This window comes from Neofelis nebulosa, chromosome 11 (assembly GCF_028018385.1).
Source record: "Neofelis nebulosa isolate mNeoNeb1 chromosome 11, mNeoNeb1.pri, whole genome shotgun sequence".
In the NCBI taxonomy this organism is placed as follows: Eukaryota; Metazoa; Chordata; class Mammalia; order Carnivora; family Felidae; genus Neofelis; species Neofelis nebulosa.
The window spans coordinates 77818195-77926707 of NC_080792.1; the positions used below are offsets into that span (position 1 = coordinate 77818195).

Below are 108513 nucleotides of genomic sequence, written 5' to 3' on the forward strand. Positions count from 1 at the left end.
GAGATGATGGACAAGCTTCCCAGATGTTTACAGCTGCCCCTTCCTTAGGTGAGGACACGGTTTCCTGTTTCTCTCTGGCTCTTCCTCGCGGTGAGGCCAGAGCGGAGGAGAGGTCTGTCGTCCCGACCTGGGCTCCAGGTAGCCCCCTTTCAGAATCCAGTGAGCTGCACACATCATGCTGTCACTGGCTCCGGGCTGGGGGGGGGGGGGGGGGGGGGGGAGGGGAGGGGGTGGCGGTGGGGGAGGGGCTCCGCAGGTGTTGTGCGGAGCCCCTGTTAAAATATTTTGGAGAGCGAGAAAAGAGGCTCGGTGGGTAAGGCAGAAAGGTTTCATCCAAGGAGGCAGAAAACTGGTGTACGGACCCATGGGCCAAGAACATTTTTAAGAGGTTACAAAAAAATAACAATACGCAACAGGTGCCAGGTAGCCAGCGAAGCTTAAGATACTCACCCTCGAGCCCTTTATAAAGTTTGCGGACCCTGGGCTTTATTCGACACCTCGGGGCTCCGGAACAAAACTGGCGAATCTGAAGGCCCTCCCTGCCTCTTGGACACCTCAGGCCAAACGCTTGCCTTCTCCCGACCCAGACCTTGCCAGCCCCCCCCCCCCTCCCCCGCGCGGCTCTCACGCAGGGTAGGGTCGCTGTGTAGGTGCGAGGGCACTGCTGGCCGAAGCTTTCCCGGAGTATAGCTGGCTCTCCGCTGGCGGCCAGATTGGTTCAGTGAAACTACAAGCCTCCCAGGCCCAGCCAAGCTCCGAAAGTGGGAGAAGGAGTCGCCCTCTTACGTTTTACAGTGGTCAGACCTGGGCCCCCCGAGAGCACTCCGGGAAGGATCTTCAGGAACAAGGGTGATCCACATTCCAACTAGCGGGTAGAGTCTGTGCAAAAAATGCTCTCTCCAGGAACTTTTCCTCTCTGGCATTCTTTTTTATTTTTATTTTTTATTATTTTTTTTCTAACATTACGTTACTTTATAGGAATTTATTTTCCCACCTGTCAATCCAAACCACCTTAAAAGGTGATTATCTGCTTCTTCCTGAAAACCCTTTTGGGTACCCCGCCCCTCCCCCCCACTCCCGCCACCGCCCTGGCCAAAAGAAACATATTCTCAAAAAACATACCAAGTTCAATACGTTTTGCCAAATTAAATTTCATGTGGTGGCTGAATTTTTGTGTCAAAATAATCCTTTAGATTTGACGCTGACAGGCTTGGGTTGCTCTTTTAAGACCAGGTCTGTGTGTGAGAACCGGATGTTTTTAATTTTCAAAGTGTAGGAGGAGGATTAGGAACTTGAATGAGTCTTTGGCTTCCGGTTGCCCATTGGTCTTCAGAAGCATGGCTCGCCTTTCAGCGTCTACACAGACCAGGGCCCAGGTCCCCATTATCAGAGCAAAATGAAGCCCTCTTGATTTAATGGCTACCACTCTGGCCTGGAGGAAAGGATCAAAGCTTTTCTCCCAGACCCAGAGAAGCAAGAACACCCCGCCAGGCTTGGGGGCACCCTGGCAAAGACAGGCTCACGCTGGCCCCCGGAAGAGGAATTTTGTGCCACACAACATTCCGTGTCTTGACCGATGCCCTGTCTCGTCTTCCTTGCTGATGGCGAGAATTCTGAACATGGGTGGCACAAGTTAGAGGCGGGGTCTTTGCTGTGAAAGTCGTTGGTTTTGGTGACCACCCTCTTCGGAGAACGCCCTTGCTGAAACAGAGAGCAAAAGTTTTCTAAGTCAGCTTGATAATCTCCCTGAGCCTTGAACCGCTTTTCACGTACTGTCTCGCCTCTCTCTCTTTTGCTTTAATTCCTGTGGCATGCCAGAAGTTAGACTCAGCTTCCCCAGATGTTCATCTTGCATTGATTCGGGGCGGGGAGGGTCTTCTTGTGAGGCTTTCAGTATTCGGGGGAAACTGGTCACGGAAAGAGAAACCACAGGACCCCCTGGTCATGATCTGACAATGCCGATTTCAGTTTCTTGGCCGGGTAGCTACTGCAGGGCCTTGGAGCGATGTCCATCACCGCGTGAACTTGAGAACAAAGTTGCCCACTCTTGGCATTCCCTGCTGCTTTGATGTCACAGTGTGGGGACCCATGCCGAGCTCTGGGTGCCCAACAGCACGCTCCTGGGTAGTGGGTAGCGGTACCCTGTCCGTCATGCATGAGATCGCTCACTAGCTGCTCACAGATGGCTGCACTGTGCCAGCCTCTTCTGTTCCACCCCACACCTCTCGCCGAAAACCATTCCAGCCCCTTCTAGAGCCTTTTCCCTCCCGGATAAGCCCAGAGGATGCCACAGAATTAACCTCCTCAGGACAGCCCTGGACTTAGGCACCCCTGTCTCTCCACACCGGCCAGATCCCAGAAGGTTCATGACTCGCCCTGCTCCCCTGGGACCATTTCTCCCCAGTGAGAAGAAGTGCTACATCGTCAAGGTCATAGAAGTAACCTTACCCAAGGTGTCCGAAGAGAGACGTGCCCTCTGTTGACAGGAAATGCCCGGTGCTGGCATACATTTCACCCAGCGCTCCTCTGGCTTGCCACCTGGCGGGGCTTCCCGCAGACACAGCGAGGACAGGAGCACTAGGCAGGCTAAGGAGTTTGTGACGCCGCACGGTGCAGGTTCACCTGCTCTGCTCCCACCCCGCAGGTTCTTGCCGATGCTGCATGCCAAACCCAGGTAGTTGATCGACCCCCACGCTCAGCTGCTTGGTCTTACTGTGCGCGTTCCGTCACTGAATCCCCGTGTGTAGGAGTTCACGCCGCATCGACAGATCTACAGCTTGAATCACATCATCCCGTGGGCCACTTCTGTCCCACCCACATCCATGCCGTGTCCCCCGAGTCCGAAGCGGACCACCTTGACCCATCGGGAGTGGGGCTGTGCAGCGGTCCCCACAGCAGACCTGGACGTGACCACCTTTTGTCTTGCAGCCGGTGCCCTGGCCTCAGTCAGTCTCTTAAATAGGAGTCTTTATAACCAGCCCTCCAGCCCTCCGCAGTCCTTTGTGTTGGCCATGCCACCCAAGAAGGTGGCTGCTTCCTCCCCCCTCTTCCGACACTGTAATTGTTGTTTTACAATTGAGTGCCTTAATAATAGTTTACGAATACTGTGTATTTATGGGAAACCGTTAAGCTCTCACCTGTGATTGGACCTCCGCCTTGTCGGTGGTGGTTGGCGTGCGGGCCGGAGCTCGCCCTGCCCCACGCATGTGCTCATCTGCTGCGCGGTCGTGCGTGGGGCGGGGGTGGGGGTGGGGGGACCTGCAGGTGTCCAAGAACATCAGGGGTTCCTGCAGGCGAGGCAGGCGCCGGCTCGCGTCACGCCCCACAGTTGCAAGGAAAGCACGGAATTTGGCTTGCTAGCCAGCTGTGGGGGTGGCATCCCGCCCCGTCACACGATTGTACTCTTGTCTCATAGAGATCTCTTACCACCGAGGCCACCCTGTCTGCCCCCGTGCCGGTGTCCTGAGCTCTCTGCAACCAAACGCAGGTGCAGGCACCACCCCCTGCAAAATCAGGAACTCTACAAGATAAGTTCTTTGGTTTTCAGAAGCTGCCAGTGGGTTCCAGCGTGTTGCGTTACGGTATCGATGATTTTTTTTTTATTATATTGTTTTTCTTCTTGTTTTTTTTATATATATATTTAAAAGGCAGTATCTTTTGTACTGTGAATTTGCAGTAGAAGATGCGTAACGCACTTTTTCTTCTGTTGGTGCGTACTGTAATAGTTCGTGTGCTTCTCGTGATGAGAATAAACTTTTTCTTTATACGTGTTTGATGACCTATGAACTTGTGCAGAAGTTCAAACTGCTTCTTCAATCCTTGCCCAGACAGTCAGACATAGCTGCGTCATCCCGACAGCCGGTCTTTACTGAGCACCTACTGTGCGCCAAGCCCTGTACGAAAAACCCAGACACGTTAGAACGAAGAAAGAACCAAGGGCAGAAATGTGAGCTCCTCCAGGAATTGTCTGGTTTTCCTCCTGGTTTTGTCAGTGAGGAAGAACAGGCCCACTTGCGGGTGGTCATGGGACTTGGACGCTGGCTGGTGTCTCTTCTTGCACAAGCAGAAGACAGCTAACTAGCATGTGCTCCTCAGACCCACCTAAGCTATGCCAGCCACACGTCACAGGGGAGGGGACTGTGGAGGCTAATTATCGCTAGTGACCGAGGCAGGAATCCCAGGGAACTTCAGTTGCTACACACAACAGAGGCTTATCTCACGCCCAGGTCACAATCCATGGCAGGTCAGGACCTTTGGGTGGCTCTCCAGCCTTGGTGACTCACGAAGCTGAGCTACTTGGCATTTTAAACCCTGTGCTATCTTGGTGTTCTTTGCTTCTGGCTGTGCAGTCGGGGGAAAGAGCATGGGGACTCTCATTCTTCACGGCCTTTGGACGCAATACATCACACGTCCAGACCGCCGGAAGGTGTGCGGGCACACGTGCTTGGTGGGCAGCACCGTCTGCCACAGGGACCTTGGCGCGACCACTGAATTCCAGTGCCTGTGGACCCACGAAATACTTTGTTGAGTTCACCCCGGCTTGCTGGGTCTGTCACCTGGACTCCCAGAAGACAGATGGATAAACCGGAATGCAAGCTGATTACTTTAGAACAAGAATTATTAGCCGTCAAGCAGGTCAGATTACTCTCCCTTGCCAATTAGCACATTGAGTCCTCTAGGCGAATCTACATTTGAAGCCAAACTATGGTCAGGAATTGCTTCTTGAGTATGAAATCAAAGCAGAAGGTTTGGGGAGGTGGTTCTCATGGGCCACACCAGGAAGCTGCGGGGCAGTCCTTTCTGTAAGATGTTTTTGAAATCAAACCACCGAGGGTCATGGTTCAGGACAGTCTTCGTTGGCAAGGCTGGAGACACCTCATAAATTCTCTTCAGGCTCCAAATATGAATCAGAGCGCAGGGATCGGGCCCAGCACTCTGTATGTTCCCGATGGATTCCCTGGGAATTCTAAAGGCCAAGTTCAAACACCATCAAAATAGGAATGTGACACAGTGGAGCAGGCTTCCACTTAGCTGGTTACAATCACATTCCATGCATGCTTTCTAGAGACAACACCCACATCCCTCTAACAGAATGCGGGGGTGTTGCCAAAACCCACCAGATACTCATTTACCCAGGGCCCTGGCAGAATGTTCCTACAATTGGCTGACTTTACCCCGATTTCACCCTCAAGAGTAACAGTCCTGAGGTGGAGTGAGATCCCAGATCACGCCTCCAGCCGGGGGGGGGGGGGGGGGGGTAGTTTTGCACACGAGGATGCTCCTGCCTGTTTGTGTTTACGCCCAGAGAAGCCCCTCTTGGCGAGATGCTTGGAGGGGGCTCCAGAAGGCATGGCTTGGAGAACGGCATTTCGGAAGGCAGTGGGAGGGGAAGCCCTTCCTAAAGACGTCTCCTGCCCAGGAAAGACCAGCCACGCATCCTGCGCCCCAGCGGTAGGGAGCAGATTCTACTGGTCCTTCTGTGTACCCAGCACTTCATGGAAGGAGTCCCACTGAGTCCTTCAGACAGCCCTGTTGATGTTACCCGCAGTTTACGCGTGAAGAGACGGGCCTGCAGAGTTTAAGTGATTTGCCCGTGGTCACATGTGGAAAGCGGTGAAGCCAGTCAGTACTGCTTCTTCCCCACCTAAAACCTTGCCAAGAAGCAAGCTGAAGCTGCATTCTTCATCTCCCTATAGGTGTCAGCAAGAAAGCACAGGAGTCAGAAATGAAGCCTCCCTCCCACCCCTGGGAAATCTGACCTACGTCCAGCTCCAAAGGCTATCTGGACAACATAAGGTGTGTGTCTCTTGCCCAAGTCGTAGCCACCATTCTTGGGTTTTTTTTTTTGTTTTGTTTTGTTTTGTTTTTTGCCTTTAAAGGGAAACTGCTCGTGCATCCTGAAGTAGACCTATAAAGGGTCCCATTTCAGCTTGAAAGTCCTCTTGTTGTACACGGTTCCAGCAGATAAAATGTTGGTGTTGGCACAAGCAGCCTCCCAGCACAGAAAAGGATGCAGGGGACCCTGGTGCTAAGAGACACGTTCTCCTGCAGGTGGTATGTTGGAGGTGGTGAGCTCCCTGTAGTTTTGAAATCGGATATCAATGGGTTAAGAACAATGTTACCTACCTCACGGAGCCGGCGATTTGAGAATTAGCCGATAATGTACGGAACCCCCTTTTGCCTGGCACGCTGTCCACGCCGAATCGATGGTGGCCGTTATTGTTGGTACTGGGCAGGAGGGACGGAGGGGAGGGAGGCAGGAAGGAAGTAACGTACACCGGGCACCTACTACTGACAAGCGGTGGTCCGCACAGCAGACATGAGCCCGTTTTACAAATGAGGGTTGGAAGCTCAGAGGGTTAGGGAGTATGGGTCAGAGCCCCACAGCCAGAAAGGGACAGAGGTCCAGGGTGTCTGACTCCAAATTCATCTACTTTCTACCCCACCACCCTCTCCCCAAAGATAATAGCCCACCATGTACTTAATGCAATGCTTAGCATAGCAGGTGCTCAATAAATACCTCATGATTGTGAACGAGTGAGCAAATGAATGAAACACGCTGTGACAGTGAACCCTAGTTTCATTCACCAAGGCCTAGAAAGTTTGGGGACACCCATGCCTGCCTAAACCAAGTTCCTCCGGGGCAAGGGCAGTGTCTGTCACCTCCTGGACCCCAGCAAGGGCTTGGCACATTTGACTGAAACTTAGGTCAATACGGGGCATTAGCTATGACTCTAAGAATCCTGAGTTGTTCAGAGTCCAAAAGAATCTGAAAGGTCACCCAAGCCAGGTCCCTTTATCACATCCATCCATTCTTGCATTCTTCCCCCATTCTCAGCTCCCCTGCCATGTGTCATGCCCTGGGGACAAAGAGGAAGCCGTCTGTTTCATCCCTGGGGGGGTCCTGACAGAAAACCCTCTTGCAAAAGACAAGATGGAAATATACCACCTGCTAACGGAAATGGAGTTGGACAGGTAGGATTCAAGGTTTATGTTTTTTCCTCCTTTTACCTATTTTCCAACATCTGTGCAGCAAGCAGGGTTGTGTTACTTTTATTTAAAAAAAGGGGGGGGGGCGCCTGGCTGGCTCAGTCAGCAAGCATGTGACTCTTGATCTCAGGGTTGCGAATTGGAGCCCCATGTGGGGGTACAGAGATTACTTAAATAAAAACTTTTACAAAAATAAATAAAATTAAAAAGGGAAACATAAAGAGCTAATGAAAGGATGCTTTTGTATTGAGCTACGATTTGCAGGACAAGCTCCCAGGCTCCTGGTTCCAGGGGACTGGGCTAGGCATCTTGCAGGGGAAGGTCTTTGGGCCCCTCTGATGAGCTAGCACGGCCGGGAAGGGACAGGGAGATCCCGGATGGCAGTGCCTCACTACCCTGGTCTGTGAGCTTCTCCAGGCTGCTCAGGCCCACCCTCTGAGCATCTGGCGTGGCAGGGCAGCGTCCAGGGCTGGCTTCGTGGTCGGCGGCACAGGACTCTGCAAGTAACCAGGGCATCGCGATTGGCCTAAGTCTCTGCTATCGCTCTTCTGAAATCCCCGTAATTCCTCGACAAAGGCCAGGCCTTTCCATTTTGCGTTGGGCCCTGCAAATCATGTAGCCAGCCCCGGCAGGATCCCCCTTCCAACCAAGGGCTTCGGAACAAGGCAGGCCGGGGTCCCAGTACGAGCTCCCTGACTCACCTATTCTGTGACCTGGAGCAAGTGACTTCACCTCCCTGGGACTCAAGTTTCTTAAGACGAAGAACAAAAATAACCTCATAGTGATGTGATAAAAGGTGAGCACAAAGTACGTGCCCCCCAATCGTACTGTTACTTGTTACATAAAGTACTTACCACGGGCCCCGACACAGAGTAATCCTCCAGCGGGGAGGACGCTGGTCTCCGGCCAGACGCCCACAGATCAGACGCCGCTGATGGACCGCTCTCCTCCCCACCCTGCCTCCTGTGCACGGCTCTGGAGGGCAGAGCGGGTAGGTACTTGGCTGGGATGCGCGCACATACGCTCCCCCTCCCCCGCCCTGACCCCTCGGAGGACCCTGCCTCTGCCTCTCTCCAGATGCAAACACCGTCCGTCCCCCCACCCCGACCCGGACCCGCGTGGTTCTTCACAACAAGCCTCCGGGGAAGGGAACGGCGTGGGCGGCCCGTGAGCGTGGGCTGGTCCCTGCCGCGATCCAGAGGTACATCCTGTTCTGGCGTTGCCATGGCACAGCCGAACATCTGCCACAACAAACGGCTGTGGCCGGCGGCTGGCAGTGGGGCCGGGGCCGGGCAAGGGAGGCTGGGGCTGAGAGCGCGCGAGACCGAGCAGGACTCGAGCCGGACAGCGATCTGGGAAACCTCCCCGGCACCCCCGCCACCTCCCCGCGACACGTGCACGCGCGCGCACGCATGCGCACCCTGTGTCTAGGAGGCTTCCAGGGACTCGGCCCCGTAGGGAAGAAGAATTCCCGATTCCCAATTTTCTTCCTGGAGATCCTGGGAGAAGATCGCTGGCCAGCGCGAAGCCTTAGCAGGGCTTCCCTTCCTCTCCTCACCCCCCGCCCCCCCGACTGCCCCGAATTCTCATCCTGGTCTAGCTGGCTCACAGCCGGGCTCCCAGATCTGCCCTAGGCCCCATCCCGCTCCTAAAATGGAATTTGCTTTCCTGGTTGTTATTGTTGTTTTTCCTGATTAGAAAGTAAAACACAGTCATTGTATCAAAATCACATGATGTCCACAGCGACAATAGCTGCGCTCCTGGTGCATGAGCCAGCGGCTGAGCCACATACCTCTCATTAAAAATACGCATGCATAAAAGGCCCGTGGTACTTGCTATACATGTATTTGTCAAAAACAACAACAACAACAACAACAACAACAACAACAAAAACCTGTTAAAATCTGATCCCGTACGTCCAGCTGGGAATGCAGGTATTAACACATTTTCTACAGGAAGAAAACAGAGGCTCAGGTAGGTGACCTGCCTGAGGTCACTAGTGAGTGTCTGATCTGGATTTAAATCCAGGTTATACCAACATTAGAGAGCTTTAAGCCCAGAATCTTCCACTACCCCCACCACCCCCACCCTTTGCTGCTTCTCTTAGTTTCTTGAACACCTCGTCAGGTCCACTCCTTTTTTCAGGCCACACGCCCCCAGTGCTGACCTCATTCCTGCTGGAAGCCCCAGAGGTCCAGCTGAGGTCATGGTTCTGGCCCTAGACTTATGAAGGCCACACCCTGTCTGAGGCCTTTGGGCCCTCCTCCCCCCCCCCCCCCTTTGCCTGTGTTCCTGCCCTCCAAGAGTTTTAGCACTCTCCCTGGGCCTGCCCAGGGCCCAGACTTCAGTGGTACCACACCTCTTCCCTCTGCCCACTTTCTCCGCCCTGCAGTGGCAGCTAAGTTGAGATCATAATGTTAGTTATAACAGGTGACAAGTCTTGAGCCATACCAGACAAGGTGGCTTTGTCATCACCATTGTTCAGGTGAAGAGACTCAGAAGTTGAATGATTTACCCGGGTAGCCCAGCCAGAAGGGAGACAGACTTCCAGAACCACCTCTTCCAGGAAGCCATCCCTAACAGCAGCCGGCCCTCCACTCCCCACCCCCCACTCCCTACCCCCACCCAGATCTGGAAGAGAGAAGTATTTAGTCGGAGTACCCCACCGGCCTGTACAAGACTGTGAGCCCCTTAGGTTGGGTGTTGAGTCAGGTTTATTGTGGCTCACCCTGGGCCTGACATAATAGGCACTCAATAACTATTTGTTCGATGAACGGATAAATAAATAAATGACAAATGATGGGGCTGATCTCTTCCCCTCTGGGGCCATTAGAGGTTTGGGGGAGGCAGGTAGATCTCGTTGAATCTTTCCTCTGCTGCTTCCTGGCCGTGTGACGTTGGCCCAATTACCTAACCTCTCTGAGCCTCCATTTTCCTCTCTGTAAAATAGGGTGACAGTCTGCGGGGAGGGGTGGAGATGACCTACAACTGACTGCACGTGGTAGGTGTTCAGTAAACAACACTGCAGAGAGATAATTCAGGTTCAAAGTCAGGCAGTGAGGGTTCCAAATCTGAGATCCAATACCAACTGGCCGTGTGGCCTCGGGCAACTCACTGTCCTTCTCAGGCCTCGTTTTCCAGATCTGTCACTTGGGGATAATAACAGCACCAATCAGTTGGTGTGGTTGGGATTCAATGAGCGTCCACATAGTAAGTCCCCCATAAACATGGGCTTCCGTGATTTGGGGTGAGTTCTCCCACTTTTTCTACTCTACCCCAGGGCCTTGCTCCATACCAGGCACATGGTGGGCGCTGAGATTGCTGAAGGAACTGAATCTCATTTCTGTGGCTGTTTGGCTGTGGGCCCAGAGAGCCGAAGCAGTTCCCAGAACGCCCTCCCCACCCGGAGCCGGCTCTCGGGTGTTTTTCCACTTCACTTCCCGACTAAATGGGGACGGAGCCAAGGCCCTGTCTCAGCCTTTGTGCTGAGCCCAATGGAGGTGGGATGGCAGCTCCTCCCGGCTAGCCTCTCCCTGCAGAGGCTGGAAAGGAGGCAGGGAAGGTTGGAGTGGCAGTGGAAGCCCCTCCAGAGTTAGGCCTGCACCCCAAGAGGTCGAAGCTAGTCAAACAGGAGAGCAGGGTTCAAGCCGAGCACCACTACTCCTAGCTGTGTGCCTGTGGACATGTCACCCCACCTCTCTGAACCTCACTTCCTGGACATTGGACTGTCAGTAACACTAGTGCCCTCAAAGGATTGTTGGGAAGCAGGTGAAGGGTGAAGCATACAGTAAGTGCTCTATAAATGTGCCTGTGGAGCATTCAGTAAGTGCTCTATAAAGGCACTCGCAGATGGGGCCACAGTTTTTACAGGATAGCTCCTGTCTCCAAAGACGGGGAAACTGAGGCCCAGAGAGGGCCAGGGACTTGCCCAAGGTCACAGAGCGTGTATCTTGCTGGGTCCAGCTGTAGCCTTAGCCATTCTCCCTGCTCAGCCCCAAAACAATCAGCAGGGCCTGGCTTCTGGGTAGACAAGGCAGGGGTCTCCCTAAGGCTGAGAGAGTGGGTGGGAGGGGTTGGAAGAGAGCAGTAGAAAGAGCCCCTTTGCTGAGGTCCTTGTTTTCTCATAGGGAGGTGAAGGGGAAACACGAGGTCAGCAGCCTCTGGGCTTGGGGTGTTATTAGAAGCTCCCAAAGTGCAAGAAGGAAGGGTCCCTGTCACTCATGTCCCCACCCCTGTGGGTCCAGAAGCCTCCCAGGGGTGGCAACAGGGTGTCCGGATGGTTTCTGCAGCCCCAGGAGGCAGGGAGGGGGTCTCTCTGGGCCAGGTGGGGGACTATGGGCGGCGCTGCCTTCTACAGCCCCACCCACAGGATGCTCCCCTGCCCGCCTGCCCGGTCCCCTCCCAGGGACCCCAGGGACCACTCTCTTCCTCCTTCTACCTGGCCCACAATACACAGTCTGGAGGAGACCACGCGTGGCCTGGCGCCTCCTGAGTCCTCCGGCCTCCAGTGCAAGCATCCCAACTGCGGGCCCTGCGTGCCTGCGGGCCTCCGGGTGCACCGTGTCTAGTGGGGTGAGGGGCGTGGCTGAAGGCCAAGGCAAAGAGCAGGTGCACTGAATACAATCGGGTCCCACAGGCAGGGTTTGAGACAGGCTTGGCGGTCTACACCAGATCACCCAGCTCACCTCAGCATCCCTGTGGGCCTGGCTGTGTCTTGTTTATCCCCGCTCGAGAGACAACGAATTGAAATGGTAGTGATTCAGCCTCTCCTAATCTCACAAAGGCTCCATCGGGGCCAGCAGGACCTGGTCTCGCCTGCAGGCATCCAATTCCTCTCGGCTCTGACTCCAAGGCTCCATTCTTCACACTTCTCCTTTGGGGATTAAAAAAAAAAAAAAAAAAAAGACAAAACAAACAAACGAACAAAAACCAACCATGATTTAAAAAAAAAGAAAACAGGGGCGCCTGGGTAGTGCAGTCGGTTAAGCGTCCGACTTCAGCCAGGTCACGATCTCGCGGTCCGTGAGTTCGAGCCCCGCGTCGGGCTCTGGGCCGATGGCTCGGAGCCTGGAGCCTGTTTCCGATTCTGTGTCTCCCTCTCTCTCTGCCCCTCCCCCGTTCATGCTCTGTCTCTCTCTGTCCCAAAAATAAATAAAAAACGTTGAAAAAAAAATTAAAAAAAAAAGAAAACAAAACCCCCACAGTTCTCAAGTGCAAGTAATTTAGGCAGAGAAAAGGAGCAAGGGGCGCTGGTCACGTTCCTGCTGGTCTTTCCAAATTTACAGCCCAAGTATCTTGCCGTCATCCCATTCCCAAATGCGGTACCTTATGAATCTGCGGTAGTGTGATCCTCACAGCCATTTACTATGCTTTTCTCGTGTGCCATATACCTTGCTAAGCATTTAAATGGGATCTCATGGGGCACCTGGGTGGCTCAGTCGGTTGAGCGTCCGACTTCAGCTCAGGTCACCATCTCGCGGTCCATGAGTTCGAGCCCCACGTCGGGCTCTGGGCTGATGGCTCGGAACCCGGAGCCCGTTTCCGATTCTGTGGCTCCCTCTCTCTCTGCCCCTCCCCCGTTCATGCTCTGTCTCTCTCGGTCTCAAAAATAAATGAACGTTAAGAAAATAAAAAATTTAAATAAATAAATAAATAAATAAATGGGATCTCGTTCGACCTCGTGGCAACCATGAGAGGTAGGCCCCACAATGCTCTCCATTTTGCGGTGAGGAAATGGAGGCACAGAGAGGCAGGGGGACCTGCCCGAGGCCACACAGCATGTCCTCGGCAGAGATGGAAATCAAAAAGGGGTCTGCTCACTGCCAAAGCCTCATCTGCCAAACTGCTTCGATGGCACTAACATGATAACAGGAAGTCTTGCTCGTTTTCTCCATCTCCTCTGGCTTGCCGACTGAGGCGGTGGAAGGGTTAGCATCCAAGTCTCTCACCCCATCGGCGTCTTCTCCCTGAGGGATGTGACTGTCCCAGGCCCTGGGAAAGGACTTGGTTTCAGCTGCAGGGGGCCGCCGCAATCTGGCGACAAGAAAAAACTCTTTGCATCTTTTAAAAGCTTGAGTCCTGGGAGCCTCAGGGAAAGAGGGACAGATGGGGCCATAGATTTCTTCCAGAAATGGTCTCATTTTCTTTGCAATCCCTGGATGGCTAATGTATTGAGGGTCAAGAAGAATGACTGGTCATCTCTCACTGAGCTGGTGGAGGGCAAGGGGGCGGGGGACAAACGTCTGTTTCTAATTAGCAGGAAATGGTTAATATCTCTGCGGCCCTTCCCTATCCTGGGTGCTCCAGAAGATTCTCAGTGTCCCAATCAGTGTAGGTGGATGCGAACCAGTCCCTGACACCTAGCTGGACCATTTACTACCCAGAATCAAACCCTGTAGGCAGCCGCTAAACCTCCGGTTTGAAACTAGCCTGGTGAAAGGCGTATCTCAGCCACGCAGGCACTCAGTCACCAAAATGCTCAGCGTCAATTTTCTGGGAGTGTCGTGGAGAGAGCAGCCCAGCAGGAAGGATTTATACGTGAAGAGCCAGCTCCCTTCCCTCGTCGGTTCCACATTTGGGCGCCCTGAGCCACAATCTGCTGCGTATCCTACGCAATCCGACGCCCACCCACAGAAACAACCAGGGCTCAGAGCCTGATGGTGTCCTGATGATGTCTTCCCAGTTCTTTCTCTCGGCACGTGCACACAGATCATCGTGACTCCATTGTGTGGCTTCTCAAAAGAAGGACGCATAGGTTGTTTTCAATTTCTTACCGTTGAACAACGTTGTGGTGAACACCTTTATGCCTAATGCATTTGTAGCACCTGCCTTCCCTCCTTAGACCCGATTCTCAGAAACGGTAGCCTATCTCCAACGGGGGCCCCGGCAATCCACGCTTGCTCATGGTCACGTCTTTAGGAAGCCGACTTCCATATCGAATCAGGGCTGGCCTGCATAGGCATAAATGACAGTGTGTGACTTTCAAAGCTCAGTCATAAACAGCATTGCAGCCTCTGCCGTGGGCTCTTGAATCTCTCAGTCTGGGGAAGCCGGCCGCCATGTCATGAGGACCCTCAAACAGCCAGGGAAGATGCCCACCTGACGAGAAACTGAGGCCTCCCGCCAACGGCCGCACCAGCTTGTTAGCCATGTGGGCGAACCAACTTGGAGGCAGGGGTGGGGGTCTCAGTGAAGACCTTCCACGGACCGCGGTCCCGACTTTCATCCACCTGCAACCTTCTAAGGAGCCCTCCCCCAGAGCCACACAGTGAGGCGGCTCCCAAATTGTCAACCCGCAAGAGATGGTAAATGATTTTGTTGTGTTGAGCTAATACATTTTGGGTGATGTGTGTTGCAGCTGCGGATAATTCATAGACTGGGCTGAAGACCAGACCACTTTCAAGACTCCTCATGGAATCGGGAGTCATTCTTTCTTTCCTTTTCATTGTGCCAGATTGTCAGCTCTTACACTGACTTGCAACTAACTGGTCGGATGATCTCAAGTGGCTTCCTGATAGGAGTTCCCATCAGTTCTGGGGATGCAGAGCTTTGGAAAGCCCCATATGTGAGCAACAGCCCTCCGCACGCTGTTCCCACATGAAGATTGATTTTTGATTTGTGGCCGTGTGCACTTCAGGGAGAGATGTTCCCGGCTTGTGTCTGTGCCCAGTTAAGCCATCTAATAGCCCAAGCCAGGCAGCAGAGAAAGCCAATCCTGTTATAAGTTAACTGCCCCCTTTCTTTCTCTGGGTTCTCAAAAACTTTTTAAGGAGTGTAAGCGAAAACATCTGGCTCACGGAAGACTATGTCATCAGAGGCCGTGCAACCAGCATGAGGGTTATGGTGAGGAAGCCAAGCTTCCACTTGCTTGGCTCACGTCCTCCAAAGATCTCCCACTCGCTGCACAGACCCAGGGAAGCTGCATGGGTGCTTGGAGAGACCCTGAGGGTTCCATTCATTTAATCATTAATATGTTCAGTGAATATTTATTTAGCACCCCAGACACTGTTGAGAACATTCTAAGGAGTGGAAATAATGGTCTTTGTGCTTGAGGTCATTCAGAGAGACCGAAAATGGTAGAAAGTCCATAGATGTTGTTGCTGATACTCAGTTCAAGTCCCAACTATTCCGTCTACCTGTGTGACCCTGGACGGGTTTCTATACCTCTCTGGGCCTCAGTTTCCTCTTCCAAAAGGAAAAGATAACAACAGAATCTATTTGCAATGTTTTGAGGATAAAAGGAGATACGCATGTGACACGATTAGTACTGGACCTAGAACAATGGCATGTGTTTAACTACTGTAGAGTGTATTATTCTCAGTAGTGAAACGTCCCACCGTGCTTCGGATAAGCCCGCATCACAAATAAGACAGACCTATATTTGAATCCCAAGTGTGTGCATCACATGTCTTCTCCACTGAGTCTGTCTTTCTTTCTTTCTTTCTTTCTTTCTTTCTTTCAACATTTATTCATTTTTTTTTCAACATTTTTTATTTATTTTTGGGACAGAGAGAGACAGAGCATGAACGGGGGAGGGGCAGAGAGAGAGGGAGACACAGAATCGGAAACAGGCTCCAGGCTCCGAGCCATCGGCCCAGAGCCCGACGCGGGGCTCGAACTCACGGACCGCGAGATCGTGACCTGGCTGAGGTCGGACGCGTAACCGACTGCGCCACCCAGGCGCCCCAACATTTATTCATTTTTGAGAGACACAGAGAGACAGAGGGAGAGCAGGGAAGGGGCAGAGAGAGAGGGAGACACAGAATGGGAAGCGGGCTCCAGGCTCTGAGCCATCAGCCCAGAGCCGGATGTGGGGCTCGAACTCGCGGACCGTGAGATCGATCGTGACCTGAGCCGAAGTCGGACACTCAACCGACTGAGCCACCCAGGCGCCTCTATGTGGTAGATATTTCTATTAGCAAAGAAGATGGTTAGAAAAACAAACCATTGTGGGGCTCCTGGGTGGGTCAGTCGGTTAAGCGTCCGACTCTTGGTTTCGGCTCAGGCCATGATCTCACGGTTTGAGTTTGAGCCCCGCATCGAGCTCTGTGCTAACGGCGTCAAGGCTGCTGGAGATTCTCTCTTCTCTCTCTGCCCCTCCCCCAGTCCCCTGCTTGTGCTCACGTTCTCTCAAAATAAATAAATAAACGTAAAAAAAAAAAAAAAAAGTAAAGAAAGAAAAACAAACCATTGCAATGCAGTGTGATCAATGCAAAGGTCTTTACAGGGGTGTGGATTTCTGAGGAACCGGCCTGCGATCCATTTGTGTAATAGAACCTTAAAGAGAATCTGAAAGAGCAAGTTCTCCTTTGACTTCGGGGCAGGAACTCTGGCTGCAGAGGCGGGACTCTGTGTGATGGGCAGGTGATCCCGGAAGTTCCAGGAACAGTGGAGCTGTGATGAAGGGTCTGGTCTGTCGGACCAGAGTCCAGACTTCGGCTCCACCACTGACTTAGCCAAGTGAAATTAATCAATGCAGTCCCCTCTCGGAGCCTCAGTGTCCTCATCTGTAAAATACCGTCAATGATGACAGCTGGTCTGCACTGACTGCCAGCGATGTGTCAGACCTTGTTTTAAGTACTTTACCTTCATTTTAACTCTCTGAGTCTTTACATCAGCCCCTCGAAGTAGGTGCTATTATCATATCCCCATCTTACAGATGGGCAAGGTGTGGCACAGGGAAGTTAGGTCGCTCTCTAGTCAGTGGCTGAGACAGGTTTTAATTTTTTTTTTTAATGTTTATTTGAGAGAGAGAGAGAGACAGACAGAGCGCAAGCTGGGGAGGGACAGAGAAAGAGGGAGACACAGAATCCGAAGCAGGCTCCAGGCTCTGAGCTGTCAGCACAGAGCCCGATGTGGGGCTTGAACTCAAAAACTGCTAGATCATGACCTGAGCCGAAGTCGGACACTTAACCGACTGAGCCACCCAGGTGCCCCAGGAGACAGGGTTGTTTTTTTTTTGTTTGTTTTCTGTTTTATTTTTTTGATGTTTGTTTATTTTTGAGGGGAGCGGGGCAGGAGGGGCAGAAAAGCAGGCTCCAGGCTCTGAGCTGTCAGCACAGAGCCCAACATGGGGCTGGAACCCACGAACCACAAGATCATGACCTGAGCCGAAGTTGGATGCTTAACAGACTGAGAGCCACCAGGCCCCCTGAGACGGGTTTTAAACCCAGGCAGTCAGGGTCCTTGGCCAGTGCTCTGAACTTTTTAACTCTGCAGCTTTATATCCCCATGACATGGTCTGGGGGAAGATAAAATTAGATATAGACCCAAGGTCTACCATATATATGTGACGTGCTCGGTAAAGGAGGCTGCTGGTATTTTTTGCTATTTTTTGCAAGTCGGTCTTCTCCAAGGAAGGTGTTTTCTCATTCACGCGTGTTTCAGAAGGGTCATACATACCCCCTTCCCTCGCTGGCTGTCAGATATACAGGGTAGGACACAGGGGAGACTGGTGAACATGTGAGGGCCCCCCAGTGAATGTTGAGTTCTCCAAGAGCCTGTATCCTCAAATTCCTTGTGTGGGTCTCCCTGCCGTGCTCCGAGTTGGACATATCTCCACAGAGCTCCTCAGAAGCCAGTTACAGGTCCACCAGGCTAATGAAGCCAATTCCAGGTTTCCCAGCAGGCCACTGAGCAGAGGCAGTGAATACAGCCCTCACCCCGTCAGCCGTCTGATTAATCAGTGGCCCTGCTTTAGGGACTTGGAGGTGGCAGAAGGGGCCTGACTGCATGGCGTAGGAGAAGGAGAGTGAGCCTTGGCTCCATGGCCTTGGGCAAGCTTCCGTGAGCTTCCATTTCCTTGTCTAGAAAATGGGAGGATAAGGGCTTTGTATCAGTTACCTACTGCTGTGTAACAAACCACTCCAAAGTGTTAGCGGCTTGAAGCAACATGCATTATTTCGCTCATGACTGGGCGGCTAACTTGGCTGTGGGTTTGCTCTTGCAGCTGTGGCCGGATGGAAGGTTGATCATGGCTGGATGGTCTAGGATGTCCTCACTCGTATGTCTGGAGGTTGGTGGCTGCTGGCTGGGGTGACGGGATGTGTCTGGGTCATGCGACTGTCGTCATCCAGCAGGCTAACTTCGTCTTCCTGGGCTTTTCACGTGGTGGCTGGGATCCAAGTAGAGCAAGAGAGGGTAAGCTCCCCACACGAACAGTTCACAGGTCTTTGCATGTGTCATGTTTGTTCACGTCCCATTGGCCAAAGCCAGTCCCAAGGTCAAGGCCTGAGTCAGCGTGGAGAGCAACTCCACAGGGCATGGCTAAGGGAAGGAGGAGAGTTTATAATCATTTTTACACTCTCACCTCAGCCTCCCTGGCGGGGATATTGGGAAGAACAAATGAGAAATGATACGGTTCTCAGTAGTAATGAACTTAACAGAAATCACTTATTGGCGTCCAGTAGGGGCTCAAAACAAGCTGAGTGAATAATCCTCACTTTCCAGGTGAGGGAACTGTTGTTCAAAGACATGGATAACTTGCCTAGCATCACACAGCTAATTCTTGAAACAGCTGGACTCTGAACCCAGGGCTGTCTGATTCCAAAGCTCACGTTCATAGCCATCCCTCCTGCTGTTTTCCCAGCACACGTATTTCAGTTCGAATATGAATAGGGACCAATAGAAGCCCCTCTCTGGGTTACAAACCCGGTTTCTCCTGCCCTGCCTTGAAGGTCTGGCCTCATCTGAAAGAAGCCAGCCGACTACTGCTTGTCGTCTGTAGTAGTGTGGGACTGGGGTGCAGTTGAGTCTTGCGCAAAGCAGAAACCAGAGAGCATTTGTTGGAATAAAAGATATTGCCACGTCTTCCCATCCTAAGAACTTGTGAATGCATGCAGACCCAGAGACAGAGAGAGAGAGAGAGAGAGAGAGCCACTTCGGTCCCCACATTGCAAACAATACCTTCCTGCCACCAAGTTTTGGTGTGCAAAGCATCTGTGTCTTAGAGGGGTATTCTCCCGTTGGAACTCTCCTCTGGGAAAAGCCATTTTCTCACCTCTCCAGAAAAGGAGGTGGCACTTCCTTGGGGAGAGAACAGATGATCTTATACCCAGCTTTTCTGCTGGGAAAGGCAATGGCTGGTGGGGGCTATGGTCAAAACCTGTAAAGGAAAAAGGGAACATATTCCAAAACACCGGAGAGGAGCTCATGTGCCCACCCCACCCCACCCCGCCCCCCCGCAAGGGTCCAAGCCTGGTGTGATTTATCCTGGTGTGTTCAGGCATTTCTGACTCTCCAGGAGAGCATCATGTCTCTGAGGTCCCAAGTGTAGCCCCGAAGCTGGAGAGTAGGAACACGTGGGCCCGTTCAACTGGTTTCTTTGCTTTTGCTTATCTCTGAAAGTTTCCGTCATAAACAAACAAGGGTAACTCAGCAATTTGGAAAGACAGGCTGGGGAGGGGAGAATGCAGACTCTGAAGTCAGAGACATGCAAGATGGAGCCATATCATTTCAAGTTGCTTCCCCTCCTGAAGCCTCAGTTTCCTCTTCTGTAAAATGGGCATGGCAATAGGCCCTTTCTCCTAGGATTGCTGTGATGATTGAATGAGATCTTTCCTGTGAAACCCCTGGCCCAGTAAGACTTAGTAAAGCTCCGTATGTCTGAGCCCCGGTTTCTCAGCCTTGCTACCGATGACATCTGAGACCTAATACTTCTTTTGTCGTCGGTGAGATGGAGGCCGCCTCGTACATTGTTTCTAGCAGCATCCCTGGCCTCTACTCCCTAGATGCTGGTTGCACTGTCCGAGTCATGACAACCAAAAATGCCTCCAGACATTGTCCAATGTCCCCTTGGTGGCAGAGATGGGAAGTATGATTGCCCTCAGTTGAGGAAACATTGGTCTAAGCCTTTATCGTTGTTATTAATTAACAAATGAACAATAATCTCCTTTTCATGTGAGGCTGAGGCATCTGACTTGTGAGGGGAGCAAAAGCCAAGTTAGACTTTGGAAGCTGTTGCTCACACTGCTGTAGGTGGTACAGGCAATTGGAAAGCTTATGATCTCAACGAGATTTACTTACCTGGGTGAGTGAGTAGTCTTTGTACCGAGGTTCGTATCTGAATTTTGAAAAATCTTCACAGGTGCCTGGGGGTCTTGACAGGACACCTTGAATTTATAGAATTCCTTCACCCTCTTCAAAGAGGGGACATGTCAAAATTTCCAACCATCGAATGCCCCTTGCAGAAAAGTGAGAAAACACAGAACAGGAAATAGGAAAAGGAAACTCACTCGTAACTCGAATCCTGTCACTCAGAGATAATTTGTATTATTGTGTGCGTGTGTGTTTATAGAAATGGGACATAGAAATGGGCAACCAATCTTCTTCCACTAAATTCTTTTCTATTTCCTGCTTAAAAACCCGTGGCTCCCAGTGGACTGAGAAGAGCCAGGCTTCACAAGGGGGAAAGGCTGAAGCCATAGTCCATAGTTTGTGGCAAACCCGTTCTTTGCAGGTGTTACTTGGGCATGTGGGGGCTGGAGACCACAGACCTCATGAAGGAGGAGAGCAGAGGTTGGATTCTGGGAAGTCACATTTGCCTCTAGGATGAGGCACAGACACTTTTGGCCACTGTTCATTCTTTCCAGTGCCTGACCTCGGTCTGTCTTTCTGGCCACATCCCTCACCTATAGTGTTCGGTCCGATTACTGCACTGGAATGCGTTTGCCCATCCACTCTTCTTGTTTTCATCCAGGGTTGTTTCCATACCAAACAGCAACAAATGTCCTTATGCACTGCAACTGACCCTCATTATTGTGGACTCTGTACTTGGCAAATTCAACTACTTGTTACGATTTATTTGCAGCCCCTCTTTTGTAGTCATTCGGGGGCACATGCATACAGCAGAGAAAATGTTACTCATCCCAGCTGAGATGGAAAGAGGCAATGCTCTGCCTTATTTTAGCTCTCCTAATGTAAAAAAAAAAGTGTTCTTTCACCGTATATTTAGCATTTGTGTGCATTTGGGCCATGATTGGCTATTTAAAATGGCCCCCAACTGTAGTGCTAATAATGTGTGGTCTGAGATTGGGAAGTGCAAGGAGGTGGGCAATGTGCCTTAGGGAGAAAATGCATGCGTTAGGTAAGCTTTGTTCAGGCCTGAGTTATAGTGCTATTGGCTGTAAGTTCAATGTTAATGAATCAACTATATAAATATACATTAATTAACAACGTATATATTAAACAAGGTGTCTTATTATCTTTTTAAATTATATATATATATTTGTAATGTTTATTTATTATTTTTGAGAGAGAGAGACAGAGCACAAGTGGGGGAGGGGCAGAGAGAGGGAGAAGCAGGCTCCAGGCTCTGAGCTGTCAGCGTAGAGCCCGCCGAGGGGCTCAAACTCACGGACCACGAGACTGTGACCTGAGCTGAAGTCAGACGCTTAACTGACTGAGCCGCGGAATAAGCCCCATTTTGTTATTATTATTTTTTAAAGTCATCTCTATGCCCAGTGTGGAGCTTGAATTTACAACTCTGAGATCAGGAGTCACATGCTCTACCAACCGAGTCAGCCAGGTGTCCCTAAAAAAAGGTGTCTTTAAACAGAAACACACATAAAACAAGGTTATATAGTCACTGGTTGATGAAATCGTTGTGACCGGAAGCCTGTTGGAACTGAGCCCTATATTTCCCCTAGGTGCAAGGATCTGGTATTCGATGTTTGTGGTGACTTCGTTATAGAATAGAACAACAGTGAAAAATGAGAATTAACTGTATCTTTGCGTGTAACCATGATTATTGCCTCAGGATAAATTTCTGAGAATGGAATTATGGGCGAACATAGAATAGCCCTTCTGAGTTCTTTTGAGGTTGTATCAGTCACCTCCTATTACGTAACAAACCTCAGTTTCCTCTGTAAAATGGAGATTTACAAAAAAACACATTATTTTCCATCAGCTTAGACTGAAGATTCCTTGAGTTAGAATCTGGCAAATTGGTAACACTGGGCCTGGTGAGCAGTGAGTACCAGTTCTGTTATAATATTTATTTGTAGTGAGCATCTGTGGCAGGTGCTCTAACAAACAGAATCTCAGGTCAGCATCATTTTTCCCCATTGAAGAGATAAAGGACCTGAGACGTCGAGAAGGTGGTATGGTTCACCCAAAATCACAGAACCAGGACCGGTGGCAGAGCCAATCATGACACCAGGGTTTCTAACCATCAGCTCAGTCCATCAGAGCCATCAGGCATGGACTCAGCCCCCAGCATGTGCTGGGCCCTGGGCCAAGTGCACGAAATGCGTTTTCTTGTGGATGTTCCCACGTCGCGAGGTGGTGTCAGACGAGGCTGAGTAGGGGGTGGAGTAAGGACTTTCATCCCCACTGGGTAGTCATGAAGTCTTCGCCCATTGGTGTCAGTGGAGACCACAGGAGAAGTCTGGATTTCCACCCCCACTGAGGAAATGATGTGTTCATCTCTCTCCTCCAGGGTGGCATCAGAGGAAGCATAATAGAGAGTCAGGACTTTACCACTGTCTGATACAGCCCTAAATGTATGTAGAGGGAATCTTTAAGACAGTTATATGATAAACAAAGGAGACACAAAGGGAAATGAGTTTGCTAGACTTGACTTGAACTGGTGAAATGACACCAGTAGACTGTGAACATGATATAGGCTTAGCCTATCTATAATGTAATACTTAGAGCCACCACTCAAAAAGCTATACAAAGAGATACACTCAAAACCACTAGAGATAAATCGAAGTGGAATTCTAAAAAATGTTCAAGGAACCCACGAGAAAGCAGGAAACAGAGAACAAGACAAATGAAAAGTAGAACAAGCATAAATCACAAAACAATACGTCAGATCAAGCTTTAACAAATCAACAATTACTTTAAATGTAAAGGGTCTAAATACACTAATTAAAAGATAGAGATTGGGAGAGTGGATCAAAACGCACTTCAAATATGTCACTGTAAGCAGGTTGAAAGTACAACGATGGAAAAAAAAGATATATTATGGAAGCATTAATCAAAAGAATTCAAAAGTGGCCATGTTAATATTAGATAAAGTATATTTCGGAGCAAAGAAAACTACCAGGCAGAGAGGAACATTTATAATGATAAAAAGGCAATCCACCAAGAAGACCTAGTAATCCTACATGTGTATACAGCAAACATCGGAGCTGCAGAATATATGAAGCAAAAAACAAAACTGAAAGGAGAAATGGACAAATCCATTCTTGTAGTTTAATATTTCAACACTCCTTTTTCAACAACTGAAAGAACAACTTGACAAAAAAATTGGTATTTTTTGGTCAATAGCAAGGACGCTATTAACCAACAGGATCTGATTGACATTTGTAGAACACTCTGTTGAACAACAGCATACACATTCTTTTCAAGTACCCGCTGAACATATACCAACATAGGCTATATCCTGGGCCATTCAAAAGGAACTTCAACCAATTTAAAACAATTAAAGAAATCGTACAATGTGTTCTCTGACCATGAGGAAATCAAATTAGAAAAGAATAGCAGAGACATAACAGGATAATCTCCAAACACTTTGAAACTAAACAACACACTTATAAATAATTCATGAGTCAAAGAGGCAGTCTCCAGGGACATTTAACATACATTGAACTGAATGAAAACAACAATGCAAACATCAAAATGTGTGTCACACAAGCTAAAGCAGTACTGAGAAAGAATTATATAGTATTATACATTATATAGTATTAGCTAAAGTCTCACAGCAGTAATCTAAGCTCCCACATCAAGCACCTAGAACAGGAAGTGCAAAATAAATCCAAAGCAAGAAGAAGGAAGGAAATAATAAAGGGCACAAATCAATTAAACTGAAAATAGAAAGACAATAGCGAAAATCAACGAAACAAAGAGCAGTTCTTTGGAAGAAGAGGTAAAAGGGACAAATCTCTAAGAATGATCAAGAAAACAAGACAAAAAGAAGACACAACTAACCAGTATCAGGATGAAACAGGAACTATGGCTACAAACCTTGCGGACAGAAGATAAGAACATTCTACAAACAACTCTATACACATACATCTGACCACTTAAAGGAAATGGGCCAATACCTTAAAAAGCACGAACTATCTTAAGTCACTCAGTAGGGAACAGTTTGAAGAACAATATAACGGGGCGCCTGGGTGGCGCAGTCGGTTAAGCGTCCGACTTCAGCCAGGTCACGATCTCGCGGTCCCTGAGTTCGAGCCCCGCGTCGGGCTCTGGGCTGATGGCTCGGAGCCTGGAGCCTGTTTCCGATTCTGTGTCTCCCTCTCTCTCTGCCCCTCCCCCGTTCATGCTCTGTCTCTCTCTGTCCCAAAAATAAATAAAAAAAAAAAACGTTGAAAAAAAAAAAAAAAGAACAATATAACTATTAAGGAAGGTGAATTTGCAATTTAACAGCTCCCCCTCAGAAAAAGTCTCTAGATCCATATGGCTTCACTAGAAAAGCCTAGCAAACATTTAAAGAATTAATAGCAATCTACACAATCTCTTTCAGAAAATAGAAGAGAAGGACACACATCCCACCTCATTTAATTAAGGCAGTGTTATTCTGATATCAAAATCAGGCAGAGAGTACAAAAAAAAAACCTATAGACCCATATCCCTCATTAGTTTAGAAACAAACATACTTAAAAATGCATTAGCAAAGAGAATTCAGCAACATATAAAAAGAATTATACACCATGACCAAGTGGAATTTATTCCAGGCTTATAAGGCTGGCTCAATATTCAAAAATCAACCAGTCTAACTTCCCTTATTAATAGGCTAAACCAAAAAAATCATATGGTCATATCATTTGATGTAGAAAAATATTTGACAATATTCAACAGCTATTCATGATTAAAACTCTTTTAAAAAATAAGAATAAAGGGGAAACTTTCACAACTTGATAAAGAGTATAGCTAACCTCATAGTTAATGATGAAAGACTGAATGCTTCCTCCCTAAAGTCAAGAAAAAGGCATGGATGTTTGCTCTCACTATTTACTCAACATAGTACTGGAGGTTCTAGCCAGTGCAATAAGGCAAGAAAAGGGAACAAAAGGCATACAGATCAGAAAGGAAGAAATAAAACTATCCCTATTTATGCATAACATGATTGTCTACATAGAAAATCCCAAGAAATCTAAAAAATACCTCCTGGAACCAATCAGTGAGTTCAAGAAGTTTGCAAGAGGCGTGCCTGGGTGGCTCGGTTGAGCATCTGACTCTTGATCTCAAGCCAGGTCATGATCCCAGGGTCGTGGGATTGAGCCCTGCATTGGGCTCTGCGTGGAACCTACTTAAGATGCTCTCTCTCTTTCCCTCTGCCCCTCCCCCCACTCACAGTCCCCCCCCCAAAACATAAGAAAAATAAATTTTTAAAAATTAAAAAGAGAAGGTTGCAGGATGCAAGTTAAACATACAAACAAATTAATTATATTTCAGTATACTTCCGAGGAACTCACAGACACTGAAATTTAAAAATACAATGCTATTTACAATTAAAAAAAAAAATTACTTAGGTGTGAATCTCACAAAACATGTATAGGGCTTATATACTGAAACAGACAACACAATGAAAGAAATCAAATAAACAGACTTATGATGTTATGGATTAGAAAACAGCACAATAAAGCTACTGTCACTTCTCCCCAAACTGATATACAGGTTTAACACAATTCCTATAAAACCTCAGGAAGACGTTTTTGCAGATATAAACAAGATTATTCTAAAATTTATGTGGAAAGGCAATGAAGTTAGAATAACTAAAACATTTCTTAAAAAGGGAAAAAAGTGGACGGAAACAGTGTACCCAATTTCATGATTTATTATATAACTTCAGTAATCATGACTGTGTGTTAATGGCAGAAGATAGATAAATAGATCAATGCAAGAAATAGACAACCCATAAATAGACCCACATAAATATGCCCGATGGATATCTGACAAAGGTGCAAAATTAAAAGTCAATGGAGGAAAGATAGCAATTCCAAAAAATGATACTAGAGCAATTGTACAATTGTTGGCCAAAAAAAAAAAAAAAAATTAACCTCAGGGCCCTGGGTGGTTCAGTTGGTTAAGCAGGTTAAGCATCAGACTCTTGATTTCAGCTCAGGTCATGATCTTGCAGTCTCAAGATCAAGCCCCACATTGGGCTCTGCACTGACAGTGCAGAGGCTGCTTGGGATTCTTTCTCTCCCTGTCTCTTTGCCCCTCCCCTGTGTCCTCTACCTCTCTCTCTCTCTCTCTCTCAATAAATAAACATTAGCACACACACCCCCAAATTAACCTCAACCTAAGTCTCAAACTTTATACAAAAATTAATTCAACAAAGGGACTCCTGGTTGACTCAGTTGAAAGAGCATGTGATTCTTGATCTTGGGGCTGTGAGTTCCAACCCCACGTTGGGTATAGAGATTACTAAAAAAAAAAAAAAAAAAAAAAAAAGATAAACTTAAACAATAGTGCAATATGGATCACAGACTTCTTAGATTTAATACCAAAAGCATAATCTAAAAAAGAAAAATTGATGTGCCTGGTGGCTCAGTCGGTTAAGCATCTGACTCTTGATTTCAACTCAGGTCATGATCTCATGGTTGTTAGATCGAGCCCCACCTTGGGCTCCAAGCTGAGCAAGGAGCTTGCTTAAGATTCTCTCTCTCCCTCTTCCTCTGCCTCTCCCCTGCTCACATTCTCTCTGTCTCTCTCAAAATAAATAAATAAATAACTATTTTTTTAAAGGAAAACCGACAAATTGAATAAAATTAAAAACATTCTCTTTGTGAGAGACTACACTAAGAGGAAGAAAAACCACTACATAATGGGAGATACTTTTGGAAACCACATAGGCAACAGAGGACTAGTACGTAGAATATATAAAGAACTCTCAAACTCAAAAATCAAAACGACAAATGGTTCAATAAAAAAAATGGGCAGAAGACATGAAGAGATGGCAAATAACCATAGGAAAAGATTTCAACATGTTTAGCCATCAGAGAAATGCAAATTAAAACCACAATAAGATATCACTATTTACCTGTCAGAATGGCTAAAAAATAATAATGACAACACCAAATGCTGGTGAAGATGCAGAGAAACTGGATCGCTTATGACTCACTGGTTGATAGGGATGTAAATGGTACAGTGACACCGGCGAACAGTTTGGCAGTTTCTTAAAATACTAAACATACAATTACCATATGACCTAACCATTGTACTATGGGGAAATTATTTGTTAATAGAAAAATAAAAATGTATGTTCACACATAAATCTGTATGTGAATGTTTATAATGTTTATAGCAGCTTTTAAAAAATATATATAATAAACCACTCCAGACTGGAAACAACTCTTCAAGGGCTGAATAGTTAAACTGTAGTACATCCATGCCATGGAATACCATTCAGCAATAATAAAGAACAAACTATTCACACATGCAACAACCTGGGTACATCTCCAGAAATTTGAACCTAGTGAAAAAAAGCCAATCCCATGGGGCGCCTGGGTGGCTCAGTCGATTGAGTGTCCGACTTTGGCTCAGGTCACGATCTCACAGTTCATGAGTTTGAGTCCCACTCATGCTCTCTCTCTAAAAAATAAAAAAAAAACCCAAACATTAAAAAAAAAAGCCAATCCCAAAAAGTTGCATTCTATGTCATTTTGTTTGTCATTCTTGAAATGGCAGAATTTGAGAAATTGAGAACAGATGAGTGGTTGCCAGGAGTTAAGGGGGGTTGGGTAAGAGGGAAGTGGGTGTGGCTCTGAACAGGCAACGAGATTTTGTGGTTTTGGAAATGTTCTGTATCTTGACTGTATCAATGTCAACATCTGGGTTGTTATATTGTACTATCATTTTGCAAAATGTTACCATTGGGGGAACCAAGATAAAGGGTTCATATGATCTCTGTATTGTTTCTTACACCTGCATGCGAATCTACAATGATCTCAAAATGAAAAAATTAATTAAAGGGCACCTGCGTGGTTCAGCATCTGATTCTTAGTTTTGGCTCAGGTCATGATCTCACAGTTCCTAGGACAGAGCCCTGCCTTGGGCTGACAGTTCAGAGCCTGCTTGGGATTCTCTCTCTCCCTCTCTCTCTCCCCCTCCCCCACTCACGCTCTTTCTCTCTCAAAATAAATAAACATTTTAAAAATTTTTAATTAAAAAAAAAAAGGCAATCCTTCTGGGGCTGCTCAATCATTTCCAACTCCTCATTTGCAGAAAGAGGCACTCAAAGCGGTGAGGATCAAGATTTATCAATGTGGTGTGAATTTTAATATTCTCTGAGCTTTGTCCTCTTCTGTCACTCAATTAGGGGTCTTGCCTGCTGAGATTACTCCAGGGGTTTTCAGTCTCATTTATTTAATATTATTATTATTTGTTAATGCTTCCACAGGGCTAATTCACTCAGCTTCCAGGTTGCCCTGGCAACCCAAGACGAATGTCCCCATTGGGTACAAAGAGAAACCAGAAAAACGATGTGCTAAGGAGCCTCCAAATGTAGGTTTTACAATCCTTTCTTCTTCATACGTGAGCTGGCCCCTGTGATGTAGGATTTGGAATCACGCTTATTTTTCCTGATCATTAAGTTCCCTTTCATCTAGCATGTGTCTCAGGTCACTTTAGAGATCACTGGCTTTGAGAACTGGAGAAGACTCTAAAATCCAGCATCTCGGGCAGCTGGGTGGCTCAGTGGGTTAAGCGACTGACTCTTGATTGTGGCTCAGGTCACGATCTCACAGTTGGTGGGACTGAGGCCGGTGTTGGGCGCAGAGCTTCCTTGAGATTCTCTCTCTGCTTTTCTCTCTCTCTCTCTCTCTCTCTCTCTGCCCCTCCCCCACTCTCAAAGTACATAAATAAACATTAAAAAATAAAATAAAATCCAGCATCTCACCTGGATCCGGGTCCCTTCATGTAAGGGCCGGCTTGGGCAGAGCCAAGATTTCCTTCAGGCTCACAAAGGGACTGCTATGGTTTCTAGAACAGGGATGGGGCAGTTTTCTCCCAGGAAAGGGTTATGCAATTTTCCTGCTGTTTCTGGGAGTAGGAACTCTCACCTGACCACGTTCAGGGCAGGTGTGGGGTGGGGTGGTAAAGTGACCTTGCTTCTGGCCTTGTTTCTTGTGCAAAAATCACCTCTCCCAGCCCAGCGATAAAACCAGGAACTGAAACAGTCACCTGGAAGGGGAAGGTCTGGAGATCTTTGTTTCTCATTGTATTCCATGGTTGTTCTATGGTGTTATCATCTGGGGGGAATTGGCGTCGTGGGAGATTTTACTTCTAATCTAATCACTTAAAGACCCGGGATAAGTGAATCAACAAGTTTTAAACAACTGCTGTATGACAGGCAACTGTACTGGATGCTTTGCCATACCTTAATGCATTGAATCTGAACTCCTGAAATCTTCAAATCCCTTCCCTGAAGTAAGCATTTGGATGCGCCCCACTGAATAAAGAGAGTAAGACTCAGAGAAGGAAAATGACTTGCCCAAGGTCACACAACTGGTGAGTAGAGGAGTTTGAACGTAAGGCCAAGTCTGCCAGGATCTAAAGTCCCTGTTTTCTCTGTTCCTTCATGCAGCCATAGAGGCAGTTGAGTGTAAGGGCTAACTGGCAAAGGGTGCAAATTCTGCCTTTAGGGGGACGTGCGTTCTATCATTAACTCTGCCTGGCTCAAGCTGTGTGATCTGGGGCAATTCATTTAACTTTTTTAAAAGTTTATTAGTTTATTTTAGGGGGGGGGCAAGGGAGGGGCAGAGAGAGAGAATTCCAAGCAGGCTCTGCACTGTCAGCACAGTGGGGTTCGAACTCAGGAACCGTGACATCATGACCTGAGCTGAAATCAAGAGTCGGTTGCTCAAATGACTGACCCATCCAGTCCCCCCACTTCTTATTTTCTTCACCTCTATTGATGAGGATTAAGAATTGTTTTTTGTAGCCATAGGATTGTTGGGGGGGGGGCGGATTTCAGGGGATTTTGTGCTCAAAGCACTCAGATAGTCCCTGGCACATAGAAGCGATGGAAAATGTTGGCGATAATCTGTTCCCAAAGAGTAAGCCAGCTTGTTTCCCGGTTCCTTCTCAGAGCACTGCATCAACCTTCATTTTCCCCAAGCCACTCAGAGCTCTGCTGCTATCAATGCCCTTGCTTCATTAAAAATAGGAATCCTAATAATAGCCAAGCGTTTTTGTGCATCACCAAATGCCTGGCATTGCACTAGGTGCTCTGCTATCATCATCTCTCATTTAGACGAAGTAAGTGGCCAAGTCTTGCTGCGGAAGGGATGCTCAGTCCCTCCTGTTAGTGGCTGCTTGAAGGCAAAATGAAGCTCACCCCTCCACTTTGTTGAGGCACAGCAGTAGCAGTAACAGGTACCATTTGTGAAGGGCTCATCACAAGTTAGGCGCCCTACCTAATGTATGACTAAGCTCAAGGAATCCTTCCAGGGAGTGACTTCTACAGTCCCTACTTTACTGCTAAAGAAACTGAGGCCTAGAGAGGATAAGTAAGTTGCTGTTCTAGCTCTTTTGGTTCAAGGTGGACCATGATTTACATAACACACATTTCTGAGGCCAATGCCTAAAATGAAAAATCCCTCCCTGCGAATTGCAAAGATGCCTTGCTTTGTTGATTCACTTCCTCGGGTCCAGTTTCCCTAAATCTTGGTATTTCAGAACTTGGTATTTCAGAATGGGACTCTATTAACAGGACAGCTTCACGTGAAAGATCAGGAAATTTTGGCCTGAAGAGGCGAAGGGAACTGACCTAGGACACATCGTCTGAACAGCAGCCAAGATGAGACTCGAATCCACTGCCCTTTGGCCTGGCTGGCCCAGTTATTAAGCAAACGGGTGAGGGGCTTTGGCCAGGAAAAAGAAGGGAAGGACCTTGTATCTTTTATTTCCTCATCTGCAAAATGGGGTCAAGATGGGACCTCCTTGAGTAGTGGTGTGGCCCAGTCCAGGGACAGCCACCCTGTGCTAGGAATGCGACAATGGAAAGTGCAGGGCGGGCCTGAGCGCTGGCAGTCCCCAGAAGTGGAAGTCGGAGGGGGCGATGGCAGCAAGGACAGAACTTCGGAAGCCGGAGGCGCGAGTTCGAGAATTCGGGGCGGGGCTTAGAGGTTTACGGGTTTAGATAGGCAGTGGGCGGGGCCCGTGGGATGCGGAGACTAGGGTGGCTGGCCCGTGGGTGGGGCTTTCTAGAAGCGGGGCGCGGTTTCGTGGGGCCGCTGGGCCAGTTCGGCGGCTACGAGAGGGTAGGCGGGCTTAGGGAGCCCGGGGGCCGGCTAAGGGTTTGGTTAGGGCAGTGGGCGGGGCTCAGAGGAGCTGACGTTCCGGTTTGGAGAGGCTCTGGGAACCTTTGAGAAGCTGGAAGATGTGGCCCCGCAGAGCCAAGCGGGTCAGTGGGCGGAGCTCTAAGAATGCGGCTCCCCGTTTTGAGGAGCAGTGGGCGTGGCCCTCCGGCTAGTTGACTAGTGGGCGGTGCGTGTGCTTCGGCACCACCTTCCCCCGCAGCCCACCCGCATCCCTCGGCGCGACCAGAGGGGGCGCTAAGGAGTGTGGGGCGTGGAACGAGGGGTGGGAAGTGGGCTTCCCCTCCGGAAGTGGGCGTGGCGCTCGGCAGCCTGAGGACCCTCTGGTTGGACGCGGCGCGGCGCGGGGGCGGGGCCTGCGTGCGGCGGTGGTGGCGGCGGTGGCTGCCCGCGCCCCTCCCCCGCGAGGCGCTCAGTGCCAGGCGGGAGGCGGCAGCGGTTGGAGGCTTCGCCGGGCTTTGCAGCGGGGACTTCGGCGGCGGCGGCGGCGGCGGCGGCGCCTCAGGCACTTCGGCCCTGGTGAGCAGCGCGCGCCGGGCGGGGCCGCTCGGGAGCGAGCCGGCGGGCCGACCGGCCCTCTCAGCATGTGCCGGCGCCGGCTGACAGGAGCCGGCGGGGCGTGGAGCAGGGCCCGGTGGAGGGGAGTGGGCTGTGGTGGGCGCGCGGGGCGCGGATCCTTGGGCCGGGGCTCCCCCGGCCGGTGTGTCTCGGGTTGCAGCCGGGGCTGCTGGCCGAGGTTCGGGACCGAACCCCCTGGCCTGGGGAGAGAGAACTGGGATCCCTTTGGGAGGCGGCTGCCCAGGGGAGGCTTTCAGGGCTCCAGACCCCTCCCGGCCCGGTGAGGAGCCGCGGGCTGAGTGGGGACGGGGCTGCCCGAGGAAGGATTTGAGGGGCTGGGGACTCGCCTGGCTGGGTGGGGCCTGGGGTGGGGAGGGGCTGCTCGGGGCCAGGGCGCCCAGCCGGGGGGCCCCCGGGCCTGGGGGCGGGGTTTGAGCCGCCCTGGGGAGCCAGTGGGTGGGGGGTTGGCCGGGGCCGGGCTCACGTGGGGCCGGGGCAAGCTGGGGCCCTGCGTGGGAGGGGTAGAGGGCGGCGGTCTGGCCCGAGGACTGCTGGCTGTGGGTGCGAGGCCAGCGCCGGGCCCTGAAGCTCTAGCTCGGGGGTCGGGAAGGGCGGGGCACGGCTGGAGCTGGAGTAACGTGGGTGGGGGGCGGCTTGGGAAGCGGACGAGCCGGGCGGTGGGAGCGGCGGGCTGGGAGGGCTGGGACTGGCGGGGGCTGGGGGGTGTTGGTCTCGAGGAAGAACGGAGCTGGCACGCTGCTTGCAGGGTCGGGGGCCAGGAGCGTCTGAGTGAACTGGGTGATTCCGAGATGTGCTCCCCCAATAGCGGAGCAGCTGGCGAGGGACGCAGTCAAAAGGAGCGAGGTGCAGGTGGGGCTCCGCTGCGCCTAAATGACTGGGGATGAGGTCAGATGTTGAGGGTGGAAATGCAGGAACCCAGCTCTCCCGCCTGTCCACACGGGCGCGTACACACCAGCTCTCCGTCTCCCAAATGCTTTGAATGTGTTGGGGGAAGTGGCAGGCTGCAAGGGAGCGCCGAGAAGAAAGGGGCTTCCTCTTGGAGGGAGGCGCTGGCCCTGCGGTCCTTTTTTGGGAGCGTTCAAAGGTTTTTTTTTCTTTCTTTTTTTTTTTTTTTTTTTTGATCGCTGGAAAAGGAAACGTAGGCTTTACGGCATCATGGTTTAGAATCACATCCTATATTTGGCCTTAATGTAGGCTGCCCTTGTTTTGTGGTGTCCAGAGTACTTCCTTTACATGTTGGAAACGTGGGATTCAGTGTGAGAAGCAAATTGCAAGTTGTTCGTCTTCCCCAGGATAGGAAGATACAAAGGCCTTTCTTTCCTGTAAGACATTTAAACAATTGAATATAGTGCGAGGTTTTAAACTGGTGCTGGGTGGTGAATGTCTTTAGTTTCGGTAATAGTTATCACAAAATATTAGGCCCTCTTACCGCAGCCTTCCTGCCTGGGATTACGTTCTAAAACAGTACTTGTAGGGCTCTTAGTCACTCCATATAATAATGCATTTCATTGTCCTTATCTGGCAGAACTCTCTCCTGACACCAGGGCCTGCTAGAATAGACAAAAACATGATGAAGTATAAGCAGTTGCTTTGTACCGTCTGTTCATTTGTGAAGGCAAATAGATATCTGTTTATATATCTTCACTTTCTGCATTCTCTGTAAAACTGAAGAAATGGGAAAAATCTGTTTTGGACTTGATTCTGTGTATTTCAGAAAACTAACTTTAGGAAACTAATTTTCTTTTTGGAGTGGAGGTACATTTCAGAGACACGGTGTTTGGGTGTGAAGTCTACTAGTAACCCTGGGGTCTGAGAGGTTGCATAAATATGTGGAGGCAGGGAATGAAATAAAACTGGGAATTGTGTTGTAAGTTAGGCCTGATGTTCAGTGTTTTGTGATAGGTGATAGTCTTGTGTACTGAGGATTGAACAAAGATTGGTATAAAAGTCGGGTACACACCTTTTTGACAAATCCAGAAGGTGCCTTTTCCGTATTTGTTTTTTATTATTTGTGGAAGGTACATTAAAGCCCGATGAATTTCTTTTTAATTTTTTTAAATTTTTTAAACTTTTATTTTTTTTATTTTTTTTTTAACGTTTATTTATTTTTGAGACAGAGACAGAGCATGAATGGGGGAGGGTCAGAGAGAGAGGGAGACACAGAATCTGAAACAGGCTCCAGGCGCTGAGCTGTCAGCACAGAGCCCGACGCGGGGCTCGAACTCACGGACCGTGAGATCGTGACCTGAGCCGAAGTCGGACGCTTAACCGACGGAGCCACCCAGGCGCCCCAAGCCTGATGAATTTTAATAGACACGTACCGGTGGGCTATCACTGCACATAGTATTGAATGTGCATGGTCATCTGTTACTTTGCAGATTGTGCTAATCAGCATTTATGTCTATTAATTTATATATGGTTTAGAATTAGGTTCAGCGTGACAAATAGTAGTTTTTAAACACTTTATTTTTTTTGATTTACATTTTACGCTTAATGCACCTGTCACTTTTGGGGTCCACTTCAACCATGAGGAGGAGAGTCACTCCAGTGCCTGTGAAATGGAATGTTCAAAAGGATAAATGATAAGTTCTCAGTTATGTGACTGGGAATGTGGAGGTTCAGTTCTTTATAATGGCAGATTGTTTCTTAATGCTTTGATTTGTCACAAACTCGTACTTTAGAAACAGATATTGTTACCTGGGCTGTTTTACCTTTGACTTTTTCAGAGGTGAAACAATAAGAAATTACGGTGCCTCTTGCATATTCAGGGTACAAATACATGTTCGTTTTTCATTTGGTGACTTCCCTATGTTATCCTGTTTCTGAGTTAAAAAAAAACTGTTTTCTGACACTTCTCTGTCTTTTTCAACTTAAGATGCCTTTTCTGTATTAAAACATGGAAATCGTCATGAATATTTCAGTATGACCTAGTACCTAGAATCTTAAGTAATAGAATCTCTCTGGGTTTTCTTTGCCCTAGTTTGGATCCTTTAAAATGAGTGAGCAAGATTCTATACTCCTTTTTGAGAGCTTGTTTGTATTTTAATAGTGCATAACAGGATCTTTTTTGTTTTATAACTGCTTTTTGAGGTAGAATTCGCATACCGTACAATTCACCTGTCTAAAGTGTACAGTTCAGTGGTTTTTATTATATTCACCCACACTTTTAGAACCTATCCATCAGTCCAGAAAGAAACTCCAGACTTATTAGTGGTCTTCCAGCCCAGCCCCCCCATTCTCATCCCTCCCCTGCCCTACGCAACCGCTAGTCTACTTTCTGTCACTATGAATTTGCCTGTTTTGGACATTTCATGTAAATTTCATATAAATCATTCAATGCTGGTCTTTTGTGTCTGTCTTTTTAAATCATAATGTTCTCAACATTTGTGTTGTAGCCTGTATCAGTACTTTATTCTTTTCTTAATGGTCGAATAATATTCTGTTGTATGGATATACCGTGTTTTGTTGATCCATTCATCCGTTGATGCACATTTGGGTGTTTTCCCCTGTTTGGTCATTATGAATAATACCGCCGTATGAACATTCCTGTACAAGTTTCTGTGTGGACATGTTTTCATTTCTCTTGAGAATTGCTGGGTCATACTGGTTACTCTGTGTTGAACTATGAGAGGAACTGCCAGACGCTGTTTTCCAAAGCAGCTGCATCATTTTACAATTCCACCAGCAGTGTATAAAGGTTTCAGTTTCTCCACATCCTTGTCACATTAGCTGTTCTCTTACTTTTTGACTCTAGCCGTCCTAGCGGGTGTGAAGCAGTATCTCATTGTAGTTTTGATTTGCATTTTCTGATGGCTAAGGATGTCCTGCATCTCCTGAAGTCATCAGCAGACAATTGTATATTTTCTTTGGAGAAATCTCTGTTCAGATGTTTTTCTTATTTTTAAATTGGGTTCTGTTTTTATTGTTATGAGTTATTTATATATTTTAGATTATATAGTGCCTTATCAGATGTATGATGAGCAAAATGTTTCTCCAATTCTGTGAGTTGCATTTTCACTTTCCTTGATAGTGTCCTCTGAAGCACAACATTTTGGTAACATTCAATTTATGCATAATTGAGTCAGAATTGATAATGGAGTTAAAAATTGTTTAGACCCCAAATCACCTCGTCATCAGTATCTTGGTTATATAAATTAAAAGCCAAATGTGAAAGAGTTAGGGAAAGATTTAAATTAGTTCTAGATCAGAAAGGGTTCATCAGGAACATGTCATTCCCCTGCGGAAATCCTCCAGTGGCTTCCTACGTCCTCGTCTGTGGTTAAAGTTCAGGCTTCTTCGTGGGGTTGTGGATCAAGGTGTCTCCGATTTCAGCCTGCCTCGTCTCTCATTACTCTCCTACCTATGTTTTCATCGTTGCTGCCACTTCCCCAAACATCCCAGCCTTCGGATCTTCTCGTGATGAGCTCATTACTGCACACCCCGCATTCCTTCCATCTGCTGAGTCCCAGTTGTCCTTTGGGAGCCTCCTTCCTCATCCCTGCAGGCAGACGTCGTCCTTGTCTTCGTGCATCCTCCATCCATCACTACTGTCTGCTGCTACAAGGAGCTGGACCTGAACTCGAGCTTCCTGTCTGGGAGGCGCCTTCCATAGAAGGCAGGATGTGAGAGAGAAGTTCGCTTGCAAGGCGGACCGGGTTCCCTTGCTCACCGCTTGGTCTCGAGCGCCTGTTGGGTTGTTTGCTGAATGAAGGGTGATTGAAGTTAATCGGAAAGATCTTGAGGTCAGTGCACGTCTCGGATTATTATACACGTCTTTGTGGCCTGGGCTGAAGTAACGCGGAGTCATTCCCCTCTGCCTTTCTGGCACCCGAGTCCAGCTGTTGCCAAAAAATTGCTCAGACGTAAAACCAAGCGTTTGAAGCATTTGTCCAAGGGCGGAACATCCTCGCAGGTTCTCTCCCCTTGATGACCAGCGGTGACTGGTGCACAGCCTTCTCAGTAGGACAGATGGCCAGGGAACATTTTTAGTTTGGTAGGATTTACCACGCCAAATGGAGGCCAGCCCTGCTGGTGTGGAGTCGGTCAGTACTGGAACCGCCTCTGTGTATACCTGATAACGGGTGTAAACTGGGTGTTCAGGGCACATGCTTTCTTGCTTTTCATTCTTTTTTCCCCTGCTCTCTTCTCTCAGAGCATCTGACTCAGGTAGTAGTCTTTAGTTATATTTTGTGTTCTTCTGTTCATTGTTAATACTTTCATTGAAAATACTCCACTTAGCATCTTAAGAATTAGGAGAAACCAGGGGCGCCTGGGTGGCTCAGTCGGTTAAGCATCCGACTTTGGCTCAGGTCACGATCTCAGGGTTTGTGAGTTCGAGCCCCGCGTCGGGCTCTCTGCTGTCAGCACAGAGCCTGCTTTGCATCCTCTGTCTCCCTCTCTCTCTCTCTCTCTCTGCCCACCACCCCCTCAAAAATAAATAAACATTAAAAAAAAATTAGGAGAAACCAGTCGGCTTTTGGGGGAACGTTTCTTTTGTGTGCGTGTTCTATTGAAGTGGTTGGCTTATGGTAAGGGAGTAAAGAAAAGAAAAATTTCTTCGTCTCACTGGGCTCTCATCTCTCCCTTATATAGTTGAGCTGCCACAGAGTTTTGTATACAAAGAAACTGAGGAATTGAGAGGTGCAGGCCTTTAGAGCTGGACCGGGCTGGGTTTCACCCTTGGCTCCACTTTTGAATAGCTGTGACTGCCGGTCCCCTCACCTCCCTGGGCCTGTTTCCTCTTCTGTGGTGCGGAGACGCTGATGGTGGCTTGTTGGGTCATCGAGTAGCCGGTGAATAAGTTTGTGTTCCCTCCGTCTTCACTCTTCGTGTCTGTTAATGAATGGAACTGGGGAGAATCAAGTAGAGTAAGTTTAACACATTTCATTTCTGATACTAAGCTATTAATGTATGAATTCCTACTCCCACCTCAGCATTTTAGACTTCAAATCAAAGTTGAATTCCCGAAGAGGGGAAAAAAAAGTCTAATTTTAGGGTGGGAAGGTAATATTAAAGATAAGGCAGGTTTGGTTTGGTTTGGTTTTTGCCTTCTGTCCCAATCGGAAGTGTCTATTAGACAAGCTTCTCTTACTCAGGCCTCCCTTGTACTCAGTCTCTGTCCATTTTGAGGAAGGTGGTTTACTTCCTGGAAAAGACTGATCTTTTTAGGGTTTGGAAGGAGACCGTGCTGCGGTGCTTGAGATAGATGGTCCTCTGGTTAGGATGTGAATGGCAGCATTGTGATAAACTGTAACATTCTGTGTGGGAAAAGAGCCTCAGTAGTTTCATGGGATGCTAAATGGGGCCTGTCATTTGAATCTCACGTTAATAACGAAAAGAGTTCCTCCTGTTTGCCACAGTAAAGAGAAATTAAATCAGATCAATACAAAGGTCAGGGTGAGAGAAACTGAGATACAGAGGGAGGTAGGAAGGCTTATATTTGGTATGGCTAAAGATAATACTTTCACAATATACGTCCTCCCCCTTTAGGGGAGGAATCGTCTTACATTTACTTTTTAAAAATGATAAAAACGGATCATACATAGACCAGTATCTTACCACCTTTTTAAGAATATATCATTTTGGGGGCATTTGGGAGATTATTTCTCAAGTCCAGAGGCCCTTATTCTGGACTGCACACGAGGATCAGCTGTAGACCTTTATGAATACAGCTGCCTGGGCTTGTCCTCCCTGGTGACTCTGAATCACAGCCAGAGTGGAAAGTACCTTACTGGTCTATTCCACATCTTACAGATGAGGGGATTGTGGTCAGGAGCATGAGCGATATGCCCATAATCAGGCAGTTAACGGTCCCTTCCCACCTCCCCCAGCTGTCTTCCACCTCTTTCCATGTGTAGTGTGAATTCATTTTTAGAGTTGGTGGTGTTGATTTAGAGTGTTGTGTGAAAAAAAAAATTTTTTTTTAGACGCTGTGAACCTGGTGTGCCTTCTCTTTTTAGTCCTTGACTGAATGCACCAGTTCCCTCTTGACTTTCCACCACGGTCTCTTGCCAGATCTACTCACAGAGGTTTTACTTCTCCAGTTTATCACCGCTGTCAGTGTTTGTACCAATGTTTGTGTGTTTTCTCATGTCTTTAGATTGCACACGAAGCTTGGTCCAGATTTTTCAGGTTTTTTAAGATGCGTTTTCGGGGAACTTAAAAATACACTGAATCTCTTGGATAAGCCTTTGTTAGATTTGATTTTCCTAGTTTTAGTGTAAAAAAATCCCTTTTTACTTCTTCAATCTTCTAATCTGACCATTAGTAAGCAGTAGTTGTAAGTATCGCAAAAGTTTCAAAGGCCAATTAACATTGCAGAGATGCCTTTGCTTTGTGTCTTGCCAGAATAATCAGCACTACTAGGCCACGTGTAGATGAGAGGGGCAACACGCACCCGGTACTGGAACTACACAGATGGTAACAGGCAGCGTGAAAACTCTTCGGGATTAGCGGTTGACCACAGCTTCACAGTGCGGTCATTCTGTCTCCACAGAACCGAGACATTCTGGGAATCTGGGCACCTGGCAGTTTGGCGCAAGAGCCTTTTTTGCCCCATTGTGGAATCAGATGTGTGTCCCCATATTCTGACAACTGCTGAGGTCTTTATCCTGAATGAACAAAGCTGTCATTTTTCAGTTTCATGAAAGGCCATAAACACACGTGGGAAAATAGCGTAGGGGGAGTGAAGCCTTTGAGAGGGTATTTTCCACCCTGGATGTTTTAGGGGTTCTTGAAAATAATTCACGAGCACCCCCTCCTTAGCACAAATGTTTAATCACTATTGTTTGCTTACTGCACATGAAAGATACTTAAATTCCTTTTCATTATGGTCAGGCATTCTTTTCTGGTTAAAGATTCTAATTCCTTCCATTCTTAGGAACTTAAAGAATTGAGGCTGACTTATTAATATAAAAACTCAAATGCTGCCTGAGTGGTCACTGAGACACACATGTAAACTTGAGTTATCATCTCCCTTAAGCAGAAGGGTTTATTGGGAAACTCATCACTTTACAAGCTAGATGGCGAATTAATTTTGCGGTCAGTGGTGTCTTTAGCTTAACGTTGTCATCCTAGTTTTTCTTGGCAAGCCAGAGTGCAGCCTCAGCCAACAAGTGCTGGCCGTAGCTCTTTGGGGTGGTATTTAATAAGATGCTTGTTGTCTGTTTTAGAAATAGAGTAACCTTAGACTTGCTTATTTGAGCCACTGCTTACAGTGCTACTATAGGAAAAGGTAAGTTGGAAGGTTTTTTGTTTTTGTTTTTTTTAACACCTTGAGACTTTCAGTTTGTTCTTATGCAGTGCAGAGATATCTTGCATGCACTGGGCTGAATTACATTGTCAAGTGGAACAAATAATGTGTATTACCTGCAAAGGATAGTTGTGAACCATGCGGTTTTCTAAAACCGTGGAGAGCCCAGCTGCAGTTTCTGTTTTGTAGGTGCTGTATACATTCAGTCCTCAACCCAGAACTGGGTTGTGTTCCAAAGTTGAACTCAGTTATTTGGAACTCAGATGGCATGGCATTTTTGGTATGGAGTCAGTATTATAAGTGGTGGGTAAGTTTCCAGCCTAGACTGAAGAATTCTGTTTAATTCATAGCACAGGGTTTTCAACTCTTTTTGTTTTTTTTTTTTTTTTTTTAAAGTTTAATTATTAGAGAGAGAGAGAGAGACAGAAAGAGAGGGAGAGAGAGAGAGAATCCCAGGCAGGCTCCACACTGTCAACGCAGAGCCCGATGTGGGGCTCAGACTCACGAACCATGAGATCATGACCTGAGCCAAAATCAAGAGTCAGATGCTTTAACTGACTGAGCCACCCAGGCGCCCCAGGGTTTTAAACTCTTAATGGTGATAGTGGAATCCTAGATCGTGGGAGCTGGGAGTCATGTGAAAAAGAAGGAAGGAGCCATGTTCTTCCCCCACCAGCCTGTGTTGACATCTAGTGGCCTTTTGCCCCAGCAGTCCTCTGTGTGCTTCATCCATCTTTCTTAATTTGAAACTTCTTCTCCCCTGTTTAAGCTGATCTCCTTTAAGTAGTAGTAAAGCAAATGATTCAAATGCATTTTCACTAATGTGTTCCCGGGTGGCCACGGTTACAACTAGACTACCACTGTTGATCAGTGCCAGGGTGACGAAGGGCTTTCATTATATTATTTTTCTCACATCCCTCAACCCTTTCCGAGGTACAGTATTAATATTTTTAAAAAGGAGATTCCTTGTGATAAATCATCTCTCTGAAATTGTGGCATTCAGTCAGCGTAACAAGGTTCGGAGGGGAAAGTTGAACTGATGCATGTGGGATCAGGCATGGCCCGTGTAGAGGCTGGCCCCGGTACCTGCAATCAGGAAGAAGCCCTGCCCGCTTTTGAAAGGTTCTTCCTGTTACCTCTAAAACAGTTAATCTGGTAAGTTTTGTGTTTTTTTGGCTTTTCGTGCCCCCCCCCCCCTTCCCGAAATACTCGTGATCCCTTTTTTTTTGTTTTTTCCATTTGGAACCACTCTTGAAAGGGTCTTAGGTTTTAGCACTGACTTGGTTGCTTTGACCTTTGAAAAGGGGATCAGGGCAGGGTAATGGCTGTAAATTGGGTTGGCTTATACTGGCTAGAGCTAGGCATTGATCTCTCTATATTTCCATTTCCTTGTAAACTTTTTAAAAGTAGTCTCTATGCTTAATGTGCAGCTCGAACTCACAAGCCCGAGATCAGGAGTTGCATGCTTTACTGACAGAGCCAGCCAGGCACCCCTTGAGTGTATAATTCTTAATACTGAATTCTGTGTGGGGACTGAGCTCCCCGAGAGTTGAGAGGGCAAGATATTGGAGGGTCAGTATCTATGGGACACAGGGTTGAGGTCCTGCCCGAGGGTGTGCAAAATAGCACCTGGCTGATTTGGAACAGGTGTAAGAGAGGAGGAATAGTGTAAGGTAGATAGAGAAGATGGCCTGGATTGTGGGAAGTCATAATAGAGTATACTTTTATACAGCACATTTAGGTAAAATGTAAATAGAGTTTAGATGGAGAGTTACAAAGGTAGATGAAAATATAATTTGTGGGTGTCACTAATGTTAATGATTTCTATACTACTGTGAATTATATTTTGGGTTAAATGGATATAAATTTAAAAATAAATATCTGGAGGCACCTGGATGGCTCAGTTGGTTAGGCATCCGACAGTCCGTGAGTTCGAGCCCCATGTCAGGCTCTGTGCTGGCAGCTCAGAGCCTGGAGCCTGCTTCGGATTCTGTGTCTCCCTGTCTCTCTGCCCCTCCCCTGCTTGTGCTCTGTCTCTCTGTGTCTCAAAAAATAAGTAAAAACATTAAAAAAAAATAAGTAAAAATAAATATCCGTGTGGAATTATTAATTTTCAGTTTGTGAAAGTGAACACTGATACCACCATATTCCATGTTCCTTGAAGGCAGAGAACATCTTACATTTTCTGTGCCTCCATTTCCCAGGATGTTGCCTAGACACAGTAGGTGCTCAATAAATGTTAGTTGAATAATTGAGTTTCAGTTTTATGTGCTACACTTGTGATAGAGATTTTCAGTCTTCCTTCCCATTTTACTAGAAGATGAAAGTAATGAAGGAGACGTTTTCTTTTGCTTTATTTAATGTTTATTTTTGAGAGGGAGAGTGAGCACAAGTGGAGGAGGGACAAGGAGAGAGGGGGAAAGAGGATCTGAAGTGAGCTCTGCGCTGACAGCAGCGTGCCTGACGTGGAGCCCCAACTCACGAACCCAAGATCATGACCTGAGCCAGAGTCAGACATTCAACCCACCAAGCCACCCAGGCGTCCTGATGGGGATGTTTTCTATGGTGTAGAAGGATTGCTGATTGTAAACATTTGTTTATTAAATTATCTTATGATAATCTAACCCTATAATTTTTATTATAAATACTGTAAGCAGTACGTGGCGTATATGTACACACTTAATTATTGAAACATGTTTTATTTGTAAAGCACATTTTGGAGTTATTTATTTAAAGCATGAATTCTGATGAAAAAGAAGAGTTACATTACCTATGGGTACACCATTGCAAATTTACCCTAGTTCTTGAATAAGTTGAAAATATTGGTAGCATGGGGTTTTTAGGTCTTTGTTTTGTAGTTTGGTTAGCAACTTTGACTTTAGAAACAATTGAAGTAACATCAGAGTGGAAGTATGCTTTCATTTTGTGAGTTTTTGTCAAAATACATGTGAGAAGAACCATTATTTGTATCAAGATGAAGATTTAAAGTTAAGGTAGCCATGGAAAAAAACTGAGTTTGTCTTTCCTGTCGTTCTTTTCTTAAGTTTCTTAACCTTCAACACGTTGACTGACTGTCGAGTGCCCACGGTGGCCCCTGAGGGGCCTCCAGGCCAGCCCCAGAGAAATCACCTGATGCATCTAAGCTCATTTCAGTGGCTCCTGGAGCTCCAAGGTTTTAATACGTTTGGAATCATTTGACTTGAGAAATTGACAAGAAATGGCCAAATTAAAATAGGGCAAATTGTATACCACTCCAACTGTTGAATCATTTGGGGGTTCATTGGTGCAGTATTACAATTTCAAAAACTATAGGTTTTGGTTTATATCATATTAGTGATGAGGGATCACGAAAAACATTGTAATTGTGATAAGAGATCATAAGAATTGTTTCGTAGGGACCCCTGGCTGGCTCAGTCAGTAGAGCATGGGACTCTTGTTCTCGTGGTCATGAGTTCAAGCCCCACAGTGGTCATAGAGCCTTAAAAGAAAAAAAAAGATTTGTTTTGTGATTGTTTTTGTGTGTGGTATATGTGTGTATTTCTGACAGTTTTTAGAGGTTACTAAATTATAAATGTAGTTTTTCTGCTTGTCTGTTTGCTATAAATGCAGTCTTTTAAGAGAGTATTAGGGATGGGAAGCCCCTTGATCTTTCTGCTAGTTTCCTAATCACGGTGCTTTAAAGAGGATTCTTCGTACTTTCTTTTAAGGCATATAAAATTTGTCTTTTAGTTATAGTCTAATTTAACATAAAAAATGGACTGTGATTTTCTTTTCAAGTCTTCATACAGTTTGGAAGGAAGGTAGATCTTGGCGGGGAGGGGTTGTGTTAGTTGTGTTAACCAAGGCTACTAAAAGCTATGGAATATTCACTCCCAAAATACTTAGCTGAACTATTTCTTCCCCAAAGAGGGCCTTATTTGTTTTTCTCACTTCCCTGGAGGTTTTTTCATTTTGTTGGTGAAATGGGATGTATGATGTTTTTTCCTGAAGAATTGAGACCTTCGGAAGGTAGTGGGTGGTGGCAAAGTAGTTATTTGTAGTAACTATATTTTCCCCAGTGGATTTTCAGTCTTTGGTTTCTTGTATTGTGTTGTAGATACTGATATTCTGTGGGAGTCTTTGCCCCTGCTCCTTTTGAAGAGAGGTGTGCTGATAAGGAAATAATTTGTAATTTTTTAAAGTTTATTTATTTTGACAGAGGGGACAGGGGAAGGGGAGAGAGAGAAGGAGACAAGAGAATCCCAAGCAGGCTCCTCACTGTCAGCACCGAGACTGATGTGGGGCTCGAACCCACAAACCACAAGATCATGACCGGAGCCGAAATCAAAAGTCAGACGCTTAACCAACTGAGCCACCCAGGTACCCCAGCAGTTTGTATTTTTTTACCAAAAAGGATCAGACAAAATGTTTTGCCCTGAGGTGTAGTAAGATTTTAAGAGGTATACTTTCCTATTTCTATAGGATGTCTGAACATTCTGGAGACAGGGAGATTTAGGTTTAAAGAGTGTTAGTTGTTAGTTTAATTTTGAAATTGTGTGCTCAGTAGGTTTACCTTCAAGCTCTGGGCACGTCTGTGGATGGAGTACCTTAATTTTAAACCCATGAATCCAGTCATCAGTCTGAAAAGGTACAATAAGTGATTGATATTTTTTCTCTATTTTTTTTTTTTTCTCTTTTCAAATACACTACTTGTAAAGAGAAGGCTCTTTGGAGTTACTGGTAAGAGGTGGTTCTTTGCCCTGGTTGTTGACTCCTTCTGTCCTTCTGTGTGCACTGCATCCCAGTATTTGCCATAGCAGCACATTAATGTCAGTGGGAATATTTGATTACGATGTGTCCTCCTCCAGCAGATTGTGAGCTGCGTGAGAGCTCGGGCCAGGCCTCCTTCCTCGCTCACCACCGCGTCTGCCATGTCTGTCAGGATGCCAAGCACATGACCAAAGCTCAATAAATATTTGTGGAATAAATGAACGATGAATGACTAGGACTAAAGACCTGCTCAGCATTCACAGTTGAGGGTACGCGTTGTACGTATACCCCTGTGAGTTGTAAAAACTAATTGAGTTCTCAGTGAATTGTGTGCCTTTTATTGGGGGCGTGTGGACTGGATCCCAGTGAAACAAGTGTTTCGTATTGACTTGTAGGCTTCAGATTAAAATAGGACCATAGAATAATAACTTACTTTACTTGTCCATTTTATAGATGAAGAAACCAGCAACCGTAGGACCAGAAATGATTTAGTGGTTAAGTGACTGTGTCGGGATAAACTCGCATCTTGCATCTAAGCCACAGTTTTCCTACTCTACCTCACTGTTCCCTTGAAACATTCGTCAGGTGTGTATGTTTAGTCACAGGCCAGGGTATAGGGCATTCAAAAGGGAAGACTGAAATTCTTCAGGGGGAGGTGATGACTTTGTTTTTGACATTGTTAGTTTCTCCTGTGACTCTAGCCTTTTGAGGGTCTTCATAAAAATGCCTTTAAAAAACCCTCAAAAGATCTGGGAGTCCGGTAATTTCATTTCCTGGTACAAGCATATTGGCAAAGAATTATTAACATTTCATTCCAAGAGTAACACCATCTGACGAAGTGGTGGAAACAGACTTAGTGAGTTTGAACAGTCATCCACAGTGTGCTTTTTAGCGGTTGTTAATAAGAGAAGTAGGTCATTGATATCGAAAGTATTTGGAAACACATTCATCATTAATTTTTAAGTGGGATTGCTGGGTCAGTCACGTCTGTAAAAGTTCTGTAGTTGATACGAGGACTCTTGGGATTAATTTGGCTCTTTGATGAGAAGAGGCAGAGTTCAGCTTCTGAGACTAGTCTCTTGGGGTGCAGCCCCCGAGTCGGATCCACAGTGTTCTCTGGGCAGGTAGAGCCTCTGTGATGGAGATTTCTTTTAAAAAAAATTTTTTTTTCAACGTTTTTAATTTATTTTTGGGACAGAGAGAGACAGAGCATGAACGGGGGAGGGGCAGAGAGAGAGGGAGACACAGAATCGGAAACAGGCTCCAGGCTCCGAGCCATCGGCCCAGAGCCTGACGCGGGGCTCGAACTCACGGACCGCGAGATCGTGACCTGGCTGAAGTCGGACGCTTAACCGACTGCGCCACCCAGGCGCCCTGTGATGGAGATTTCTTACACAATTCTTTTTCAAAGCTCCGGGGATGGGTAGAGGTGGTTGTGTTTCTGAAGATTTGGCGATAAGCAGCAAATTGGAAGAATGTGAGGGATAGGAAACATGTCATGCTTGCATATTATTGTAGGAAAAATCTGCTCTTATTCTGATAGTGCAATAAAAAAATATATTTCTGTCATTGAAGAGTGAGAGATGACCTCTAAAACCTCACAATCTCATGTTTTAGTAACTGTAAAATTTCTGTCACGTATGTCATTATTGTTACATTTTAAGCGAGTTATAGGCCCTGTTAGGGCATCTTTTAGTTGATAAAGGGTCTCTTTAATACAAATGTGAGAGAATTTGAAGATTTTCTTATTTTTTGCATTTAGGATCTTTATATGTTGCTATTTTGCTGTTCATATGCTGATTTCTTTCTTTTTTTATTTTTATTTTTTAATGTTTATTTACTTTTGAGAGAGAAACAGAGTGTGAGTAGGGGAGGAGCAGAGAAAGAGGGAGACACAGAATCCGAAGCAGGCTCCAGGCTCCGAGCTGTCAGCACAGAACCCCACGCGGGGCTTGAACTCATGAGCTGTGAGATCATGGCCTGAGCCGAAGTCGGACGCCCAACCGACTGAGCCACCCAGGAGCCCCCATATGCTGATTTCATTGCTTTTATTAAATTTTGGCTTTAGGAGGTGTAGTTGACATAAAATCATAAGATATTTGAAATGTGTATTGTGGTGATTTGATTTATGTTCTGTAGCTCATTTCATATCTTGTCCGACTTCATTTTTAGCAGTCATTTTCATAGTTTCCCGTTCTAGTCCATCCAAATCATCAGTGAGCCTTTAAGTCACCATCCGTTGTCCTCAGCTTTTCTCTGTAACAAGTTCTTAAATTGGTACAAAATTGCAAAATGTAAAAGTAAGAATTGTTTTCTTAGAAAGCTTTAAAAAATATAAACCGATTCATTATTCCTCACCTTTCAAAAATTGTCCTTGATATATAGATTTCTGGCTTTTTATGCATGTCCTTTCGTGCTGTTCTCTTGGACAATTGAGTACATAGTCCTCTGGCATTAAGCCTAAGGGTTTTCAGTCAGAAGTAAAGATTTGCCTCCTTTGGCATTCTTAATGCTCTCTTTGGTTTCTCTGTATTTGGATGTTTACAGCCAGTTTCTATATTTTATAAAATGTGAGCAAAATGTAATTTCATATTTAAAAATTGCACAAACGGGCCTAGTGGAACCCTGAACTGCGAGGCAACACCCCAGTGAGAGCGCTGAGTGGCATTACAGGCTGACGTGGGAAAGCCAAATTGTATGTATGAGGGGGAGTTTATCATTGAAAAAGTATGAAAGTTCAGGGGACGGAAAGTTGAACTGCCCTGTACTTTGTGGTGCAAGGTCATTGTGTCTCTCCAGAAGTCTTTTATCTTTGGACAAGTCACATAATGTTTCCGCACGGAAAATGAAGGGCCTGGAAGCGATGAGCTTTGGAACCTTTTCCACTCCGGGCTTCTGTGAGGACTGAGCCTGGATGCTTCTTGGTGGATCTTACTTGTGGGGTGTTTTTTATTTGTTTGTTTGTTTGTTTTGGTTGTTGTTGTTGTTCCTGGAAACATTTAAAAACTAAAATGATAATGGGTTATTGAATCAAAACAGAGTGCCTTTATAATTGATGCCTGATTACTTGGCATTTTGCCTATGACCTGGATGGATAACGATGATAGGATAGAACTATTTGGGAGGCTGTAATGAGGATGAATTTTCCTGCTTTGTTCTTGCTGTTCTCCATGTCATGACAGATTGAACCAACATCAAGGCTGTTCCATGCTTGCAGTCAGTTGTCATAAATGGTCAGCAGTTTTTCTAGAAAAAAACCATTCTTTTCCAGCACCTCATTGTCATTAGTGGAGTCCAGATCTCTTTTAGCCATAGCTGCTGTGTGTGAGGTCTGTTGTGCTTTGTAAGAAATGTTGCATGTGGTCTTAGAATTTCTTCCTTGTTAAAACAGCTTCTGTTAAAGGACGCAAATTACATATATTTTTTTCTTGGAGCGTGTCACATATGAATCTGTTAATTAAGGGACTGGATGCAATGAAAATTATTTGTTGGATGAATTCGAATGTCACTGGTAGATTTTGTTTAAGAAAATTCAAAAGAGCTGAGCCATCTCCTATCCAGAATTGATGAATGTTGAATTTTTATATTTAATCAGAGCACCTCCCATGTTTGCTTTGGGTGTCTGCTCTCTTTAAATGTGTATTTTACGTAGGCTTACATATTCCATTTCCAGCTTCTTAAAAGCAATTTTAACTGTTGGTATTGCCATTTAAATAGCTGGTTTTCAGACATTTGTTTCCTCATCCGCTGTCTCACTTGGCATTTTCTATTAAATAATGCATCCTATTTCTCCCACATTAAAAAGTGCCTGCCATAAAAGCAACAACTTAGAGGGAACATGTTCTTTCCCTGTTGGGACATTCTGGAGTCTTCCTGTGGTTGCTGCTGGCTAGGGAACATTTTGTGAGCCCTTGAGTAATTGATGCTCTGGAACAGTCTCAGCAAATGTGCTGGGCAGGATTTTGCTACTAGTAGGGGTTTTCCTGTATGTGTTCCTAGCAGGATGTGTTTCCTTTTATATGAACCGTAGAAATACATCTGCTGGAATCTTTAAACAGATAACTTCTCAATAAACAGGAAAATGTCAAAATTGTGGTCATTTTTTTATGAGATTGATGGAAGTAGACAGAGAATAGAGAAAACGTAGTAACATTTACTCAGGTGTTTTGAGTGTATTTTATTTGGTACCATTACAGTATAAACACCCTGTCTTGTCTACATTTTTTCCTCCTCACATCCAACACATTTCTCGTATGACCTATGAAATAAATTTTCTGTGTATAACCTGGCAGCACCATAAGACTTCTTACACTCTCCCCGAGGTTGGGGATTATCAACTGACCGTAAGATGGAAGTTTTATTCTGAGAGTGATTTTTAGCAAACTTTCCTCTGACAACTTATCTGGGGTGCCTGGCTGGCTCATTTGGTAGAGCATGTGACTCTTGATCTTGGAATTGTGAGTTCACACCCCACATTGGGTATAGAGATTACGTAAAAATAAAATCTTTAAAAAATAAAATAAGTCCTTAACCCATAGAGATAGACCTTATTTTTAACAGCTTGTTCTTGGTTAGGATGATCACCCAACATGTGAAGAAAATTTTAATTGTTTTTTTGTTTCCGTAGATGAACTGTTAGGTATTGTGAGTGTCAGTAGTCAGCTTTTAGATTTTTATTTGAAGCAAAAACAGAAGTATATTATCTACTGTTTAGAAATCTTTGTGGAAATACAAATTTGTGCAGCCATTATGGAAAGAAAATGGAATGTAAATCCGTGCATCCATTACGGAGGTTCCTCAAAAAATTAAAAGAAGAATTACCTTATGGCCTGGCAATTCCACTCCTGGGTATTTATCCAAAGGAAATGAAATCTTTATCTTGAAAAGGTATATATGCACTCCCACGTTCATTGTAGCATTATTTACAATAGCCAAGATTTGGAAACAATCTAAGTGTGCAATCAACAGGTGAATCGATAAAGGAAATGTGGTACGTGTGTATGTATTGCATATGTATAGATATAAATGTATATGTATGTATATAGAATATATATGTTAGAATATTATTCAGCCATAAAAAAGAAGGAAATTATACCATCTGTGGCAACATGGATGGATCTAGAGGGCATTATGCTAAGTGAAATAAGTCAGGCAAAGACAAGCACTGCATGATATCACTTAACGTTTTTTTAAAAAGCCAAAGCAGAACTCATAGAAACAGAACAGTGATTGCCAGAAGTGGGGGGAGTGAGGTGGATGAAATGTGTGAAGGCGATCAAAAGGTACAGACTTTGAATGTTCAGATACATAAGTCTTGGGGCTGTAATTTACAGCATGGCGACCACAGAAAAGGTAAAGAACTTAAAAAAAATAAATTTATTATGATAGTCTCTGGACAGTCAAGACCTAACTCTTAATCCTTTTTTCTGGCGTTCAGTATTACCTGGGGATTTGGGCAGAGGAGATGACTGCCCATGTTTCTAATGTAGAGTTTCAGCTAAACCCCAGAGAGGACATTTCATAGTTGAGCCTATGCTCTCAACCTGTTCTCACATTATCTTTCAAGGACCTCAGTTTTTTTAATAATGAAAACCATTTTAGGATAGTCCCAGTCTTATTAGAAATATGGGTAGAATGATAAACTTTCATATTATAAAGCCTTAGATAAGGTTTGTAATTTTACACTTGGTGGAAATTAAAAACCTCGTTGCTTTTTCTCACATCTAAAGTCAATTTATTTTGAAATTTGTGAACAATTCTTTGATTTGCTTAATAAATGACTTATTGCTACATCTTCTCCACTGCTGTGACAGTCCTACAATTGCAAAGAAAGAGCCCTACGCATTTTTAAGAATTTGTACTCGAGAGACCTAATGAACAGGTGACTTCTCCAGAGGTCAACTCTGACAAGACATTTAAAATTATACCTAGTATTTCTTTGGACTTTGTGTCTGTTGTATTAGTTCAGGATTTTTCATTTACTCTTTTTACTATAATTGAGCATTAGATTTCTTTATAAAGTATCTTAGTATTGGGGGGACACTTCAGTTCTGTAATTTGGGACAAGATTATTTAATAAAAGAACTAAGATTGGATGATACATTTCAATTTGGAAATTTATGGCTGAGCACGTAAAAAAAAAAAAAAACAAGAACAGTCAAACACTAATGCCATTTCATAATGCAAGCAGCTTCTCTCGAGAGGAGGGTTTTTCTGTTTGAGATAGATCATATTTTTTCCTTTAAGGGGAAAATTGAAGTGTGGTAAATACCATGCTGAGGTAGGAGAACATAAATTTTGTGAAGGGTCCTTGATAACTGATGCTAGTTCTCTTATGTGAAAATTATACTCTTGGCCCATAATCAGTAGGGAATTGATTTGGATCTTTTGTCTTCAGGTAGAGAAACCTATTAAGGAGCTCTTAAATAATAATTGCTGACATTCATTGGATAGTGCTTACTATGCTTCAGATTCTGTACTAGGTACTTTGCAGACATTTCAAAAAACCGGTTTGTTGAAATATACTGTTGACCCTTGAACAACATGGAGGTTAGGGAAACTGACCCCCTGTGCAGTCAAAACTCACAGTAACTTTCGGGGCATCCAGGTGGCTCAGTCTGTTAAGCGTCCGACTCTTGATTTCAGCTCAGGTCATGATCTCGCAGTTCGTGAGATCGAGCCCCGCATTGGGCTCTGTGAGCCTGCTTGGGATTCTCTTTCCCTTTCCCTCTACCCTTCCCCCACTCATATCTTCTCTCCCCCCCCCCCCCCAATAAATAAACTTAAAAATCTGTACATGACTTTTGACTCCCCCAAAACTTTACTACTAACAGCCTACTGTTGACTGAGAGCTGTACCGATAACATATACAGTGGATTAGCACATATTTTGTATTACATGTATTATATACTGTATGCTTATAATAGAGTAAGCTAGAGAAAAGAAAGTGTTAAGAAAAATTTAAGGAAGAGAAAATACATTTACGGTCCTGTACAGTGTTTATTGAAAAACATCTGCAAGTGGACCTGTGCAGTTTGAACCCATGTTGTTCAGGGGTCACCTGTAATTCACATACCGTACAGTTCACCCATTTAGAGCATACAGCTCAATGGTTTTTAGTAAACATATTTACAAATATGTGCAACTATCACCACAGTCAATTTCAGAACATTTTCATCGCCTCAGAATGAAACCCTATACTTGTTAACTGTAACCTTTTATTCTCCTGTTGTCAGCCCCCCCCCCCCCCCATTCCCCAGCAACCACTGATTTACTTTCTATAGCTGTAAATTTGCCTATTCTGGACTTTCATGTGAATGGAATCATAATATGTAGACTTTTATGATTGGCCTTTTTTACTCAGCATAATATTTTCAAGGTTCATCCAAGTTGCAGCATGTATTACTACTTCATTCCTTTTTATTGCCAAATAATATTTCATTGTATGAGTATATCACATTTTGTTTTCCCATTCGTCTGATGGATATGCAACCAGTGGGTGGTTTCCACCCTTTGGCTGTTGTGAAATAAGCTGCTAAGAACATTCATGTACAAATATTTGTTTGAATACTTCTTTTTAATTCTTTGGGGTGTATTTCTAGGAGTGGATTTCTGGGTCATATGGTCACTGTTTAATCATTTCAAGAACTGCCAGACTGCTTTCCAGAACAACAGCGCCATCTTGTATTCCTGCTAGCAGTGTATGCGTGTTCTGACTTCTCTGCATCCTTGTCAACATCAACACTTCATCCTTGTCAAGTTATTCTCTGACGTTTTGATTCTAGCCATCTTAGTGGGCATGAAGTGGTATTTCTTTGTGGTTTTGATTTACGTTTCCCCAGTGACTAATGATGTCCAGCGTCTTTTCATGTGCTTACTGGACATTTGTGTACCTTCTTTGGAAAAATATCTATTCAAGTTATTTGCCCCCTTTTAAATTGGATTATGTGTCTTACTGAACTGTAGGAATTCTTTATATATTCTAGATACAGAGGCCTTATCAGATACATGATTTGCAAAAATCTCCCATTCTGATGGGTTGTCTCTTTCCTTTCTTGATGGTATCTTTTGAAGCCAAAGGTTTTTAATTTTGATAAGATCCAGTTTATCTACTTTTTATTTTGTTGCTTGTACTTTTGGTGGTGCCATGTCTAAGAATCCCTTGTCAGATCCAAGGTCATGAAGATTTACTTCTATGTTTCTTTCTAAGAGTTTCATAGTTTTAATTCTCTTATGGGTTATATCTTTACCCATTTTGAGTTAGTTATTTTATATAGTGTGGGTTAGGGTCAGGCTTCTTTTGTATGTGGCTATCCAGTGGTCCCAGCACCTTTTGTTAAAAAGGCAATTTTTCCCCCATTGAATGGTTTTGGCACTCTCGTTGAAAATCATTTGACCAAAGATGTATGAATTTATTTCTAGACTTTGAATTTTGTTCCATTGATCTGTATGTTCATCCTTGTCTTGATTTTCATTGCTTTGTAGTAAGTTTTGCAATAAAAAAATACCGATCTTCCGAATTTCGTTCTTTTTCTTCAAGGTGGTTTTGGTTTTGGGGGGTTTCCTTTGCAGTTCCATATAAATTTTGGAATCTGTTTATTAATTTCTATGAAGTCAGCTAAGATTCTGAAAGGGATTGCTGTAAACTTGTAGATCAGTTTGGGGAGTATTGCTGTCTTTTTTTTTTTTTTTTAAGGATGCTCCATACCCACTGTGGGGCTTGAAATAACAACCCTGAGATCCAGTGTCACATGCTTTACCAGTTGAGCCAGCCAGGTGCCCCGGAATATTGCTATCTTAATGTTAAGCCTTCTGATCCATCAACACTGGATATCTTTCCATTTAATTGTGGTCTTCTTTAATTTCTTTCAGCAGTGTCTTCTTGTAGTTTTCAGTGTACATGTCTTTCTTTCACCTTCTTGGTTGGGTTTATTCCCAAGTTTTGTATTCTTTCTGATACTACCGTGAATGGAATTGTGTTCTTAATTTCATTTTCAGATGGTTTATCAAGAGTTATATAGGGGCGCCTGGGTGGCTCAGTCGGTTAAGCGGCCAACTTCGGCTCAAGTCATGATCTCGCCGTCCGTGAGTTCGAGCCCCGCGTCGGGCTCAGTGCTGACAGCTCAGAGCCTGGAGCCTGTTTCGGATTCTGTGTCTCCCTCTCTCTCTGATCCTCCCCCGTTCATGCTCTGTCTCTCTCTGTCTCAAAAATAAATAAACGTTAAAAAAAAAAATTTAAAAAAAAGAGTTGTATAGAAATATAATTGATTTTTGTGTATTGATCTCTTATCCTGCAACCTTGCTGAACTTATTAATTCTCATAGTTTTTTAGTGGATTTCTTAAGGTTGTAAGATCATGTCATCTATGTTCAGAGATAGTTTGACTTCTTCCTTTTCAGTTTGAATGCCTTTTCTTTCTTTTTCTTGTCTAATTGCCCTGGCTAGAACCTGTAGCACATTGCTGAATAAAAATGGCAAGAGCAGACATCCTTATCTGCTTCTCGATCTTGGAGATCAAGAGAGAAAGCCTCTTTCATCATTGAGTATTGTGCTAGCTGTGGGGTTTCTGTTTTGTTTTAATCGGTTTGAGGAAGTTTCCTTGTATTCCTAGTTTCTTGAGTGTTTTTATCATGAAAGTGTTGGATTTTGTCAAGTACTTGATCTGCGTGAGATGATTGTACAAGTTTTGTTTTTATTCGATTGATATATGTTACCCTAATTGATTTTCAGATGTTGACCTGACTTTGCACTCCTGGGACAAGTCCCACTTGGTCATGGTGTATAATCCTTTTTATAGGTTGCTAGATTTGGTCTGCTAGTATTTTGGTGAGGATTTTTGTGTCTCTATTCGTAAGACATATTGGTGTCGTTTTCTTGTGATGTCTCTGATTTTGGTATTAGAGTAATACCGGCCTCTTAAAATTAGTTTGGAAGTGTTTCCTCCTCTTCTGTTATTTGGAAGAATTTGTGAAGAATTGGTGTTAATTCTTTAGATGTTTGATAGGCTTTGGCGGTGAAACCATCTATCTGGACCTGGGTTTGTCAGATGTTGTTTTTAACTCTTACAAGTACCAATTCCTTCGTTGTATAGAAGAGGAAGCTGAAGCTCAGAAAGGCAAATTAAGTAATTTGCTAGTAAGTGGGAAAACTGGGATCTTAATCCAAATTACTTTATGTCAAGTTCTAGGATGATAACAATAGCTGACATTTATTGCGTAGTTAGGTGTCTCTAACCTAACCGTACGAGGTGCTTTAACGTGTTAATCTGCTACAATCCCAACACCAAGTGCTCATTTAGTAGTAACTTCAGTTTTATGTATCTCATACCCATTTTCACATAGAGAATCTGACACCTAAGGAGATTCAGTGACTTGCCCTACTGAACCTGGGCCAGAAAGTAAATGGTACAGCTGTGCTTCTCACTCACAAGGCTGTCTGACTCTGGGGCCTGCCGTCGTAATTGCTTTCCTCTGTTGTGTGCAGCAAAAGCAGCTGTGCCACATGTGGACAGCTGAGCCCAGATCAGGTCCGACCTTGGGTGTGAATGGGTGCGCACTACCCTCCAAGTTCCACTTGAACACGCGGGGCTCAGTCAGCACTGTGCCGTGAAGCGCGGTCTTTTCTCACTGCTCTGCTATGTAGCCAGCGCTCTGCTCCGTTCTGACTTCACGCAGTTAGGCTGAAAATAAGTTGTCACTACGTGTAATACAGAAATGACTTTTAAGGGTATTTTAGTATGTCAGTCACCCAGCAGAGTCGCATAATATTTTTCAACGAGGACATCCAGAGCACTTTACGTGCTTATATAATATTCATATTGTTAGTGAGATTAGATGGTATCTAGCCTATTTGAGTAAAGACGAAAAACGGGTCTCTCTTTTTTAAGTTAAAGGCCTTGAGGAAGGCCTCAAATGTCCATTCACATTTCAAAGGAGGCACAGAAAGCTGACCTGATGCCTTGTGTGGGTGGTGGGGCTGGTTGAGTGGTGGAACTCACGGAGGGAGGTTAGATTTGGTCTCCTGCAGAGCAGAGTGGGTGGCGTCTGGGCCTGGGAGTCCCCGGAACAAGGGCTGGAGGCTCCACTCCGCAGAACCAGGTTGTCGGTTGTGCCGCTCACACCTGTGCTCTCACCGGTGCTGGGCGTCGTCGTGTCCAGGGCCCGCAGCCTGGCTTCTGCCGAGGCTGGTGTGGGGCTGTCCCCTGGAAGTGCAGCGCTGGAGGAGGGTGTCTAGCTGCTCTTAATTTTAGACTTTCAGGCAACTTTTTCCGCAGCCGTATCCCACATCCCTATCTTTAGAGGCGTACAAGTTTTCTTCTGAGTGCTCTGCGTTTTCACAGTGGGCCTTGGCGGGCATCGTTTTGGTGAGATTCTCTCCCTGAGGCACTCAGCTGAGTAGAGAACATTCATGCTTAAGTCCATTACACATACATGATAGCTTTCTGTCTTCCTAGATTTCATTGTCACATTTTTTTTTTTTAAGATTTTTTTTTTTTTTTTTAGGGGCTCCTGGGTGGCTCAGTGGGTTAAGTGTCTGACTGCTGATTTCAGCTCAGGTCATGGTCTCATGGTTCATGGGACTGAGCCCTGTGTCAGGCTCTGTGCTGACATCGTAGAGCCTGCTTGGGATTCTCTCTCTCCCTCTCTCTCTCTCTGCTCCTCCCCCCATACACATGCTCTCTCTCTCAAAATAAATAAATGAACTTTAAAAAAAATAATTTTTAACGTTTATTTATTTTTCTGGCAGAAAGAGAGCACAGGCGGGGAAGGGGCAGAGAGAGAAGGAGACAGAACATGAAGCAGGCTCCAGGCTCCGAACTGTCAGCACAGAGCCTGACGTGGGGCTCGAACTCACAGATCACGAGATCATGACCTGAGCCGAAGTCGGCCGCTTAACCGACTGAGCCACCCAGGCGCCCTAAGATTTATTTTTTTTAAGTAATCTCTATACCCACCACGGGGCTCGAATTTTCACAACCCTGAGATCAAGAGTCGCACGCTCCACCGACTGAGCCAGCCAGGTGCCTCCACGTTTGCTTTTTTGTAGGGTTTCCAGTGTCCTTTTTCTTGCCTTTGGTGTTTACACCTACTTTTATTCCTTTACAGCATTTTATTAGGATTTCAGGAAGGAGTGGAGATAAATGCGATTTGTATTTCTTTTGTAAATTACCTCTTCATGTCCTTTGTAAATTTTCTGTTGGGGTTTTCATGTTCTGAATTTGTAAAAACTTTATATGTATATGAACGATACCTCTTTGACATATGGTAACGGTACAGTCCTTTCTTTTCTGTAAACTTACTTTCGAAACACTTGCTGGAAGATCGTGGGGAAGATTCCAGCTTTTGCTAACTTATACAGATGGTTGTATAGGGAAGTGGATCCTGAGACCAGCTGGCTGTACCTTGACTTTTGTATGGATGTGATTTTCTTGTGGTTTTCACCACCTCATAGAAGCTGTCTTATCTATTCACGCTTGAGAACTACTCATACTGTTTCACAAATGACAGACTCTGGCCAAGTGGAAGCGAATAAGTTGCCATCTCCTCTACCAAATACTCTAAATATATGGTCCTGGTCGTCAGCTGGAAAGGTCTGGGAACAGCTGGGCTGAGGAACACGGGTGCTCAGCTGCCTGCCAAGCGTTTGTTGCCTCAGCCCAGCCACATGCCCTAGGCTTGGAAAGAGTCCACTTTTGCACATGCCTTGGAAGGGTAGAAGGAGTCTCTGGCAAATATAAATGATCTCCCTCTGCATTTAGCAGTGGGCCCAGAGCCATGAGGAAAGGAGTCGTCAGAGGGAAGGAATTAACAACAGCCCACCATGTGTCCCATTTGGCACGAGTGGACAGGTGTTAACCTTCCTCTGTGCATAGCAGTCAGGAGTACTGGTTTTCAGCTGACTTGTCAGGTTTGACCATGTTCCATTTCCTCTTATGTTTTCTCCAGGCTCCTTCTATCCTAGCCAATAGGAACAGAATGTCTTGCATTAGCAAGACAGGAAAATTATATTGGGTGCAGTCTAGGAAACTTTGATCAGGTGAGGCCTGGTGATAAAGCAGCTTTCAGTGCACATGTCTCTGGGACACCTGATGGAATTTGGAGTCCATCAGTCACTTTGGAAGTGACCCTTGAGGAAGCCCAGAAACACCAGCTCAGTGTCACTTCCCCTTTCCCAGGTCCCCTGGTTACTTGGGAAATGGCTGTGGTGAAATGGCTATGGTGAAATGACGTGAAAACCCAACCTGGTTTCGTTTCCCCTCCCTGAATTATTCTTTCCCTCTGACTCCTACTGCCATGATCGTCCCAGATCTTTCTCAGGCCTGGTTCACTGCCACGGTTCAGCCAGCACCTTGCTTGTAGCTTCTTCTCGTCTACTATGCTACTGCCATCCTAAATGCACTTTCATTACGCTACTTTATACTTAAACCTTTGCTTCTCTTTTCTAAGACCTGGCTTTTGACCCGTCTGCTGTGTTAGTCACAGTCCTGTTGGCACTTGGCACCAGGAGTTCTGTTGTAAGTTGCTCTGATTATTATTCCTACATTGGAAGGCTCTTGAAGACCAGGACGGTTGCTTACGTCTCCTGAATTTGCCACCACACATAGCTGGTCTTGTGGAAACACTCGTAAGCAGGCACGGTTCTCAGCGGAGTGCTGATGTCTGGGGAAAATGCTCAAAATCTGAAAAATTACCTTGGCAGACTGAGGAAAAAGCCACAGCGTCCTAACTCTTGGGGGGTTTTCTTTAGCTTCAAATTCACCACGTAACTTCACTCTGGAGTTTCCTTTTCTATAAATGGGGAGGGTTGGAGTGAATTATCTTTCAATTCCCACCCAACCCTGAAAGGCTAATTTTCCTTCGTTCTTTGCCTTGATCTTTGTCCTGAAATTAAAACTGATGAGCTGTTTCTGGATCTTGAATTAGGAATTTTTCATTTCTTTGTAGTTCTTTCCCTGACGCATTTTGCAGTTTTCTCTGGGTATGTGCTGCTGAAGGAAATTCGGATTTGCCATTTGGCTACTTTTTAGGAGAGCAGACAAAATGCCGTATCATTCTGATTTCTTTCTTTCTTTCGTTCGTTCGTTTTGTTTTTTTTTTCCCTTGGAGTTTCTCATTTGTAAAAATAAAGCTTTCAGGTAGGTGCATGATTTTAACATAATTTTTGCTCTTCTACAGACACAATGAGGCGAGTGGTACGGCAGAGCAAGTTTCGGCATGTATTTGGACAAGCGGTGAAAAATGACCAGTGTTACGATGACATCCGGGTTTCTCGAGTGACCTGGGATAGTTCCTTTTGCGCTGTCAATCCCCGATTTGTTGCCATAATCATAGAAGCGAGTGGGGGCGGGGCGTTCCTTGTGCTCCCTCTGCACAAGGTAAGTAATCTGACTTTCCATTCTCTGAGACACCCTCTGGTAATCTCGATTTATTCTGTCATAGATTGACTTTGGGGATTGATAGTTCACTAAGACTTGTGTGCTTGCGGAGACCATTAGGCTCCGATGTAATTGACACTCAGTTCCACACACTTTACTGATCTCATCAGTTTTTTCTAACAGAATCATTAAACAGAATGGTGAACTCTGTTCTGGGTGTGGCTGCTGTGGATAAGAGATTATAATGATGCTGTGAGCATGGGCAGGCACAGGCATCTTATGATTTTGTTAATAATCCTCTTCTCACAGGAGTTTTTCTCAAAAATGCAGTTTTTAAGAGGAGCAGAAATTTGTAAGTTAATCTTCCTCCTCCTCCTCCTCCTCCTCCTCCTCCTCCTCCTCCTCCTCCTCCTCCTCCGGTGTAGTGAGTGATCGGTTTTGAGACTTTTTGGTCTTTTGAATGATAAGTGGAATGAGAGCTTAAGAAAATGTCCCCAAACAGTGCAGGTTTCAAGTCTGGACAAGACTGAGTTTTAGCATAGAATCTAAGCAGTGCAAATAAGCGGTAGAAATAAAGGGTCTTTACTGAAAGCTGTTCCGTGTGACCTTCAACCTTACCCCACTTCCCGGTCTCCTGGCTTTTTCCTTCCAGAGAGCCTTCTCCAATAGGGGGAGAAGGTAGGAGATTTGGGAATTTCTGACTGTTCTTGAATATTACAGATGAAACTCGGTACTACTTTAACGGGAAATCACAGCATTGCAGATAAGGAGGGAGGGGGTGCTGAGAGAGAGAGAGAGCTTGCAAAGCATCATTTTGTAGTTGGCTTCTAGGAGGAAAATAAGTTTGGTGAGTCCTGAGCTCTAGTGATAAGGGCTCAGTACTGGTGAGGACGCAGGTGTTGGGTCACGTTACAGCTGTTTCCACTCTGCTGAGAACATTGGGTCCCCCTGACTCTCGGCCATGCATATTAGGGGTACATCTCATAATGGACCGTGTGATTCTGAAAGTGGTTACAGTAAAGTGAATTGCCGTCAAAGTACCATTTCCCATTACATTTTGGTGTTTTTTCATTGGGAAAACTCTCACTGGGAAAACTTCCAATTCTCCTGTACTTTATTTCCTCTCAGATGCTCATGACTGACTCATTTTAACACCTGATTTTTACTTCAGTGGCCCGATTGATGCGATAGTCCACAGTGGGACCATCTCACTACAGAAATAGGAGAGGGATGCGTTTTGGAAACAAATTTGTTAAGTGTTTTCCAAATGTACCTTCCTTATTGGCAGAGCTGGTGATTATATTTTAAAGGAGAATCTTTTCATTAAGTTGAAATTTAATTTTCTACTTGAATACTTTTCTTTCTGTGGAGAAAATGGCTGTTTTGTGGCAAATGATACATTACAGTATTATAACTGCTTACCCGATTCTAGAGTGGGGGTTTGAATTTACGGTCAGTCGCGTGTGGTGGGTTTGACAGTGGCCAGATGAGAGGACACCTCAGCTTGTCAGCCGAGATCCAGCAGTACCAGACCACCGCCATCTGTTTGGGAGTTTGCGTTTTTATTCCCCCTTTTGTAGACTGAGGGATACGTTTGGGTTGGTTTTTTTCCTTCAAAGAAATGGAAGAAGCTAATTGAGAAGCCCGAAATAACTTTTGAATGGCTAATCTTTGTCTGAGTTGAGACAGTTCTCTTCAAGTTCACCCACAAAAGGCTCTGTGAATCCATCTTGTACACACCATGGGAAACTTTGAGCTTCATTAATACCACTTAAGGGAGACCTGCCTGTGGTTCCTAAGCTAACTAGATCTTAGGATTTGGTTCTCACTTGCATTGGTATTTTGTTCCTTTCCCAGTTTTATAGGAATTAAGATAGAATAAGTTACCGTGTTTGGAAGAAGTGTTAGTTTTTGGAGGAGCCTCAAGGGTCTTTTTCCCAGACAAATATACAGTCTGGGTGGCTCTGCTCCTCAAAGATTAATTTGTTTTGGAGGAGGTGACAGCCTGGCCATTGGAAATGAGGTCAGTACTTGGGAGTTACTGACTTTTGTAATCGATGGGTTCACATGTACCATGTGGGATTTTTATGTCCTAAAGTGTCTGTATTTAGCCCTTAGAGTCGCTGTGGCATAGAGGGAGAGCGCGGGTCTGGGAATTGGGGAGCCGGGTGGTTCGGTCCCGGCTCTACCGCAGACTTATACTGGGACACGGATATGTCACTGTCCTTCCTGCAGTTTCAGTGTCTTGACAACTTTGAGATAGTTTTATAACGAGGTGCTGCTTTTGTTTAAAGCAAACAAAAACCAAATTCTCACATATAATACGAAATGATACCCGAAATCAAGATTGCAGGCAACGATGCTCTGGGTGTGTGCTGGGCTCCAGTGCGTGCTGATAGTCTGGAATCACTCTAAACGTGAACTGTAGGAGACGGGCATGGTTTTTAATGACCATCTCAGAGACTTCTAGTAATGTCCATCCCTCCCCTTCTTTCTGGCTATAGACAGGCAGGTTGGTTTTGGTGATGCTTTGGGGCTTTCTGTGCATGTTAATATTGAATATGCACGTATCGATCTTCAGATGTATTGTGACTCTTTCAGGAAGGCTCCTGTTAAAAAACACAGCCTTCCATGAATTTCTCTTCAAAGCCGGTTAGTGTCAGCAGTAAATAGGGCTTATTATTGCTACTTCGTGAGGCTTGTGGTTAGATTCTGGGAAAATCCTGATCTCTGTCTTGCGGGACTTAAAAAAATGGAAAGGGTAGCGGAGACAAATACAGTAAAACACATACATAAGCAAGAGGCAAACTTAGGAATGAATGTATATTTATTTTAAGCGTATGGTTTCTGAGGTTTTTGTTAAGAAGGTTGTATTAGGGAGAGTGGGATCGTAGGAGGTCACTGCTAGAGGACTACAGAAAGTACTCAGCCCTGAGGTGGAGTGATTTCGATTAGCACGCATGGTTCAGGATCTCTTTTGTAATGTTCCTCTCAAGCTGTGGCATGCCGTGCTGTCATGACTTGCAAGGTGTGGCTTAATACATTTTCTTAGGATTTGGTCTTTCAGAGGATGAATAATAGCAGTCTTGCAGAACAGAAGTTGGCTTTGTGGTTTTGGGTTTTGACCGTAGGGATGCCCCCCCCCCCCGCTCGGTTACACAAGCTGCCTTGTATCAAGAGCATACAGGTTTCAGCTCCCCGTGTGCTGTATCACGTGGGCATGAACAAGCCTCTGCTGTTGTGGGGCAGCCGCACTGGTGATGCGGGATGGGGCATTCCCATCCCTGTCGTGAGCTGTGGTGGCTCAAAACACCGGTGCTTGTGGGACGGTACGTGTGTGTGCGTGCACCTACACACTGAAACTTCAGATCACAGTGAATCTAAATCGACTTAAAACAAGGGTGGGGGGGAGCTGTTAGAGTAATATGCTCTTGATCTCTTAACGTTCACTTAAGTGGAGGATGCAAATTGGAGGGCTCCTATCTCCCCTAATTGCTTTCTCCCTTCCTCCCTGGACCCTTCCGACTTGGGGTTTTTGGGGTGGTGGCTAATTTCATCCTTCCGGTAATTGCCTCTGAGGAAGTTGAGCTCTGGGCCATGGTGGGCTGGGTGTGGGGCCAGGCCTCTGTTAACCTTTTGGGTCACTGTCTCCTCTCCTGGTTCTCTGGAATAGCTGTGCGGTACCTTCTTACGCACAGTGATGTTTCTCCCATTTGTTGTAGGAACTGTGTGTGGGGGATATTTGCGACATTGCTTTATTTATGTCTCTGAGCTATCTTTTCAACTCCTTTTGTAGTCTTTATCAACTAGGGTTGTGTGAAAGAATTCAGTCCAACAGAAAATAATTTCAGTAAATATTTTCTTGGTTCTCTCAAGGATGGGACATGCTATGCCTTCTAGATGCATACGAGAGAAATTAATTCGTCACATACACGTGTTGCCTTAGAGCATCAGGACTTAGTTTTCTCACAGAGCCTGGGTTGACAAGGGTTGCTTTAGAGTGTTTTTCTTTCATAACGATTGAGGAAGAAATCTTGATTCATTTCGGTCAGTATCCTAAGTACCTCTTCTCACTGTCTAGTATGCAACTCAAGTGTTCTCTCGGACTCAGAGGCAGGGGAAGGTCTCCTCTGGGTTCCCTTAGCTGCTTGTCTGTGCCACTAGTACCACAGCCTGCACCGTCACATTGGACTTGAATTATTTTCTTAGCCACCTCACAGATAAGGGGAGGATGCTTATAATTACAGCCTCTTGATCTCTTTGACAGTCACTTGGATGGAGGATGCAAACTGGATGGCTGTTCGTACAGTAGCCCTTGGTAGAGGTTCTCCAGAATCTGGCCTTAATCCATTGTGGCGGACCTACAGGATGTCCTCCAGTCATTCTGCCCTCGTATTCGTGGTGTCCCGTGGCCCCCCCCACCAACTCCACCCCCGCCCCCCCCCCCCCCCACACACACACAGTAAATAGGGCTGAACGTGTAACCACTGGGATATGGTAGAATTGATGGCATGTGACTTCTGAGACTAGGTCATGAAAACTTACCGGCTTCCACTTTGTCCCTTTGGGAAGCACCATGTTTCGAGGACACATAAACAGTTCTCTGGAGGGGTCATGGGACCTCCTGCCTGTAGTCCACACCAGCTGACCAACCATGTGAGTGAGTGGTCTTGGAAGTGGATCGTGCAGCCCTGACTGACATACTGACTCATGAGAACTCTGAACCAGAACCACTCACATAAGGTGCTTTGGGACTCCTAACCCTCAAAGTATGAGAGAATAAATGTTGACTGTTTTCAATAGCTAGGTTTCAGGGTAACTTACTAAGCAGTGGTTGATAACTAATACATGTATTCTTCAAATATAGCGGAGCACTTGACTCATAATGTTAGGTCACACAATGTGTGAATAAATGAGTTACTAGTAGCGACCTAAAAGGCCTTTTGGTAGTTTTAGGCACTCTTTCCACACATTTATGTAGATACGTAGATAGATTCAGGTATATAACATTCTTAAATAAATCTTAAATGAATAATTGAGGGATTCTGTACAGTGTCAAGAGAAGATTATATGGCAAGATTTGGTTATCCTGTGTTCCACGATACTATCATATAACCTAAAAAATGTGTTGGAACGTCATAGTCACTGTCCTCTGTGTAACTTCAAATTATGTTATTGGTTTTGGGGAAGAGTCAGGAATGTTAAAACATTGATGGTGGGACTGAAGGTGATTTTTATTTTTTACTTTATAATGACCTGTATTTTTTCAAAATATTTTACAATGAACTTATTACAGGTAAAGGTTATTTCTAAAAGTATTACCAGTAATATTATCAGAACATGTATGAAGAGTTCATTGTTCTTTAAGCTTGAGTGAAGTCTAAAGCAGTACCTTTTTTTTTGCTTTTTTAAAGGCTCTTTTTATTTATTTAAAAAAATGCTTATTTTATTTATTATTTTTTTTTACATATGAAATTTATTGTCAAATTGGTTTCCATACAACACCCAGTGCTCATCCCAACAGGTGCCCTTCTCAATACCCATCCCCCACCCTCCCCTCCCTCCCACCCCCATCAACCCTCAGTTTGTTTTCAGTTTTTAAGAGTCTCTTTAAAGCAGTACCTTAAAAAAAATCATATTTATTCGTCCACCTCCTCATACTCAGTCCTTAGACATTTAAGTACCTGCTCAACGCCAGGACCTTTGCTGGGCTCTTGCTCTTAAAAAGCTTTGGTAACGGTTGACCTTGATCTCTCCGGTGGGGAGCTTTGTGTGCACATAAAGTTGTCTGACACAGTGATGAGAGATGAGTTCCAGCTGAGGCTCCTAAATCAAGGAAGACATCACAGAGAAGGTTCTACTGGAATTCAGGTTTCTCCTGTGTGTAGGAGCCAGGGATGAAACAGAAGAGGAGCCCAGCCAATTCGCTAAACCGATGAGTTTGAAGAGGCGCTCTGTTCCCAGAAGGACAGAGAATGAGGTGGGAGCCACATTCTCCCTCAGATTCCTGGATCTTGGGGAGTGGAGGTGGGTGTTTGGTGAAACTGGTGAAATGGGATGTTCCATCAGAGGGATTAAGAGGAGGTGACAGGTAGCTTTTTGGCAGAAACACCGATTCTTTCATTCTCTTTGTCACTTCCAGTGTAAATAGTGCAAAATTGGTGTTTTCCTTAATCATCCTATGGACACGAACCAGAAAATAAGCAGCACCGTTCTCCATTTTAGGATTGTCATAACTGGATCAACACAGCATCGTTCCTGTTTCTTCTTCAGCAGACGGCAGTGACGTCATGTCATGTTCATAAAAATGAGACTCGGGTGTGACATCAGAATGTGCTTGGAGGGTCCCCTTCATACATGGTGTCTTAGTTTTTGCACTGGTTAGGGTGGCTTTCATCCCTGTGTTCTGCAGTTGCAGAAATCAAAACTCAGATTGAGTGATTGCCCAGAGCTATGGGGTCTTTCGTGGATTAGAACCTGGGTCTCTGAGTCTTTATTTGATTCGTACATGTGTATCGTGTATATTTTTGATGAACATTTTCCCCCACTGAGTGCGAAAGATTTTTTTGTTTTTGTTTTTGTTTTGATATAGAAACTGTGGTCTAATTGATACTTAATCCTTTGCATTCTTTCTCTGGGGTTAGAAGGCTTAATAACAAAACGCTTGCTCGTCAGGGCTTTGGTTCTGTCAGTTCAGAGAATTGTCTTAGGGTTTGGAAAATACTGGGTCTGTACCATGCCTCGAGGACACGGCCGCAGCGATGAGATCTCGCAGCACTTCACATTACTGAGGGTGTCCTTTAAGCGCCAGGCACCGTGCTGATAAGTGCCTTCTTTCACGGGCTAGTTCCAAAGGGACGCCAGTCTCCTGATGGTGCTTTTCTCCATGACCCCCAGTCACTGCCAGCACCTGCTGGATTTGCATGGGCTGCGTCTCCCCCTTACTGTACACGGCTGACAGGCAATTTCCATTCCCACAAATAACAGTGATCCGTTTTGGACAAGGGTAGCGACGCCAGTAGCCCTTTGTACAGATGTGGACGTTTGGCACATGGTAGCTTTGGTGTCACGGGCAGGGAATAATTTTATTCAGTGCTAGTATCCTGATGTGTCATGGGATGCCCATTCACGCCTCCTGAAATGGACGCTGTCTGATGCCTGAGCACCTTAAAACTGTCGATTGTATGGGCCTTGAAAGGCTGGGAGGCAGGGGTGGGGGGAGGAGGATGCAGGGGCAGGGCACCAGGTGCAGAACAATGACTTCCAAATTATGTCACGAGCCGCCAGCCACACGAGCACTGTACGGCCTCATTACCACATGAAGTGCCACAGAAGGGCCCTTTCATTTTCTCCCAGTGACTGTTTGCCACAGTCTTGCTATAGGGGCTCGTGGCGGGGGGGATACACTGCTCACCCCCAGTTAACAACGGAGCACAGAATCCTGGCAGAAGGAACCTCACAATGTACCCCGGGGCTATTTTTGATTACAGTGAGTGGCTGTGACTCAGAGTGTGCCCTGGCAGATGACGGCTTCCACCCTCCCCTCCCCATCCTCCTCCCCTGGAGATGAGCAGGCAGCCCGTCCTTTGTACGTTTCCTTGGCCGGCTTCTCCTGCCGCTGCAGTTCACTGATCTGTCCACAGCAGCCGGCCCGCAGGCCTGACAGGGCTCTGACAGTGGTTTTTACCATATATGGCCATCAGAGCTCTGGGGCTGTCAGCCGGCCAGGATAATTTCCTTCCTTTGCTTTGATTGGCTGCTTGGTGGCTCACAGAATGGTGGGATCTGGGAGTGTGTGGTGAAGGGAAGCCACTGAGTCAAGTGCAAAGAACATTTAACTCTTTGCTGGTTTTTTGGAGCGTGGATCTGGGCTGAGCACACGGGCCAGTGCTGCCTGCAGAAGCCCTCGGTGTCCAAACGTTATAACCTAAGTCTGGGGAAGCGGCAAAGAAAAGGTTTCTGAACTCAGATCACTCTGAAATAGACCCAGGGTTTAGTGGACAAACATCTGCAGTCCTGATTTGTCCAGAAGCTTCCTTATAACCATGTGCAGCAAATTTCCTGCTGCCGAGTTGAATATCTGTGCTCGTTAGGGGTGGGACCTGAGTTGAGTCCAGGGGAGGCTGAGCTGGGAGGGGTGAGTGATGGAGCACGTGTTGGCTCTCTTAGAGGAATGGTGACTTGGGTTTCTTTTCTGGCTGAGCTTTGTAAGTCATGAGTAAATGATACAGTCTGCTGAATTGGGTCTGTCCTCCTGTCCTGCGTGTTTATAACTGCTGCAAGGTGTGAACTGCCTCTGCCATGGAACCCAAGGCATTTACCTTAAAAAAACCTCCCAAAAAACAACTTCCGCTATTTTTCTGGTTTTCATCCCTACTTACTTCAGGGAGGGTGGATTTTTATTCTGAAGCTTGTATGTAAACCCGTGCAGAGCTGGGATTGAAAGGGGTGGTAGCTCTGGAACGCTTCGTCATTCACAGAGGGTCCTGGGGGAGACCCCTCCAGTGTCATTTGCTTAGTACAAGCAACCGATTACTCTCCTTCCTGGTTTGATACTGAATGGTTGAATTTCCTCGATTTGCAGTTATGTCAATAGTTATTTTGCTTTTCAGCTTCTGCTTTCAAGCTGAATTTTATTTTGACTAGATTCCACCTCATCTGGGGTTCCTAGTTTTTTGTTTGTTCTCAGACCAGAAGTGTTTGGAATTACGTGTCTGTAGTGATGAAGTTTTCACTTTACAGATTTTTTGTTAGGAAATACAGTGTCTATTCCCGATTACATATTTGGGTGCATTTGAGTAAGGAGACGTTCCCCTCCACTGTTTTTGCTTTCTGATAGTGAAATCAATAGTTTTACAGTAACTTCCCTCAGATTCTTAATGAGGACTTTTAAAATGGTCTATGCAGTATTAGACCCAGGTTTTAAAGAGGGCCCGTGATAACCAAAATAATCTGTTTGGCATTTTCTCTCGTACCCGTGAAGACTGTTGTTTTTCGCTCACAGGCAGGTGAGGCCTCTGCAGAAGCGCCCTGCCTCTCCCTGGCAGCTCGAGTGTCTGGCTTACTTTCCAGGACTGGGTAACCCAATCTGTGTGTTTTATTCCAGGGCACCTCCGCTTACCCTCAAGGTTGGTGTTTTTGGTTCTCTTAAAGTAAAACCTCCTCCGAATGTACTACTCCTGGGTCAGGAGCTATCCCTCTTGGTGACCAGCTTGTCCACAAGTCAGATATCGTGTGCCTCAGTCTTTCCAGTCTGCCGTGGAAGTCCCTGTCTCATCACCTGTGCCTCTCCCCAGCTATCTTCCTGTGAAGCAGCAGGGCCTGAAGAGATTTCAGCAGAGCGTGTATCTACGTAAAGAATACTGATACCAGAGAAAGGTAGTTGAAAAACCAGAAAGCCCACTTTAATAGACATCCTTTTCGGACTCCTTTGAACTCCACACGGTGTGTATGGAGCCCTTCTGCCTGGCGGAAAACTTTTCCTTAGCTCCTGAGCATTTGCTTGACTTCCCGTCCTCCTTACGGAGTTGGGGAGTTCTCAGTGTGTCCCTCCAAGGCCAGCAAGGAGTTATTGTCAGTGCCTTACAAAAAAGATCCTCAAATGTATGGACGGAATGACAAAGTTATTGAACTTTGGGCGTATAAAGTGATTCTGATTAACATTTTTTCCTAAAATAAAAACTTATGTGAAGATAAAGTAGGGACAGACAGTTTGCAAAATCTTTGTCTCTTGTTCCTTGATTCAGGATACGGTAGGGGTTGTGTTAGACCCTTACATCCGAGGGTAGAATAGCCCGTCTGGATAATAAGCACAGATTATAATGATGGGTCATGAAGCGGCTGGATAAGATGACTGTAGGTCCGAAGCTGGAAAGGCGCTGGGAAGCTGCCGTGCCGGACCAGCCAAGAGGGATGGTGTGGACTGTTCTCAGAAGCCAGCACCCTGGAACAGTGTGGGTGTCCGTGTCGCTGAAATGCCAGGACGTCAGCTGGAAAGACGTCGTATGCGGAAGGAGCGTCTTACGGGGGAATGCTTGATTTGACTGATAAAATTAACGTGTCACTTTTTTTTAATTTATTTTTTATTTTTTTAACGTTTATTTATTTTTGAGATAGAGACAGAGCATGAACGGGGGAGGGTCAGAGAGAGAGAGGGAGACACAGAATCTGAAATAGGCTCCAGGCTCTAAGCTGTCAGCACAGAGCCCGACGCGGGGGGCTCGAACTCACGGACCCGTGAGATCATGACCTGAGCCGAAGTCGGACGCCTAACCGACTGAGCCACCCAGGCGCCCCAACGTGTCACTTTTTAACACCGTGGGAGTTTATTAACTTTTTGGAAACCTGTGTTATCATGAGAATGAGCCTGCTGGGCAAAGTGCTGGGTAGCTGTACCGAATGGTAACATTTTGAAAGAGCCATCCATTAGATGCTCCCAGAGCGAGCAAGCTAATGTGTGGATTGAAAATGGTTATCATGTGAGGGGTTGTTGTTACATCAAGAAACAGTCATTCTGAATGATCTTTTATAGAATGCAGAGGTCATGTTGGCAGCTTCCTACTGTTGACTTTGGAGTTTGGGAGGGTGAAAATGTCTGCTGGTTCATCTGAGATATACCATTAGCTCCTTTTATTTATTTATTTATTTATTTATTTATTTATTTATTTATTTATTTATTATTTATGAACTAGAGAGAGAGCAGGGAAGGGACAGAGAGAGACAGAAGATCTGAAGCAGTCTCTGCGCTGTCAGCACAGAGCCCTACGTGGGGCTCAAACTCACGAACTGTGAGATCATGACCTGAGCCAAAGTCAGACACTTCACGGACTGAGCCACCATTAGCTCCTTTAAAGACACATCCCAGAGTGGAGCTCCTTTATAGGAACAAATATGCAAGACGACTACTGTACACATTTATCCGTAGATATTTAGAGCGTTTTGGTTGCTCAGTACTGCTCTCAGCACGTAGGATGAGTTCACTTCTTAAGTATGGATTCCTTTGTGTGTGTATGTTTTAAAGTTTTTATGGGGGCGCCTGGGTGGCGCAGTCTAAGCGTCCGACTTCAGCCAGGTCACGATCTCGCGGTCCGTGAGTTCGAGCCCCGCGTCAGGCTCTGGGCTGATGGCTCGGAGTCTGGAGCCTGTTTCTGATTCTGTGTCTCCCTCTCTCTCTGCCCCTCCCCCGTTCATGCTCTGTCTCTCTCTGTCCCAAAAATAAATAAAAAACGTTGAAAAAAATTAAAAAAAAAATAAAGTTTTTATGTATTTCTTTTGAGAGAGAGGGGCAGAGTGCGCGAGAGAGACCCCAAGCAGGCTCCATGCTGTCAGTGCAGAGCCCAACATGCACGGCTCAGTCCCACAAACTGTGAGATCATAACCTGAGCTGAAATCGTTGGATTCTTAACTGACCCGAGGCAGCCAAGTGCCCCAGTAGGGGTTCCTTTTTGACATGAGGTGTGAGAAGTAAGGTGCACTGGTAGATGGAGGTGGGACAGTTACGGTTTCCCATTGAAATGGATGGGAAATGTCTTGAACAACCGGGACTATCATGTCATAAGAGTTACACTGTATTTTGTATACCTCAGGAGGAATGTGTTTGCAAAGTTATTTACAATTACAGGTGTTCCTTCTTAGAGCAGTTAGAGAATACATTTACTGGTGCTTAAATTTTGATTTCACTTTCCCCTCTCCAAACATGCCTGTTGGAGGAAAGTGTTGCCTAACTTTGGGTTTAGTTGAAGCATCAGTTTTCCAGGAGCTCTTTTCAGTTTTGTGGCTGCTTTGAAATTTTTGAGAACTTTCCCCAAACCCAGAGTAAATGATAATGCTGGTGTCTAGGTGGTTTTCTGCCACGATGCGGATTGGTGGCTGGAACATGTCAAAGCCATCAGCCTCAGCTCGGGCCAGCCACATGGAAATTGTGCTGTCACACCTCTGCCTTGTGCCAGCTGTACGCGCACTTTGGAGGCTGAATTTTCCCTGGGGCTCATGTTGCTGGGCCCCGGGCAGGCCAAAGGATCTTTCAGATAATGATAGTGCATGACTCGGTGCCCTGACCTAGTCCACTGGTATTCCCCAAGTGTGTGAACGAGGCTCGGGGCCGGAGCCTTTGGTAACCTGGGTCATTTTTTGCCCCTTGAGTTGACTTGCTGGCAATTCCCACCACTTGGAGTTTTAGCTAGAGAGGTGTACATAGAGTTCTCCCATGGCAAGTGGCTGGGACTAGGAAGTAATCAATAAATTTGTACACATTATTTAAAGCAGGGAGTCTAAAGAGTGACAGACTATTCTCAGCTAAACTTTCAATTCCATGCTAGAAAAGTGGGAATATTCTAGATGATGCAGCTGAGGTGTGACACATCCTTAATGAGACAGTGACCTGATTTGTTAGTAAATGAAATTATTCTCTATAGGAGCCTTGGAAAATTGATAGGTAGTTCTTAAAATAAACCACCATTTAGTTAAAAAAAAAAAAGGGGGGGGGCTGGCATTAAATTCTTGTAACTCTTCTTTTCAGCCTCTGCATTTATTTACATTTGCTGCTTAGAAGCTCAGGTGAGCCATGTTGCCAGCCTGACTTACAGTGGGTGTCTCTTCTGAATGGCCCCCCACACGCCAGCAATTAGACATGGATGCCTCGGTTCGTTGACCGGATGATGAATGAGGATGCGTCATGGGTAGGAATGAGAAATACATTCTCATTAAATGCTAGTGCAAAATGTTTCTCAGAACGGTGCGTCCACATCTTTACCATATACGGCCACTGTTGTGTGGTTTCTTTCAGTTTCCTTGTACCGAGCTCTCAGCAGTCTATAAGTGCCCAGCTCTGCCCTTTTAATAACATATACTCATAGGGTAAAATATGCTGTGCTTTTCTCTTAATTGATTTTATTATGGGTAAGAAGATACTCAAGTGTAAGCCCTTGAAATCGTGATCGCTGACCCTTGATTGATTTACATACATCCTGTATGTAAAACGATTAGGGCACATTTATTTTTTTCAAAATTTTTTCTTCTTTTTAGAAAGAGAGCGCAGGCTCCATGCCCAGCAAGTAGTCAAAGTGGGGCTCAAGCTGAGCCCCTGAGATCATGACCTGAGCCGAAACCAAGAGTTGGACACTGCACCAACTGAGCCATCCAGGTGCCCCAAGTGTGCCACTAAGATGCCAGTTCTTCTCACACTTTCTTCCTTTTTTGTTCCTTTATCACTATCAGACATTTAGTCGATGGCCTTTTTGTTCTGCTGCAGTATGATGCTACTTTCCCTGTTTTATTTGTTGTAAGGATTTGTGATGATGTTTACAACCAGAGGAAACAGCTGGTGGCAGGGTATCATTTTTATGAGCTCTATTTCTGATGACCAGCTGCCAATAGCTTTAACATTACTGTTGTGCCTTTTTCACAACCCGTGGCCTAGTGGGAATTTTCTTGCCCTGTGGAAATCTAGTACGGATGGATCGTCACTGATGCTTTCGGTCTGTGCTGCTTCACTCCATTTCTTTATTTAGAAAATGGGGACAGTACAGATGCTATATCATGAAGCAGCTTGGTGAGAACGAAGACAGAAAGGTCTTCGTACGGTTCCTACCATGTAACATAAGCATTCTGAAAGGGTTCGCAAGTTTTCTTCTTCTTTGGCTTTGATGGGAAGGAGGGCAGTTGGTAGCAGTTGCCCTTTCAATGGGATTCAAGTTCCTGCAAAAACATTCGGCTCTTTAGTACTTTGATGCCCTGGACTTGTCAGCACTGAGCTGAGAGTGGAAGAGAGGCTTACTACTCACTATTCTCAAATGTCTGACTTGACTGAACGGTATCTTTAAGCCACGATTGTGTAATTTTAACCTAAAAAAAAAAGTCATTTAGTAAGTTTCACAGTATAATTAAGAACAACTTGTATTAGAGAAAAGTATTTGATGTCCTTGGAAGCTCAGAGTTTATTTAGTAACTGTACTTTGCCATCAAAGAGGCCAGACGTGGTTTGCTGGGCAGAGCCTAAGAATGCAAAGATAAAACAATTCAGATACAAAAACTTTTTTCCCTTGGGAGTAAAGTGTTTTTCTTTTTTTAGTTATTTTTTAAGATAGGAAACAAAATACTAGGACACTCATGTGCTCACCCACAAGATTAAACAGATGTTAATATTTTACCATGTTTGTTTCCTACCTCCCATTTTTTAAAAAACAATAAAGCATAACAGATGTAACTAAAATACCATTCCCCTTTTTTCCTCTTCTCCTTCACCAGAGGTAATCATTTCCTCAAAGTTGGTATGTATTCTATTTGTGTACTTTTACTACATGTGTATGTATCTGTACATAGACTGATTTTTGTGTGTGTTAAACTTTTGTGTGAGTGATACCTATTTCCATACCAAGGACAGTTAAATTGCTTCTGCTTTTTTCACCATTCCCAGTGATGCTGCGGTTAATATCCTTTCTGTGCAAATACGGGGACCTTTCTTTCCCACAGACCACCTCAAATGGTATTGCTCGGGTGGGCAGCTTCACCTCTACCTGTGTCCAGATTGCTCTCAAAAAGAATCAGAGCAGGAGCCTTCAGTGAACGGTCGCTTGGAATTCCTCTTTCCTGACATCCTTGCCAACACTTGTAATTAGGCTTCTAAATTGTTGCCAGTTTTAATAGGTATAAGATGTTACCATAGCATTTTAATTTCTAGTTCCCTGAGTGAGACCAAGTATCTTTTCATACATCTGAATGGGCTTTTCCTTCTCTGTGAATTCAGTGCTCCTGTGCTCCTGTCGTTTGCCATCATTCTGTCAGGTTGTTTGTTGACTTTGTCAGGTTGTTGGTTGACTTTGTTGGATATGGATGTTGCATGTGTATCTTCTCTGTCTGCAGCTTGTCTGCACTCTGCTTGTTTTTTTGTTGTTCTTGAGGGGAGTTTGCAACAGTGTTTGTCATGTAGGCTTCAGTTTCTCTTTGTCATACCGTCCTTTGTTATCAGGGTGGCACAGTCCTTAAGTGAGGGGTTGAGCGGTACTGCTCTTTTCTGTTCTCTGGAAAGTTTTGTCTGAGCCGATCTCTTCCTTGAGTGTTTGGTAAAGCTCTCCTGTAAAACCACGTGGGCCTAGTGGCCTTTGGTATTATGTGATTAGATTTATGGGGAGGTAGGTAGTATGTGGACTTTTGTTACTGGTCTTTTGTGGCTATGGGTCTATTCAGGTTTTTTATTTATTGACAATTTTTTGATGTTTTTTTTTCTAGGAGATTGCTTCTTTCATCTGGTGTTTTAAAATTTATTATCAGATGTTATTCCTAGTATTTTCATATTATGTGAATTTACACCATATTTGTAAGTTATGTCCCTTGTTAAATTCCTGGTATTTGTGCTTTCTCTTCTTTCTTAATCTATCCTATTGTGTTGATGTGGCTTATTATTTATTTTCTTTCTTGTTAATTTCTTTTCATAATTTTACATTCTTTGGGTGTGCTCTATATAAAAATACGGCAACCTTTTCATGTGCTTATTATCAGCTCCTTAATTTTCAGACTTTCTGTATATGTGCATTTAAAGCTAATTGATTTACCGTTAAGATCTGTTTTAGCCCTCTCCCACAAGTTATGAAACGTCATGTGTTTATTGATCAGTTTTAACATTTCTATTGGCCATTATGACTTTCCATGTGAATTATTTAGTAAATTTAAAAAATTTTCAGATGCCTTAGGGATTTTTGGTTCATATTTTTTCTATTAATTTTTAATTGAATTGCATTGTACTCTGAACATGCACTATGAGGTATTGATTTCTTGGTATTTTGTGAGGTTTGCTTTGTGGTATCCTAATTGGTCATTTAAAAAAGGTAATGTTTAATGTGTGTTTGAAAAAAATGTTTATTTTTAAATATTGGCTCCAAGGCTAGATATATCCATTAGATAAATCTTGTTACTTTTTTTCCCCCAGTGTTTATTTGGTTTAGAGAGAGAGAGAGAGAGAGAGAGAGACAGACAGACACAGAATCCGAAGCAGGCTCCAGGCTCCGAGCTGTCAGCACAGAGCCCAACGCGGGGCTCGAACCCATGAACCGTGAGATCGTGACCTGAGCTAAAGTTAGAGGCTTAACCAACTGAGCCACCCAGGAGTCCCAAAGCCTGTGACTTTTGTTAAAGTCTTCTATATTCATACTAATTTTTGTCTGTTTGCTTGAGAGTGAGTCTTTGTTAAAATCTCTTAAGATTATGGCTTTGTCATTTTCTCTTCATAGTTCTCTCAGCTTCTGCTATAAATATTTTGACTTCCTAGTGCCTTTAGCATCCCAGTGAATTGTTTCAAAATTATACAGTGACATTAATCTTTAATAGTGCATTCTACCTTAAAGTCTGTCCTTGCTCAGCTATTTGGCATATATTTTTACGGCCTTCCCCTGCTTTAATTACTTTTTAGTTTTCTTGTTTTTTGTTTGTTTCAGAGAGAGAGAGCATGAGCGGGGGAGAGGGGCGGACGGGGGAGGAGAGAATCCCAAGCAGGCTCCGTGTGCAGTGCAGAGCCTGACTTGGGGCTCGGTCCCACAACCCTGGGAATCATGTCTGAGCCACCCAGGCACCCCTGCCTTTTTATTTTTTAACTTAGTTCCTTTATTACTTTTAAAATATGTCTTGTAGCTGGTTGTAATCAAATCTGAAACATGCTGTCTTTTAGCTGGTGGGTTCAATATGTTGATACTACAATTACATATTATGTATATCACAGTATTACTGTAAAACGAACACCTGCGAGTCCACCGCCACCTGCATGAGAAATAGAATATTACAGGGAGTAGTAGCTTACGGGCTGGGTCACTCACACGGTTTTTGTGAGGATGCAGTACAGAAAATAGGGAAAACAACCTGGCTAGAGGCCTCAGCAGCAGTTGCTTCTCTAAGGAGAGATGGGATCAGGGATATGACAGAGTGGATTCCAGCAGTTGCTGAATTTGGGGTGACGTTTATTGAGCCCTGCAAATGCTGGGAAAGTACTTTACCTGGATTATCTTCAATTTGTCTTCACATCAGCTCGTATAGAAGGAATCACGACGTTCTCAGTTTACAGATGAGGAGATGAGGTGGAGAGGTGAAGTCATTTTGGCCAGGGCATCAGAGCTGGAACCTGACAGAGTCGTGACGCCAGCCCAGGCAGTCTGCTTCTCAGCCATCTGTGCTTTGCTGCCTGTAAATGACCCGTGTGGCCCTCCTTATAACACCCAGGTTCTGTGTTCGTTGGCACTTTCTTTTAGGATTCCTTTTCTGCCGATGCAATTCCACAGGTCCAAACTGGGTTTAATTCGATTTACAAGAGAAAACGAGCATGTGAAAAAACCTAGGCTTTAGGTCTGTGGACAGGGCCATCTTCACACCTCAATTTAGAATTCTTCTTTTCTCGGCAGAGAACCTTTCTGTGCCTGGGTGGCTCAGTCGGTTAAGCATCTGGCTCATGGTGCGTGAGATCATGCACTGCGTCAGGCTCTGTGCCGACAGCGTGTAGCCTGCTTGAGATTCTCTCTCCCTCTCTGTCTCTCTGCCCCTCCCCCCACACTCTTGAACTGTCCTTCTCTCTAAAAATAAATAAGCTTAAAAGAGAAGAAAGAAAACCTCCCCGAAGACTGTGATCCCCACAGGCCTGGCTGAATGCCCTTCTTCTGTGTTCCTGCCACCTGTGCTTGTCCCGTGGCGCATGTCTTCTGCTGCACCGTATTTGGTGGTTGACACGGCCTCTACGTCCCGCCAGGACAGGGCTGCCGTGTTTACTTCTCTGTCTCTCATACTCAGCACAGCGTCTGGGCCCCATGAGAGTTCATAAGTGACACATGTTTGTCCTTCTTAATGATAGACTAAATTAATGTATTAGAGAAGAACTAGTAATAAAAGTAGTTTTATATTGTGTATTTACTATATTCCAGTCACCATACAGGCTTACCTCATTTTTTTTTCCAATATATGAAATTTATTGTCAAATTGGTTTCCATACAACACCCAGTGCTCATCCCAAAAGGTGCTCTCTTCAATACCCATCACCCACCCTCCCCTCGCTCCCACCCCCCATCAACCCTCTCAGTTTGTTCTCAGTTTTTGTTTTTGTTTTTTTTTTTTTTTCAACGTTTTTAAATTTATTTTTGGGACAGAGAGAGACAGAGCATGAACGGGGGAGGGGCAGAGAGAGAGGGAGACACAGAATCGGAAACAGGCTCCAGGCTCCGAGCCGTCAGCCCAGAGCCTGACGCGGGGCTCGAACTCACGGACCGCGAGATCGTGACCTGGCTGAAGTCGGACGCTTAACCGACTGCGCCACCCAGGCGCCCCTGTTCTCAGTTTTTAACAGTCTCCTATGCTTTGGCTCTCTCCCACTCTAACCTCTTTTTTTTTTTTTTTTCCTTCCCCTCCCCCATGGGTTTCTGTTAAGTTTCTCAGGATCCACATAAGAGTGAAACCATATGGTATCTGTCTTTCTCTGTATGGCTTATTTCACTTAGCATCACACTCTCCAGTTCCATCCACGTTGCTACAAAAGGCCATATTTCATTCTTTCTCATTGCCACGTAGTATTCCATTGTGTATATAAACCACAAACAGGCTTACCTCATTTATTGCACTTCACAGATACTCTTTTTTCCCAAACCAGGTTTGTGGCGATCCCCCATCGAGGAAGTCTGTCGATGCCATTTTCCCAACAGCATTTGCTCACTTTGTGCCTCTATTACATTTTGTTCGTTCTTGGAATATTTCAGACTTTTTCGTTGCTGTTACATTTATGGTTTATATGTGATCAGTGATCATGACTCAGTGAAAGCTCACATGATGGCTAGCATTCTTCAGCAATAAAGTACTTCCTAATTAAGGTTTATGCATTGTGTTTTTTTAGACATCATGCTGTCGCACATTTAATAGACTACAGTATGGTATAAATACAACTTTTGTGTACACAGTAAAATTGAAAACTTCATTTGACTCACTTTAATTGCACTGATATGTACCAGAGCCTGCCATATCTCTGAGGTATATCTGAAATTAAATTTTTTACATACCATATACAGATAATTGTAATACCAAGTTATGATTTACCTAAAAACTTTATTTCATTTAATCCTACGGTAATCCTGGGAGATGAGTATTATTGTCACTCCTTTCACAGATGATGGGCTGAAGCTCAGATTACGTGACTTGCCTAAGGCCACCCACTGTTTGAACAGTAGAGTCTGGATTTGAACCCATATCTGTCTGACTCTCAGTACTGTGGTCTTTGTGTTTAGCATAATTGCTTCTCGGGACATTTCCACAGTTGAGTCACAGTGGAGAAATCACAGAATTCCTTGATCTTGAAAATTTTCTGGGAAGCCTTGCCCCAGTGTTGTACTGACTTGTCTTAACAGGAGAATAACACAACAACAAAATAGGTTCAGTTTTGCTTGGCCATGATTCCTCGTTGTACGCTCGCTTTTAGAGCATACAGGACCTCGGCATGGATTGCACCAACATGTTTAAAAAAGGAAATAGCTTTTGTGTACCTGTTACAATAGCATTTGTCTTGGTCAACACAAAATTGGCTTGATAAGCCAGATTGACTTGTTAGATTCAGATGTGTCACGTGAGTATATCATGATGGTTACTTATGATCAGCACTGAAAAATGTTTTTTTAATGTTTGTTTACGTTGAGAGAGAGAGAGAGCATCCACGAGTGAGGGAGGGGCAGAGAGAGAATCCCAGGCAGACTCCACGCTGTGCATGGAGCCTGATGTGGGGCTTGATTGCACCAACCATGAGATCATGACCCGAGCCGAAATCAAGAGTTGGACACTTAACCAACTGAACCACCCAGGCGCCCCTGAATATTGTATTCTCAATGAGACGTGGACTAGATAATGGGTGAGATCTAAGCTAGTGTTAATAAGTTGGTCTGGCTGACTCTTCTGTTGATCAGAGACAGTAAAGAGACTGAGACAGTCTTATACAGATTGAGCCCCTAAGCCTTAGCTAAAGCTTTTCTTTTTATTACCCTAACTTTGTGTGCTCACAGTGCCATTCATTTCCAGAACTAGTGATTTGTATATTCAAGGGTATTAGCTAATTTTACTAAGAGTTGTATTTAACATTTTGAGTAACACCAAGTTTTTTGTTTTTTTTTTTTTAATAGTAAAAACACACCTATAATTTACAAATTGTGTTTTGGTGAAAAGATTTAGCATTCTCGTTCACTATGTCTGCTAATGCAGTTGATTAAATAAAAATCTTTGTGGTTCTAGAAATTTGGATCCTTGTAATTTGGTGGCATGTCCTTGGCAGTAGCTATTTCTGGACATAAAACTTGACAGTTCTTACTAGTTGACATTGACCGTGATACATAGATACTTGAGAGTTTGGGGTGGAGGTAATAAAGGAAAAATGGTTCTGAGCAAACCTACAAACTCTGTGGTGTTGGTGTTACACAGTACGTTTGTTTCTCTCTTCTTTCAGACTGGTCGAATTGACAAATCCTACCCTACAGTATGTGGCCACACGGGACCGGTGCTCGACATAGACTGGTGCCCACACAACGATCAGGTCATTGCCAGCGGTTCAGAGGACTGCACGGTTATGGTAAGCTCCCAGGGGGTGGCATGCACACAGGCCAGTGAGACCTACCTACGACTTTCAAAACGCATGTGTGTGCAGAGGCTTGAAAAGCAGAAAGTCATAGCAGTTTTGATTGTCCATTGGATTATACCATGATTTAGTGAGATGAAAGGACAACTATAGCCAAGCCTTTTATAAGCCCTTCTATCAAAGAGGTTGTACTGTATTGTTTTTTTTCTTCTTTTGTATGAGCGTGCATGTGGACGTGCTTATTGGCTGTTGTCACGTCTGCTCCATGGGAAGATTTTGAGGACAGTAAAATGACCTTCCGGTAATTCTGTGAATGCCATTGGACCACATAACTCCTCTCCCTCCCCCCAAAGGAAAGAAACTACCAACATGAATGGAATCTTTATAGTGAAATAAGATGCCAAAGGTTATACATATAAAATGGGATATATTGCATATATTGGGAAATTGAAAAGTTTTGCAATAAGTAAAGTGCTTATTTTCAAGCTAACGTCAGAAGGTGTGTTCTGTCTAGTTTGACCCTGGTTAAGAAATTCCTTCTTATTCAGGTAGACAAACAATATGAAAGAATTTTAAAGTAAGTTCTTTACATTCCCCCATTTAGATTCCAAAAGCAGATTATGTGTGAAACCAGGCTTTGGGATGCTTTTTAATGTCAAGCGTCTTGTTCTTGATTATGTTCTTCTTAGCCTTGAAATGTAATTGTGGGTTTGGATCAGTTTTTAATCCTAGCCCCAGATATGTTGAAAGGTTAACATAGGCACAGATGGGGAGAAATGCATTAAGAGCTGAGCTAAGTGAAGGCCGTGCCTGCGTCAGTTACAGGCGCTCTCACGCATGTCAGGTGCAGAGCTTGGAGACCACTCTTATTTCCCTCTTCATTTTCTGTGGACTGAGCCAGACTTAGAAACCGTGTGTGGAAGGCTTTATTAATTAAAATTATTTGACATAAACAAATTAATTCCTGAACTGTGTCATTTAAACATTTACTCATTTTTCCTCATGGACTTTTGGCTGAGGAGAGCTCCTCCTGTGATTTCGTAATTTTGGCAGCCAAATCATATTAAGGAAATATGTTAAAAGGAACTGTTCTGCTTAGTGTGCCTTGCTAAATTGATCATTTTCATGGCTGCAGACACATTTTACTAAAGGAAAGGAACATTGTTTAGACCCTTGATGCCCAAATCTTAAACTGAGAGTATTAACTTCTCTTGAAGAAGCAAGTTTGACTCATCTGAAAAATAAAACAAACAAAAAACACTTTTTATTATAAAACACGCTAAATAAACAGGTAAGGGAGTTCAGTTAAGTGAATCCCGTATAACCACTGCCCAGGTCAGGAAATAGAACTTTGCCAGCCTTCTCAGACTCTCCCTGTGCCCCTTCCCTGTCATAAACACCCCCCCCCACCTCCCTCCCTCCAAAAGTATCCGCTACTCCCCCTCGTCATTCTCCCTGGTTTTAATCACCCAAACGTGTATTTGTAGACACTATAGCTCAGTCTTGCCACTTTAAAGAACTTGGTACATCTTTTGTAACCTCTTGGCTCCTCTTCCATCGTTTTCTTGTCCTTGACAATGAATCTGATGAAGAAGCCCCTCCTTCGACCTGCATCTTTCAACTTGGTTTCTGATGATTGCACACGCATGGTGCATTTCAACATATTCCTCTGTCCTCTAAATTCCCTATAAATTGGCAGCTGGATCCTGAAGTGTGATCACGTTCAGGCTCGATCCCCTTGGCAAGATGATAGCTAGTGTTATGTTGTTTGATCAAGAGGCCCGTGATACCAGGATGATTCGTGCAGCCGTTGATGTTCAGCACCCAGATCCAGCAGATCCTTAGGGGTTGCAAAATGGTGATATTAAATTGTGTTACTTTGTTTTCAATTTTTAGCAGGTAAAAATTGTAAGGGGATGCCTTCTCTTATCTACTATTTGGCCAGTAGTACTGTTCATATAGGAAAGTAGGACAGATGCTTGAATCTCTCCTTTTGTTTACTCAGTTTTCAAGATAATGAATTGGTTCTCTCTCTTTCTCAGAAGACGACCAGTTAGGGTTTTTCCCCCTTTCATGTCATTTTGAATTCATGGATTGGAACATCTTTCGTGGGTTTTGATTCATTACAATTCTTATCTCAAAGCCCAGGTCATCCACTCTCTGTTAGTAGGAATTTGTTCAAGGTTCCTGAGTCCTTTGACATACCCTGGTTGTTTTTGATAGCTTCCCTGGTATTTGGTATGGTAAGGCGCTCCGTGCTCATCTTGGACATCTCTTCACCTAACTTCATATCAGTCATTTCTCTCCGAAGCTCTGGTTTCTTTCTTTTTTTCTTTTCTTTCTTTCTTTTTTTTTTTTTTTTTTTAATTTTTAAAGTTTATTTTTGAGAGAGAGAGAGAGACAGACAGACAGACAGACATAGCATGAGCGGGGGAGGAGCAGAGAGAGAGAGGGAGACACAGATCCGAAGCAGGCTCCAGGCTCCGAGCTGTAAGCACAGAGCCCGATGCGGGTCTCGAACCCACGAACCGGGAGATCATGACCTGAGCCAAAGTCGGACGCTTAACCTACTGAACCACCCAGGTGCCCTGCTCTGATTTCTTTGAATGGAAAATAGAATTTCTAGATCACATTCTGGGTGCTAGGAATGGTCATTGTTACCATGGTGATCACTTTTTAAAGACTTGGCAGTAAATGGGGCTAGAATATACGTATATATTTAAAGATAAGATACCACGTGACCTCACTTTAATATTCCCTGTTAAAATTCTGGACTATATAGTTTTAATCTAACCTTCACTATTGCATCTCTACCTTCTTGCATACTGAGAATCCGGGCTCTGAAGGGCTCAGGGGTGAATTAGACTGCCCTGATCTGTCCCATGTCTCATGCTTTATTACTATTACATACAACAGATTCAAAGCAAAAATACTGTTGTGACCACCATAAATCAGTGTATGATTACTGAAAATAGTTTCCACAACTTTTTTTTTTAATGTTTATTTATTTTGAGAGAGAGAAAGAGAGAAAAATCCTCCAAGTGGGGGAGGGGCAGAGAGAGAGGGAGAGAGAGAATCCCAAGCAGGAGCCCCGGAAAGCTACAACTTTTTAATCTGCGCTATTTCTGTTCTCCCTCTTTAAAAATGATGTACTGATGGGGGCGCCTGGGCGGCTCAGTGGGTTAAACGTCCAGCTTTGGCCCAGGTCATCATCTCACGGTTCGTGGGTTCGAGCCCCGCATCAGGCTCTGTGCTGACAGCTCAGAGCCTAGAGCCTGCTTCGGGTTCTGCGTCTCCCTCTCTCTCTGCCCCTCCCCTGCTCACACTCTGTCTCTCAAAAATAAATAAACATTAAATTTGTTTTTAAAAAAATGATGTACTGATGTACTCTGGGGGTGTTTGGGTGGCTTAGTTGGTTGAGTGTCCTTTGGCTCAGACCATGATCTCATGGTTGTGGGACTGAGCTCCACAAGAGGCTCTGCTGAGCATGGAACCTGCTTAAGATTCTCCCCCTCCCTCTCCCCCTCCCTCTCCCTCTCCCTCTCCCTCTCCCTCTCCCTCTCCCTCTCCCTCTCCCTCTCTCTCCTTCTCTCCCAGCTTGCACGAACTCCACTCTTGCTGTCTCTAAAATAAAAATAAATAAATAAAAATAAAATGAGGTGCTCTGTAATTCCAAGATCACATAACCATTATATTTAACAGCCTCTCCTTAGTTCTGTGAGTATCCGTATTTAGTGCTCTCCATAGGTCCTTATGTCGACCTCTTTCTAGTCACTTAGACCATCTGAAGCTCCTTCCCAGGTAGATTCTAGACCTCAGTACACTAGAACCCAACCAGAGAGTGCTCGCCTCTGGACCGGCCCCACACTGAAGAGAAATTCCCAAGAATGGAATCAAAAGAAAAGGCTCATGGGAACAATATTTTCTAAGTTCTTCTACATAGATAATAGCTGGTCTGTGATCTTTACAATTTTGAAGGTGAGTTTTTCTGGATATAAAATTTTTGGTTCACAGTCCTTACTCAAGTATGTAAATATATTATTCCATTTTTTTTTTTTTTTTGGTCATAAAGTGTTGTTGTCAAAACAAATCAGATAATCTAATTCTTTCTTCCTTGTAAACCATATATTCTTTTTGCCTAGATGTTCATAAGATTTTTTTTTTCTTAGAACATAGTGATCTATGGGGCTGGCTGGCTCAGTCAGTTAAGCAAGCACGCGATTTCAGCTCAGGTCGTAATCTCACGGTTCGTGGGTTCGAGCCCCGCTTCGGGCTCTGTGCTGACAGCTCAGAGCCTGAAGCCTGCCTCGGATTCTGTGTCTCCTCTCTCTGCCCCTCCCCTGCTGATGCTCTGCTCTCTCTCAAAAATAAATAAACATTAAAAAAAAACTTTTTTAATGTAATAGTAATCTTGCTAGAATATTGTTGGTTATTCTGAGTTGGCATTCCGTGGTTTGTGGTATGTTTTTGGGTTTGGTTTGGCTTTGTTTTTTTTTTTTTAATTTTTTTTTTTCAACGTTTTTTACTTATTTTTGGGACAGAGAGAGACAGAGCATGAACGGGGGAGGGGCAGAGAGAGAGAGGGAGACACAGAATCGGAAACAGGCTCCAGGCTCGGAGCCATCAGCCCAGAGCCTGACGCGGGGCTCGAACTCACGGACCGCGAGATCGTGACCTGGCTGAAGTCGGACGCTTAACCGACTGCGCCACCCAGGCGCCCCGGTTTGGCTTTGTTTTTAAAGAGAGAGCTGGAGCATGTGCCCACGAGCTGGGGGCGGGGGGAGGTAGGGTGGTGAGAGGGGAGGAGAGAAAGAGAAGAAAATCCCAAGCAGCCTTCACACCCAGTGTGGAGCCTGACTTGAGGCCCAGTCCCATGATCCTGGGATTATGACCTGAGCCAAAAATCAAGAGTTGGATGCTCAACTGACTGTGAGCCACCCAGGCGCCCTATGGTACGTTCTTTCAGTATAAGGTTTCAGGTCTTCTTCCCCCTCCCAGGAATGTTTTCTTCAATTACAGTCTTTGTATTTGTTCTGTTTTCTTGCTTTGGTTTTCTTCTTCAGGGACTCCTGTTAATCCATATGCTTTGTCTTCTTTACCTGTCTCCAGTATTGTTTAGTTTTTCTCCCAACCTTATTTCTAATTTTGAAAAAATTTTTCTACCTTACTTTTGAGTTTTTCAAGTTCTGATTTATGTGTCCTGGATTTTATTTTGTTTTGAAATAGTATGCGATGGTTTTTACCTCTTTTTGAGCATACCTTCTTAGCATTCTTTCTTTAATTTTTTTTTTTTTTAAATTTTTAATGTTTATTTATTTTTGAGAGGCAGAACATGCGCAGGGGAGGGGCAGAGAGAGAGGGAGACACAGAATTTGAAGCAGGCTCCAGGCTCTGAGCTGTCAGCACAGATCCCAGCCAGGCTCGAAATCACAAACTGTGAGATGATGACCTGAGCCGAAGTCGGCCACTCAACCGACTGAGCCACCCTGGTGCCTCCTTTCTTAGCATTCTTTTATTGTTTATAGGAATGCTATTCTATGCCTTATTCTCTTTGTTTCTTATAGTAATTTGGGGGGCCTTGGCTTTTTTTTCCTTTTAAATTTCTTTTGTTTATTTTTGAGAGAGAGAGAGAGAGAAAACGTGAGGAGGGGAGGGGCAGAGAAAGAGGGAGACAGAATCCGAAGCAGGCTCCAGGCTCTGAGCTATCAGCACAGAGCCTGATGCAGGGCTCAAACCCATGAACCGCGAGATCATGACCTGAGCCAAAGTCGGACGCTTAACCGACTGAGCCACCCAGGTGCCCCTTCTTATTTTCATGTGCATTTAGAGTCATTTGGAGGTGGCTTAGTGCACATAGCCAACCTAACTTCACAGAGCTCCCCCCGTCTGTCCTTTCCAGGGGGCGTTCAGAATCATGGTGGCTTGCTTTCTTAGATTTCCTAGCCTGCCTTTCTTTGTTTTTGCTCATTCCTTTGCCCCTCTGACTTCTGTCTTTCTCAGATTTGTTTCCATTCCTTGGAATTTCTCACTGTGGGGCCTGTCTCAGAAAGGAGCCCTTTCTGGTTGACCTGTGGAGTACGGGGTCTGAAGTCTAGATTGCTCCAGCCCCTTCAGACCTTTGTATTCAGGTCCCTGTCCTCACCAGCTATTGGAGAGGACAAAAACCTTCCCAGTTTCCATTGCTAGTGCCATAGGGGCCTACTGGTGTCAGGTCTGTGAAGCACCCCATTGCTGCCCCATGATTTTTCCACACAGAGACCAATAGATAATACACAGGTCACGTGGTTATTGGTGGTTTCCTCCTCCCACTTGCATTTGGGGATTATCACCTAGTTCTGGGTTTTTGTTTTGTTATCTGCTTGCTCTGTGTTTTTATGGAGAGATTTGGGAAGATCCCAAAACTGTGCTTGCCGCTAACACCACCATCCTTCCAGAATTTTCTTTGTTGTCCTTTTATTGGTATTGCCAGACTAAACATTTTGTAAATTGAGTCATGCTTTGAGGTAAATCCTCCCCCTAGTTTATTTTTTTAAGCTCTTAAGAATGGCACTGATATTTTAATCGTTTAAGGTCCCCCAAATTTGTTTTTATTATTGGGGCAATTACAAGAAGCTTTTGTAGCTTAGCAGTTGAAATGAAATTTTGAAGAAATAGTTGATTGTCTCCTACCCCACCTCTTAATACCTCATTTTCCACTTTGCTCTCCTAAAGGTAAAAGAACACTGTATGATAGATCAGACAGTTTCAGACAAAACCATTTTTAAATTTTATGTTTACTTTATATTTTAAGCAATCTCTGTGCCCAACATGGAGCTCGGACTCAACAACCTGAAATCAAGAGTCGCATACTTACTGATTGAGCCAGCCAAGCACTCCAACACCATTTTTTTTTTTTTTTTAAACAGAAAAGCTTTCTTTAGTTTCCCAAGCCTAGGCTGTTGGTGGTAACCCAGAGCTACAAATAGTAGATAGTGTAACAAAGCCTCATTATAGCAGGGGAAGAATACTGAGAAAAGCTCAAGATGGAGAATTGGGAGCATGTGTATAGGCCACTTAAATGCTCTCAGCCTCAGTTGCCTTACATGTAAAATAACAACAACAATAACAACAGCAACGAGGAAGCTATGAATACATAGTGAGTTACTATTTTTTACAGTGTAGCTATAGCAGATTCATAGCAATGAGAATATCTTTAGTAAATATTCAGTAAAAAAAAAAAAGTACAGTAGAACCAACTTTGTCAAATGAACTATAAAAGAATAAGGTTAATTTTTAAAACTGCTTTTTGTACTGGGGCTTCTGGGTGGCTCAGTCGGTTAAGCATCTGACTTCAGCTCAGGTCATGATGTCACAGTTTGTGGATTTGGGCCCCGCATCGGGCTCTGCGCTGAAAGCTCAGAGCCTGGAGCCTGTTTCGGATTCTGTGTCTCCCTTTCTCTGTGCCCCTCCCCTGATCACACTCTGTCTCTCTCTCAAAAAATAAACATTAAAAAATATTTAGAAGCTCCTCCCCCCCCCCCCCCCCGCTTTTTGTATTAATAGTCTAATTCCACTGAGCAGTAAGGCACTGATTTGTTAATGTGGCAAAAGCATTGATTCAATGACAGTGATGTCCCTTTGATCGCAGGTTTAGGAAAAGGAATGCCAGGCTGATGGCACATTCCTTCATGTTTTACAGATGGCTTCTTTAAGCAGCCCCAAAAGCGAATTATATTGGCATAGTTTACCTTTCTTGTACTACTTTTTGAAGCTGTGTTTTATACCGGCAAAAAGGAATTCTACAAATCCTCCTCCCAGAAATTAGACTGTGCTCCTAGGTTTTCCAGACTTTTCATACCGTGAGTTCTTTTCTCCAACAGTGTGTTCTCACGGAGAGTTTTAAAGATTGTGGCTGCTAAGTATTTTACTTGGGAAGACTTTAGCTCTAAGAAAATATTACTGCTTTACATAGCACAAAGAGCAGCTAAGTTAAGTTTAGTGAATGATCTCGATTCAGTGCTGTTGCTTATCTGCAGGGTAGTAATCAAACACAAATGCAAAAAATGGCTGATTCACACAGTGGGTTGCATAATTGTTTTTTCCAGAGTCAGGGAGAGGGAAAGATCTTGCGGAGTATTTGTCTTATTTGTGTCTAGCCCATCCCAAATGAAGTTTAAGTGGACATTTTTCCCTTCTCCCAAATCAATTTTACGCTTGGGTGGAAATCAACAAAGATAAACTCCCTGTTTTATATGTTGGTGCTTCTGTTATAAATTTTCCTAATAGTTTTTGCCTGGAAATAAAAATGGAAGCGATATTGGAGTTGGTGATGAGAGTGAATTCCTCAAGATTTCTGACCCCTTGGTCATTCGGCAGATGGCATCTGGGCCGTTTGCTAGTGGGTATTGTATCCTGGGCAGATCAGAGCCCAGCTCTCAGTTCTTGATTTTGCCAAAACTAATGTTGTTCTTAACGTCATGGTTCACTGAGGCACATCCTGACTCCTTACATGCTGCCCCATGGGTATTGGATAGGCAGCCTCTGTCGGGGATCCTGCAACGGCTGTAGAATCTGTGAGCCTTCTCCCGTCTCCTCTCATCTCTTTTCTTCATTTTCTCTTTGGAATTGGTTTCCTTTGCATATAAAAATATAGCCTTTTGGGGGGATAGCCCTTTTTATGGCTGTAGCCCTAGTGCCTAGACCAGTAGCAAGTTCAGAATGGGTGATTGAAATAGGGAAGAGGTGTCTGGAAACACTTCCCGTAACGTTTAAATTTTGCACTGTTTGAGATTTAACAAAACCATCAAATTGCACTTTAAAATTACTCCTTGAGAGAAACCCACATTTCATTTTCATCACTTTTTTCTTTTTCTTTCTTTTTTTTTTTTTTTTTTTTTTTAAGATTTTAAATAATCTCTATACTCAACGTGGGGCTTGAGCCCACAGCCCTGAGATCGAGTCGTAGGCTCCACTGATTGAGTCAGCCAGGCACCCCGTTCATCACTTTTTTCTTATTGGAGCTGTTCTCTTGAGCTGTCCTTTTTCCATTTTCAAATTCCACATGTTGAAAAGGATTCCAGTGATACATTAGTTCCTGAACATGCACTTAAAAGTTGTTTGTGTTTTTTTTTTTTCCCAGAACCACAATGGGTTTTTACTGATTGATTCACTTTTCATGTGGAAGCCCTTGGGACCGATTATGGGTTTTTTCCCCCCCAGAACGAAACATTGCCATAGCAATGTCCAGTCCAAATAGAAAATCTCAGGAATACACAGTATGATTTGAAAAACAAAACAAAGCAAAAAAATCAAGTGGAGGAAAGAGATAGCTTGTCCCTGCCGTGCTGAAATGCTCAGTCTGGGCACAGCAGAGAGAGGGTGGTTGACTCCTGTTTTCCTCTCTGCTCACTGACGTGTTTTTGAAAAAGCTGATTGGTTTTGGAGTACTAGCTTTAGCCACGGTAACAGATGCTAATAGACTCGCATAGAGATCAGAGCTGTTCTCATTTGTGCTAATTGGCCTAGGCACGTATTAGAGCTTTTGCACATAATACCTTGGATGTAAATTAGAAAGTGCTGAATTAATTTGAAGACAAGGTTCTTGAAGGAAATCCTGATGTTCACACCCTGAAAATATATGCAGGGGTCATAGTAACAGCAAGAAAAATAACCACGAACATACAATAAGCATTTTTTTGGTCAAGCCCTGTTTCATAAGCCCTTATGTGCAATGATTATATTTAATCATTATAACAGCACAGTAAGGCAAGAGTATGTCCCATTTTAAAGCTTAGGAAACACCAGTCCAGGCAGTAACTGGTCTGTCGAAGGTCACCCTTTTTGCGCTGTTTCACATTAGGGGAATGCTTTGGGTATGCAAGGTGGTTTAGCTCGTTTGATGCTTCCAGTAACGCCTGTAAGCGGATCCTGGCCCCGTATCAAGCAAGGAAATTGAAGCTTCCAGGAGTGAAACCCCTTCTTAATGCTAACACAGCCAGTTAGCGTCCCAGCTGTGACAGGAGCCGGGCCGGCGTCCTTTCTCCGCACCAGCCCGCGTCCCACATTACACACAAGAAGACTAAACATGTACCGAGCGGCCTTCTGCTTTGTTGTCCCTGCCCTGCCGCTGGTGAGACCTCTTCAGTCCGGACTGGAAGGCCACTGCTTGGAAGCTGCGGACAACCCTAAAAAGGGCAGAGAGCCGTGTAAGGACAGCCTGTGAGTAGGGCTAGTGGGCACCAGCCAGGGGGGCGTGCTCGCTCGATGTGGAAAAGCTCACGGGTCTCCAGCTCTTTCCCGCAGCCCACAGTGCGCGACCCACCACCTTTACTTACCAGCGGAGGCAGCGGTTCCGTCGTCTCCTCATTTTAGTTTCATAGACTTTTCCAGCCACTGTCTCCTCCCGCTGTAAATCCTCATGCCTGTGTTACCCCTCCCTTCTTCCCTCTAAGTCCTGGCCACTACGAGAGGTCATTCCCTCAGAGGGCCTTCCTGAACGTCCCAGCCGGGGAGAGCAAGGAAGCAACCTCACGACGCCCGCATTTTCGCTCAGCACGTGGCTTACGGCAGCGGAGCGCCGCTTCCGTACACCGTGTGGTTTCCTGGTGCACAAGACAAGGGCCAGCAGCGGCTGACACTCGCGAAGAGCCTGCCTCACGACAGGCATCGCTCTCAACACTTCAGTTTCATGTCACCACATTTGTCCTCCAGACGGCCCTGACGAAAGCAGATTCATTGTTATTCCCATTTTAGAGGTGAGGAAAACTTAAGGCCCAGCAAGTGTAGGTGCAGGTCTCCGAGGTTATGCAGGTGATACCGGGCAGAATCAGGAATTGAACAATCTGTTCTAGGTCTGGGGCCCACGTTCTTAAGCATCGCATTGTTCTGTCTCTGCATTTGGGGGGCACAGGTTGTATGCCAGGCACTGTTCCAGGGCTTATGAACTCATTTCATCCTCACAGCAGCCCTAGAAAGTTTGCCCAGGACCATCAGTGTAAGTGGCCCAGGCAGGGTTTGGACCAGGGTCTATTTGGCTCTGGAGCCCATGCTCCAAGCCCCCACATCACACCAGCTATGTTTGATTTTTGGTCTCCTAGAAGTCTCTGCTTTCTGTTAGACTGTACACCCCTTGAGAGCAGGGCCCGTGCGTGCTCACCCTTTTTCCCCCTTGCCTGGTAATGAGCCTGCCTCATAGTGGCTACTCAAGAGATGTGTTGTGTGAACGAGCGACCAAGGTGGTAAAGTGGGTTAGGAGCCATTGAATCTTCTAAAGGTGAAATTAAAGGGGTGCCTGGGTGGCGCAGTCGGTTAAGCGTCCGACTTCAGCCAGGTCACGATCTCGCGGTCCGTGAGTTCGAGCCCCGCGTCAGGCTCTGGGCTGATGGCTCGGAGCCTGGAGCCTGTTTCCGATTCTGTGTCTCCCTCTCTCTGCACCTCCCCTGTTCATGCTCTGTCTCTCTCTGTCCCAAAAATAAATAAAAAACGTTGAAAAAAAAAAAATTTAAAGGTGAAATTAAAAAAGGAATAGTTTCCTCATTTTACAAATTATATAAGTATTTTGCCTCATCATTAAAATGTCCTTGCCATCCAAGGAAAATCTGAATGAGGGAGAAGCTAGAGACAGGAGAAGGTAAAGTTCCATCGTGGGCCCCGCTTCCACCTTCATGTTTAAGATTGGAAATGCTGGCTCTAAACAAAGCCTTCCGTCACTCCATGCCCCATTCGGGATTTAGAGAACACGCTATTTAATTGTGGTCAGAGCGGGGTACAGAGGTGTCGCAGACCTTGCAAGAAAACCAGCAGCCCGTGGTTGGGGTGCCATCTGGAGACGGCAGGTGGTATTGCCACTCTTCCAGTTCTAAGCCCGGGTCGGAATTCATCTTGGAGAATGCATTTCCTGTTGAGTCACTAAAGTCCCATTTCGTAATTGTTTCTCTGACTTCATGCTTTGATCAAATCAGCAGTTGTTTTCTGTTCCTTATGTTAAAAAACCACAACAAAACACAAGACCTGCTCTACATTCAGATAGCTAAGTTCAATTTGGAGCTGTTTTACCAATCATAAACCTTTGATTATAAAGTAATGTGTATGGGATGAAAGCAACCTATAGTGCTGGGGGTGTTCAGCAGATACACCCACATTCTCCGGGGGAAGGGGGCCATGGCTCAGGTCTGTTTGGTGGAGAAGAGGGGCAAGGTAGGTTTTCCTTCTGCTTTCTGTGCTCGTTCACAACTGCACTGTTGACAATTTGCTGAATGGTGAGGGTCCAGGGGAAATTAGGTGACATCCTCAACTCAGGCCCTCAAAAGGCCAGGTTCATTTTGCCGTGATTGGTGTAAGGGGTTGTAGTTAGCCTGGGCAGAATTTAGCCGTAAGAATGAATGATCACTTAATTCATGCCTTTTTCCCATTCTTCAGGATGGCAAACTTTTTCTTCTAATTTTTTGCAGGACAGCAGAACTGAGCTGAACCTTAAATACCCATCTAATCCAGATCTTTGCCTTCCACTAAGCAGTTGAAAACAGACATTGTTTGTCTCCTCCTTAAAAATCCCCAACAAAGGAAAATTCTGTTTCTCACTTGTTCCACTGTTGAGCATGATTTTTCACTGGCAAGTTCTAAATTTTTCGTGAACTAGTTCCTTAAAATCTTTTTTGGTGGTAAATTTACTTATTTGAATACATTAATACTTATTTAATACATTTTAATATTTTAATATATTTTAAATATACAAACAATTTAAAATATATTAACATATTTAATGTGTTTTACTCTCTGTATGTAAAAAGATAATTACTTTAAACTTGAACCTTTTCACAAACTTAAGTATTACTTAATGTCTGGTTTTCTACAGGATTCTTGGTGCTATTCGGCTTAGTTGTTACTCGGTTCTTCCTTCATAGAGGGTTTCTCTTAATCTTTTAAAACTCATGTCTTCCTCTGTCATAGTGTCTTATTATCCCTTCCGTCTGATGTTCTTCCCATCCCCGACCCCCTCTACCATGCAGGCACATCCCCATTTAAGATATGGTGAATATCCTGTGTGGCTTCACCAGTCAGAAGCATTTTTTAAACTGCTTCATTGAGCTACAGCTCACATACAGTTCACCCATCTAAAGTGTACAATTCGGTGGTCTCGATTTATTCACAGATACGTACAACCATCCCCAGAGACCATTTGCGAATGTTTTTCATCACCCCAGAAGGAAACCGTGTACCCATTCACTATCACTGTCCCGAAGTCCCCAGCGCTAAGCAGCCACTAATCAACTTTCTGTCTCTGTGTATTTTTCTGTCCCAGACGTTTCATATACACAAAATCCTACGATATGTGGACCTAGTTTTTTTTTTTTACTTCGCGTAATATTTTCGAGCTTCATCCATATTGTAGCATGAATCAGTACTTAATTCCTTTTTGTGGACAAGTAATATTCCATTGTATATAGATCTATCATATTTTGTTTATCCATTTCTCAGTTGCCGGGCATTTGGGCTGTTTCCACATTTTGGCCTTTATGAGTAATGTTGCTGTGAACATTCACATACGAGTTTTTGTGTAGACATATATTTTCATTGCTCTTGGGTTACCTTAGGAGTGATGTTGCTAAGCCATATAAACTCTCGTGTTTAATCACTTGAGAGCTGTCAGACTCGTTTCCAAAGCGGCTGCACCATTTTGTATCCCACCAGCAGTGTGTGGGGGCCCTGACTGTCCCACATCCTCGTCAGCACTCAGTATCTGCCTTTTGATTACAGTCGCCCGTGGGCGTGAACTGATGCTTTATTGTGGTTTAGATTTGCGTTTCCCTAATGACTAAATAATACTGAGCGTGTTTTCATGTGCCTTAAAACTAGTTGTATATCTTTCTTGAAGAAATGTCCAGATTCTTTGCCCATTTTAAAAATTGGGTTATTTTACTTTTATTGTTGATTTGTAAGAGTTCTTTATAGCTTTTCTTTCCATGTCCTTTGAAACACAAAGCTTTAAATTTCCATGAGGCCAAATTTATCTTTTGTTTCTTTGTAAGGTTTTCCTGTAGTAGATGTTACAGAACTATTACGTGTATTTTTATTTTCCAAACGTAAAACTAGAGAAATCATGATGTTTTAAACGCTGCACCATCCCAAGAGCTCTGGTGGGTGGCGTCTCTCCCCTCAAAACCCGTGGGCTCCACGAGGGCTCATCACCCCAGTGCTGCCTCTCATGGGGGCCTCGGTCGTTGTCCCTTTTTCTCTTAAGTATTTCTATATGCTTCTAGTCAGAGAGTTTTGAATTTAACAGAGAATTTAGAATAAAATGTCAACTACTGTTAAATAAAAGTGGGGACGCAGCATTTTGGAGGCCTGGTGGATGTTCTGATCTTTAATATCGTACTCCATTTTAAAAACAGCTGCATAGAGTCGACGTGCAGTATTCCGCCTTTCATCCAGAGACCAGTGTGTGTTCTGTTTATGCAGAGCACGTCTGCAAACCGGATGGTCAAGGAAGGGTGATCGTGAAAGGTCCTACCTCACGTGGATCCTCTCGCTTCCTTTCCCAACAGGTGTGGCAGATCCCAGAAAATGGACTCACCCTTTCCCTGACCGAACCTGTGGTGATTTTAGAGGGCCACTCGAAGAGAGTTGGCATCGTGGCCTGGCATCCGACTGCCCGCAACGTCCTTCTTAGCGCAGGTGGGAGCCGAGCAGTTGGGGAGGGGGCAGTAGCCAGTGCATTTTGATGTGTGCTCCACAGCTTTGAAGCAGCTCATTAGGAATCCATGCTGAGGCGCTGAGATGCAGCGGTTCTCTAGCTTGCCTGCACACCTGTGTGCGTGTGTGTGTCTGTGTGTGTGTGTGTGTGTGAAGGCTGCATTGGCAGTCTGACTCAAGACTTCTTGCTTAGAGAAATGAACAGATACGTGCTTACCTATAAATCCAGCAGATGCACGGCTCCTGCTGGGGCCCTTCATGGACCACAGTTTTAGTTATTCTTGATAGAGCAGGAGGATCCCTGGTGGGAGCCCTGGGTGCCAGCTCTGATGTTGTTGCCAACTTCAGGGTGGTCCTGTGAGGCAAATATCCTCCTTCCTTTAAAAAGATACTTTCATTTTTCTCCTTATACAAGTAGTACATGTATGTTATAGAAAATATACAGAAACGAAAGGAGAAAATAAAAATCAGTTGTAATCCTGCCACCCGCCCAGAGGGAACATCATTACCATGTCTGTGTTTCGCTCCACAAGGTACTTTTTTGCACATACCTGAGTGATGTCTCCCACAAGGATAGGTTCAGACACTTTACTTGTGACTTGCTTTTTGCACTTAGTGGTACACTGTAGTCCTCTCCATGTGCCATTGAATGTTCTTCCTCTGATATATTTTTTTAAATGTTTATTTATTTATTTTGAGAAATGGCAAGTATCAGTGGGAGAGGGACAGAAAAGGGAGAGAGAGAGAGAGAGAATCCCTAGCAGGCGCAGAAGTGGACGTGGGGCTTGATCTCACAAACCGTGAGATCCCGACCCGAACCAAAATCCAGAGTCCAGCACTCAGCTGACTGAGCTACCCAGGCTCCCCCTTTCCTATCATATTTTTAACGACCTCAGTGATAGTCCATTGTCTAGACATCTTCATTTATGTAATCAGTCCCCTATTTCTGGACATGGAGGTTTTGGCTTGTGTTTTTACGCTGCTGGACGGCACTACAGTGAACCCCGAACCAAGATCTAGCGTTCTTGGTTTGCCACTTGAGTAGTTGCCACGTTTTACCCTGCAGGAATCTCTTTGTCTCCAGTTTGAGATTTTGTCTTTTATAGAAGCCATACAAAGGTCACAAGGGAGCGTCATGGGATGATGGAAAAGTTCTATATTTTGATTGTGATGGTGGCCACACATATGAATATATACACTTGTCAATATTTAGCACACGTATACTAAAAATGGGGGCGTCGGATTGTATGTAAATCATGCTTTCATAAAATTGGCTTATAAAAAAAGAAATACTAATGTGAATGGTAGAATTTTTAAAATCTTTCCCCTCACCAGTACAAAGGAAGGGGGCAGTTGAGTTTTTAACTGGGAATAGAGGGTGTTTATAATATAATAAATTTAAAAACTTAATACCACATGTACCTGTTGAAACCAAGGACTCCTTTTCAAAACAGATGCTACTTAGAATTCTCTCCTTTTTTAAGTCACAAGTGACTATACCTGGGGACTCTCCCCATATTCAACTCAGTCCAGTAAGGAGAGAAAACAGTTGTAAAGAGGGAAGCCAATCATGGAAAATTTCCTGCTGCCCTTCTCATTGAGGTCAAATATAGGGTACTGTCAGCAGACTCTCCCCATTCTGCCTTTTACAAGCAGAGGAGAATGGCTAATTGCTGTGTTGTGCATATTTTAAGACTACGTGATCTATCCATGGTGGCTGAAGTTACCTGTTGGCCTGTGGTGTGCAAGACAGAGGAGAGTCAAGTCTCATCCTAGGGTTTAGCTCCAGCTTTACTGTCGTACAAGTTTGTTTACAGTCTTCTACTTCTGGCCCTTAGACAGCTTGGGTGCCTGGATATCAGTGGCTAATTTTTCTGAAGTGCTTGTAAAATTGGCCTATTGGCAAGAATTTATCTTCAGGATATCCATCCCTTATTTACTTCATCCTTGAACTAATGTCCTGGAAGCAACAAATGGTGCCACTTATTACAGGGTCCTTGGGGCAGATGCTTGAAGGAAGGTGGAATTGAGGAACAGAGGGGTGTGGCTGAGCCAGCATTGTGGCCTCTTTGGGGATCAGCTTCCAAATCCACATGCCTACTTGATTACAGTTTGGGCTTCTCAGATCAGCCCAGCCTTGACCTATTTTTCTCCCCTTTTAAAGATGAAGATATGTTGTGAGCACATGGTTAGGTCATCCTTTAATGTGAGGCCATGTTTTACAGCATCGTTGATTTGAATAACGTGCTGTGTCACATTTTTGTTGAGTGCTCTAGACAGTCATTTAAACTCTTCGTTTTTATTTCCTCCGGAAAAGAAATAAGTCGTATTCATTCTGATGTTGGTTTTACTAGAAAAGGAAACACACGATCACTCGGGGTCCATCGGCCCCTTAGCTCTTAAAAAACATAGGATTCTGTTTTCTTAGAGTTCTTTGTTTGGTTGTTACTTTTTGTGTGTTTCATGTGAAACCAAATGGAGCAAACGATGTTTTTCCTTTAATACATTTCTTTTATATACATGTGTTTTTTCTTTGTCACTTTGGCTTTTAATTAGCAGCCAATAAAGTAGGGCCTCCCGGGGCGCCTGGGCAGCTCAGTCGGTTGAGCGTCTGTCTGACTTTGACTCAGGTCATGATCTCGAGGTCTGTGAGTTCAGGCCCCGCATCGGGCTCTGTGCTGACAGCTCAGAGCCTGGAGCCTCCTTCAGATTCTGTGTCTCCTTCTCTCTCTGCCCCCACTCCCCACCACTCTCTGGCTGGCTCTCTCTCTCTCTCTCTCTCTCTCTCTCTCTCACTCACTCAAAAATAAACATTAAAAAAAATAAAAGTAAAATAAAGTAGGGCCTCCCCGCGATCAGCATCTTCCTGTGTCTGTGTCTCCCTGCTGTATTCCTAGTTTTCACAAGCGCGCAGCTGTATGGGTGTTTCTCATCTCTGAGGAGCATGGTTTTGTTTGCTTTCAGGCTGTGACAATGCCATCATCATCTGGAATGTGGGGACGGGGGAAGCCCTCATAAACCTGGACGATATGCACTCGGACATGATTTACAATGTAAGCTGGAACCGGAACGGCAGTCTGATCTGCACAGCTTCCAAAGACAAGAAAGTGAGAGTGATCGATCCTAGGAAGCAAGAGATTGTTGCTGTGAGTATGCGAAGGGCACAGCCGCCTGTGTTTGTCGCACTTGGGCGAGGGCGAGCTTTGCTTGTTAAGGCAGGCGGCAGAGACCTGGCGCCCGCTCCGTGGAGCCTAACTGCAGACGCCAGACCGTGAATCCGCACAGGCTTGTACAGGCTTCTTCCTCCCGGTCACACTTCAGAGTTGTGTATCCCACAATTTACACAAGCCGTACCTCTCCCTTGGTGACCATTTCCCACAAAGAAACAAAGTTTTTATCGGTTCACTAGAATCCTTAAGAATTTACCAGTCTAGATCAGCTAACCCAGATAGTTCACTGCGTTTCTGGCTTAGCACTGAGTATTGATTGCTTCATTGATCCCCGCCCCTTCCTGCAACCATTGTCAGACCGCCTTACAGAGATGCCACGGGTATCTTATCAGCGTGGTGTCTTAGTTTCTTCCACCCAGACTAGGCCTCAACAAGTCACCTGTCATGACAGAAGACTTTGGGACTTGAGCTGGGGTTGAAGCTGTAGGTGCTGGACCCCAGAATGTCCTGCGTCTCCCCTTCTCTGGGATGTGCTGGTCCTTTGGCAGTATTACTTCTTAAGTTGGGTGACAGCCACAGCTCGTACTTGTCGAGCACTGGGGACTTGCCTGGCCCTGTGCAAAGTGCTTTCTCCACTAGAACCTTTCAGGGCTCACTACTAGTGCACTCTCAAGGAACAAATGAATAAAGGAAGGGGTTCACTGAACTAGACTTCGCTGTGTCCTGCGAAATTGGTGGAAACCATAGGGTATATCCAGTCTTCAGGTTATCCCCTGGAGAAACAGACATCTGGTAGAGTCCTTTCATGTGTTTTCTTTTTGCAGCATGGACTTGGGTTGGCAGCAGGGCATGGTGGAAAGAGTGAGGCTTTTGAGTCAACTCCTGGCCGTCTGCTTGCTCACTAGCTGAGGGACCTTGGCCAACTTACATAGTGTCTCTTTGTTTCCTCATTTTGGGAGGAGCAGTGGTTAATTCTCTCTCTCTCTCTCTCTCTCTCTCTCTCTCTCTCTCTCTGTCACACACACACACACACACACACACACACACACCTAGCAAACACCTGGCAATCAGGATGAATGGCATGGCGGCATGGGTTGGATTCCGTGTATAAGCCCCCACTCCACCTTTCTTTCTCGCGGTTATTGAATATAGTGTGCCTCTTGCTCTTTGCCTCCCAGGAGAAGGAGAAAGCACACGAAGGAGCAAGACCCATGAGAGCCATCTTTCTGGCTGACGGGAATGTCTTCACCACTGGTTTCAGCCGCATGAGTGAGCGGCAGCTGGCTCTCTGGAATCCGGTATGCCCCTTCCCAGCCTTCCCACTGGCTTATTACACTGAGCTTTCTCTTTCTGAGCAGGTCTTTGGAGGGGGTAAGTAGATTATAGGATTCTTAGTGTAGTTTTCTGAACTCCTGTCTGCCTCAAATGGGATGTGACATGCTCATCCTCACTAGAGACTTACTGCTAAACGTATTACTAAAATGCATTCTTGACACTCCAAAGTAGTCTGTGTGGGCTGTATTTTTCACAAAGAATGCACGAAGAAACGGTGTTTTGGACTTGGGAACCAAGTTCTGAGCTTTATTTTATGAAGAATATGACCGAATGTTGAAATCAGAGTAGTCATGCTTAGGAAAACATTAATACCATAAGTGAAAAATAAACTGTATATATGGTACAATCTCAGTGTGCGTGTGTGTGTGTGTGTGTGTGTGTGTGTAAGGAAGCAGACCAAAATGGCAATTGTTTCTGCCACCCACTGGATTGTGGGATTGTGGGATTGTGGAATATGGGATGATTATTACAGTGTTTCTGTAACTTTAACTAAAGAGCACGTATTTATGTTAAAAAAAAAATGTTAAAACATTTTTCATGTTTATTTTTGAGAGAAAGTGTGAGTGGGGGAGGGGCAGAGAGAGAGAGACAGACAGACAGACAGACAGAATCCGAAGCAGGCCTCCAAGCTCTGAGCTGTCAGCACAGAGCCCGATGCGGGGCTTGAACCCACAAACCACGAGATCATGACCTGAGCCGAAGTTGGACGCTCAACCTACTGAGCCATCCATGTGCCCCAGAAAAATTTCTTTTAAAACAGAAAATAGTCACAAAAGAGAACTGTCTCATCTTTGTCATGGAGTCACAGATGTGCGCGTTGATTAGGTTGTCAAATGGGCACAATTTTCAGTGGGTTGGATACCATTTAGTATCCCTTTGGTATTTACATGTATGAATATTATATATGTGCATCGTTCACACTTGCATTATTCTAGGAAATGGCTCACTTAATAAAATAATGATTCATCTTGTAAAAATATGGGTGAATATACAAGTATATAGATAGATACAGATATTTGTATTTTTTTCCCAGAAAAATATGCAGGAACCAATCGCTCTTCATGAAATGGACACTAGCAATGGGGTGTTGCTGCCCTTCTATGACCCTGACACCAGTATCATTTACTTATGTGGAAAGGTAAACAGTCATTTTAATGTTTTATATTCAGTTTAATCTTGTAAGAGGAGAAGTTTATCCTTCAGAGATTTAGTTGCTGGGCAATGCGTTGTATCGTATTAATAGTCTAATTTAGATGATTTGTGTATGTGTCTTAAACTAAGATAAGGACGGATGCGGATGTGTGTCTTGGTGTGTTTTAGGTCTTGAGCCTAGACCCTTTGAGCCTGTCATTTGCGTGGTGATAGCACACCATGTTTAGGACTCCTGAGTACGCATCCCTGAGGACAGCAGGGATGGGGCTCGGGTGTTGGGGTGAACACTGGCAGGAATGTCTTCGCTTGGGGACTCTAGTGAGAGAAAGAGGACACTCCGGTGTCTCTTCACCTCTGGTGCTGTGTGGTTGAGGATTTTAGATCCTCTCTAATGGTATCAGGAACAAGTAGCCAGTTTGCCGCATCTGATGCTGAAGTCCATTGGGTAGCCCTAGAGTGGCATTTAGGTGTTTATTTCCACGTGCCATGGACCTGTAAAGAGAATAGCGCTTTTTGGATAGGAGCTTTTAAAGGCCTCAGAGACTCTCCAGGGGGTTCTTGTCCCTGGAGTTCAGCATTAGGGCCCTGGGCTTGAAAGTATGTGGCCTGACTAAAGTGTCAGGAGGTGACAGTTGTTATAGGAAGACCCCCACACTAAAATCAAAAAGCATACCTCCTGCCTTATGATCTCCACCTAACTACAGTGTTTGCTAGCTTTATTATTATTATTATTTTTTTTTTTATTTTTAGTGGGCAGTAACCTTAATGTTCCTTAGTCTTTTGTAGATTCGATTTTTCTTAGACTTTCTGTAGCTGAAATAAATGAATTAACAAAATTGAAGCTGTTGCTGTATTTCCCCCAAACCTGTGTAGATAGCCCCCTGCTGAGTAAAGCCAGACATGTTTCGGTTCTCGTAGTTGACTGAGCGCTGCTTCACATTGTCCTACATCAGCTGCTTCGAACCCGGGATCTTGTCTGTTTCCTTGAGAGTCATTTTCAGATGTTCACAGCTGCCATAGACTGCATCAAAACCAGTAACGGGAGCGATTACCCAGATGTTAGCAACGCTAGGTGGAAAGTTATTTTCAGTACACAGGAAACAGTCTGTGTTTAGCTTGTTTACCATCACTTTAGATATTTACGTTATCGAAACAAGTGGAAATCAGGAGAACCGAGACACTTGGAAGGGCACGATCGCATATACACACACATTTCCCCTCCAGCAGGCAGCATTGCCTTTGCCGCTCAAGGTGGCGTAACTGTGGGACAGCTAGTTCTGCTTAGAGACACTCGCGTACGCTTCCGACCTCCAAAACCATCTGACCTTTCTAAGAAAAATTATCCTAGAATTTGATACATTGCAACAAGACAGCGCTGTCTTCTGAAGTTAAGGAATACTCATGTTTTAGTGAGTTTCTTCATTATGAATGAAGAATTATTATGAATTGTGAATTAATTATTAATTAAGGATGATTAAAAACTCTTTGTTCTTAACATTTCATTCTTCTACAAATCTTACTTTTTATTATTGCTTGATTGTCCGGGGTTGGCACCCTCAGGTCTGCAAAGGACACCGTTCTGTGCCAGTCTTCGCCCTCTCCGTGGTCCCCCTAGACTTTGTCTTTTGAGGTTGAATTGCGATGCAGTTGCTGGGCCGGAGGCGTTCACATTTTTGCCCTGACTCTGACTTGGCGTCCGGGCTCAGTGGAGAGCCTCCAGTAGGAGGCGGAGGAGACCATTTAAAAGACATGCTAGCATTTGATGAGTGAGGGCTTTGCCAGGAAGGGCACCCATCAGATCCTCTCCCTCTGGAGAGGAAGCGAAGGTTGGCCACTGAGGCCAAGTCCCAGTCAGTGCTGGGTTGACAGGGGAGAGAGACACCACCTCATCCAGCTGCTTCAGGTAACGTTCAATGCGAAGTTTTCTCTGATTTCTTGTAGGGTGACAGCAGTATCCGCTATTTTGAGATCACAGATGAATCCCCGTATGTCCACTACCTCAACACATTCAGCAGCAAGGAGCCTCAGAGAGGGATGGGCTACATGCCCAAGAGGGGACTTGACGTTAACAAATGTGAGATCGCCAGGTAAAGAGCCGGTACCGGAAGATACGCAGGTTGTTTGTGCCCCGCGTGTTACACCAGAGCGATACAGCTGCCGGTAATGCCCTAGGGCCGCAGTCTCATCTCCCCTCCGTTGCACTGCGGAATTGGTTTCTCATTTCCTGTCCACACTGAGGAACAGAGTTTTAGAGCAGGAAAGAACTTGCAAAATCGTGTCATGGAACCGTGCTTCAGACTGTGTGGCCCGAAGCACCAGTGACGTGGCTCAGCCAAGGCGCACTGCACACGTACTGACCTAGCGAAGCCTCCATCTCTCGTCTTCAGGCCGAGGCTGTGGCCAGTGTCCGCTGGGAGGCAAGCGGGGGCGAGCCTGCCCCTGAGATGGACCGAATAGATGGTTTTCCTGCCCGCCGTGGGGACAAACATGCTCCAAACTGGATCGTGGACCTCACGGACCCTAGATTAGAGAAGGCAGAGACCAGTAGCTGGGTGTTGGGTTAGCTTGATTTAGGAAATGCAACTATGTTATAGAATTCCTGCCTGTCTATACTACTAGGGATTTTTTTTAAATTTTGTGTTGCATAATGCCAGTGGTCTTCCCAAAGGGTAGGCTTTTTTCTCCTCCTAGTCAACAGGAGATACTCTGTGAGACTCACAAATGACTGGCCATTTAAAAACTTTTTTCTTAAGCTTTATTTATTTATTTTGGATAGAGAGGGGTAGGGGGAGATAGAAGGCCAACGCACGGGAGCAGGGGAGGGGCAGAGAGAGAGGGAGACAGAGAATCCCGAGCAGGCTCCGTGCTGTCAGCACAGAACCTGACGCAGGGCTCGAACCCACAAACCGTGAGATCATGCCCCGAGCCGAAACCGAGTCGGGCGCTCAACCGACTGAGCCACCCGGGTGCCCCATGAATAACTGGCCGTTTTGAGCAACAGGATGACTAGCGCCACGCTATTGGGCCGGTGACCGTACCGCACATTTGTACAACACTACATTTCTATGGACATCTGCCTACCTCTGTTGTTTTGGTCATACAGTTAAATAATGAGCACATCTTTTAAGTTAATTACTATAAGTTTCATTTTTAAATATACTTAATTCTCTGTAGCTGGAGTAGTAAAAGAAAGATAATTCAAAATTATAGTTTAAACCAAACTCATCAAAATGTGGTTCAAAATAGATTGAATCCAAACTTGAGAGTGCTTCTGGTACTTGGGAAAGCATTTATTTTACTGTCATCTAAAAGTCAAAAACCTGTAAGCATAATCATTCAGGATACCTCCTACTTATTAAATGTTTACTGAGCATTCATTAATACATTGAGTACTTGAGCTGGACATCAAACCCAGGCCAGTTTGGTTGGTTTTTGTTTTTGTTTTTGTTTTTGTTTTTGTTTTTGTTTTTGTTTTTGTTTTTGTTTTTTACCACTCTGCTGACTGCAGAGGTTTCGTGCTTTATGTTCCTAGTCTTTCCACATTTTGGATAATTTCAAATTTTTCTTGAGTGTCAAATGTGATGCGGTTTGCATAGATGCCAAAATTGTAATCCTAGGTTTATCTTCTTTTCCTTTTTTTTTTTTAAATTTTGTTTTTAACGTTTATTCATCTTTGAGAGAGAGAGACAGAACATGAGTGGGGGAGGGATAGAGACAGGGAGACACAGAATCCGAAGCAGGCTACAGGCTCCAAGCTGTCAGCACAGAGCCTGACGTGGGGCTTGAACTTACGAACTGCGAGATCATGACCTGAGCCGAAGTCATACGCTCAACCAACTGAGCCACCCAGGCGCCTATCTTCTTTTCCTTTTTAAAAATCCTATTTATGCCAACAAATGTTCAGCCACTTCTAGTTGGCAGAAGACCTGGCATCCAAATCGTGGATGCTAATCTCATGTCAGGTGTTTGTTCTCTCCTGTCTGTTGACTTGGTCATTGTTCCAGAAGTGAATCATCGGCGGTGGTGGCGTTTCCACCACGGCTGCTCAGCCCTGAAGATGGGGGTTTGACTGTCCCAGCAGCATAGACCTCAACTCCTGGTTCCTGTTTCTAGTGCACCATTTCCTAGCATAGCTCCTCTTGGCTTCTGTTTTCTCATCTGGAAAACGGGAACACAGATTGTACCTGCTCCCCAGGGTGGATCAGCCGCGGTGCTAGGCAGAGCATGTCGTATCCCATACAGGAGAGTAATTGTTATGAAGCCTGTGACTTGGCCTCTTATTTCACTTAATACAACTTTGCCTTTATTTCCCCCTTGAAGATTCTTCAAACTTCATGAGAGAAAGTGTGAGCCTATTATCATGACTGTTCCAAGGAAAGTAAGTGCCCAGTTTCTTAGGCAAATTTGTGTTTCAAAGACTTTCACATGTCAGGTCTTTCTTCTTTAACTGAGGGTTTTCCCAAACTGTCTCTTGTAGTCGGACCTTTTCCAGGATGACCTGTATCCTGACACAGCAGGGCCCGAAGCGGCGCTGGAGGCAGAGGAGTGGTTTGAGGGGAAGAATGCAGATCCAGTCCTCATCTCCTTAAAGCATGGATACATTCCTGGCAAAAACCGGGATCTCAAAGTGGTCAAGAAGAACATTCTGGATAGCAAGCCCACTGCAAATAAGAAGTGTGACCTGATCAACATCCCCAAGAAAACCCCGGACACAGCCAGTGTGGTAAGGACCCCCTGAGGTTGAGGGGTGCGGTGCGCTTGGCTGGCTCAGGGCTTTCTTTCAGTGAATGAAAACATGACTATTTCTAAGAACCTCCTTGGCCACATAACATTTTTGAGTTTGGCTCCATTAGCTGTTTTTGGGGCTTTTGTTTTCGTGTTTTTGTAATGACCAGGAGAGAAGTCAGTCTATGACCATTTTTAAGAGAGTGCACAGGAGCTGCTTGGGTGTTTTCTTAAGTGTGTCTCCCCAGACCGTTCACGTCCATCTTTGGGGTGGAAATGAAGCAAGAGAGCGTGGGGCCACAGATGCCGAGAAGAGGGGGTCCTGGGAGGGGAAGAGAGTGGTGCGAGGGTCCAGATGTTGCTGAGTGTTCCAGAGACACAGGCGTGTGGCGACGAGTGCAACTTAGCGAAGATGATCTTGGACCTCTTGGCAAGAACCATCTGAGTGGAGCGGTGGGAGCCGAAGCCTGACATCGGGGGCCCGCACGGCCACTGGGGATGCTGCTGCTAGGAGAGCAGGGTCTAGCCAGGGAGGAGGCGGCAAGGGGACTTGGCGGGCGTGGAACAGGATTCCAGGGGCCAGAGGGAGGTCGGTGAACTGTCAGTGAGAAGGTATAAGTGGAACGAAGAGGCCAAGCGCCCGGAGGAGCTGGCACTTTGGCCATAACTAGGGAAGCCACGTCAGATGCCGTGGACTGCAGGGTTTCCAACAGGGTCCATTCCACGTGGGAGAGGCTGAGGCCTCTTTAGAAGAGTTAGCAAGCAGGGCAAGGGCTTTAGCTCCTAAGAAGGGCCCTCCCCGGGTGATGGCAGGGGCTCGGCAGCCTCCAGAAGGTCACATAGACATTACTCCTGATGGTATCGCACCGGGTGGCCAGGCTGTGGCGCAGCCGTGAAGGGACCGGTCCCTTCCCACAGTTTCTGTCCTTGAGACCGAGTCCGGGTAAGTGCACGGGCATGAGGAGCAGCGCTGCAGGACTGTGGCTCTGCTGTGGGGCGGCAGGTGGGCTGACCAGCAGCCGGGACTCTCCTATGGCCCAACTTGGTGGCGGTGCCTGGCCACATCCAAAGTGGAAAATGAGACTGCGCAACCTATACATTCTCAACTGTGGTGAACTTCGTTGAGTGCATTTTAGTCAACCTCTTACCCTCTCCCCCCTTTTTGGTTTTCTTAGCAAAATGAAGCCAAGCTGGATGAGATTTTAAAAGAGATCAAATCTATAAAAGATACAATCTGCAATCAAGACGAGCGCATTTCCAAGTTAGAACAGCAGATGGCGAAGATCGCCGCCTGAAGGTCCACCCCCCACCCCCAAAATGGGAGCAGGAACTCTTCGTGGTAGCCGGTTGTGGGCGTGGTCCCAGGGAGGGCGGAAGGGAGGCACTGCCATTTGGGGACCTTCCGTGTCAGCGGCATTCCAGTCAGAACTCAATTCGTCTCCCAAATTTGCAGAAACAAAATGTGATTTAAAAGCTGAGCTTTTTATCAGAAAGCTTTTTTGATGTTTTAAGTGTTACGTGACTTGTCGAACTTTTAAAAGACAAAAGTGCTACTTTTAAAATCCCAGATATTCTGAATTTTAGAAAACCGACCAATTCTGATTCAGTGTTGTGCCCAAGTACCTTTTTTCTTTTTTTTTTTATAAACAGGGACCAATGCCACATTGCTTTTTATATTTCCTTTTTTTTTTTTTAACGTTGCCAAAACCAAAAGTAGCTCCCCGCCCGCCACCCTTGTATTTTGCTACTTTGCAGTATTTGTGTGTGGTTTTTTTTTTTTTCCTCCTTAATTTGAAAGGGACAGCACTGTGTATGTTTATAAACTAAATGAAGATAAGATATTATTTTGTATACACGTTCATCCGAGAACAATCAGAGCAGTAGCCTCATGGTGCTGGCTCGTTTGCAGCACAAAACCCGGTCATCCTCATGACTGTACAGAAGGAAGACTTGAAAAATCACGTGGGTTCACGTCACCACCCCTCTCCTTTCACGGAGTCTTCTGATCAAAAAAGCTCCTATTGTATCGTCTCTTTTCTTTCCTTTCTCTTTTCTAGAAACTGGGTGGTTGTACCAGAATGGAATTTCAGTTCTTGGTTATCCTGTGCTTCAGATGATTATAATCTAACCTAAACTAGCGTGTGTTTCCGCAGTTTTGTTATACACGTAGAATCTATTGCATTGATCACTTTAAACGTCATAGTTCAGGTTTCGGTCAATACTTGACAAGGGTGCCCGGGACAGGAGGCCACAGAAGCCACTGTGGAGTGCTCCTTCTTGCCCATTTCAGCAGCCTGTCTTGCTCCTGAGTGCAGTAGGGGACTGTAGGCCGAGCGAACCTGCAGGGGGGAGTGTGCCCCCACGGGACCCTCTGCTCTCCCAGCACATCGCATGCCGACCCTGTGCTGTGCTGGAGGCAGAAATGGCTCTCTCTGCACCCCAGAGCCCCTGCCCTCCCCTCTGCGTCACAGATGCAGCCACCTCTCTCAGGGCTCCCCCAGACAGTCCTTCTGTTTTTCCTGCCTCGGCCCTCTCCACAGTCAGCTGAGATGAAGGCCAGAGGGTGCTATTGACTGTTGAGACTGAGAACAGTCTAGAATGAAGCAAGACCAGGAGCACGGGCCTCTGCTGTAGCTTTAATGTGTACGAACTTGTCCCTTTGCACCCTCCACACAAACCAGCCTGCTCTGCCCCTCCAGCTCACACAGAGGCTGTGTCAAAGTGCAGAGGTTCCCCCGGATTCAGGGGCCAGCGACTGAGCTCTGAATACCTGTTGCATTCCTAGGTTAGCTAGAACTTCTCCATTTCCATGTTCTCATTTTGCATGCTTGAGGAACAAGATTTAAAGAATCTCTGGGAAAGACTGAGTGTCCGTGGTCGAACATGAAACGTGGAGTGCCATTGGGACCGCCCGGGGGCTCTTGCGCATGCTCCCGCCGGTGTGGGGACGAACTGGCTGGGAGCATCTGTAACAGGGAACCAGGATGGAGGCGGAGTGTGGCGACACTGGGTTGGAACGCGCAGTCGAGCTGGGGCTAATGTCTGCGTAGGAAAGGTACCGTGTTTTTACCCAGAATTGGGATCGCTGTCTCCACAGTTTCAGGGCATCTGAATGTTTGGTGTGGTTTTGTGTGTTTATGTGTGTGTGTTTAATATTGGAGTGGATAATGAGATGTAAAGAAAACAATAATTACAGTGACTTCTATTCAAACCTGTACACGTTTCTTTATCGACGTAATCTGCTGAGGACCTTCATTTTTTAAATTGAGAAGTGTTTTAAGGTTCTGACAAATTAAAGTAAACAAAATTGTTGATAGTGGTGGAACACCATAGGGAACGTGGTTCAAAGAGAAGACAGAGGGCAAGGAGAAATTACCCTGATTTTAGTGATTTTAGCTTATGACTTATTTAATGAACCAATGCCCAGCCAGGCTCAGAGTCGGTGCCTGAAGCTTTGTGGATTATTTTTCCTGTTTTGTCTTTTTTTTTTTTTTTTCTCCTTCTTCTTTTCAAAGCCGTGCTATCCCAGAGGAAAACCAGTGAATTGCTCCTAGATCGGCTCTTATAGAGCGGCCATAGTATTCTGTCAAAACACTTGCTTCCATTTTCAAAGATAAAAAAATCATTGATTACAAAACGGTGTCCGTGTTTATTTCGCACCTTCGGCT

At 45.1% G+C, this 108513-nt stretch overlaps 1 protein-coding gene across 2 annotated transcripts; it reads left to right on the top strand.

The window, feature by feature from the left end:
- The first annotated feature begins 31444 nt into the window (after window positions 1-31444).
- CORO1C (coronin 1C) lies at window positions 31445-106979 on the top strand. 2 transcript variants are annotated; one of them, XM_058691057.1, is made up of 11 exons: window positions 31641-31787; window positions 59022-59221; window positions 79665-79787; window positions 94316-94445; window positions 97428-97609; window positions 98812-98931; window positions 100002-100106; window positions 102062-102207; window positions 104441-104498; window positions 104598-104843; window positions 106021-106979. In XM_058691057.1, the coding sequence occupies exons 2-11, from the start codon at window positions 59027-59029 to the stop codon at window positions 106138-106140; spliced, it is 1425 nt and encodes a 474-aa protein (XP_058547040.1). In that variant the 5' UTR covers window positions 31641-31787; window positions 59022-59026; the 3' UTR covers window positions 106141-106979. The 2 variants fall into 2 exon arrangements, with proteins under 2 accessions (XP_058547041.1, XP_058547040.1); XM_058691058.1 differs by lacking the exon at window positions 59022-59221 and having other exon boundaries at window positions 31445-31787.
- Window positions 106980-108513: the final 1534 nt, after the last annotated feature.

What these genes read in the sequence shown, in the direction of transcription:
- CORO1C (XM_058691057.1), top strand. Translation starts at nt 59,027, where the DNA reads ATGAGGCGAGTGGTACGGCAGAGCAAGTTTCGGCATGTATTTGGACAA. An exon ending in TTGTGCTCCCTCTGCACAAG is followed by an intron (nt 59,222 to 79,664) that starts GTAAGTAATCTG and finishes CTCTTCTTTCAG; the next exon opens with ACTGGTCGAATTGACAAATC. An exon ending in TCATTTACTTATGTGGAAAG is followed by an intron (nt 100,107 to 102,061) that starts GTAAACAGTCAT and finishes GATTTCTTGTAG; the next exon opens with GGTGACAGCAGTATCCGCTA.